Source organism: Lygodium microphyllum, chromosome 16 (genome assembly GCF_053477565.2).
Source record: "Lygodium microphyllum isolate KBCC chromosome 16, Lygodium_microphyllum_v1.1.10, whole genome shotgun sequence".
NCBI classification, from domain to species: Eukaryota; Viridiplantae; Streptophyta; class Polypodiopsida; order Schizaeales; family Lygodiaceae; genus Lygodium; species Lygodium microphyllum.
The window spans coordinates 15,051,369-15,195,547 of NC_141150.1; the positions used below are offsets into that span (position 1 = coordinate 15,051,369).

The 144,179-nt window shown below is 41.8% G+C and overlaps 1 protein-coding gene and 1 pseudogene across 3 annotated transcripts; one reads left to right on the forward strand and one right to left on the reverse strand.

The window, feature by feature from the left end:
* Positions 1 to 2,159: 2,159 nt before the first annotated feature.
* Positions 2,160 to 111,549, forward strand: LOC148022553 (uncharacterized). 3 transcript variants are annotated; one of them, XM_087695501.1, is made up of 9 exons: positions 2,172 to 2,761; positions 3,214 to 3,427; positions 3,531 to 3,618; positions 3,713 to 3,885; positions 29,985 to 30,072; positions 31,946 to 32,164; positions 81,169 to 81,239; positions 91,765 to 92,126; positions 110,460 to 111,549. In XM_087695501.1, the coding sequence occupies exons 1-9, from the start codon at positions 2,590 to 2,592 to the stop codon at positions 110,852 to 110,854; spliced, it is 1,782 nt and encodes a 593-aa protein (XP_087551627.1). In that variant the 5' UTR covers positions 2,172 to 2,589; the 3' UTR covers positions 110,855 to 111,549. The 3 variants fall into 3 exon arrangements, with proteins under 3 accessions (XP_087551628.1, XP_087551627.1, XP_087551626.1); XM_087695500.1 differs by having other exon boundaries at positions 2,176 to 2,761; positions 110,421 to 111,545; XM_087695502.1 differs by lacking the exon at positions 91,765 to 92,126 and having other exon boundaries at positions 2,160 to 2,761; positions 110,460 to 110,706.
* On the reverse strand, positions 64,901 to 66,652 carry LOC148022554 (uncharacterized; annotated as a pseudogene).
* Positions 111,550 to 144,179: the final 32,630 nt, after the last annotated feature.

The following is a 144,179-nucleotide window of genomic DNA, read 5'->3' on the forward strand; positions in this document are numbered from 1 at the left end:
CCCCATAAATAGATTCTCGAGCTAGCACCCCTTGTGATGCCTCCTTTCTATCAAAGACCACCTCAAAAAAACCTTCTCACCATAATATATGTGATCCACCACCCATTTCTCTTAACCTCAAAAAGACCATACCCTATAGACCTAGAAATTGTCTGTGAGCCACTTTAGCTATTACCATATTTCAAAATAGGAATGTGTGTAATCACGCTTAGGACCCTTGGGGTGCTTTTTTCCCTCTTTAGGAGGTTTTTTCTCCCCAACCTTGTTTATATGCCTACTCACTTTAGGGCATACTAAGTTTGGTAAATCTTTCTTCTTACACATCTCTCAATACACTTTGAGTTGTGCTCTCTCAAGCTTCTTCTTCTCCTAGTTGTGTACTTGCATCCTTGCAACCACCCTAAATTTCTCAAGCTAATCATAGAGGGTGTAGGATGTTCCACTACTAGTAGACCTCCCAGCACTAGAAGAGTAAGGAGAAGAACTTGATGAGGTACTATAGCAATCTCAAGATCACTACCAACTAAACATTACTGTGGTGTTCAACTTGTATGTCTCCTAAGAACCATGGCTCAGGAGGATCCAACCCATCCGAACCATAGATACCCTTATCAAGGCTTTTGCAAACATTGGAAGAAAGTGATTGGGGCAACAAAATAGAGTAGCCTTTGATGAAGAATATAAGAATATGAGAGATTGTAAGGCTTTTCTAAGGATGCTTGGAAGTTGTAGCTAGGATGGTGCTATAGTGCCCTAGAGATAGACAAGTATGCTTGGTTCACCTTTCCTTGCATTACTCCACTCAAGAGGCTAATATAGCCTTTTGCATATATCGATGAGGTCTAGGTTATGACCTAAAGTGGTACACAAAGTACATATTCCCCCAAGACACCTAACATATATGCCATTGAGCCAGCGAAAATGTATCTATTCCAATCGTGAGATCTTAAAGAATCACTTTCCACCTTTGTTAAGTTTTTTCAGGAATTACCTCAATCCATTTTTTATCATCACAACTAACTAAGGCTAATTAAACTTAAGCTAACATTGTATGAAGACAGGCTACCACCTTTGTTCTTTGATGTCAATACCAAGATTGCTGCAATGGTATAGCTCTATCGTCAATCATTGCTACTCCTATCATATTTCTTAGAGCTTTTCGAGGAAATGATGCACAACATGTTCACTCAATGTTTGCATCCATTCTTCCCAAAGTCATCTATTCCATTGTGGGAGTTGCTCAAGGATTACCTCTCGAGTGCAAGTTGCTTATCATAAATATTACAATCACTTCCCAAAAAGTAATATCCACTATATATATATATATATATATATATATATATATATATATATATATATATATATAGGGAAAAAAGACAAAAGAGAGCAAAAGATTCAACCTGGAATAGATGCATCCACAACCATTGCACCTAGGTGTTCTCAAGTTATAGATGCCCAACGTCTTGACTAGTCAACTCCATCTCTAACATCTTACACTTGTTTCCCTACACCCCAAATTTAGGGCACATAAAGGGAAAATCTTGAGGCTACTCGATAGATTTGTTATCTTGAATTTCACCACAACACCCACAATTCCACTAACCATTGTGGGTTATACCAAGGAGCTTTGGCCTCTTACCCATCTCCAACAGTCACACTTCCACCATCATCACCGTACAATTAGGTAGGCACATATCTTCTTCTTCTTCTTTTGGCATTGGAGTAGTGCTTGTGTAGATTGGAAGAAGGTGAGTTGGTAACTTGAGGTGCATCACTTGGATTATGTGACTACCAATCCACGTGACCACTAATGAACCATTGATGCATTTTGGATTGTACCTCAAGATAAGGTATGCAGTTGAGTGCATTACACCTTTTTGAACTTCTTTATTCTCTTGTTTTGATAGGGAGTGAGAGAGGAGAGCTTAGACGGTATGGAGCAAGAGTATAAGCCAAGTAAGTGAGAGGTAATTGAGCCATGATTGGTTATTTGAGCTCTTGAAAGAATACAAGTTCCATATATGTCCCATTGTTGAGCTCCACATGGAGCCTAACAAGCTCCATCAACCCTTGGATACTCCAAATCAAGTTGGTCCAATAGGATTTTGTTAAGATTAGTGAATATGTTTCAAACTCACACACCCAAGGAACTCAACCCAGGCACCCACCACTGAGCTACGACCTTATTGGTGATCTTTTAATCCTTGCCACCGCCAGCCTTTTATGTGTTGCTTGCGAAGTTGTCATGTAAACCTTTGAATCCCTGCCACCATCACCCTGGTCCCTTCTTATAGGCTCGCCGTCACAATCGTGTACGCGATTTAGACGGAATTTTGACCATCTCCCGACAGGGCCTGCGTGACAAGGCTGTGAAAGCGTACTTCAGAATCCCAAGATCAGCAGAGAATCGTCCGTCATTATCATTGCAGCATCAGAGCATTGGATAATTTTGCATTCGGATCAAACGTTTGCTTATCAGGCACTGATCAACATCAATATTGAACACTCGCTTCTGTGGGAGAGGCAATTTGACAGCAATCAAGGTTGTAGGAGGCAGAAGGGAATCGTACTGACAATTGAAGGTCATCAATGGCATTTTTCTTCAACAGATTCGGCTCTGCACATCGTCCCCCCCCTGCTCCCTACCACACTCCTCCCCACCCTCCAACAAATGATCCATTCGTTCGAGGTTACCATCCTCCAGCGAATGATCCCTTCGATCAACGCCTCCAATCTGCTCTTCAAGCTTATGTTTCAGCAGGTACAAGCTTTGCCTGGATTGCGTCAGCTGTGTGATCTCAACATGACATTTCGTTTACACTTTCTATCATAGCTTGCCTTTTCTTAGATATGCATGCCCTGTTTACTGAAAGGAGAGATAAGCAGCTCAATCTTTTCAGCATCATCATTGACGATCGTTACACAACTCTTGGCATATTAAGCCCAACCTCATAACTAGTGCCTCTGAGATACCTAAACATGAGAATAGCAGGTCTCCTGGGCCCTGTTGCAGAGATTTTTGTTCTTCAATCCTGGAATGGGTAATTCATGATGGAGAACACGTTTCATAGTCAAAGCGTTCTAGAACAACCCCAAAAATATCAATTCCTAGCTGATTTTGAATCCTTGGGTTGATTTTGCATCTCTATGGTATTTATGCACTCTGAACCCTGAAAAATTTCAGCATTTTTTCGTGATTGTGGTCTTAAGCAGGAAATGGAGCATCAAGCAGTGGCTCATCTGAAAACAGCAATCAAGTGGTTCAGAAAGGCACACTTGTTGCAGTAGCCAGTAGCATCAGGCGCTGTGTGTCAGGAATGAGCCCTTGGGACATCTCAGACTTAACCCTTGGTCTTTACAAAATAGCCACTCGGCATGCACTTGAAGGCTCCTCTGACACTATTTCTGGTTCTCCTGTTTCAGATAAGTCAGTTCCCATTTTCCTTTCGGTCACTGTTACAAGGATTAACCAAATTCACTTTGACCTTATTTTAGTTGGTTCATGGACATTTTCTGGGCTGCTGTTTCAGGAACGAGCTTCAAGAGATGCTGCACTGGCTGGATTGGGCTTGGGCATCATATCTGGCTGATAAAAAATCAATTCTGGAATTTTTGCAGGTTTTGGCACCAACATTTATGCTGTATGTATTTTCATCAAAACGTATCCTAAATGGTTGGCTGATAGGGTCCTTGGTTGGCTACACTTGAACAGATTGAGGAGCATCAATTGAAGAAACACGTAGATACCTCTGCTATTCTGAAGCCTGCTTATTGTATTGCAGTTGATGACAATACACGTTGTGTGGTACTCAGCATACGTGGGACATATGCAGCAACGGACGTTCTGACTGATCTGCAACCACACAGTGAAAAGTTTGAAAGTGGGTAAGTTGGGGAACCATACTGGATAATAAGTTGCAAGGACTGCAGAGCAGTTATATGCTGATTTCCCTCTTGCAGTGCAGACCGACAAATATTCTGGTTTAGTTCACTTATATCCTGGAAATTTAAGCAGGTGCTATAAAATTGTAACCACTCAGGCATGTTTATTGCCTTTTGTGTAAGCCCATTGCCAGCCCGTCACCAGCCTGCTGCACCACTGCCTACCTTTGACAGTGACCCATAGCCCTGTCCATGGCCAGCCTTGCCCTTTCTTCAGCCCTTGCCATGTGCCTCTACCTTTCTGCCCGCCTTGGCCTTCTGCTCGCCTCTATCCCCCAGCAGCTGCCAACACTTACCCCTGTCAGTCCCTCCCTAGCTGGCCCTACTGATGCCCCCCTGCCTCCCAGGTTTTAGCTTCCTTCTCCCGGTGGCGGCTGTAACTCAGTCTGCTGTAAAACCCCAAAAATGTTAAAAGTTCCCTCTAGGCCTCTTCAGCTGAGAAGTTCTGGTGCTCTCTCTTCCTCTGTAGCAGTTTTCTCCCCTGCTCCAGCCAGTTGGCCAGTAGCTCGCTTGGGGGGTCCTTGGAGAAATGCACACAATGGCAATCTTTGGTCGGATGCTGGCACTACTCATGGGTGCATCCTAGTCATATTGCTTCCATTGGTTCTTTTTGAGGAACATCTCCAAATGGTCCATGCCATGGAGTTGGAGGAGATCGCAGTCTTTGGACAGGTCTGGTTACTTCCCTTCCCAAGCATAGCTTTGAGATTGCTTGTGGCTTCTCTCTGGAGGTTGAGTTTTGGGTACTATCAGCTCATCATATCTACTATTCTTCACAACTTGGTACCTTACAAGTGGAACTTGGGATTTTAGGGTTGATCTCTCTCTCTCTCTCTGTGCGTCTCTTCTTTTTTGCTCCTTTTTGAGCCTGAGAGGGAGTGTGAGAAACCCAGTCATTCAGTATAGTTCTTTTACTCTCTTCCTATTTTGGTTTCCATTTACAGCCCAAAAAAGCTTTATTTGGATCATTAGTTAGTATATGGCACCTCCCGAGAGAGTTGGGGCACCACTCAAGAGAGTTGGGGTGTGACTTGAGACAATCTATGCCTATAAATACGGCACCGACTTCCCTCATTCTTCATCCCACACATTCATTCCTTTTGACACTGTCACTCTCTACCATATTCTTCTCTCCTTTCTTCATCCTCTCCACTACTGTTGGCTGCGAGGAGGAGATTCAGTTTGTGCCTTTTGGATCCATCTCCACCTAGTGTTTTGCAGCCTCCATCATTTGGCATCAGCCCTCCTCACATGGAGTTATCATTAGGCTTGCATTTGCAGCAATTTCAGGTCATCTACAGCAAGTTACACCCTCTTTATGAGCCCTATCTTAGATACCTACGATTTTGCATTTTCTTCACTCTTGAAGGACTGCCCAGCAGTCACCTGTCTATAGCCACTTAGACAGAGAGATCTTCATCAAATATTCTTGCATTTTCTTCTCCAGCTGGCTGCCTATCAGTGGCCTTAGTAGCAATCATCATCGTGGAGAGATGTCGGACTGTGTTTCGATCCCTCTACAGTCGTTTGTCCTTTCCAGTCTGCCGATGAAAAAGCTCCTCACGATGGTAGGAAACCCCCTCTAAAGCACAAGGGGTCAGGAAATCCAGAGCTACAGCATTGAGATTGTCCCCCTCTAAAAGGGATTGGGGGTATGAGGGAACCATCGAAGGAGAGGGTGGGGGATGAGAAGGAACCTGTGGAATAGATGGTGCACAGGCGGAAATGGGTGTAGCAATAGACAACTACCTTGGAGGACCTTGCATAAGAGAAGGGGAATGGAGCTTGTAAAGCCCGCTCTCTTGCCAACATGCCACGATAACAGCCCCTATAGAAGGATCCTCAATACAAATGTTCTACTCTGTGAAGACAACCCGGGTACCAAGCCTAGCAAGGCCATAACTGAGAGGAGTGGAAAGCCCATGTTCGGAACATATAGGGCCTATGAAAGGGAGCTTGAAGCATAGTCCGAAAACAAAGGCAAAGTGCCAACACCACTTATAGGCATCGATATAATGTCATCGACAGTGATGGAACCCTCAAAAGGGCGTAGATCCTGCAATAAATCACCTTATGGAGTCATATGACCAGAAGCCCCACTATCAACCAACCAAGGCCTCTCAGAAGACAAGGCAACCACTAAAGAAAGCTCCTCCAATTGAACAATATAAAGGAACATAGACACATGGGTAACCGTTGGAGTGGAGGTAGAAGGCTCGGATGTTTTAACTCCATCCTTCGCTCCCGGAAGAAGTTGAGGGTATGTCTTCCAACATCTCTGGATGTGTCTCCTTCCCACAGTATGGGTAGGTAGACCTCTTTGAATTGAAGTCAGAGCATGAAGAACTCTCGTCTCTTTTAGTCTTTGACTTCCCTTTCTTCATCTTCCCCCTTCCCGAATGTGCAATAAAAGCTTTGGTGGAGGTGGATCCATTGGCAATCCCTTTGGTGCACTCGTCATGCTTTAAAACAAGCGGGGCAAGCTCCTCCTATAGAAGGTTCTATAGGTCCTCGATGTAAGAAGGCTGGTGTAGTAGACATCAAACAAGGGACGCAAGCTCATCCCTCATATCCTCCAACCTATTAATATGATCCTTCATGGAAGGAGAATCATCAAGAGTGAGCATCTGTAATTTCTTCTCGAAAGTAATCCAATGGGCAAATATCTTTTGATGGTACAAAGAAACAAGCTTTGTCCACACTTCCGATGCTTTCTTCAACTTGCACTTGTGCACTAGGACAGAATCCTATAAGCTCATAAAGAGGAAAGATCAACTCTAGAGTTGAGCTTATCCCATAAGGCCACACGATCCATTGATGATCCAACAGTGGAATCCTCCACTGGACAAGGAATAGGGTGGGTAACAAACTCCCAAAGATCGAAGATATCAAGGATACGCTCCACCTTACATGACCAAAGCGAGTAGTTTGAACCATCAAGCCGGTTCTCTTTGGGTAAAGAAGGGAGTATGGGCACCTGTATAGAGGGTGCCATTGATGGCATATGGAGGCCAGTAGCATGGGCCTTTTGTGAGATATGGAGAGAACGGGAAGGAGAGGGCTCCTGAACAAATGGGCTAGGTGACCTCCTTTCCTTATGATTCACGCAATAATCTTTGTGATAATCTCATTGCTGTTCGGAGGTGTGCAGAGAAGGCTCCTCATTTATATCATCAAAGCCACTGAATTGGTTGTAAGACATCTTCAAAATCTTGCAAGACACGTAAGAAATTTGCATTTTGGTGGTAGATAGCCTCGAAACAGGAGGAAATGGCTACAGTATCACAAGGAAATCGATGCAGAGGGTCTACCTGGGGAAGAAATGCTGCCACCTTTACAAAGAAGTAGTTGCCTTCAAGAAGAAAGCTGCATTTAAAGCAAAATGTTGATGTGGCAATGCCTCCTCCATGAGAAATAAGCTTTCTCTCTCTTAGGCGATGATACCATGTGAGTGCACAATGGAAGAAGAAACACGAACATAGAGACAAAGGAACAAAGAGAGATTGCAAGAAAAGAAGAAAGAAATCTGCACTGAACAAGGAAAGAATGTTGAATATAGGAAGAGGATTGATTAGTCCTTGCACGTAGCCCACAACATTAGTGAGGGCACCAGATCGGGCTGATTGGTCGGAGACAGAGGAAGATGATGAAGTCAGAGTGTGCACCTAGCAAGGAATGAGGAAGATGAATACTAAGTGTGGGAGGGGTAGGCTATATATAGCCAACTAACCCCACATCTGGTAGATAGTAATATGGGGCCAAAATGCCGGAAAATCTCAGAAAATGGGGACGGAGGAAGATGATAGAGTCGGAGTGTGCACCTGCCAAGGAATGAGGAAGATGAATGCCAAGTGTGGGAGGGGTAGGCTATATATAGCCAACTAACCCTACATCTGGCCGGCTGCAATTTGGGGCAAAAAATATGGTTGTTCAGTAATTTAATGTTGGTAAAATGCCGGAAAATCTCGGAAAAAATCTTGGAAAAGATGGACAATGTTTGGTGGGTGAGGCAGATTGACAAATGCAAAAATTGCCCAGGAAATGCACACAAAATCTCGATTGGAGGAGAAAATGCTTTGAAAGGCAATAGACCGAGTGCTCTAGAATGAGGTACCTCCTTTGTTAAAAAAATTGATAGATAGGTCAGAGCTCCTAAAGTTGTGGGCTAACTTAGATTGAGGCTCACAGGCTGGAGATGACAAAGCATGACAAACATGACTGCTACCAGAATCTTCTCCTTACACATCTCTTAATACACTTTGAGTTGCGTTCTCTCAAGCAACAAGCTTTTTCTTCTCCTAGTTGTGTACTTGCATTCCTGCAACCCTAAATTCAACAATTGGTATTAGAGTAGGCTTTGACCTCTTAGGTAGAGTCATCAAGACCCTTCACTTTTCTTAGATTCAGATGAGATTTGATGAGCATTCTCAAGTCGATATATATTGGGGGAGAGCTCTTTGGTCTCTATTTGTACTATTGTTGACATTGCATAGGCTATTTTATCCTTTTATGCAAAATTTTTGACCTTAGTCAATTCTACATGTAAGAGCTCTTACAGTCTCCTTCATGTTGTGCTACAAATCACAGGTTGGTTTTATGCATATTTTTCTCTATACAGGCAACTTTTGCATCAAGTACCGTCAATGGCCATGGTTGGCAACAATGATGTATTCTGTATGTTGGTTATTGAGGATTAGTTGGATGGAACCAACTATCCATTGTGGGCTTATATAATGCATCATGCATTGGTTGCGAAGGGCCTTTGGAACATTATATATGGAATTGAAAGACCTCATGTTGGTATTTCGAAAGCTGTAAGTATAGAAGAAACATCAATTAGCCTAGTACCTTGGATGTATGCTGAATTCGAGATCCACTATTCAGGAGAGTTGTCCATCATTGGAGGAGTAGAAGTGCTATCTCCCCCTTGAGCATTAGGCAATGCTTTGGATCATTGTTGTGCTGAACTTGATTGGACCCGATCCAAAGTCAGCTCTAACTGAAAAGCCTCGATGTAAAGTTGCGACAACAAAGGACAGTCTGCCACGTCATCCTTTTTGATCTACTTAGCATCCATTGGTAAATAACTATGAAACTTCATCAAATACCTTTTGGAAACTTTACCTCTGATCTCTCTTTTTATGTGCCAATATTCTTTTGGGTACCAATATCTTATCCAACTTGTCAAGCTTTGGCTGGATTTCAGCAAATACGTCCTTAGATAATCACCATGAAAAGCCCTCAATGAGCTTACATGAAAGGCATTGTGTATCCGCCAATGTGGAGACACTTTTAGCCTATAAGCAACATTGTTGATCCTCTCCAACACCTGAAAGGGCCTATGATATCTCATACTCAGCTTTGGATACAACCTCTCTCTATGCATCTTTTTCAACCTTGCCTTTTTAGAACGCAACAACACATAATCACCCTTTGCATACTACAAAAAATATCTATGGCGATCAACTACCTTCTTTTGCTTCTCTTAGACCTCTCAAAGGTATACTTAATCTTCGCATAGGTTGCATCCATATTTTCCACATACTGATCAGCCTCAAAGATCTTATTCTTTGTGTGCAAAATAGGGGGTACTTTCTTGGTACTTTCCACAACCTCAAATGGAGCTTTGCTAGTGGAACTATGTATTGTGTTATTGTGTGCAAACTCTACCAAAGGAAAATACTACTTCCATTGTGACTTATTCTAAGATATATAGCATCTCAAGCGATCAAGCACTATAGAATTTGCCTCTTTTGACTGACCATTTGTTTGCAGATGGAAGGATGAAGAAAATTTCAGCGTGGTATTGATGTTTTCAAATAGCCTCTTCCAAAACAAACTAGTAATTTGAGTGTCTTGATTATTGACGATTGACTTTGGCATGCCATGATACTTCAATACATGTTGCAAAAATAAATGTGCCAAACGATTAGCCTTTATCTTCTTCCTCACTGGAATGAAATGGGCCTGCTTACTGAACCTGCAAATAATGATCCATATCCCAGGTTTTAATAAACACGGCATCTTTTGCCTATAATACTTCACTTTTTGACATAGGAACATGATTCTGAGTGATCACCTTGGGCCTTAATTGCTTTGTGACACATAGCCGTCCGTGCATCATCGGAAATCCATCTCTAAGCACAAAATGCTCATGCCTTTGGCCCTTGCAAAGCTAATGATAATGCAAAATCCAAACTAGCAACATGCTAACCTATGAGCTGAGACATGCTAGATACGGTGGATTTGATGCAAAAATCCATGATTCCTTTAGGCAGCCCACATATATACGTTTCCACTTGCTCATGAAGTCATTGGCAGCAATGTTAGAGTGCAGCGATGCAGAAGCGTAGGACAAAGATTGAGAGAGAGTGAACACAGAGAGAAGTGAGAGAGAGAAAAGGAGATAGTGTAACACAGAAAATCTGTAGTGTAGTATGCTGTATAAGAGTGCAGAAATATACACGGGGGCAGAGGAAATATCAGCATGTGTCTCCTTCTTGAAGACCTTGATCTCCATTAGCCCGAGTGCAATCGGTCTCAGCCAACAGATCTCAAGATCAAAATGAATTAGAGAGTGTGCCACCAACTGGCTATATATAGTCAAAAAATAAGAAATACCATTCCAGGTCGGCTGCATTAAATGCAGTCGACTGCAAAAAAATTGTCGAACTATAGATTGTCCGATTGCAGCTGTTGACATGGCACCTGCTGACGTGGCATTCGTACTGTGCTGACGCGGCACTGATATACTCTGCTGACGTGGCACTGCCATACGATTGTCCAGGAAATGACTGTCTAACACCCCCTCTCTGATCCTGGACGGGTCAAAAGACTGAGGGATCTGGAATGCTGAAGAAGAGCCTGGGGAAGCTCCTTCATAAACAAATCTGCAAGATTATCCTCTATCTTGCAGTACTCCACATCAATGGTCCCATCCAGAAGCTTCTCTCGTATGAAGTGATATTGGATCTTAATGTGCTTCGTCCGGGCATGGAATACAAAATTCCACACCAAGGCAATGCAACTCTCATCGTCGCACCGCAGAAGGGCAGGACAAGTCTGGGGGCAGGCAAGCTCCTCCAACAATCTCCGAAGCCACACAACCTCACATGTGGTGGAAGACGGCGCTCAATACTCCGCCTCAGTAGAAGAAAGGGCTACCATGGGTTGCTTCTTGCTACTCCAAGAGATAACACCTGTACCCAAGGTAAAACAATAACCTGTAGTAGACCGCCGGTGGTCCACATCACCAGCCCAATCCGAGTCGCTTCAACCTGCAAGAACAATATCTGAAACATCTGTGCTTGTTGGATAAGAAATCCCTGAGTCAGAGGTCTCCCTCAAATATCTAAGAATCCTCAGGGCAGCCTGCCAATGCACCTGTTTGGGTTCACTCATAAACCCTGCCAAAAGACCCACAGCAAAACAAAGATCAACACGAGTGTTGAGAAGCCAAATCAAGGATCCAATCAATTGATGGTAGCGGGAAGCATCCATCAAGGGAGAATCTGAGTGTGAAGTGGCCTTCTAGTTCGGATCCATAGGAGTAGAAATGGTCACCAAGAGCTCCTAAATGTATCTCTGCCGAGAGATGAAAATCCCCATCTGAGATTGATAAATCTCATGACCCAAGAAGAAATGAAGAAGCCCCGAATCCGTCATCTCGAACGTCTGATGTAAAGTTGTATTGGTCTCGGACCTTCTATGCATGATCCCCTGTCAGAATCAAATCATCAACATACAACACAAACAACACATGATCAACCTTGGAAGTGTACACGTAAAGTTGCGGATCAGCCTTGGAGCGTCTATATCCCAACTTCGACTGAAGAAATGAGTTTATCTTTTCGTTCCATCCATGTGTAGCTTGCTTGAGGCCATACAAGGCCTTCTTCAACCTGTAGACTTTTCCATCCGAGGACCCAAAGCCAGGAAGAATAGCTCGAATAGTTGCCATACGAGTAATGAGGGCAAAAGTATCATGGAAATCAATGTGTGGGCACTGAACAAAACCTTTAGCAACCAGGCGAGCCTTGTGCTTGTCTAAAAAACCATCGCTAAGGTACTTGGTCTTGAAGACCCACTTGACACCAATCACCTTCTTGTGAGAGGGATGAGGCACAAGAGACCAAGTGCCATTCCTCTGAATAGCCTCCAACTCGGCTTCCATAGCCTTCCGCCAATGGGCAGACTGCAAAGCCTCCTTCACTGAAGTGGGATCACGATCCTGCATAACACGGGTCATCAAACAATAGTTAGAGCAAACAAGCTCCATAGAATGTGCTTGATTCCTCCGTGACCTCCGCGGTCCATCTTGTGGTTCCCACTTCTCAGGGACCCCCTCGATCCCTAAATCTGGAAGTGTGTCACGGGCCCAATGAGGAGGAGGCCAGACCTCTCCCCGTCGCTCTCCATCTACTGAAGACTCTAGTACATCCACCGGCAGAATCTCCTCTGGGGTGGCCAATGGAAGGGAAGACTTTGAATTAGAAGAAGAATCTCTATCAAGAGGCTCTGGCTCCAAAGGAATTTTCTTGGGAGCCCAATTCTCCCCTGGATCTCCAAGGGCGGGATGCTCCTCATCCCCCTCAATGGCCGGAACTTCCACGAACCGCACATCTCGACTCATGTAGAAATTCTGCTTGACGGGATTAAACAGACGATAACCTTGGGACTGGGAGTTGTAGCCAACAAAAACCTGTCGTCGGGAAGCCGCCTCGAACTTGTCATGCTGTGTCTTTGGGATGTGCACATAGGTGTCACACCCAAAGATCTTGAAATAAGAGACATCAGGATTAGTCTCAAAGTAAGCCTCAAAAGGTGTCATCTTGTCAAAGGCCGAAGTGGGAGATCGATTGAGGATGTGAACTGCGGTAGCCACTGCCTCGGCCCATAGAAACTGAGGTGTCTGTCAGTGCTCCATCATGGTGCGCGCCATCTCGATCACACTGCGGTTCTTCTGCTCCAAAATGCCATTCTCTTGAGGAGTGTTGGTGTTAGCAAACTCCTGGTGAATGCCCCTATCTACACAAAAACGAGCAAACTCATTAGACATAAATTCACCGCCCTTGTTTGAACACAAGGTCTTGAGTCGCCCTCCAGATCGGTTCTCCTCAAAGAGAAGCCAATCCTTGAAGCGGGAGAAAGCCTCGGACTTCGATGTCAAGAAATAGGCCCATGTCATCCTGCTGTAGTCATCTACGATCAACATGAAGTACAAGCTCCCCTTTAGGGACTCAGTCCTCATCGGGCCACACAGATCGGTAGATACAAGCTCCAAAGGTGAAGTAGACCGCCGCGAAGCTTTATGAGAATCGCATCCCGATGCAGTTTCCCACGAATGTAGGAGACACATGGTTGATGGCTCACCACTATATCCGACAACCCGCGGACAAACGACCCTCGCGACGCCTTCCGAAGGTACTCATAGTTCAGGTGGCCAAACCGAGCATGCCATAGCTAGGACTGTGTCTGAGAAGTAAAAAGAACAGAAGTAAGAGCTGTAGAAGACTTCGATTTGTAGACGCCATTCTCCTCATACCTTGTAGAGAGAATCTTCCTCGATCCACGATCAAGGACTCGAACAATATCACTATCAAACTCCACCAAGAGGCCAAGAGCACAAATCTTATGGACCAAAAGTAAATGATATCCCAAGCCTGGCACATGCAATACCTTGGAAGTGTGGGTACCACCATGTCCCATTTGGAATAAGCTGCATCTTACCCCGCACAGCAAAAGATACAGAAGAGCTCTCTCCAATGAGAATCTGCCCACGTGAAGGTCGCAAATGGGCAACACCAACTGGAGGAGTCATGTGTTGGGAGAAACCACTGTCCACGATCCACTCACGAGCCTGGGGATTTGCCATTGCAGCATTAGAAGTCTTCGGTGTAGAGTCCTCAACGATTGCTAAGTGTAGAAAAGCAGCTGCAGCCACCGCTCCAGAATCCTTCGTATCCTTTTTCTTGGTGTCCTTCTTATCTTTGTCGGGGCAATCCTTCTTCCAATGACCGGTCTAACCACAAATATGGCAAGTCGATTCCTTCTCCTTGTCCTTCTTGCATTTGTTGTTCTCCTTCTTCTTCTTTTGGTCCTTCCCTTCTTTTGAGAGGCTTGACCAACCAAAGCCTCTGATTTGGAAGCATTCTGTCCCTTCAATTGTTCCTCTTGGTCCAAGACCATAGGAACCAACTCTTCCCATCGAAGAGTCAACTCTCGCCCTGATGCAATAAGAGCGGAATAAAAGGTACCAAATCGTGGCGGTAACTGGGACAATAAAGTGATCGCCATGTCTTCGGAGGAAATAGGCTTCCTCGCATTTTGAACGTGCATCTGAAGTTGCCGAAGCTTCTTGATGTGTTCCCGAAGCGAAGAAGAATTATTCACGGACAAGGTCCACATTTGCACCTCCAAAGAAACCCTCTTCATCAGGGTCATCTAGTTGTACATCTGGTTAAGCTCCAGACATATCTCTCAAGCCACCGTCAAGTGCTCGATGTGAGCTATCACGGTTGTGGTGCAAGACAGAAAAAGAAAAGAACGAATCTTGGCATTCAATTTGTCCCAATGAGATTGGGCCTTGGTCAACTCCGCACGAGCATTGGAAGAGAGTTTGGATTCATCTCTCATCGAGGGTCTGTTAATCTCCTCCATCACCAGTTCCACCAAATCATAAGACTCCAAAATGGCCAACATCATCACCCGCTAGATGCGGTAATTGCCACCATCAAGCATTTGATCCGATGGAAGAGCCGGTAGGACATGCACCTTCCTGTCCATGATCGCCTGGAACTCCAAATCAGTCTCTATAGACATGCTCACCTGCAATGCCTGCACAAATGCAAAATCAGCCCCCTCTGACCGTGTAAACACAGCTTTCTAGGGCTGATTCCTTCGCTGCCCAAACCTCCTTCACTCGCTGAAGGTGATGAAAAGGTAAAATTTGCAATGAAGGCCTCAAACGCAGCCTTCCTTACCTTCGAACGGCAATAGCCTGCAGCAAATTCACCAGTTGGACTCCTTTTCCGCACGCCCATGCTCGCCCTTCCTCTCGCCCTCGAATCCTGGAAACGCAACCTTGTGTCGCGTTGGAATCTCCTCTTCAGATAGGCTCAGCACACTCAGTCAGTTAGTCTTCACTGCTCTAATACCATGTCAAAGTGCAGCGATGCGGAAGCGTAGGACAAAGACTGAGAGAGAGTGAACACAGAGAGAAGAGAGAGAGAAAAGGAGACAGTGTAACGCAGAAAATCTGCAGTGTAGTATGTTGTATAAGAGTGCAAAAATATACATGGGGCAGAGGAAATATCTGCGTGTGTCTCCATCTTGAAGACCTCGATCTCCGTCAGCCTAAGCATAGTCAGTCTCAGCCAACAGTTCTCAAGATCAAAATGAATCAGAGAGTGTGCCATCAACTAGTTATATATAGCCAAAAAAAAAGAAATACCAGCACCAGGTCGGCTGCATTAAATGGAGCCGACTGCAGAAAAACTGTCCGCACTGCAGACTTTTGGATTGCAGCTGCTGCTGACGTGGTGCTTGCTGATGTGGCATCCGTACTGTGCTGACATGGCACGGACGTACTTTGCTGATGTGGCACTGCCATACAACTGTCCAGGAATTGACTGTCTAACAAGCAAGGCATCCCAAAACTTCTTATTATATTATTCCAAATTCTTGCATTGTGTTGCATCAGCTTATTCCAAGGTTGTCATAATCTCCACCTCAAATGTACTAGTCAACCAATTTGAAGCAAACATTTGCTTAAATTGTACCCATGTTGATGGCGGTCTACGCTGCATCAAGAGTATGGACCACCATCGCAATACTTTCCCCTTTAAGAAAGTAGCTGCCTTGTAAATCTTTGAGGGTTTGATAAAGTTGCCTCTTGAATAGGCTGCATTAAAGTGCTAAATAAAAGTCGAAGCTTTCAGCCTATCTTGTACCCTATTGAAGGTCTCAAACTTCATTGCTTTCCACCCTCATGATAGTCCTTTGTTGCTCCTTTGGGAGTCAAGTTATCATACACTGGCTGTTGCAAAAAGGGTGCATTTGCTGTATTTACATGATGACCAGCACCATAAGAAGTATTTATATGACCAACATTGATTCCTTGGGCTCCAAAAGCACCAAGAGGTGCACATGCATTACCATACATGCCACTTGTACTCTAGGTATTGTGCCAATGCTGCCATACACGGGGTTATGCATATTATCAGCCATACCTGGATACATTGAGCTTTGCACACCATGCATTGGTTGCTGCATATACCACAAGGAGTTGTGCCATACATTCTCGTATATGGCCCTTGATCCACCATAGCATGAAACATAGTACCTCTACCAAAGTATCTTGGCTGCCCCATACTTGTATGCATACTTGTCTATATAAAATACATTGAATTGGCACTACCAAGATGGCCTTGCATTTGTGTGTCAAATCCCACCGGTACCATTTGCTTTTTGCTTATCAGCAATCTTTGGTGTATCTTTAGGCTATGGTTGTTCAAAGCATGGTAATCAATGCACATGCCACGAGCCATCCTTCTTTTGGACCAAAAGCATGAGTGAATAGTAAGGAGATGAGTTGGCTTGAATCAATATCTTTTCCAACAGCTCATTAACTTTGGCTTATAATCTCCTCTTGTTGGGTTGCACTCACTTTGTATGGTGGCTTATTAAGAGGGTTACTTTTTGGCTATGAAATCTATACTATGATCTTTCGGCCTTTTAGGCAATAGGTGCCCTAGAAGTGACTGAGAAAAACAATTAGTGCACATTTTTAGAAATGGCATGCAATCCTTATTCAACTTAGACACATTTCCATTCATTATCATATTTATCCTTAGTAAAAACCAAGTATGTCGAAAGATGATTTATCATTACTTTTGAAATGGCAAAAGCTAATACAATAGGAACTCATTCCCCTTTCAGTTTTACATCCAAAGTATGGGCCTTTCCCTTATATTGAATAGTAATGACTTTGTCATGGGTATCGATCACTACATGCATATGATGGCACCAAGGCACATGAAGTAATACATCACAACCCTCAAGTGGTGCAATATAAAGAACTCTTTGCTATCTACATAACTTTGAATATGCAATTGTAACTGTTCAATCAAAAGTGTGATAGGCTTTGCATGGCCCTTGCATGCCATACTAATTTCTCTCATGGGTCCCATCTCATCATCTTTGATGCTTAGATGGGCTGCCATGTTTGTGGAGTTTTGTAGGCCATTGCTTTTCGTGTGGGAAATTGGGTCATTTTATGGCTTAGTATCTAGAAAAATTGGTTGCCAAGGTTGCCCTTGTTGCTGCTACAGAAATAATGATTGAGGGTCCTAATGAAGAGCCCCTTATGCATAGAAATATTGATAAAGATAAACAGCCCATGTAGGCCTTAGATTAATTTGAACTTGGTGGGGTTGATGTTCATTCAAAAAAGGGAAAAAGGTTGATGTAGATGGTACCGGTTACCATGCATATGAGTTCTCAAGGTCCCTTAAGTACATATGCATGAAGGAAGGATAAACATTCTTTTGAATGTATTGTTCCTGAAGTGATTTCTTCAAGCTAGCGGAGGTTAAGAAATGCCAAAGTGTTTGTGATCGTCCTAGAGATCCACTAGCTCGTCTTGCCTTTGATAGGAAAGGGAAGGTGATCATTCCTTGGGATTGTCACTATCCAAGGTTAGCTCTTCAGTTTGGGAAAACCTAATTGTAAGCCTAATTGTCAAGGATAGAATGCATTTGCAATGCTGGTGGCTGACTTTTTGGAGGATGGGGTACTTGAGGCATTGGTAGAGAGAGTCAAATCGAGGCAAGATCAGCCTAAAACTTGAATTTTCTTTTGTTAATATATGAAGATTGCCACTTGGAATGTTCATGGGATCTGCTCTAGAAGCAAGTAGCATGATATATGGCGCACTTTGCATGAGAATAGTCGGGTTGTGTTATGTGCTATTGAATATAAAAGTCATAGTGGAGCAAGTAGAATTTTGGATTGCCATGGATTTTGATTGTTTTATGTAGGGGGCACTGTAACGCATTACTTTGTTATCATCATGGTTGTTTATGGAAAATTACAATTGGTGCCTACCTTTGAGCACTTAGTGATGGATGCACTAGAGGGTCATGCTTGGGATACAGCTGCATTGGCTGTTCTCAAACAAGATCATTGGCCTTGGCTTTGCGCGTCGGCATCGGGATTTACTTTTTATTCAGCCTAGCATATGGCGACATGGTCTTGATTGGATCGTATATATGTTATGTAGGGTGATGATTTTTGGCAAAGATTCTAGAGATGGGAGTATTGCAAAAATTTACTTTATTAGATCAATTTCCTTTGCAGTTTGACATGCTTGGACAGCTCATTACCCCCTTTTCAACATAGGGACCCCTTTGCACAGTTTTTGGGCAGACTTCCTATATGCTTTAACTCCTATTTTAGTCATGCTTTAACTCCTATTTTAGTCATGCAATCTTCAATGGTTACATGGAACGGTTGCTTGACATGCTTTTGCTTGCTTTTTCGTGTGTGGGTAGTATCTCCTTTGAATAGTTAATTTGTAATGCAGAGGGTTGGTAGGCAATATAACATGCATCATGCTTCACTTTGTAGGTAGCATATGCATGCTGTAAAGGAACTGGCTTTGGTTTATTCCTTGTTACTTGAATCTCCAGATGATGCTTTCTTGGCTCCATTATCTGTGAGGTTGGCATTTTCTAAAGCTTTTGGGTTCGGGACATGCACATCTGATTAGATTACCCATGCCCGTTTAGTAGTTTATGCCTTGGTCAAAGATCTAGTTTCACTTGATATCCATGTTGCCTTGGAAGCTGATAGTTGTGGGGCTGAGGTTATGGATGCCTATTGCACTTACCTAAATGGTTATAGGCCTTGTCAAATTCTTCTTAAAGTAGATTAAGCCTTAGTTGGTCTTTTGAGCATAGTCTAACCGTTTCCATAAAGCAATTATACATCTAAGATATACTTGTGCTTAATAACCCTTTTCTGCTCATAACCGAGGATTTCATAGAAGGGTATAACCTTTTGGTGGCCAAGGACTTAGCAAACACTTTGTAGGCTGCAGTAAGACATGTGATAGGCCTTCAACATGGGGGGTTCTACTTCTCATTCTCTTATGGATCAGCTTGACCACCCCTTCATTGATAGAAAAGGGAAGAGCACCATCCTCTGAGGCATTGCTTGAAGCTTCACCCCAGAAGTGGAGTGGGGAAGGTGGACTGAGGGGGGAGTCCCATTTGTCGATGAATTGCACCTCCAACCTAGTAGAGGCCCTGCAAGGATGTTATGGAAGCAATGGTGGGAGAAGGATGCATGAGGGATTGCAATGTGGCTGGAACTAGCATTTGTGTGAGTGTGTGGCGTTCTATGCTCTCTTTGCCACTATGTTTAGAATCTAAACATATTTTTTCTTTTCTCGGAGCTTTGAGACCTTTTTCCCTAGGAAAATTTCAATTCTAGGTTGTTGTGAGAGGAGAGAGGATGCACAGAGATCGAAGCTCAACCGAGAGTGTAGTTGAAAGTGAAGAGAGTGTGAGAGTGTAGACATGACTTCCAATTCAATAATCAAAAGAGTGTAATGTGCAAGTACAAAGTACAAACCTTAAACCTTAGGGTTGTTAACATGTGTTTACACCCGAAAGGTGTAAAACACGATAAGTGTCCAAACTGTGTAACATAGATACATAAAATAAAGGAGAATAAAATTGGGGAAAAGAACCTCTCGTAAGGAGAATAACAAGTGCCTAGTGTCCTATTGCGAATCGTTGACACTCCCTTGTGACCATAGGCGTGAGTCAAACCCAACAAACCCCCCTGGAGTGAAGAGTGATCAACATGCAAGGATCATCTACCAAAGGAGATCAAATTTAAAGCATTGTTGAATGCTTCAAATTTGTCACGAGAAAGAGCTTTAATGAAGATGTCTGCCACATTACTGGTGGTAGGACAGTAGACAAGGCTGATATCGCTTGCATGTAGTCTCTCTCTGACAAAGTGATAGTGGATCTCTATGTGTTTTGTGTGTGTATGAAACATTGGGTTCCATGGCATTGCGATGGCATTCTGACTGTCAGTAAACAAAGGAGTAGGCTCCGTGACAAATACATCGAGATCAACCAACAAACGTCTAAGCCATACACATTCAACTATGGTAGTGAAAGCTACCTTATATTTAGCTTTACAAGACGATGTGGCAATAGTTGATTGTTTCTTACTAAGCCAAGAAATGCAAGATGAGCCAAGAAAGAAACGATTTTCACTTGTAGAGTGTTGTGAATCAAAATCACCAGCCCAATCTGAATCACTGTAAGCATGTAGTTGCAGTGGTCTCCGCTTGGCATAAAGCAATCCAAGAGTCCTAGTTCCCTGCAAGTAACGAAAAACATGCTTCATAGCTTGCCAATGTGACATGTGTGGGTTGTGCATATATTTGCTTAGGGCTGAAATTGCAAACTGAATATCTGGCCTTGTGTTGTATAAGTAAATGAGATATCCAATTGCTGGAGCACACGTATGGATATTAAACAAATCACAGTCATCATGCAAGGATAGTTTGTGTCTAGTCTCCATTGGTGTGCAAACTGGCTTGCAATCCTATAAGCCAAACCTCTTAAGAAGTCTACCAATATATCTAGACCTTGACGATGCAATGTCTCTAGCATTATGAATGAACTAAATGTCCAAATAGTAGTGCAAAGGCCCTAAGTCTGACATCTCAAAAGTTTGCTGCAAACTTTGTTTGAATGCTGAAATTTGATCAGCATGTGTCCGTGTGAGCAGAAGATCATCAACACAAAGACATATGACCAGCAAGGATCCCCCCTCTTTACGTACGTAAAGGATAGACTCTGATGAGCTATCAATGAACCCTTGGCTGAGTAAAAAGGCGTTAATTTTTGCATACCAAGCTCGGGGAGCTTGCTTCAAACCATACAAAGCCTTTTTCAGCTTACATACCAAGTGTTTGGATCCCTCAACTGCAAAACCAATGGGTTGTTATACATACACTTCTTCTTGAAGTTTCCCATGTAAAAATGCAGTCTTAATATCAAGTTGGTGCATAGTTCCCAACCATGATGGGCAGCCAAAGCAACCATAGACCGAATGGTAGTTATGCAAGATGTAGAAGCAAATGTCTCCTCATAGTGAATGCCTTTCTTTTGTGGGTAGCCTTTGGCCACAAGCCTAGCTTTATACTTGTCAATGGATCCATTTGCAGTCCTTTTCATCTTATAGACCCACTTTGTACCAATGGCTTTCTTCCCAAGAGGCAATGTTACTAAATCCCATGTTTGATTCTTCATGATAGAATCAAATTTAGCTTGCATTGCTGCCATCCAATGCACACTTTGTTGTGCATCCTCAAAACATTCACGCTCCTCATCATCAAGTGTATATGCTGTAATAATAAACTCCATTGTTTAGCACCATCATGTAAACGAGCTTGTCTTCTAGTACGACCAGCAATAGGAACATCCAAATGACTCTTTCATAGTCTGCAAGTACCATCTAGGCATTTGCCTAGCTTCTTGATTGTGTACAAGCTCTTGTTGAATTTCAAATTCAGCATCTTGCTGAATATTCAGATCAACCATTGGTTGAATTTTTGCATTGCTCAATGGAGTGGCTATCTGAACATTATGTTCACTTATTGAGGCTCCAGCTGTATCACCAAAAGAAATGGGCAGCAGCCCTTCAAATACATAATTGGCAACTTGATATGTATCAAAACTAGCAAGGGATGTTGGGTATAACGGCCCTTACGCTACTCCTGTGTATATATTTATTTACACGTGGACACATCCTTGCGGATGTAAGTGTACCATATCCTAAGTATAAATACGTTCTTTTATTCTTTGTATGTACCACACTGGTACACACCCATCTCTCAACTTTCTCACTGCACTGCATAACTGAACACACCTCGATTGATGCGCATACTACTTGAATGCTTCCTCTCGCGCCTTTCAAACTGGTATTAGAGCATTGGCAAGAGTGTGTGCGCTTCCGAGGACTTAGACAGGTAGTCATGGTCAATCGGTGGTCAATTTGACTAGTAGGCTTGAGGTGACAGGCAGTTGTGGTAGTTTTTTGTAGGTGATAGCTGTCAGGAGCAGCTCGCAGGGCACATCTTGTAGCTGGTGGTACATTCAAGAGTCAACGGGACAGGCAATAGGTTGGCGGGGCCAGTTGTAGGCACAATCAATAGTCGCGAAGACATATGTGCGGGCAGTTGACAGGTCAACAATTAGGCCGATTCGTCAAATTTCAGGCATTTTTTCAACATTTTTAAATTATTTCTTGCAAGCAAACCCCCTACTCATCAATGGGGGTTTAGGTGCGCAAGCACAAGGCTCAGATCTATGCAGATTTATGTCCAAAAATTTGATGCTGGTCATGCAGAATAGTGTCATTTGACCCAAAAATTGCAAATATTGTGTGCATTTGCTTTAAAAATTTGGGGCTTTTCTTACACATGTGAAAACTTTCTCACTTGAACCAATTTCACGGTGATTTGTGCATATTTGGACCTCAAAATTGGGATTTTTGTAGAATTTGTGAAATTTCTGCAACATTTGCCCACATTTGACACTGGGGATGATGAATTAATGCAATTGGGCCAGATTTATTGCAAAAATTTTGGGGCTTTTCGCATCACTGATGCATTTTGAGCTAGTTTGTGCTTTGGTAGTAAAATTTAGCAGATTCACTGATGAGTGGGAGAAATTTGGACTTGGGATGCATTAAATGTTGTAAAAGTGCAGCTTCTCTTGGTACATGTATTGCTGAATGCTCATTATGCAGTGAAACAATGGTATATACAGCAGTTGGGTTATTGCGTTTGGGCGTTAGTAGTTACGGTGATGTGTGATGTATTATTGAAGTGAGAGCTGTCATTAATGAAAATGTATCAGATTTGATTCATGCACATGCTATAATCAGCACTTGGGACTGAAATTGCAGAAAAATATCTGCTTCTTGGACACCTTTGGAAGTACAAGTATGTGTACTCGTTATATTCAGCAATTTGCTATTGGCTGGAAGTATTCAACATTTCATTGCAATCTTTTAGTGTTGAAGATGACTGGCAGTGCATCTACATCCGACACAAAGAATCTTTTTGAGATTCGTAAATTTGATGGCAATGGATTTGATCTTTGGAAAGATCATATGCAGGGTAATGCAACAGGTAATCTTGGGAAAGTCTACCTAGGCAATAACCATGCATGTGATATTGAAGAAATGGGTACCAGACACCTGGGTCTTGAAAATGGTCAGGAATTGATTCTTCATGATGTTAGGTATGTACTTGGTATAAAGAAGAGCTTGCTTTCTGTTGGGCAGCTGGACAATAGGGGTTTTGCTTTACTACCTTTCGTGGTGGAATGTGGAAGATACCGAAAGGATCTATGCTAGTTACTAGAGGCGATAAAAAGGGAACTCTAAATTATCTTCATTGCAAGGCACTTCTTGGAAAGTTTGTTGTAATTGAAGAAGTGCAGTCATACGTGGAGTTATTGCATAAGCGTCTTGGACATGAGCCAAAAGGGTTTACAGGCACTTTTTTCACTTGGAAGAGTTGATGTGAAAAACTCAAAGCTTGACTTTTGTGATGACTGTGTTTTGGGAAAACATGTAAAGAGTTCATACTCTCATGGAGCCTCTAGGAAGGCATGTATCTTGGATTTAGTCCATTCTGACGTATGTACCATGCCAATAAAAACTCATAGTGGTTTCCGCTATTTTGTGTCTTTTATTGATGACCATTCTAGAGAGCTATAGGTTTACTTGCTTAAGTAAAAAGCAAGGCATTTGACGCCTTTAAAATGTTTTATGCATTTGTTAGTACTCAAAAGGACTTAAAATTAAAATACATAAGAACAAACAGTGGGGGAGAGTATGTATCTAAAGAATTCAATAAGTTCTATGATGTCAACGGGGCTAAATGGGAGTTAATGGCTCCTTATAATCCGTCATCTAATGGTGTGGTTGAGCGAATGAATCACACTTTATGTGAGAAGATTTGGTGCATGCTGTCCACACCTAATCTCCCACAATCATTTTGGGGAGAGACACTTAAGACCACGGTGCATATTTGCAACTGATCTCCACATCATGCACTTGAAGTGGCATCCTTGAAGAGGTTTGGTTTAGCAAACCTACTTCATATGACCACTTAAGGGTCTTTGGCTGCGAATGCTATGTACATGTACCTATTGATAGGCAGAACCAAACTTGACATGAAATCCCGTAGTGGTGTCTTCAAGGGTTATGGAGATAAAGGTGAAATGGCTATAGAGTTTGGGTCCAAGCATGAAAAAGGTGCTACGCAGCCGAGATGTGGTATTTAATGAGTCAAAGCTGCTGAAAAATGCCACATCTAGTGATTTGAACAAAAAGAAAGTAAAATTTCAGCATGATCAGCCATCAGCCAAACTGAAAATTCAGCTCTATTTGATGCTGGTTATGATAATTAGCGTATTATCATTCAGCCAGATAAAAATGCACGGCAAGGGGATGCTAAAAATCAGCTTGGGTAACAAAATCAGCATGTTGAAAATGAATTACAGTGGCCTGAACATGTATTACAGCAACTTGAAAATGCAGTTCAACAGGCAAATAATGAGGTCATTGACATTTCTTTGGATGTGGATCCATTGCCTAATAACACAAATCATTGGGTAAGAAGGTCTACACGTGTCAGAGACCTATATAGAGGTTTGTTTCCTCTTTCGACTTCATTTTACTCATAGATGAGGGTGAGCCTCTCACATATAAAGAGGCATTATCATGTGAGTTAAAGATAAAGTGGGAGCTAGCTATGTAGGAAGAAATGATACTTGGGATTTGATTTCATTGCCCAAAGATAGGAAAGTTATTTCTAACAAATGGGTCTATAAAATCAAGTGTGTGGATGGCAAACCCAAATACAAAGCTAGGCTTGTGGCTAAGGGCTATACAAAGAAAGAGGGGATTGACTTTCAGGAAGTCTTTTCATCTATTGTCAAAATGACCACTCTTGGGGTATTGTTTGCTATTGTAGCATCTATGGATCTTGAACTTGCTCAGATGGATGTTAGAACTGTATTCATGCATGGTGATTTAGAAGAAGAGTTATGTATGAAATAGCTAGAGGACATACCCAAAACCACAACTCATCCCTAGCCCATCAAATTCGAGTATCATGATTCCTCCAAATGCAAATTCATTGTGCGTCTTAGTTACAAAGTATTATATCTATGTTTTGATCTTGATTCAACATACAACCAACACATAGGAGGTGTGCAACGTACTGAGGATCCAATTAAAACACAAAATCAAGCATGGATTTAGAATTTGGAGACTAAACTAGAGGCATAGAAGTTTGCTGAAGGAGAGACAAATGAAGCATTCATCACTTGAATCAAGAATTTGCGTGACCAGATGGTTGGCACTAGGATATAAAATACTAGCGAGGAGCTAGATTGGAGGTATCTTCAGATTTTTTCACTAAAGCCGAAAAAGGAGAACTTGAGAGAAGTTTGTATGGTTTGAAATAGGCTTTAGACAGTGGTATAAAAAGTTTGATGCCTTCATACTCTCACATGGGTTTAAAAGAAGCAATGCTGATCAATGATTATATATAAAGAAGGCTGATGATGGAAGCCTTATAATATTTGTGCTTTATGTGGATGATATGCTTATTGTTGGTAAGCATAAAAGCTAGGTTAATGCATTGAAAAGACAGCTAAATTCAGCCTTTTCCATGAAGGACTTGGGTTCAGTTGAACACATTTTGGACGTGTGTAACAAGAGATAGAGAATAGAAGCTCTTATTTCTCTCACAAGAAAAGTACATCAACAAAGTACTTGATTGTTTCTGTATGGCAGATGCTAAGCCACTTGGTGTTCCTTCACCACCATACCTTAAGCTTAGCAAAGTAGGTTGCCCAAAAGATGATAAGGCAGCCAGCTCTATGAAGGGTGTTCCTTATGCTTCAGCTTGTGGGTCACTCATGTATGCTATGGTTGCCACTAGATTTGACATTGCTCTTGCAATGGGAGTTGTGAGTAGGTTTATGTCAAATCCTGGCAAAGCACTTTGGGAAGCAATGAAATGCATCTTCCGGTACCTTAAGGGCACACGCAGAAAATGTATTTGCTATGGAAAGGGTACATTAGATCTGCAGGGATATTGTGATGCAGACATGGCAGGTGACTTGGATACTCACAAGTCTACTAGCGGGTATATCTTTACTTTGACTGGTGGGGTAGTTTCTTAGTGCTCTAGATTGCTAGGTTTTTTAAGTGGAAGGTTGTTGGGTGTAAAGGTGCTTACGCTACTCTTGTGTATATATTTATTCATACATGTGAATATACCCTTGCAGGTGTAAGTATACCATACCCTAAGTATAAATATCTTATTTTATTCTTTGTGTGTACCATAATAGTACACACCCATCTCTCCACTCTCTCACTGCACTGCACAACTAAGCACACTTCGATTGATGCGCACACTACTTGAGTGCTTCCTCTCATGCCCTTCAAGGGATAATTCTGATTTTTCATCAAAAACCACATCCCTATTGATAAATACCTTCTCGGAGATAGGTCCACATAATTTATATCCTTTGCTCTCACTGTTGTACCCTACACAAGTGCATTTAGCAGCCTTGTTGTCCAGCTTCTTTCTTAGTACCTTGGAAATGTGAGCATACGCAACACACTCCAAAGTATGAAAATGTCCAATAGAATATTTTTGGCTGTTCTAAGCCTCAAAAGGCGTAACTCTTTAATGCCTTGGTAGGGCACCTATTCAAAACATGGCAAGCACACATAACTGCTTCCATCCAAAAACTATGTGGCAAAGTCTTTGCTTTTAACATACATGGCCATCTCCACCCTGTGACATAGCAGGAGTAAGAGTAGATGCTAGATAGAGCGACTGATCAACTGAATAGGTATCTAACTTATAGAGACCATGACATAAAGTGCCAATCAAAACCAAAGTTATAAGTTCTTAATCTCTAACTATACATTTGTTATCATCAAATGTAACTTGCATACCACACCTTGCTAAAGAAAAAATGGACAATAAATTCTTCTTTATGAATTGCACAAATAATGCATTCTACAAATGGAGAATAGAGCCATCAATTGCTATCAATAGAATCTCCCAATACCTCTAAAGGGGTATGATGCATTGTTGGCACATTGCATAGACTTGCCAACAAGAGCTGCAATTAACGGAGGAAAACAAATACCTATGGGATGTAATATGCCTAGAAGTACCATTGTCAAAGAACCAAGTGCTCGCATCCTCAGTAGAGCTAAATGCTCTATCAGCCCAAGAAGAGTCATAATTGCAAGTGTAGAAACAATAGTCATGGTCTACGACAAAAGACGCGGACTCAGTAACAGTAGAAGGTGCATCAGAAACAAACATCCTTGACTCCTTCTCCTTGGCTATGTGCTTCCTACATTTTGTGATGTAATGACCTGGCTTCTTGCAATAGTAGCACTTGCCCTTCTTAGCTTGTGTGCCCTCCTATTTCTTGTTGCTCTGTGAAGTATTTAAACTCCCAGAACTCTGCGAAGCATTTTTAGACTGACTGCCCTTGCCCTTTTGCCTTGCCATAAAAGCCTACTCAAAGGCTATTACATCCACCTCACTTTTCTTTCTTGTTTGCTCTTTTTCTAATAGCAAACTAACCGACTGAAGGAAAGTAAGTGGCTGCGAAGAAATTCTCATGATGAGATTCAAGGCCGTATGAAAGGCCAAATAAGAGGGCGGCAATGAATTCAAAGCAGTAGAGATCAACTTTGCATCCAAATAATGCTCATCTACATTCATAAGCTGCTCATACAAGTCTTGAATTTTATTGAGGTGATCCTCCATGGAATCACCTTTATCCATCTTCACATTCTCAAGCTCTTTCTTCAAGAAAGAGATGCGTGTCTCATTTTTTCTAGCAAACATCTGCTCAAGTTCAGCCATGCTTTGCGTGAAGAAGTTGCAGACAGTATGTGCGGGATGAGAGGCCGTTGAATTGCCAATGCAATCAGTGACAATGCTTGAGCATTCCGTGTGTTCGAAGCCTTTTGTGCTGCTGATCTTTGGGGAAGTGGTTGAGTTGGAACAGGCCTTTGTCCATGTTGTCTTGGAGAAGATGTAGTAGGAGCCACAACTCTAGGACAAATTTCTTCACCATTGACATAATTCCAAAGATTCTTCGCAATCAGCACATTTTTTATCATAAAAGACCATAGAGAATAGTTGTTGCCATCCAACCTATCCTCGGATACATATGTGAATACATCACCTACTCCCTGATTGGCCATGATAAATGTCATTGTTCAAAGAGCACAAGAGCAAGACTTCAAGCTGGACCAACCTGGAAATCTGAGAATTTCTCGAAATTACAGCAAGCACCCTGCTGTAATTAGCAAATCTGATCACACTCTGTCAAAAACTGTCCAAACATGCTGTCCAATGCACAAACAATGCTCAACAGCACAAAAAGTGCAAAAGCCCCAAAATTTGTTGTCCCAAAACGCACAAATTCAGTCTATTGTAGACTGACACCGATGTATATTTGCCAATGTCTGAGCTGAATTCAAAAGCCCCAAAATTTTGGCCCAAAATTCAAGAAATCTCTGCAATAAATGTGTCCTAGACACATGCAGAAGAAGAGATTGTTTGCCCGGGAAAAAGCCCCTTTCTGAAGATCAAATCTGAATAAAAAATTAATTAAATGTTCTTTTACCTCCAATATTGACTGAGCAGAGCTGGGCAGACTTGTGGTCAGGCGGACCTGGCCTGTGGTGGCACTGTAGTGGTGGCGGACCTGCTGGAGTAGGCGGCTTAGATTGATGGAGGGATGGACAGCATTGCAGGCCAGGGAGCAGAGGGAGTAGAGGTGTTACAGGTGGTGCCAGGCAGCTTAGCTGGAGGACTGGCATGCGCAGGCAGACGGGGGTTGGAGGCAGTGGCATTCAGCTTGAGCGGGCACAGCAGGGAGCCACAGCAGTGCTGGTGGCTGCGTCAGCTGGTGGTGCTGCTGAGAGTGCTGGATGAGGCAGAACAGGAGGCGGACCAGCTGCTGCTGGTGGCGGATAGGGCAGAGGCAGGTGGCGGCTCAGCTGGTGGTGGCCAGGAGCTCAGCAGAGCTGAAGGTTTGCTCTGATACCAAATGTGAGAGGAGAGAGGATGCGCAAAGATCAAAGCTCAGTTGAGAGTACAGTTGACAGTGAAGAGAGTGTGAGAGTGAAGACACGACTCCGAATTTAATAATCAAAAGAGTGTAATGTGCAAGTACAAAGTACAACCCTTGAACCTTAGGGTTGTTAACATGTGTTCACACTCAAAGGTGCAAAACACAATAAGTGCCCAAACTGTGTAACATAGGCAAATAAAATATAGGAGAATAAAACTGGGGGAAAAAACCTCTTGTAAGGAGAGTAAAAAGTGCCCTAGTGTCCTACTGAGAATCACCGACACTCCTTTGTGAGCGTAGGTGTGAGTCAAGCCCAAGAATGGCAACGCTACATTGAACCCATCAATATTCAGAGCTTTTTATTTAGATACAATCACGAATTAAATCAATTAATAATGCTTGTTATAGATTGACCTTGAATGCCTTGCACACCACCATCTTTTGGCCTGAATGAAATGCATTGTTAAATATGCTCATGTTGATGTGCTTGTTTTCCATGGCCTCTTTTTGTAAGATCTTTTTGATACTCCTCTATTGCAGCTGGTCATATCTCCATTATAGACCAAGCATTAGAAATAAATGGAAATTCCTGCATTAAGTTGTCCTGCTTATCTGCCAATTATAGATAACTTATACTTGTTGGCATTCCATGTTGCCTTAGTTCAGTAAGACTTTTGGGGATGTGTTTTGGCCTTTATTCTGCATCCCAAAGTCCTGTGTATAAATAAAGTTCAGTATTGTGCCTTCATTGTGGCATGAATGCAGGGTTTCAAATGAGTACATTATCTAATGTTTTACGTTTTGTTTCAGATATGCACATTCAGGGATGTTATCTGCTGCACATTGGATTTTGGACAATGAAACAGAGAGTCTTCGGACACTTATGAGAGAAAATCCAGTTATGCACTTCTTTCACCCCTGATAACATGTAGTTGATGTTGATCCATTTATCTCTTCTAGGCCCCGTGAATCAGCTTGGAGTGATTCACAATCTAGCATGACAAAATAAATATGATATCAGTTTGGGTTTGGTATTTCATGAATGCAATTTTGTTTTTATTTGTAATGGTGAGCATAAGTTCTGGTTGCTCAATGCAGAAATGACAATGTCCTTTTTGATGATTTTGCATCATGTGGCATACAACCACACAATGCTTGATGTGCTGATATCCTCCAGCGTCCTATGAAGCAAAATATTTTGCCATCATTGAATCACCATAATACTTAATAAGGCATTAATTTTGGACAGTAGGACAAATCTGAAAAAATCCCCTATAAAAGGACATGTTGTGGGCATCCATCTCTATTCCAATACTTTTGCCTTTCAGTCATCATTCTACACTGGCCAGCTATCTCCATCACGGTATCACCCACTCCAACTGCCCATATCTCATTCAAGACCTGTCGCTCTGCTGATTCAGCCTATTGCCATCCTATCTAGGCTGCTGCCCTGTTGTTGGAGGTTATTGCCAGCTGCCTGGAGGAGATGCAGCCTGCTGGCGGCTGCATTTTGTTGCCACCATCCCCCTGCTCCTACCCATCCTTCTGGAGGTCTGCCCAGCCTGTCTACTGGTCTGCCTAGCCTTTTGTGCTGCAGCCCAGCCCTATCCACATCAGCTGCCTCTGTCACCATCGTCAGAGCTGCTGTGTTCTACTGTTCCAGCCTGTGCTTCACCGTGTGGGAGGCCAGCTTACTGTCATGGTCATCTTCTTCATCATTGATTGTTCATGGAGCTGCATTTCAGCCTGCATCACCTGTGTTTTTCTGCCTAGAGTCCCTTAGACACATCTTGGTGATTGGAGGACTGCGTTTCCCTCCCTTCATTGCTGCTCACATCATCATCAGCCGTGGTGGACTGTTGTTGTTGTGTTTTGGGATCTGTCACGAGGATGACAAATACTTGGATCTGATCTTAGTGTCTCCGACACCATTCTCAGCTCACCTCTGCCCCGGTCCTTGTGACATGAAGGTTTGAGGTTCCTTTGTATGCATTTACACTCTACATCATTTATTTCATTAAGCATTCTACAGTTTGTGTTCATTGCATTTGTCACACACTGCATATCTCTGTGTTTTTCCCTCGCATTACTTTACATCCTAATAATGAAGCTTGCAATAAGTGCCATCTACATTTAGAACATATGTCTCCATCAACTCCTCTAAAATAGGCCCCTGAATCTCCTTTGCTCTACATCTATAGTTGCTTTCTCTTTTTTCACATCTATTACTGCCTTCTCTCCACATCAAACAAATCAAACATCTTAATCTCTAACAATCGTTTGGTAATCGTCCATGCATAATATAATATGACAAACAATGGAGCAGAAGATATCTCCTGAATTGATGGGGAACAAAGGAAGCCACTGACATATTCTTCTTGATGTCTCTTCATGCGTAAGTGATTGTTCTCTTCTCTACTCACAGAAACTCCTAGCTGGCCAGCTAGCTCTTCATGGTCCTTCCCAAGAACCTTGTTCTTCGTTGTAGGCTCTACGGCTTTAACTTCCTCTTCCTTGGCTTCTTTCTTCACGGGCAGCCCATGTAGTGCTGATTGATAGGTCCATTCCTTGATCTATGTCTGATGATGCCTATCTTAAAGCCATTTTAACAGTTTTTCTATTTCTGGCTTTTTAAAATCAATTATCTGTCAGCTTTCCTTGTGTGGTTGGGTCTATGGCATGTTATATTTCTTTTTATTTTTCGTACAGATGGATTATATGAACTGTTTTTCACTTATTAACTGCATGCTTGACTTGATGTTTCTTTACAGGGATACAAACTGGTGCTTACTGGACATTCTCTTGGAGCTGGTGCTGCATCTTTGTTATGTTTTCTGTTGCGTGAATCAACAGAATCTGAAAATCAAAGTCTTTCCAATAGACTTGGAATTCTATCTTCTATGGTTGAATGTTGGGGCTTTGGTTGTCCACCTTGTGTTGACAGAAAGCTTTCTGAGGAGGCTACGTTTATTCAAAATGTTGTTCTTCAGGTGATTTGGTTAACTCGAGATTTTAGCCTTATGGTGATTTGAATGCAAGTGACAAGGATGTGAACAGTGAGAGTTTGAAGGATGAAACCTAGATATTGACGATGAAACTTAATTGTCATTATTCTAGTCCATGAATGTGAGAGCTACCAAGTGAAGTTTCTCTCAAATTGATAATCTTCTGTTTACATGTGATGTCGCCCTGATTTTCTTCTTGAACAGAAGAATAAATTTGTAGTTTTTCTCTCACTTTCACTATAATGGGCATGCACAACATGTCAAAAATGGTCATAAGGCCAAGGTTATATCTGATTTTATTTTGGGTAGGAACTGACTTGAGCTTTGAATATTTTCTCCTTATGCTACCTTGCATGTGGTGTGCTATATGTTAGCTACCTTATGCTCCATGCATGTGGTGTGTTATATGTTAGCTATTTGTTTTGCAAAAGGTAGTGTGGCTAATATATTACTTAGAAGAAAATACAACAAAGTACAAGTGCTTGACAATCTAGCTAGAGCTAAATGGAAATCAGATAACATAGATAGAAGGTTGGTCTGGTTTCCAGGGGGCTGTGTGTTGGTGTGTGTGTGGGAGAAAGAAGCCATGGTGGAATGTAACACCACTGGGGTTTGCCATCCAGTAAAGTGAAAACCAGGCTATGTCAACCCTAGGTGTGAAGAAATTGTTGCTGAAGCTTCTGTTGGTGCTGAGAGACTCCCTGAAGCTTCTCCAAGCAGCTTGTGAGGGAGTGAATGACGGATGACCAGAGCTTTGCAAGATTGCATACACCAAAAGGTTCTCTCCGCTGAATATTTGTTTGGTAATGAGCCTTCCAAATGAGCCACCTTGTGATGTTAGCGTTAATCTCCTTGAAACTGACCTTTGATTGCTCAAAGGGCAGTATACCCTTAATTTTCAAACACTAATTACAGTTTAACAATATATTCAACAAAGAAAATACTCATAAAAGGAGCTGAATGCCCCTATTTGGCACAAAGACATTGATTGGCCACAAAGAGATAGACGTAGACATAGAGAGCAAAACTCAAACCCTAAACGTAAAACTGCTAGGGTTTGCATTGAGGACACATAGAGTGTATGACCATGACAGAAACACAAAGAGACAGACGTAGACATAGAGAGTGAAACTCAAACCCTAAATGCAAAACTCAAAACTCAAACACAAACAAAAGAAGAGAGAGAGAGAGGCCACAACTTTGAAGTGAACGAATGCTGTAAATGAATGTAAGAGTATACAGTGTGCTCAAGGGCAGAGAAATGTCAGAGAGTGATGTCCACCGGAGACGGATCCCGAGTCTGTGACCACCAATCTGAGTGTGAAGAGAGAGGAAATTGCAAAACGATGGTACCAGAGGCTGCTGGAGAACCAAATGCAAGCTGTAGAGGGATTTCCAAGCTAGAAATTTGTTAGTGCTCTAGTCATAATTCAGTTCTGAGCACCCACAATTGACCAAACTAGTAGGTTGGCCTGCAAGTCCTAAACAGTAAGTCATAAACCAGCGGCATGTTGGTGCACAAAATTAAGGGGCAAATGTTCCAACCCCTATCCAAGGTCTTCTCCTTGACTTTGCCTTGCAATCCTCTCACAATCAAGACATTTCTAATGACAAAACTGTCCACAATTCCCTTTCCAATGAATTTCCCACAACAAAACTGTCCACATCTCACTTTCTTTATGACAAAATTGCCAAGAAAGTGTTCCAATGCTGAGATCTTAAAGAAAATGTATAGATCTCAACTGTAGATGAGTGAGACCACAAATTGGAGAAGAGAAGAAGAAAAACTGCAATAGGGGAGATCAATGCTCCAAGGCTGCCATGCTGGTTTTCCAAGCATAGGGGAAGAGATCGATTTCTGCCCTGACCCATGCACAAGCTTTTCCTTTAATCTCCACAGTGAATCTTTAAAGATGAGCAAGAATGGCTGCCAAAAGCTTGTCGCTGATCCCAAAAGGGGTAGAGAGATGAGGATAAGATAAGCCTTTCCAAACTTGATCTCACATTCTTACTTACTATTAAGAGTTTGAGGCTGCCCCAAACTTTTAAATGGCTTAAACTTAAGTTTTCAGGTCTTGCTATCCAAACTTTGGTCGAACTTCCAATTTAAGGTTTAAAAACCAGTCTATTTAATTAAAAAGTTTCACATTTACCTTGGAAACTCACTGTTTCAAAGGTTCTGAGCCAATTCTTTGGTCTTGCCCTTAAGCTCCCAGGCCCAAACTTTGCCACTCCATGTGCAATGCCACGTTCTTCACAGCAAATGCAGTGGTCACTATGCCTAGAGGTGGGGTACCAGAATTAAGCATTCTTTAATTAAAATTTTTAGGTAATGTTTAATTAACATGCTAAAAAGTTTTGCTTTGTTTGAGATTCTACACTTAATCTTAAAAACTCACTGTTTTGAAGGTTTTGAGCTAATTCTTTGATCTTGTCCTCATGCCCAAAGGCCTAGAGTTTACTTATTGCATGTCCAATTCTCATATCCTTCATTACCTAAGAAGGAAGCAATGGTGGATATGAGATCAAAAGGGTTGGAGAGAGAAGCATACAAGAGAGTTTTGTAGGTACAATGAATGGTGGTATACTTAGTCTCTGTTATCTTCACTTATATATGATTGTGCAATGTGCACTTATACAAAGAGTGCCTACCTATCTATTGGCCATTGGCCATTGGCCTTTACCGTAACAACCTCCCACTTAAGGGCCAATGTGCCTTTATGGGAATATAAGAAGAAAGTGAAGACACTATTAATGCCCATTAGTGCTTTGCATACTGCAAAGCACTTAGAAGTTAAACTCTTTGTGAAAAGATCTATAGGGTTATCATCCATATGGGCCTTGACAAGCTTAATGCGCTTGTTCTCAAGCATCCCCATGATGAAGTGATGCTTTACCTCAATGTGCCTTGTCTTTGCATGAAAGAGAGGGTTTCGTGCCAACTGGATGACACTCTTGACTATCATAGTGCAACATAGGCACCTATTCTGCAATGTCTAAGTTTCCTACTAGACAAATAAGCTATATAGCTTCCTTATAAGCCTCAATGATTGTAACATACTTAGCCTCAATATTAGATGAAGTTGTACATGGCAGCAACTGAGAGACCCAAGAGTGCACCACTTGTGAAAATAAAGGCAAAATCTATATTAGACCTCCTAGAATCTATACTCCCTACAAAATCAATATCTACAAATCCAAGAAGAGATGCATCCTTCCTTTTGAAGCATATGTATATAGCTCTAGTGCCATTTAAGTATATCGTAATACTCTTTACTATCTTCCAATGATTCTTGCTAGGGTTTGCAATATATTTGCTAACCACTCCCATTGTATAGGCAATGTCTGGACATGTAGCAATCATAGTGTACATTAAGCTACTAACTACAAATACATAAGGAACCTCAGCTATTTTAGCCTCTAACTCATTTGACTTAGGGATGTCCTCTTGGCTAAGTTTCAAATATGGAGGCAATGGAACACCGATTGCCTTTCCCCACTTCATATCAAAACGCTTCAATACCTTCCCAATGTATTTCTTTTGAGACAAATGGAGTATCCTTTTATCTCTATCTTGCATAATGTGCATGCTGAGAATGTGACTAGCATTCCCCTTCATGTTAAAGGTTTAATGCAACCTTTTTTTTAGTATATCCACATCTATGACTGACTTCCCAATAATTGGTATGCCATCCACACAGAAAATCGGAATCATAGTGCTACTATCCCTAGCCTTCTTGGTGTATACATGGTAGTAAGTCTCATTTCTAATATATCCCTGAGATTGCATAAAGGGATTAAACTTATGATACTATCTCTTGGGAGCTTGTTTCAAACCATATAAGCTCTTTGTAGCTTACATCCATTGCTCCTTGCCTTCCACAACAAACCCTTTAGGTTGTGATATATAAATATGCTCATGTAAATCTTCATGCAAGAAAGCAATCTTTACATCTATCTGAACAAGCTCCATGCCTTCCTTAGTAACCAACGCAAGTACCGTATGAAGGGTGGTCACCTTGACTGCTTGTGAGAATATCTCATCAAAGTTAATTTCCTTCTTTGCCTTGAATCCCTTCCTCCTTGAATCCCTTCACCATCAATCTTGCCTTGCACTTAGATAATGCATCAGATGGGGATGCTTTCAACTTGTAGACCCACTTGCATGGCAATGCATGCTTACCCTTAGGCAAAGGAACTATCTCAGTAGCATTTTTCACCAAAGAATCCATCTTTGACAGCATAGTCTTTTTCTACTTATGAATTTTATTTCTTATCATAACACCATTGTAACAAGAAGGCTCATTGCAATCCATAACCATGACATAGTCTAGAGACGGTGTATGTCTCTTTAGTGGTCTAGGAACCCTTATAGATTGTTGTAAAACTAGCTCAATAGAAGCCTATGGCTATTCCACTTGTCCATCCTATAAAACGTGAGGCTTTGCACGTGCTTGTGGTACTTCCATCTCAACACTAATTAGCTGTCCATGCCTTACATCATGTGAAGTAGGCCATACATGATGCTCATGTGATGGTTGTCCCCTTGGAACACTACCTAATGGATCTCAAGTGTTTTAACGGGCATTGTGTACTATCTTCTTAGACTCAAGATCCCATAAGCGGAAACCCATTTCTCTTGACTTAACATATCTCATAAAGATACACTTCTTGGACTTAGGATCAAGCTTATTCCACTTAACCTTAGGTACATGCATAAATGCTTTAGAGCCAAAGACACAGAAATGATCATAACTAGGCCTCTTTTTAGATTATAACTCCTTTGGAATTTTACCATCTAATAGTATACTAGGAGATCTATTAATTAGGTGTAGCATTGTCCTTATAGCTCTAGCCCAAAACACATTAGTGATACCAGTTTTAGAGAGTATACTATGAACCCTTTCTTGAATGGTCATGCTCATCTTTTCAGCGACATCAACTTGAGTAGGATTTTCAAGAGCTATTAGCTCTCTTGTGATAGCATGGCTTGCCTTTTGCTTGAATAATTCTCTACAAATGCCAAGAAATTTTGAAATGCATTTTAGCATATCACTCATCTTATGAGTAGGGTAAGCTCAAACCTTCCTAGTGGCATTATTTATGAAAGTAACAAACTATGAAGCTCCACCCAATGAGACCATGTACCCATACAAATCACTATGAACCAAACCCAAGCTCTCTGATATTTTAGTACCATCACATCTTTTATGCGATAATTCAGTTGATTTACCAAAAGATACTCACAAAAACCAAGATTAGAGAAGTTCAAGCACTGAAGATAATGTAAACGGCACAAAGCTTTTATTCTAGTAAGTGACATGTGTCCCAAACAATGATATCATAAAGAAGCTAATGGTCTTTAAACCCAAAAACATGTGAAGGATACAAAGCACCAAATTAATGCCCTTTGGTAACAATGAGAGACAATTTCCATACATGATCTCCAAAGATCACCCTATAACCATAGTTGTCAAGCTGTCTAGTGCTATTCAAACTCTTTGTCAACTTAGGAAGATGCTGTACATTATGGAGGATAAAAGAAGATTCATTAGGCAATGACAAATGTATATTCCCGATACCAACAATGCCACATGCATGCTGGTTTTTACTCACGCCTACACTCACATAGGAGTGTTGGTGATCCGCAGAGCAGGACACTAGGGCACTTTTTACTCTCCGTAAGAGAGGTTTTTCTCCCAGTCATATTACTTCTTATTTGTGTATTTATATTACACAATTTTGGTCACTTATCACACATTACACACATTCGTGTGTGAACCGATCTTAAGGCACTTACACAACCCTAAAGTCTAAGGATTGTACTTTTGTACTTCACTTATACACTTTGAATCTAATCAAGTGTTGAGCTGTCTACACTCTCACTCTCTATTGTCCACGCTGTGTATGCTAAGCTAATAGCTGCCATCTCTGCTTCAACATTTGGTATAAGAGCTCGAGGTTCGTCAAGCCAGTCTTCATCAGGTGCAATACTCTCGCTAGCCTCATCAGACCCGCCATGTCTAGCTCCTTATTAGCTCTCCAGGGGCTGCTGTCTGTGGCTAACCAGTGCCTGCCCAACTAGCCTAGTCCACCAACAGACTCACCAGCCCTACGCCACGTGTAGCCCCGCCCTGTAGCCCTACGCCTGTGTCTGTAATGCCGCCCCATTTAGTGGTGTCTCCTTGTTTGGTTGTGCTGCCCCTTGCTCCGCTTGCGCCTCCTCCTGTTCAATCCAGCGCCGCTTGTTGACAACTCCTCTAGTTGCCGCCAGTTGTACAACCTGCCGCTTGGTTCTACTCTAGTCCGCTAGGCCCATGTGTGTACTAACAGCTTTGCCACCAGTCCAGAAAGTCTCACAGCATTTTCGGCAATCACAACTCGTGTTTAGCTGGTTTTGGGCTTGTTTTTGTTAGAGATCATAGCCTGTTTGGTGGGCAGGCAGCTGCACAGTCGGACCAGCAGGCTGCTGCACAGTCGGACTGTGCAGTTGGACTGCCACGTGGCAGTCCGACTGCCTGCAGCCGACTTATTCCAGGCTGCGCCCTATTTCTGGCGCCCCAGTTCAGGCAGTTTTTCGACTATTTATAGTCCACGTTTCCAGCAGTCTGGCCATTCTTCTCTGTTGCAGATTACAGACCGGTGCCGTGCAGATTTCTGTCTCTGTTCACAGATTTCAGACAGCAGACAGTGCAGACTGCAGCAGACTTCGAGGTGGACAACAGGTCGCATCGTCGAGGTGGAGACACGCAGTCCAGCGCACTGCGCCCGTGTATATCTTTGTATTCAGCATTCTTTATACAGCAGATCTTCATTGTCCACTGTCTCTTTCTCTCCCTTCTCTCTCTGCGTTCTCTCACTCTCAAACCTACGCTTCCGCACCGCTGCACTCTGACATGGTATCAGAGCAGTGTTTGAGGGCTGACTGAGCGCAGAATCAACCTGAAGTGGAGTTTCCATCGCGACACAAATTTGCGTTTTTTGCGTTTAAGGGCAGACAGGAGGGCTGCGCCTTGGAACAAGGCTGAAACGAGTGTGGGCGCACAGGAAAGGAGTACAGGTGGTGGATTTGCTGCTGTTTGACGCGGAGGAAGTTTTGAGTTTTCAACCTAAAAGTGCAGGTTTTGCTTTTTCATCGCCTCCGGCGGGTGAAGAAGCTTCAGGACGCGGAAGAGCCTTAGCAGGCTGAGTTTTCCCAGTCAGAGGGGGCTGCTTTTGCGTTTGAGAAGGCATTGCAGGTGAAGATGTCTACAGAGATGGACTTGGAGTTCCAGGCGATAATGGACCGGAAGGTGCCTGTCCTACCGGCTCTTCCTACAGATCAAAAGCTCGACGGCGACAACTACCGCATTTGGCGCGTTATGATGTTGGCCATCCTTGAGTCCTATGATTTGGCGGAGTTGGTCCAGGAAGATATTGACCGGCCTTTGGTAAGAGATGAGTCCAAACTCTCTTTCGATGCTCGTGCAGAGTTGGCCAGGGCCCAGTCTCATTGGGACAAACTGAATGCCAGGATTCGATCCTTTCTCTTTCTATCATGCACTACAGCCGTGATCGCTCACATCGAGCACTTGACGGTGGCTCGTGAGATATGGCTGGAGCTTGATCAAATGTACAATCGGATGACCCTGATGAAGAGGGTTTCTTTGGAGGTCCAGATGCGGACTTTGTTCGTCAATAAGTCTTCTTCGCTAAGGGAACACATTAACAAGCTAAGGCAGCTACAGATGCAGGTTCAGAATGCGGGGAAGCCGATTTCCTCCGAAGACATGGCGATCACACTCTTGTCCCAGTTGCCGCCATGATTCGGTACATTTTACTCTGCCCTTATTGCTTCAGGGTGAGAGTCTACTCTTCGGTGGGAAGAGTTGGTTCCTATGGTCTTGGACCAAGAGGAACAGTTAAAGGGACAGAATGCTTCCAAGACGGAGGCGTTGACAGGTCAAGCCTCTCAGAAGAAGGGGAAGGACCAAAAGAAGAAGAAGGGGGATAATAAGTCCAAGAAGGACAAGGAGAAGGACAAGGACAAAGACTCCACATGCCATATTTGTGGAAAGACTAGCCATTGGAAGAAGGATTGCCCTGACAAAGACTCGAAGGACACCAAGAAGAAGGAAACCAAGGATTCTGGAGCGGTGGCTGCACCCTCATCAGCTGCATTTCTACATTTAGTTGTCATTAAGGACGCTTCACCGAATGCTTCTGATGCTGCGATGACGGCTCCCCAAGCTCGAGAGTGGATTATTGATAGTGGTGCCTCACGGCACATGACTCCTTCATCAGATGGTGTTGCCCAGCTGCGACCTTCGCGTGGGCAGGTTCTCATTGGAGACAGCTCTTCAGTTTCTGTTGCAGGTCGGGGTAAGATGCAGCTTATTCCGGATGGACGAGGTGGCACCCATACCTCAGAGGTTTTGCATGTACCAGGATTAGGGTACCATCTCCTTTCAGTCCATAAGATTTGCTCCCTTGGTCTTCTGGTGGAGTTTGATAGTTCTACAATGCGAGTCCTTGATCGTGAATCGAGGAAGGTTCTATCATCTGGATATGAGGAGAACGGCATTTACAAACTAAAGTCTTCCACTGCCCTCTCTACTCTTCTTCTTACCTCACAGTCTCAGTCTGAGTTATGGCATGCTCGGTTTGGTCACCTGAACTATGACTATCTTTGGAAGGCGTCACGGGGACAGCTTGTTCGAGGGTTGCCGGATATAGTGGTGAGCCAGCAGCCATGTGTCTCTTGCATACGGGGGAAGCAGCATAGAGATGCCATTCCCCACAGAGCTTCGCGGCGGTCTACTTCACCGATGGAGCTAGTATCTACGGATCTATGTGGCCCTATGCGGAATGAGTCCCTGCGTGGGAGCTCGTACTTCATGCTGATCGTGGATGATTACAGCAGGATGACATGGGCCTATTTTTTGGCACTAAAGTCAGAAGCCTTCTCGCACTTCAAGGATTGGCTTCTCTTTGAGGAGAACCGATCAGGCCGGAAGTTGAAGACCTTGCGATCCGACAAGGGAGGTGAATTTGTGTCTAATGAATTTGCTCGGTTTTGTGCAGATAGAGGAATTCACCAGGAGTTTGCCAATACCAATACTCCTGAAGAAAATGGTATTCTAGAACGGAAGAACCGCAGTGTGATCGAGATGGCGCGCACCATGGAGCACCGACAGACCCCTCAGGTTTTGTGGGCCGAGGCTGTGGCTACTGCAGTCCACATCCTTAATCGATCCCCTACTTCGGCCGTGGAAGGGATGACTCCATTTGAGACTTATTTTGGGACGAAGCCAGATGTTTCTTACTTTCGGGTCTTTGGGTGTGATGCCTATGTTCACATTCCCAAGACTCACCGTGACAAATTTGAAGCGGCTTCCCGAAAACAGGTATTTGTTGGCTACAGCTCCCAGTCCCAAGGCTACCGACTGTATGATCCCGTCAAGCAGGATGTATATACTAGCCGTGATGTGCGGTTTGTGGAGGTTCCGGTTACTTCAACGGGTAAGGAGCATCCCGTTCTTGGAGATCCAGGGGAGAGTTGGGCTCCTTCTACAGTTCCACTGGAGCCCGTGCCTTTTGATTATGATTCTGTTTCTGACACAGAGTCTACTGTTCCACCGGACCCTTCTGAGGAGTTACCACCGGTGGACATTCCAGAGTCTTCTACTGATGGAGAACGACGAGGGGAGGTTCGGCCTCCTCCTCGCTAGGCCCGTGACACACTCCGTGATTCAGGGATCGAAGGGGTTCCTAAGGAGTGGGGACCGCAGGTTGGTCCGCGGCGGTCACGAAGGCACCAGGCGCATTCTTCGGAGCTTGTTTGCTCCAACTATTGTTTGATGTCCCGAGTTATGCAGGATCGAGAGCCCACCTCCGTGAAGGAGGCTTTACAGTCCGCACCATGGAAGAAAGCTATGGAAGCTGAGTTGGAGGCTATTGAGAGGAATGGCACTTGGTCCCTCGTGCCACGCCCCCCGAAGAAGAAGGTGATTGGAGTCAAGTGGGTCTTCAAGACCAAATATCTCAGTGATGGTACTTTGGATAAGCACAAGGCTCGCCTTGTTGCTAAGGGTTTTGCACAGCGCCCAGGCATTGACTGTCATGACACCTTTGCCCCCACAGCTCGTATGGCAACCATTAGAGCTGTTCTTGCTTTGGCTGGCCATAGGAGATGGCCTGTTTATCAGCTGGATGTGAAGTCGGCCTTCCTGAATGGTGAATTGAAGGAGGAGATCTACGTTGAGCAGCCCCCTGGCTTTGGTTCTGCAGATGGGAAAGTCTACAGGTTGAAGAAGGCCCTATATGGCCTCAAGCAGGCCCCGCGAGCTTGGAACGAGAAGATTGATTCGTTCCTCCAGTCTCAGTTGGGATATCGGCGGTCCAAGGCCGATCCGCAGCTGTATGGTCACACTTCCGAGGATGGTTGTGTGCTGTTTGTATTATATGTTGATGATTTGATTGTCACAGGTGATGATGCACAGTAGGTCCAGGAGACAAAGTCAGCTTTACATCGGACGTTCGAGATGACGGATTTGGGGCTACTCCATTTCTTTCTAGGACATGAGATTTATCAGTCTCAGAGGGGGATTTTTCTCTCCCAACAGAGATATGTACAGGAGCTCTTGGTGTCCTTTGCGATGGAAGATTGTAGGGCCCTCTCTACTCCTATGGATCCGAACTGGAAGGCCACTTCCCACTCAGCTTCTCCTTTGGCGGATGCTTCCCGCTATCGACAGTTGATAGGGTCTTTGATTTGGCTTCTCAACACCAGGGTTGATCTATGTTTTGCTGTTGGGCTCTTGGCAGGGTTCATGAGTGAACCTAAGACGGTGCATTGGCAGGCTGCTCAGAGGATACTTCGATATCTGAGGGGGACGTCTGATTTGGGGATTCATTACCCCACAGGGACAGATGGGTCAGATCTTGTACTTGCAGGTTGGAGCGACTCGGATTGGGCCGGTGACGTGGACCACAGGCGGTCTACAACAGGTTACTGCTTTACTTTGGGTGCAGGTGTTATTTCATGGAGTAGCAAGAAGCAGCCCACGGTAGCCCTTTCGTCTACTGAGGCGGAGTATCGGGCCGCGTCTTCCACCACATGCGAGGTTGTGTGGCTTCCGAGATTGTTGGAGGAGCTTGGGTGCCCCCAGACTCGTCCTACATTGCTGCGATGTGACAATGAGAGTTGCATTGCCTTGGCGAGGAACCCTGTTTTTCATGCCCGGACGAAGCACATTGAGATTCAGTACCACTTCATCCGAGAAAAGCTTCTGGATGAGACCATCACTGTGGAGTATTGCAAGACGGAGGACAATCTTGCGGATTTGTTTACGAAGGCGCTTTCTCAGGCTCTACTTCGGCAACATTCTAGATCCCTCAGGCTTCTGCCCTGCCCAGGCTCTGAGAGGGGGTGTTAGAGATCATAGCCTGTTTGGTGGGCAGGCAGCTGCACAGTCGGACCAGCAGGCTGCTGCACAGTCGGACTGTGCAGTCGGACTGCCACGTGGCAGTCCCACATGGCAGTCCGACTGCCTGCAGCCGACTTATTCCAGGCTGCGCCCTATTTCTGGCGCCCCAGTTCAGGCAGTTTTTCGACTATTTATAGTCGACGTTTCCAGCAGTCTGGCCATTCTTCTCTGTCGCAGATTACAGACCGGTGCCGTGCAGATTTCTGTCTCTGTTCACAGATTTCAGACAGCAGACAGTGCAGACTGCAGCAGACTTCGAGGTGGACAGCAGGTCGCATCGTCGAGGTGGAGACACGCAGTCCAGCGCACTGCGCCCGTGTATATCTTTGTATTCAGCATTCTTTATACAGCAGATCTTCATTGTCCACTGTCTCTTTCTCTCCCTTCTCTCTTTGCGTTCTCTCACTCTCAGTCCTACGCTTCCGCACCGCTGCACTCTGACAGTTTTGGGCGGTCACAAGTATATTTTATCATTTCATTTGAAAAATCAGAGCTACAACAAGAGGCTTCTACAAGGAAAGGTGCATTTCCGCTTCAGCAGTGCTTTGGGGCACAAATCGTAGAAATTTCTTGGCATTTGGGTCAAAAATTTGGGGCTTTTGCATGTTTGGTAGACTTTGGCACATGTACTGAAGTTTTAGTCTAAACTTGACTGAAATTATGCACTTTGGACGGTCAAATTTTGGGGCTTTTGTGTTTTTAGTGCTATTGAGTAAAGTTCCTGCATTGGACAGTGTGCTACTTGCTGAAATCTGTAAAAATTTCAGCTTATTGGACAATAGTGATCAAGTGTGACATAGTTTTGTTCATTACAGCTTAGTGTTTGCTATAATTTTTGGAAATTTGCAGATTTCTATGTTAAGCCAGCTTTGCCTTTTGAAAGAGTGACATTCATCATGGCCAATCAAGGACAAAGCGATGTCTTCACTTATGTATCTAAAGAGGATAGATTGGATGGCCACTATTGTCTATGGTCCTTCATGATGAAGAATGTACTTGTTGCAAAAAATCTTTGGGAGTATGTTAGTGGTGAAGAAGTCTGTCCTAGAGTTGTGGCTCTTGCAACTCCTCCCCAAGGAGGACGTGGTTAGAGGCTAGCTCCAACTCAGTCACTTCCCCAAAGAATAGCTGTACAAAAGGCTTGGACATTGGGGATGCCCAAGCATTGTCACTTATTGCATTGACTGTTCAGCGTTTCATAATTCCGCATATATGGTTTGCTAATTTTTCACGAGTAGCATGGCTTACACTTGAGTAAACGTTTGTTGGAAAAAATGAGACACACATTTCTTTCTCTAAAAAGGAGCTTGAAAATGTGAAGATGGACGAAGGTGATGCTATGTAGGATCATCTTAACAAAATTCAAGACTTGTGTGAGCAATTGATGAATGTAGATGAGTATTATTTTGATTCACAGATGATCTCTACTACTTTGAATTCCTTGCCATCTTATTTGGCCTTTCACACGGCCTTGAATCTCACAATGAGAATTTCTTTGCAACCACTTATTTTTCTTCAGTTGGTTAGTTTATTGCTGGAAGAAGAGCAAACATGGAAGAATAGTGGGGTGGATGTTGTAGCCTCAAAACAAGCTTTTATGGCAAGACAGAAGGGCAAAGGCAGTTAGTCCAAGAATGCTCCGCAGAGTTCTGAAAGTTTAGGAACTTCACAGAACAACAAGAAGCCGGGAGCCATGCAAGTCAAGAAGGACAAGTGCCATTATTGTAAAAAGCTAGGTCACTACATCATAGAATGCAATAAATGCATTGCCAAGGAGAAAAAGGAGTCTAGGATGTGTGTTTCCGATGCACCTGTGAAGAAAACTGCTAGGGTTTGCACTGAGGATACACAAAGTGTACGGCCACGACAAAAACTCAAAGAGACAGATACAGACACAGAGAGCAAAACTCAATCCCTAAACACAAAACTCAAAACTCAAACACAGAAACTCAAACACAAACAGAAGAAGGGAGAGAGAGAACACAACTCTGAAGTGGATGAATATTGTAAATGAATGTAAGAGTGTACAGTGTGCTCAAGGGTAGAGCAATGTTGGAGTGTGATGTCCACTAGAGACGGATCCCAAGTGTTGTGACCACCAGTCGGAGTAACGAAGTGAGAGAAACACCAAACACTGATCCCCAAAGTGCGAGGAGACTGGAGAGGATGATGTTTGATGATGTGGGCGAAGCAACAGAACATAGCAGTAGAACATTATAGTAAAATGTCGCAGTAAAACGCAGTAGTAGAATGCTGCAGTAAAATGTTGTAGTAAAAAGCAACAGTAGAATGCCGCAGTAAAATGCGGTAGTAGAACGCTGCAATAAAACACAACAATAAAACGCCGCAGTGAAACAAGGTGATGACAGTAGTCGCGAAGACTGGACCGCCACGTGGTGGGAGATTGATGGCTAAGATCTGCATACAAGGGTGAGAAACCTGCATGGGAGGGATGAGGTTGAATGGGGATAGCCTGTCTATTTATAGATGTGGAAGGGCGATCCAAAAATTAGGGTTTTTGAGAGGCCATTGAAACTCTCTCGGACCACTCCCCTTTTTAGGGTTTTTCATTAATAAGTGTGTTTTGGGGCTGTTTAAGAATGCTAATCAGCTGAAAAGCGTGTTTGGACAAAGGGTGCACGTCGGTTGCCCAGTGGCCTACCAAGACTACAGAGGCTATGATTATCTTACCAAGGGAACCCAAGTAGTCATCCCAGAGAGGATAGGGCATTGGACAAAGAGTGCACGTTAGTTGGCCAATGGCCTACCATGCCCTATAAAGGCGGATGGAACCACATTGAACTTTAAAAAAATAAATTAAAAAATGAGAGAGTGAAATTTTATGGGATGCGGCCGATTGAGTAATAGTGACCCAGAAGACGGGAGTAGGGAGCGTACACCCAACACATCACAAAACAGAACAAGCTAACTCATCCACTCAGGGTGTTGACGATGAGGAAAAAATAGGGGATGAGGTATCCATGTGATGGAGTATGGTGGTGTGGTGACAATAGTCGCTAGTGGAAACAACTTAGGATCCGCTCAAGTGGTGCTCTACACAATGAGATGCAAAGTATGCTACATACTAAAGAATGCTCATGCAGTAGGTCCCACTAGGACGGTGTCCCTCATGGGAAAATTGTTCACTTGCCCAAGCACCCTAGTACAAAGATGATGAAATCATGCAATGCAAAGGGTGCAATGCAAAGGGTAAGGTACAACGGGGGGAGAAGCCGATGTCGAAGACAAAGTGTTGAAGCCTGTAGAATACCAAGAAGGGTAGGAATCCCCTCTCAACCTGGATGTAGATGCCGAAAACGGAAGAGGAGCCTGATGTCGGTCTTTGTCTGGTGCCGAGGACCATAAGGAATGAAAGAAGATGAAGCATCCCGCTAGAAGAGCAAGGTAGAAGTCACTGCCATGATAGCATCGAGAGAGATGCTACACGATCTGCCTCGGGAGGGGAAACCGCCATGCTGGAAGAAGAGCAAGCGCTCCAAGGATGATGAAACCATGAAAGGAACGGTGCGCATCCCCACATCGCTAGCCCAGGTAGGACCAAAGCAATCTGCAAGTTAGCCCTACACTAAAAGACAAAACCTTGTAAAAGAGATGAGAATCTGCAAACACAAAGATTAGTGGTAAGATGCTCCAAAGCAAAACATAATAGAAAGAAAATCTAACTCAAAAGAAATGCAATGAATGTGTATGTGTGAGTAAATGCAGCGGAAGACAAAAGAATGGAAAAACTAAGGACAATGAATCCTATGGGCCCGACTCTAAGAGTGCGAAAAATGAATCCTAGACTGACCTAGGGTATCTGAAAGGACCTAGAGACATGCGAGTCTAAGACGGTGGCTACCATTGCGTACGTCAAGTAGTAGGGCTTTGCCAAGGGAACGCCTGACGAGGTGGGAAGGAAGGGGAGATAGATGCATGAAGTGCAACGGATCGGAACGTGCAGACCAATCAGCTTATCCCTTAGGGGTAGTGAAAGAGATGGGCTATTGAGGTTGTACTTGAGCCACATGTCCAATAGCAACAACGGGTACTGAAGGAGCAGATGAAGCAGGAGCAGAAGTAGCATCTAATTTTTTAATATTAAATAATGCATTTTTAGAAGTATATGAATAAGCCATAATAGCTGCAATATATCATGTATACAAAAATAACTAGATATATCCAATTGTAAGTTCAAAGGAGATCAATTTACGACAATTATAAGTCCAAAGGAGATAAATTGACTACAATCCAAGTGCCTTGCAAAGCCAAATAGTGGCTAAAGTAGTATCAATAGCCAAAATTGAGACAAATCCATACCAAGCAACCAAGATACGATCAATTTGCAAGAAACTACAAAACCAAGTACTCACCACAATGGCAAAGACAATATTATAATAGCTCGAGCATTGGTCAATGCATACCAATTTGTTTACAATTCTCTTTTGTAATTTCCCGGCTGTTAATCTCAAGCAAGATAACCTCCAAAATAGATTTATTTGGTCTTTGTGTGAATAAATGCTCTAAACACAAAAAAGCATAAAACCAATCGTTGACAAAGTACAGACTGATAAACTTAGAACACAATTAGGGTCAGGGTTAGTGTAACTCAGAGACAGTGAACACAATGAATAATAAAGTGAATGAATAATGAATATACAGTACTCATGAAGCAAACACACTATGTAGTGAATACTAAATCTTGAACTCTTGTATCTCTAGGATCAAGGCAGAGGTTATGAGGTGTAGAATGTGTCGTACTCCAAATGAATTCCTAATTGCAGCAAAGTAGCCTTCGAGTATCGAACACCAGCAAACATAGCCAAGGAAGGCTGGATCTAATGCAGACGGCAGTGTAGAAAAAGGAAGACTAAAAATGTAGGTGTTGGTGGAGCTCGTAGCAAGCAGCTCACTCAGTTGAAAAGAGTGTGCAGACAGTGGAGAGAGAGTGTGTGTGGTCAGTGCTCGACACTAGATTGATTGGAAAGTATATAACTCGAAGTACAAAGTACAATCCTTAGACTTTAGGATTTTGTAAGTGGCTTAAGGTGCGTTCACACATAGAAGTGTATAATATGCGGTAAGTAACCAAATTATGTAACATAAATACACAAATGAAGAATAATGTAATAGGGGTCAAAAAACTTCTCTTGGGGAGAGTAAAAAGGTGCCCTAGTGTCTTACGTGCGAATCACTGATACTCTTGTGTGATCGTAGGCATAAGTAAAACCCAACAAAACCCCTAGAGTGAAAAGTGATCAGTATATAAGGATCATCCACCAAAGAAGATCAAAATTAAAGCATTGCGAAATGCTTTAAATTTTTGTGAGGAAGAGCTTTGGTGAAGATGTTTGTCACATTGTTGTTGGTAGGATAGTAGATAAGGTTGATATCCCTTGCATGTAGCCTCTTTTTGACAAAGTGATAATGTATCTCAATGTGTCTCGTGCATGCATGAAATACTAGGTCCGTGCCATTGCAATGGCACTAAGACTCTCAGTAAACAAGGAGTAGGCTACGTGATAGATACATCAAGATCAACCAACAAACCTCTCAACCATACATAGTCAAGCTGCCCTATATTCAGCTTCACAAGATGATGTGGTAATAGTGGATTGTTTCTTGCTAAGCCAATAAATGCAAGAAGAGCCAAGAAAGAAATAAATTTCACTTATAGAGTGACAAGAATCAAAATCTCTAGCCCAATTAGAATCACTGTAAGCATGTAACTGCAATGGCCCCTCCTTGGTATAAAGCAATCCAAGAGTCCTAGTGCCCTACAAGTAACGGAAAACACACTTCACAACTTGCCAATGTGACATGTGTGGGCTGTGCATATACTTGCTTAGGGCTGAAACTGTAGATTGAATGAATATCTAGCCTTGTGTTGCATAAATAAATGAGACATCCAACTACTGGAGCGTATGTATGAATGTCAAACATATCACAGTCATCATGCAAAGACAACTTAAGTCCAATCTCCATCAGAGTATTTAGTGGCTTGCAATCTTGGAAGCCAAATCTCTCAAGGAGTTTGCAAATATATCTAGACTGTGACAATCCAATGCCTCTAGTATTGTGAATAAACTGAATGCCCAAATAGTACGCAAAGGCTCCAAATCTGACATTTCAAAAGTTTTTGTAAGTTTTTTTTGAATGTTGAAATTTGACCAGCATGTGTCCCTATGAGTAGAAGACCATTCTCATAAAGACAAATGACCAGTAAGGATCCCCCCTCTTTGCATATACCTAAAGAGTAGACTCCGATGGGGTGTTAATGAACCTTGGTTGAATAAGAAGGCATCAATTTCAGCATACCAAGCTCGTGGAGCTTTCTTCAAACCATACAAAGCCTTTTTCAGCTTGCATACCAAGACCTTTCAACTGCAAAACCCATGGGTTATTGAACATATACTTCTTCTTGAAGTTCCTCGTGTAAGGATGCAGTTTTGATGTCAAGATGGTGCACAATCCAACCATAATGGGCAGCCAATGCAACCATGCACTTAATAGTGGTCATACGGGACATAGGAGCAAATGTCACCTCATAATCAATGCCTTTCTTTTGTGTATAGCCGTTTGCCACAAGCTTGACCTTGTACTCATCAATGGATCCATTTGCTTTTCGTTTCAGCTTATAGACCCATTTAGTATCAAAGGCTTTCTTTCCAACACGCAATGTGACGAAATCCCATGTTTGATTCTTTATAGTAGAATCATATTCCGCTTGTGTTGCTGCTATCCAATGCACACTCTGTTGTGCATTCTCAAAAGAATCAGGCTCATCATCATCAAGAGTGTTTGCTACCATAACAAACTCCATAGCATTAGCATGATCATGCAGATGTATTTGTCTTTGAGTACGACCAGCAAGAGGAGCATCCAAATGATTGTCTTTTAGAGTTTGCAAGTACCATCTAGGTATATGTCTAGCCTTCTGATTATGCACATACTCTTGACGAATCTAATGCTCAACGTCTTGCTAAATATTCAGATGAGCCATAGGTTGAATTTCTGCATTATTTAATGGAGCAGCTGGCTGAACATTTTATTCATTTAATGAAGCTCCAACTATATAACCAAAAGAAATAGGCAACAGCCCTTCAAACACATCTTTTGCAGCCTGATATGTGTTATAACCAGCAAGAGAGAGTTTTGATTTTTCATAAAAAATCCTTTCTCTAGCCTTTGCTTTCATTGTTGTACCCTACAAATATGCACTTGACAATCTTATTGTCCAATTTTTTTCTCAACACTTTGGGAATATGAGCATATGCAAGACACCCAAAAGTAGGAAAGTGGCCAACTGAAGGTTTACGGCTGTTCCAAGCCTCAAAAGGCATTATATTTTTCAATGCCTTAGTAGGGCATCTATTCAAAGTGTGACAAGCACACAAAACCTGCTTTCATCCAAAATCCATGTGACAATATTTTTAGCTTTCAGCATACATTTGGCTATCTCCATGAGTGACCGATTCTTCCTTTTTGAACCAGATTCTTCTATGGAGTATATGTAGTAGTATATTTGTGTGCAAAGTCTTTTTGCTTCAAAATAGTATTCAACAATAATAGAATCAACATCACGAGGAAAAGAAAACCGATGTCTCTCCAAGAGAGGTAAATCTTCCAACATGTGAGTACACTGCATAAGCATGAAACTACCATAGTTTACGTGCCCCATGCAAGTATGCCAAAACTGTGCCTATGACATAGCAAGAGTAATAGTAGATGCCAAATAAATTGACTAATCAACCAAATGAGCATCTAACTCATAAAGTTCATGACATAATGTGCCAGTGAGTACCAAAGTCAAGAATTCCTTTTCTGTGACCATACATTTATGATCATCAAACGTGACTTGCATTCCACATTTTGCTAAAGAAGAAATGAGCAGCAAATTCTTTTTTATCTGTGGCACATATGAAGCATCTTGCAAACAGACAGAGAGTAGAGCCATCAATGGCTTTTAAGACAATCTCTCGAGCACCTCTAATAAGATAAGATGCATTGTTGGCAGATTGCACTGATTTGCCAACAAGAGCTGCAACAACAGAGGTAAACAAATCCCTACGGGATGTAATGTGTTTAGAAGCACCACTGTTAAAGAACCAAGTTCTAGCATTCTTTGTAGAGTTAAATGCTCTATCTGCCTAAGAAGAATCATAACTGCAAGTATAAAAACAGTAGTCACAGTCAATGATGAACGATTCAGACTTTGTAGCACTAGTAGCAGGAGGTACATCTAATTTTTCTCCTTGGCAATGCGTTTCTTGTATTCTATGATACAATGACCTGGGATTTTACAATAATGGCACTTGCCCTTCTTGGCTTGTGTGCCCCCCTGCTTCGTGATGTTCTATGAAGTTTCAAAGCTTCTTGAACTTTGCAGAGCATTCCTGGACTGATTGCCCTTGCCCTTCTGTCTTGCCATAAAAGCCTGTTCAGAAGCTACAACATCCACCCCACTATTCTTCCTTGTTTGCTCTTCTTCCAGCAATAAGCTAACCAACTAAAGAAAAGTAAGTGGTTACATAGAAATTTGCATTGTAAATTCAATGTTGTATGAAAGGCCAAATAATAAGGTCGCAAAGAATTCAAAGTTGTAGAGATCATTTGAGTATCATAATAATACTCATCTACATTTATCAACTGCTCGCGCAAGTGTTGAATTTTATTAAGGTGATGTTGTATAGCATCACCTTCTTTCATCTTCATATTTTCAAGCTCCTTTTTCAAAAAAGAAATGTGAGTATTATTTTTTCCAGCAAACATATGCTCAAGTGTAGGCCATGCTACTCGCGAAGTAGCAGCAGACCGGATATGCAAGATTATAGATGGCCGAACTGCCAATGCAATGAATGACAATGCTTGGGCATTCCTATTGTCCCAAGCCTTCCATGTAGCTATTCTTTGGGGTGGTAGCTGAACAGGAGCTTGCCTTTGACCACAGTCTCCTTGTGGAGGAGTTGTAGGAGCCATATCACTAGGATGGACTTTTTCCCCATTGACATAATCTGTTTTTTGCAACAAGCACATTCTTCATCATGAAGGACTGCAGAGAACAGTTGTTGCCATCCAATCTATCCTCTTTTGATAGATAAGTGAAGACATCACTCTGTCCTTGATTTGCCATGATAAATGTCACTCTTCCAAATGCACAAGAGCAATAACAAAAGCTGGCATGACCTAGAAATCTGTAAATTTCCAGAGATTTGTAAAAGAGTGGGGATAGAGGGGTAGGACACGGGTTAACATGGGAATACCCAGTTATACTGACAAGGTATATAAGGTGTTGAGAGACCCAATTAGGGAATCAATTATCAATAATCAAGTCTCTCTTTTCTCCTTCCTCCTAGCTTTCATGGCTTCCCTTCTCTTTCTCTCTCTTTTCCTATCTTTCTCTCTCTTCTACTAGTCTTTCTCTCTCTTCTTCTCTCATCTTCTTCCTCTTTCTCTCTCCTCTCTGCAGTGTCTCCCTTCTCTCCTTCTCTCTCCTAGGTCTCCTTCATTACAGTTGGTATCAGAGCTTAGTTTTTAGATCCTTCCTTTCTCTCTCTTTTCCCTCAAATCTAGTCTCATTTTCCAACAATAAACCCTACTTTTCAGGTACATAGGCAGGGATGGCAGCTTTCTTGGAAGACACACAGGAGTTGTAAGAAGCAGTGATGGAGCACCAATAGCAGGAGGAAAGGGCATACCAGGACCTCCAATAGGAGCTCAGCTTTGTAAAGAAGCTGGTGATAACCCGAACTCTGCCTCTACGCATGCTGTCACCATCCTTCCCAATGCCGCCTCTCATGCTGGGAGGGACGTATGAGCTCTTGCCTGTTGTGGTAGATCCAGCACCAGGAGCAGCCAATCTAGGCCCATCATCTTCTGGAGGCTTCTCACCAAGTGTGAAACCCTTGGTCCCAATGAGATCCTTGAGGGGACATTTGGAGGTCGAGTGATCTCCTTTCTTGCTACAGGTCCTGCAAATGATGAGCGCGAGGCATTAGCTGTTGGCGTAGGTAATAATTTTCAGAGCTCAGTTGAGCAGCTTGCTTTTGCAGCCGCTCATTCTCCTCCAACAGGATTTGATTTATGGCATTCAGCTTGGAATTCCAATTCTGCAGTCGGTTCGTCTCTTTTCTTTGTTTCTCCCTGCATCTTCTGTTTTGAAACCACACTTTGATCTGCTTCTGACCAATGTTTGCAAGGATGGGGCATTCGCGGATGAGCTGCTGCCGACGTGTTGAGTTGGGCTTGGGGCAGTCATTGTACACCCTCTCAAGAATCTCCACCTGCTCCAGGGTATAGCGTGCGTACTTGCCGTGATCCATCATGGCTTTGCCATCTTTCCCCTTGTTAGTCCCCATTTCAGAATGCCAGGTCAGGTCCCTGCCCCGCCGTCTGGTCAGAAGGCACAAAGTTGGTGCTTAATATCTACGTCCTGAAGCCGCCGCCGGTACAACTACTAATGCTCTTCTCCATTCAAGCAGAAGCTTGTATGTGACCATCCATAGCTTGGAAAATCACTGTGAAAAACCTGCTGATGAAAGCCTCCAAGCAGAGCTACTCTGAAATGGAAGCCAAAAGGCTGAGCTTCTTGAGCTGAATGCGAAGAAAGCAGAAGACGAGGACTGAAATTGCACTGGTTGGGATGTACGCAAAATGTGGCACATGGGGTCCTGAATGCTTGTGCAAATTCAACAACGCTTGAGCAGTGCAAAAGGATCCATGCAGATGTGAACTTATAATCAAGTCCTTTGACGAGACACCACCACCACTTGGAATTGCAACAATGGCTGCTCAGCAAGGGCTTGGAACAAGGTTCTCCAATTCTTCAAAGGAATGCTATGTGATGGCTTGAAACTGAATGACAGATAAGTGTGTTCTCTCTGCATTCAATGTCCTTGGTTAATCATAAGGTCACTGCTATTTCAGTGCTAATGTGCTGAGATCATCGCACCACACCGAGACCCCAAGATTGTTTCTGTGTGGTTGACCTTTTTGGGTCGGGCAGGACTTCTAAATGAAGCCAATGACAAATTAATTTATGGGAGTAAGCGGTCAGCATGGTGCTTCAATGTGGCTTTCCTTGCTTAGTGCTTGCAGGAAGCATCAAAGTATAGCCATGTAGAGGCATGCTTTTGAACAGGTCCTGAAATGTTTGGGGGCACACGTCGTGCTCTTTAACATCTATGCTGCAGCTTGCAACTAGGACGAGGTAGCTAAGCTTAGGAAGAAAATGTCTGATGCAGAAATGGAGCAGGCAGAATGCACTTTGGCTCACATCAATAACTGAAAGTTTTCATGTGAATACAGGGGATGAAATCCTATCCACAGTTTTGCAAATATGATGCTGAGTTGAGAGAAGGTTGGAGATGATAAAGATGGAAGGATGTACACCTGAATTTAGCTCTGCCTTCCTACGATGTGATAGAATTAGCCAAGAAGTGATGCAATGCAATTCACTGAATGAGCTTGATCGTACATTAGGATCAGAAAATGTGAAGGCCGATGTCAAGAGGAGATCCTCTACCACTGCATCTGGACCTTTTCCTTTGTCCAATAGAAAGTAGTAGTAGTCGGCTCAATGACAGAGCTGGAGCAAAGACACATAAGATAGAAGTTCTCTCGAGGTGCTCCAAGAGAATACAAAGCCTGCAGCTGATTCCAATGTGCTTTACAGCACTGAATGATGGAGCTTCAAAGCTCAGCTAAAGAAGTCGCCAACTGGGCACTGGGCTTTCCAGTAATGCATGCATTTTGTAGCTCAGCTCATAGATAATCTCCAAAATATAGGAGGCAATCCTACTTGAAGGAAGGACATTCCTCATACTATCGTGGATTGTGGCCTGAGTCTTCAAAAGACAACAGAGAGACTGTTGTTCAAGCCACTTCCAACCATGATGAGTTCGGTGAGGACACTATTGAAAAGTTTGAAGTGGAAGAACAACCTGAATGTGTAGATGTTCAGAAGTACATGAAATTTCAATTCCCTCAGAACTCTGCAGATAAGTAAAGTTTCTTATGCCAAGAAATCAAGCCAGTCCTGTGCAGATGATTGACAATATTTTGGGCAAATTCTTGGTGTTGGAAAGCATAGTTGGAAGGGACTTTTACACAAAATAGACAAAGGAACAGAACATGCAGAATTTCATGCAGAATTCCTTCTATCAGAACCAGGGAAAGCATTTGGATTCATAAGTGCCTAATAGTATCTTGTATCCTTACCAACTGTCTAAAGCAACAAGCTCACAAGCTCAAGCATGCTGGTGGATTTTGTCAGTTTGAAGTATCTTGGCTAACGAAACATATTGTACAAGTTACATGGCTAACAATTCTTCAGCTAGTAGTGCCAAAGGATACATTACAGGAAATTGTGGCATAATTATAGAAGAGTCCTGAGACTGATGCATTTTTCTGGAATCACACTGCATTGACTAAGGATGCATTACATGCAATTGTTGTACTGGCATAATTACAGAACTGCTTGACTTTCTGCTGAATGAAACTTCTGAGAAGGCTGCTAATGTCAGAGGACAACAGATTTTGATGAAATCAGAGAATTCAAAACTGCATTTCAACTTCCATCAAATAAAGTCCATCATAATATAATGGCTTACAGGGTCTAGTAATGCGACCATCTCCACACAACCCTTTTTGTCACCAAGGGTCCTGTGGGACAGGCAGCAGTAACTTTCTGTACAGTCCTGAAAACTCAATTGCAGAATATTCTAAATACTTATTGTCAGAGATGTTTTGATAGAGTGAGCAACATACAATAGCAAACAGCAGTGTGCAGATCTGATTTTCAGTAGTAACACTAGGGATCTTTTGATGCTTTGATGTGGCAAAAAATATAGGTCAATTGCCAGTGCTAAGCTAAATCACATATGGGCAATTTTGATAACCAAAGTATTGTACAATACGACTTTGGGCAACACCTAGGCTATGTACCTTGTCATGAGGGTGGATCATGCTCCAATGGATTTGATTGACAGTATGGCTAATATGGATAGCATGATTACGCTTACAAGCACTCCTTTATGCAGCAACATAGTTCTTATGCAAGTCATGATCATGGACATGTATATGGTAGCTCATACAACATTGGTCAGCAGCATGCATATGGAGATTCTTATGCGATGCAAGAGCAGCAAGCTAGTGATTATGACCAGCATCATGCCGATACCTATGCTCATGGACTTGCTACTCATCATATTTATGGTCAGCCTAGGATGCAAGGACACCATTGTAGTCATGTTGGACAATCATCATGCAATCTTGGGCACCATGTTTATGGGCAACAATATGGCCAAAGTTTTGGTAATAGTCAACAGCAAATAGATGTAAATGAGCAGCAGGGCTATTATCACCATATGCAATATGGACAGCATGAGTATCATTATGAGCAGTAGCCATGTTGGTATGACCCTCCATATGGACAGCATGAGCATTATGGTCATGGGCAGCCATCTATTGTACATGAGCAGCAAGATGACTATGAGCAGCATGTCAGAACTATTACTGAGCTGGCCAATGGTGATGAGCATATGTGTGGACAGCATGAGTATCATTATGAGCAGCAGCCACATTGGCATGACCCTTCATATGGATGGTATGAGCATTATGGTCATAGGCAGCCATCTGTTGTACATGAGCAGTGTGTCAGAACTATTACTGAGCTGACCAATGGTGATGAGCATATGTGTAGATTGCTATCTAAGGCTAAACGCATTAGACACCTTACTAGTGATACGATACGGGAACTGCATGCTGCGGGCTTATGCTATCGATGTGCTAAGCCGATATCTTGTGATCATCAAGACAAATGTAGAGCACAGAATGCAAAACTCCTATTTGTATTCGAATATCATTATGCCAAGGATAGGATAGATCTTGTTGAAGACCATTTTGATGTGGATCCAAAGCAAGACGAACTTTCATTTAAGAAAGAAGATCATGTAGATCTTAAAGATCATGCTCATATTATGGATCGAGAAAACATGTCCTTTCAGGAGACCCTTCAGTCTATACACATGTCACATATAAGGGTTGATGCAATACACTTCTCAGCTTATGCAACCCCATGTGTTATTGACAGCATCCAAGTACAGACCAAGCTTAATCATATGATGCTTATGGCAGACTCCATGCAATAGCTAGTGGTACTGACCATTCTAGCTTTACTTGTGGATGGTAACCCAATGTATGGAAAGGATAATCACTTTCCATTTGACCCCAGTGGTAGTGCAGAGACCCATGCTTGCATGGATGACCTGTATGCTGGTGATGCTTACCATGCAGGTTATCCATTTGATCCCAGGGGTTGAAAGAAAGCTCTATCTACATCAGCACTCGCCCGGTGCAGTCCCCTCACCTTGAAGCGGCAACCTTGGCTGAAGACCACTCGATTTGGGCCTGTTTTGCAGTAGACAGCCATCTATTTTCGAACAGTTTTGGGCCTGTATTAAGTGCACCCATGCATGACCTACCTGGGCTGAAAGTACCCTCAACGAGCTTCATTTTGACATGTCACACGCCTCAATCGGAGATGCCCATAGGAAGTTATGACCAGTTTCCTTCAGCAGGCCTGTTCTGGGCAGCATGCTGTCCACTGTTTGTCAGCCCCTAATTGTCAAGAATTGGACGCCAAACTCATATGCTATCAACTTGCACATGTCATATACATCATATACACAATTCTATGCCCCAATTCCACATGAGATTCTCCTATATTCTCCTTTTTAATGCTGAGCAAAGTAGTACTCTGCAACCAACCACACCCCCCCCCCCCCCCCCCTTCGTTGTGAGCCGTAAGTCCTCTTTTTGTTTTTGAGGGCAAAAACCTTCAAGGTTGGGATGGAATGTAACAGAGTGGGGATAGATGGGTAGGACACGGGTTAGCATGGGAATACCCAGCTAGACTGACAGGGTATATAAGGTGTTGAGAGACCTAATTAGGGCATTAGTTATATCAATAATCAAGTCTCTTTTCTCCTTCCTCCTAGCTTTCATGGCTTCCCTCCTCTTTCTCTCTTTTCCTGTCTTTCTCTCTTTTCTGCTAGTCTTTCTCTCTCTTCTTCTCTCATCTTCTTCCTCTTTCTCTCTCCTCTTTGCAGTCTCTCCCTTCTATCCTTCTCTCTCCTAGGTCTCCTTCATTACAAGATTGCAGCAAATGCCAAGCTGTAATCAAGTAAACTGTGTCACACTTGACCACCATTGGCTCAATGTGCTGAAAATTTTCCAGATTGCAGCAAGGAACACGCTGGCAATGTAAGAAAAGTGCTCTGCGGCACTAAAAGCACAAAAGCCCCAAAATTTGACCTCTCAATGTGCAAGATTTTAGTCAATTTCAGATTGAAACTTCAGTACACATGCCATTGTTTGCCAAAAATATAAATGCCCCAAATTTCTTAACCCAAATGCCAACAAATTTCTGCAATTTGTGCACTGAAGCACTGGGTAAAGTAGAAATTGACCTTTCCTTGCAAAAGCCCTTTGCTTTGCTCTGATATTCTGAATAAAATAATAAAATATACCTGTGGCAGCTAAGGACGAGCCGAATGAACACTTAAGAATAATTTAATTGGGGGTAAAAAACTTCTCTTACAGAGGGTAAAAGGTGTAGATGTAAGTAAAACCCAACAACAGGTACTTGAGGAGAGAGAAAATGAAATAGGCAGAGGTGAAAGAATGTTAGGGTGGCAGCTAGAAACTGAAAATACAAGATTCAGAAGAGAGAGAAGATCAAGGCAACAGTTCCAGGATGATGGCAGTAGCACCAGATATTGACATTAGCATGTAATGTAGCAGCAAACTATAGGCGATAGCTCCAGGGTACTAGGCAATAGCTGCAATTTGTAGATGAAGGCTAGAATCAGGTGCCAGATGGTTGGGGTAAGCTCTGACCGCGATATCCACCACGAATGGGGTGTGGGTAGCAGAGATACGGCTCCTCAAACCTACAAACACGAGATTAAGGAAAAGTGGTGGGCTACCTATTTATAGAAAATTTGGGCCACCCAAATTATGGTTTTGCATGTGGGACATAGTAACTCTCTAGGATTACATTCTTGAAACTTGAAAATATGAGATTACGGGAGAATGGTGGGTTGCATACCCATTCTTTTTAAAATAAGAGGTTTTCTTCATTAATTAAGCATGTTTGGGGCACCCAAATAAGGGTTTTGCATGTGGGACGCAGTAACTCTTTAGGATCACGTTTCTTTTTAAAATAAGAGGTTTTCTTCATTAATTAAGCGTGTTTTGGGGCTTTTCAAGTTAGGCTAATGCATTTTTAGCTCAACACCACCTCTCAGGCCCAAAACTAAGCCATGAGAAAAAGTCCTTAATATATATTTACTTTTATCCCAAGACATCTCACCCCAAAGTAGCTAGGGCATTGGGCAAAGGGTGCACGTCAACTGCCGAGTGACCTACTAAGACTATAGAGACGATGGTTATTTTAACAAGGGAGCCCAAGTAGACATCTCAGAGAGGCCAAGGTATCAATCAAGGGTGCTTGTCAATTTCCCAGGGGCCTACCAAGTCTTGCAAAGAGGGATGGAATCAACAATGGACTTTTTGGTTGTGTATTTTTTTTGTTTGTTTGTTAGGGCTTTTGGTGTGATTTTTTCAAAAGATTTAGCATTGAGTGTTGGTTTCAAATTAGTTTTTGTTCCATTGAGTCACTGTGTCCTGAACTACGGGGGAGAGTAAGGATGGATAGCTCCACTACCTTCATAAAACAAGCAAAACAATCCCACACACTACTAGGATAAGTGCCTAGGGATTCCTAAGAGGGTGTGTGTGTGTGTGTCAATTGTATGGAGAATATATGGAAAGAAAGGCAAAATGGGTAAGAAAACAAGACAAGCAAAGCTAGCAAGCAAGGATAAGAGAAGAAATGCCTTTGGAGATTGCCATGTGCAATGCCACGATTATGATGGAGCCAGAGTGGACTACTCCAATAATGACCGAAAAGAGATAAATGTGCACATATGCATGTTTACATGAAAAAAATGTCGATGCATGGATAATGCAAATGAAGATGTAAGTTTTCATGCTCATGCAGAATGCGATGCAATAGTGTCACTGGAACAATGTCCTCGTAGGGAATTGTTCACTTGGCCAAGCGCCCTTTTACAATGAAGTCATCTTGACAGTGTAGACAAAGTTACAAATGTCCATAATACATAATACAATAAATAAATGTTTGAAAGTGAAAAAAATTGTAAATATTATCACTATCACTATCAAGAGAAGGAAACTACTACCTCTCAAACTGGAAGGAGAAGTAAGAGGGAAGCACCCTCTCCCCGTCAATTTGAAGAAGTAGAGAAGGGTATACCCAAGCTGATTCATGGTAGAAGATACTGTAGAACCTGTCGGGTGAGCATCTTGGTCAAAATATCTGCAAAGTTGTCGCTTGACAGCAAAAATTGTAGGCGAATGGCGCCTAGCTCAACTTGCTCTCTACTTGCTCTTTGGTGAAGTGGTAGTGAACCGCCACGTGCCATGTCTGAGAAGTGATGATAGGATTGTCGCAAGGGTAATGGCACAGTGGTTGTCGCAGTAGACAATTGCAGACAACTCGCAAGAGAATTGAAGTGTAACCAATAAGTTCCTTAAATAGATGGCCTTTGTAGTACCATCAAAAAGAGCTCAATACTCTTCCTCGACTGTGCATGCGGCCACAGTCTCCTACTTATGGCTAGTCCAAGAGATGGGTGCTATGCCCAAGGTGTAGAGGTAGCCTCCATGGGAATGTCAGGTGTCAGGATCTCGTGCCCAATCAGAATCAATATACCCTTATAAGCATAAACCATGACTATAAGTTAGTTCATAATAAATATCTTAATACACGAAGACAAACAATCCAATGAGACATTCTAGGTGCATTAAAATATTGACTAAGCAAACTAACTTAGAATGCAAGATTTGGCCCAGCACGAATCAACTAGAGTAATTTTCCTACAACAGAATGAGAGGTATGAGCATCAAAAGGCTGACCCAAGGTATCCTTGTGGAGATGGATAATGGGATCTAGAGGCATGACCACTAGCTGTGTCTAATCAGTGCGATACTGTTCCATTAGTTGTAGGGCGTACTTCTGGTGTGACAGAAAGAGACTTTCCTTGGATTGAACAATCTCCATCCCCAAGAAATAAGTCAATAAATTCTTGAATGTAGAGCAAAACTGTATCTCAATTTTTGTGAGAGCCAATAGAATGTGAGCTAGTGAGTAATATGCCATCAACATACAGTAGGATATAGCTGATCCCCGTGCTAGTGGTGCGAATGTAGAGATTTGGATCATAGGGGGTAAAATAGTATCATCGAGTCCATAAGAATTCATCTATCTTGTGGTACTAACACCTCAACGCTTGCTTCAGCTCATAAAGAGCTTTCTGCAAGCGAAATACCTTGTCAGCCCAATCAACAGAAGAAAACCGGGAGGCTATTCCACATAGACTTTCTCTCCAAATAACCATTCAGAAAGACATTTTTTATGTCTATCTGATAGATCAGCCAACCGTGGTGAGCAACGAGTATAACCAACAAACAAAATGATATCAACCAAGTGGTAGGTGCAAAGGTTTCTTTATAGTTAATGTCGTGCTTTTGTCTGAAACCTTACACTACAAGGTGAGTCTTGTATTTATCTAAAATACCATCAGCCATTAGCTTGGTCCTAAAAATCCACTCCGTCCTAATAACCGGCTTGTGATGAGGACAATCCACCAATGTCCAAGTCCCATTGTGATTTATGCTATCTAGTTCCTTCTCATGGCCTCATGTCACAGAGGGTCCTGGAGAGCCTCTTGCAATCTAATTAGGCTATAAACAACAGTGCATATGAAGCCTGAGAGGCGAGCTAAGTAGACCTTCTAGGGCCCTCCAAAGGGAAATCAAGTGGAAGGATCCCTGAATCCTGCATGGTCTGCTGGCATCAATGACGTAGCATGTCTCATGGAGGAGGTGAGGGAGCTGAAGTATTTGCAGAAAGATTAAGAGCGGGGAGTAGACTCGGCTTAGTAGGCACGATCTCAAATGATGTGAGTGAAGGTGAGAACGAAGAGTCTAGTGTAGAGGACCACACTATGTCCTTCTCATCAAAGACGACATCCCTCTTGACGATCACCTTGTTCATCCAAGGATCGATCAAACGATAGGCTTTCGCTTTAGAAGAATAGCCCAAAAAAATCAAGAGATCAGCTCGAGGGGTGAGCTTTCCTATCTTATTATCAAGAGTGTGTGTATAAGCACGATTACCGAAAACTCTGAAGCAAGAAATGATAGATTGAGAGCCAAAGAATACCTTGTATGGAGTCTTTTTTGGGACTATTGCAGGATGAGAATGTACAGTGATGTGTTAATAGCCTCGACCCAAAGGCACTTAGGGAGCTCTACTGCGAACATCATAGAGTGTGCCATATTTAGGACTACCCGGTTCCTATGCTCTACGACTCCATTTTGTGCGGGGGAGTTGGTAGAGGTGAGCTGGTATGCAATGTCCTACTCTTGTAGAAACTCAAGGAACTTATGGGAGGTAAACTCACCACCAGAATCACTCCTCATAGTACCCACACGATGACCCACATTGTACTTTTTTATCATGGATTCGGGTAGCACTAAAATAATTGAAAGCATCGGATGTGGGTCGCCTTAAATAGCACATTGTACCCATATGTATCTAGAAAAATTATCCACGATAAAAAAGAAGTACAATGTGCTATTTCAGGCGATAGTAGATGTGGGACCACAAAGATCTACGTGGATGAGCCTAAGGGATTCCGTAGCACAAGTGATAGACTGCTAAGGAAAGGGTATACGATGCTGCTTAGCTAGCTAGAATTCTTTATAGACCTTTCAAGATAGTTTTAGGCATGGAAGGCCCTCAACCATCCCCTAACACGACAACTCATAAAGAGAGTCATAGCGAAGATGTCCTAAGCGAAAATGCCAAAGATGCTCAAAGTCTGTAGGCTACCATGTAGTGGCCAAAGCTTGGAAGCGATGGAACTCGGAATTATCGACAGTTGGCTCTGTAAGAAAGTGGGTCATGTGGAAAAGGCCATTAGGCTATGCCTTTCCACGAGTAATCGCTAAACTAGTTTGAGAGTCTAGGATCTTGATTGTGGTTGTGGCGAAGAAAACTATTGGCCCCAACTAGCAAAGCTATTGAATGGACATTAAGTTCACCCCTAGCTGGAGATCATTTAGCGAAGCAAGATCTGGACCCAAGTTAGTGGGAAAACTGATGCGACCTTGGGCTTGAATTGTGACCGAGAAGATATTTCCTACGTGAATGTGCTCGGTTGTAGGGGCTCAGGAAATAAAAATGTCCGCTCTAGGAGTCATGTGATGGATAGCTCCACTCTCCACAAGCCAAATAGGTATTGACGGGCTGGACTATGGCGAGTGGGCCCTTGTAAGCACCCCATAAGGAGGCAACTCGTAGATGTGAAGGAGACTCACATCTGATGTCTCTAAAGAGATGATGTGAGCCTCTGTAGACCAATTAGACAAACCCTCTGGAGTTGAGTAGTTTGCCGACTATGATGACTAACTGGTGGCAGTGTGGGTTTGGGTCACTAGTGACTGAACAATCTTAACTTTTAGCATAAGAATCCAACTTCCAAGACCCATGATTTAAATTTCACAAATCTCATTGCGCAGCAATTTCACATAGTTATCAATTTTGCAAGCTACAAATCACAAGATTGAAGAAATCTTAAATCACCCAAAATAACTTACAATATTTTGAAACAAAAGTGTAACATACTAACATCATAACATTTGTCATCCAAGAATCATGATTAGAACTTAAAAGTTAAAAGTCACGTTCATCATTCATGAGACTCATTACTCGTCACTCATGATAATACGAGTAGTCATCGATGACAGATCATAGTACTAAGTAGATACATGATACATCAAGATTCATCATTCATCATTCAAATTTCAAAAGAAGGCAACCTAGATTCTAGAATCTATATACATCTAACATCAACAAAAGCCAATTTAAATACTTAAGAGTCAAGACTACAAGCTATAGCAATGATCATATGATGTATCATGTGAGTTGTGACATGCCTCAAGAGTCAAATATCAATTAAGATAATAGATCTATGAGATCTCAAAGAACTGATAACTTCAAAGTTTAAACAACGGCCACTGGCCAGCTATGGGAAAAAACATAAGCAACTAACAATTGTCAACAATGCTCAATATCAATGATAAAATCAAGGCTCAAGGCTTAAGCATCTATAGCAACATCATCTAAGCCAATAGAGGTGCTGTCATCCTGATCCTTCTTTGTCTCATTGCTATCCACATCAGCTGATGAGCTAGAACTATCAGAAGCCCTTGAATTTGCTAGAGCAGCTGAAGTGCTAGCTCCATCTATGGCTCTTTGACGTTGTGAAGCAGTTCTGTTGCGCGTGGTACGGCGCGGGGCTATCATCTCCTGGTAGAGCATGGCATATATGCCCCACTCCTCTGGAGTGATATCTGGAACAAACCTCACCTTCTCTATGTTGATCTTGTCAATATTTACCTGTGTTTATTTGACATAGAGATTTAAAAAAGTTATCATCTTTAGATTCTAAAATTGATATTCAAGAGTCAAACTTCAAAGACCATAAGGTATTAGCAAAATATAAATATAATCACCTGTGCAGGCTTGGGATGGATATCGTTTTTCTCAAGCAGTTGGAGGTTGCAATGGCAAAAGACTAACCTCTCTAATTGAGAAGTGGTAAGTTTATTCATTTTCTTTGTATGGAAAAGGGCCCAAGTACTCCAATTTCTCTCACAAGGGTGTGAGATACAATCTTGTGAGAGAACTCGTATAGCAATGCGTTTCTATAAATCATCATTCAAATAGAAACACAAATGGAGCCATAAGAATCTAAGATTCAACTTTCAAGAATCAAACTATGCAGTGAATGCCAGTGATAATAAATTACAAATATGTGATTATGTATAATTATTAAAAGAAATCTTGGGGTTGCAAATGTGGGCGCACAATTTCCATACTTTTTCCACCATGAGACAGGCTAAAGTTGAGTCTCTCTTAACTTCACAGTCTCTCTATCAAAATGCAAGCTCTCATTGCGGAATGCTAAAAGATCATCCTCAATCCTTTGAAGCATTGATACATCGCCACCTATCATCTTTGTCATATGCTCCATGAATCCCTCCTCTAGCTCCTCACACTCACTCTGCTCATCATCTCGCCAAAGAGGATGCAAGACATGGGCCACTGCGTGAATTGGTCTATGAAACCAATTTTATCTCCTCTCCCACACAGCTACGATTTGAGCAGTCCTTAAGATGTCAACATTGAAGAAATGTCAATTCAAGTCTTAAGAATAGTTATTCAAACTTTAAAATTCACACATATAATATCAATTTGTAAAATAAAGACTCAAGAGTTATTTACTTGTCTGAGGGCAAAAAGTTATTTTTTTAAAGAGTCTCTCCTATCTTATTCATATACTCATAAAGAAGACCCATAGTTCTACCCTCCATATCGGTAATGCGTAGCACTGTGTAGATAGGATTGAGAGTTCTCACCATAGCCTCCAAATCTTTCCACCAAGTATCATTCATGACATTGCACCGAAATGCCATGGTCTTTGGATAATCATACTCATCCCATTGCATGAACTCATCAAACCATATAGTACGCACCAACTCCTTGTGAACGCGCACCAATCTCTCAAGCACAATGAAGATGTAGGCAAATTTGGTGGTGGAGGGTTTTAAGAGTCAAGGTGGCTAAATAAGCGAAATATGGTAAGAACCTTGGGCCGTCTCCTCACAAAATTGACCATACTTGTGGCCGTGCTGAATATGGCCTTAACCCATTAAATTTTGCTTATATCCTCAATCAAAAGATCAATGGAATGAGGAGCACATAGTGTCTATACAATGCTTGGAAACTCCTCCTCTAACATGTTGCCCATGGAGACACAATTGCTTCCATTATCGATCACAACCTGCACAAAATATTTAGGCCCGATTTTCAAGATGACATCTCGCAAATGTTGCCATATAAATGCACCTATCACTACAAGGCGTGGCAAAGAGGCATCAATGGCCTTCACAAACATAGTGCCCTTACAGCATGAGACCATGACATTATACACATTTCTCCTACGGGCATCAGACCATCCATCACACAAAACGGTGCACCCATACTTCTTCCATGCATCTTTCAATGGCTCTAATTGAACCTCAATGCATGCCTTTTCCTTCTTGAGCTCTTGTGTGCGTAGTGCCTCTGAAGTTGGGTCCTCCCATTCAGATCCAATGTGGCTGATTGCTTTTATGGTTTGTCTCCATTGCTTTGTTTTAGCCACATGGAAGGGATTAGCACATCTAATGAACAATCTCATCAACTCTCGAGTTGCCTCAGCTATGGCTTGCTTTTGCATAGTAGCATGTATGCTAGCCCTCTGTAATGAACCTCTAGGAGCACTTGAAACATCAGGCTGAGGCAAAGGAGTCCTTGTCGCACGTGAATCAGAGACCAAGGCTGAAGCGGATGCACTTGCAACAGGATTTGATGCAGCCCTACTTCTCTTTGATGGTCCAACCACACTTATGCTACCCTCTTGTTGTTGAGCTGTGGCTTAGTCTTGGTCCTGTTCTGCACCGACTGTCGGAAGACCAAGCCGTTGCCTCCTCCATAAATCATGAGAAAGCTTCACATCTCTTGGCACATTTGCACATGGAGCTGTGTCTCTTCTTGGCACATGAGCAAGATGGTCTTTGACCCTAGTGACACTCCTTGTTTTCACCATGCCACAATAAATACATTTCCACTTTTTAGATCAACCTGACCCCTCATATGAGGTTATGAGAGTAACATGGCACCAATTAGGATCAGGATCCATGGTATTTTCTTGGCTGCAAGCTGTCCAAACATCAAACAAATAACACATAAGGCTGAAATAATGTGCACATGGCTGGCAAGACAAAAATTTTCTTATATCTTGTCTGAAAATTGCAAAAATTCAGTTCTGAAATCTACATGTGCCATGAAAACAGGCTGAATGTTCACAAACAAATGACACGTAAGGCTGAAATGTGTGCACACAACTGGCAGGACAAAAAATTTCATATACCTTGGCTGAAAATTGATTATTGCAGACATTCAGGTCTGAAATCTGCATGAAACAGACTGAATGTTCACAAACAAATGACACAAGGCTGAAATAGTGTGCACACGGGATTCGGATGATGCCCGTGCTTATTCGGCATTACTTCGGTGTATTTCCATAGAAGTCCTACTGGCGGTCACCTCTTGTACGACAGCTTCAGATGTATGCTCGAAGTTATAGTTGATGTACGAGGCTCCTTCCACCATGAGGGCCATTACTCTATATGGTCAGCTCCAGCAACTGAAGTTTGAATCCAAAGATACGATTAAATCCTTCCTACTTCGTGTTACCCAACTCCATGACCAGCTTTCGTACTATGCAATCTGCCTTATCAGAGGCACATCTTGTTGGTACGGTACTCTACAAGCTTTCTTGGGAGTTTGATGGAGTGGCGAATGCTTTACGGGCTCAGACATCTACGACTCCTGTCAGTTTTCTTCACATGTCCTCTATGCTACTTGAGCATGAGGCTACTCTGTGACTACAGAGGCAGCATCCGTCACATTATGGAGGTTCAGGTGAGGCTTTTGCAACTTCAGAGAGGGGTTTCAAGATGAAGAAGTCGAAGGCTCAGTGTTACCACTGTGGCATGAAAGGTCATTTAAGGAAGGGCTGCAAAGAGTTAGTGGCTTCCAAGAAGACAAAGGAGCAGAAGACGAAGCAGGATGCGGACTCCTCCGACGAGCCATCATTTGCCTCGGATTTCGAGTCCGATCCTCTAGCGAAGGCAAAGTCCATGGCGCGGAAGGGATCCTCTTCTTCGGATCGTGGGAAGGGCTTAGTGGCCCCTTCCTCAGCTGCTTTCTAGTGGTGGTGATGCGGATATCCCTCACGACTCTCCGGTGTCAAAGAGGGAGTGTGAGAGGGTGGTGAGATGAGGTAGCTGTGCCTCATCTATATGTTTATATAGATGCACAGGATCGAGAGAGGGACATCCCTGACGCATTGCGTGAAGTCTGGCAGGTACAAATCCTGGAGCTAGGATTGACATCCAGGTTCATGATGGGCTGGTTACTTGACAGAGAGCTCACATGAGGGGACACTTTGGCAGTTTTGGCCGAAGGCGGGGATTCCATGATCACATGTTCAGAGATATGGTTGGCAGATTGGTCTTGTATGTCCTGAGTGACATAGGTGACATAACACAGAGAGCTGCTATGATTCTTCTCTATTTTCAGGTGGTGTTGCTATGATTGACATCGATGTCAGATACTCTTCGAGGCATCTTGGTGGTGGGCTGGCCACTCACTGCTTGGATATCCATGGTTCTTCTGGTGGTTCTATGTTGTATAGTTTATGATAACCCATCATTGTACTATTGTATGGTATTAGATCACCCCTAATCTAAGAGAGGGTGTTAGCAGATTAGTCAGCTCAGGTGTGAGTCTGTGCTATATAGACTACAACATTTTATGTAGTATTTTTACTGGCATTTTTTGGTGCCCTTTTTAGGGCTAGGGAGCATTTAATGCCTGCCGACCAGCATTAAATGCTGGCCGATTGCATTTATTGCTTCCCCCATTTTATGCCTATATATTGCTAGGGCTCCTCCTCCTCTTGTGTACTTCAGCCATCATTTGTGGATTCGTTTGGGGAGAGATGAGCCGGTGCTAGGGTGCTCACACAGCCAGTGATTCACTGTTGTATGTTGCTGTCTCGTGTTCGATATGGATTCCGTTTCTCGGGCATACATCTAAGTTCTTATCTGTATTTGTGTTTATTCTTTCTCTTGTCTTGTGTTTCAGCAATTTATTTCAGCATGTTGTTTATGCTTCCATTGCTGCACCACTTCTGACACATGGTAGTTCAATGGTTCTTTGCCCATGTTAAATCAGGCAATATGAAGCTGGGAGGCCCACTCCTGATTGTTTCTATCTATGTTTGTCTCTGGAGATTGGAGTGGTGTTGTGAATGTATTCGAAGTCATCTAGCCCTTCTATTGTTCCTTCTTTCGCAAATGAGCTCTCCAATCGAAGGCCAAGGTTTCTTAGAGATTACCTAGCTCTGATACCATGCAAAGAAATACTCTAAATGCAAAAAAGCACAAAATCAATTGCACAACAAAGTACAGACTGATAAACTCAAAACAGAGTCAGGATTAGGGTTAGGGAAATTCAGAGACAATGAACACAATGAATAATAAAGTGAATGAATAATTAATATATAGTGCTCAAGCAGCAAACACACTATGCAGTGAATACTGAACCTCGAACTCTTATATCTCTAGGATCAAGGTAGAGATTATGAGCTATAGAGTGTGTCGTACTCTGAACGGATCCTGAATCACAACAAAGGTAGCCTCCGAGTATCAAACACCAATAAACACACCAAGGAAGGTTGGATCTGATGTAGACAGGAATGTAGGAGAGAGAAAGACTAAAAACGTAGGTACATGAGGAGAGAGAAAATCTGAATGATAGCTGTTAGGTGCAATGTAGCAGGCAGAGGTGAGAAAATGTCCGGGGGACAGCCAAAAACTAAAAACATAGCATTTAAGAGAAGAGAGAAGATTAGGGCAATAGTTCCAGGCTGATGGCGATAGCACCAGATGTTGACGTTAGCATGAAATGCAGTAGCAAACTATAGGCGAAAGCTCCAGGGCACCAGACGACAACTGCAAACTATAGGCAAAGGCTCAAATGAGGCGTTAGATGGTAGTAGATGACTAGGGGAAGTTGTGACCACGATATCCTCTGTGAACGGGGTGTGGGCAACAGAAATACAACTCTTGAAACTTGCAAAAACAAGATTAAGGGAGAGTGGTGGGCTGCATGCCTATTTATAGAATGTTTGGGGCACCCAAATTAAGGTTTTGCATGTGGGACACAATAACTCTCTAGGATCACGTTTTTTCAAATAAGAGGTTTTTTTCATTAATTAAGCATGTTTTGAGGTTGTTTAAGTTAGGCTAATGCATTTTTAGCTCAACACTCTATAGTATAAAACTAATTTTAGCTCAATATACCTGAATCCAAAGGTTGTAGAGATGGATTTTTGTGATAAAGTAGATGCTTCGTAGCTTCTAGAAAACCAAAAAATATGCTAGAGCAAGAGCATTCTAGTTGTCCACACGTAGCTCCATAGGTCCAGGTTTGGAAAAGCCAATCTCCAAGAACATGCAGTGAAGCCAAACCATCTCCATAGTTGTAGAACTTAATGCTTGATACAGTGTCTTTGTAAAGAAAGGGTCATAATAGACTGCTTCTTATTGCTCTATCCAAGGGAGAAGGCATAACTTGTGGTGGAGTGTCTTGAATCCACATTAGATGTCTAATCAGAGTCACTCCAACTAAAGAGAGTAAACCCCTCTCTATACATGATCCCATAGGTTCAAGTCCCCCTCTCCATACATGATCCCATAGGATCGAGTCCCTTGTAAGTATGAAGAACGTGCAAGGCTGCTCTCCAATGCTCTTGAGTGGGAGTCTTCATGAAAGAAGACAACTGAGCCACAATAAACGATATATCCAGCTGAGTGTGAATAAGCCATATGAGGGAGCCAACAAGACACATGTAACGGGTAACATTTGTAAGGGGATCTCTGGCTGCCAAAAGCTTGGACGCTCGGTCCATGGGGCATGAAATAGATCTACAATCAGCCATACCAAACTCCGAGAGTAAGTCAAGGACACCATTCAAGAAAGTAAACTTGACGTCTATCTGATAAACAGGCCAGCGGTGGTGGGTTGTAAGAGCTAAGATAGCCCGAATCATAGACATTCGAGTCGTAGGTGCAAAAGTCTCAAAATAGTCCAAGCCTACCCTTTGAGCAAAACCCTTGGCAACAAGTCTAGCTTTGTGCTTGTCCAAGGAACCATCAGCAAGGTATTTGGTCTTAGACCCACTTCACACCTATTACCTTCCGCTTTGAGGGATGCGGAACCAACTCCCAAGTATGATTATGCTCCATAGTATCGCGCTTCTCTTGCATGGTGTGATGCCAAATATCCTGTGTGGGAGCCTCCGTGATTGTAGTGCACTCACTGTCATGAAGAATTTGTGACATAAATCTTGAGCTAAAACACGCTTACAGATGATTAGCATTTTTAAACAGCCTCAAAACACACTTAATTAATAAAAAACACAAATTTTGTGTGCAATTCAAGAGAGTTTTAGGGGTCCCCCAAAACCATAATTTTTTTGGGGCGCCCTTCAACATCTATAAATAGACGAGCTACCCACCATTCAACCCCATCATTTTGTGTAGGTTTCTCATAGCCATCAGCCACCTACCATCTACTATCCAGGTGGATCACTGACTGCAGCCTATCAATATCCAGCCCTAGGTGGTTTGTTTTCAGCATCGCCCTGTTGTTTGGAGATCTCCATCTGCCGCGTCATCATAGCACGTGATCAGCTTGCATTTTCAGCATTTGGTGCCAAAGTGACAGGCTACTACCATCTCTCCCACCAAGTGATTGCTGCAATACCTACGTTTTTGCTATCCAACAGGCGGTCTACATTAGTAAACACCTCTTCTATTGTCACTTGACAATTCTCAGCCTTCCTTTGGTGATACACTACTGCATTTACTAGATTTCAACCTTTGACTGCTGTGTTTTGGTGACCATCTTGCTACCCTTGATTATTCAACACTCTCTCATCTCCGTCTAGTAGTCATTGCACTTGGGATCCATCTTTGGTGGATGTCACTCTCTGACACTGCATTGCTCTGGCCTTGGGAATTTTGTACACTTACATTCGTTTACAGCATTCATTCACTTCAGAGTTTCTTCTCTTTGTGTTTGTCTCTGTGTTTGAGTTTTGTGTTTAGGGTTTGAGTTTTGTTGGTATTTGTCTGAGTCTTTGTGCTTGAGTCTTGGTTGTACATACTGTGTTTCCTTAGTGTAAACCCTAGCATACCTTCACATGGTATCAGAGTTGTTGCTTTTCTAAAGAGTATTGTGCAGTGATTGTGGAGGCTACTCTTTGTGCGAGACTCATAGGCGACTCGATTTTGACTCAATGTTTGAGGCACCTTCTTCTAGGGATCCTATGATGCCCTATTCGGCTACCCTTCATTGAAGGCTTTGAGAAGGCATTATGGTCTTGAGGAGGAGGTAGGCATACCTTCATCGTTACCATCTTCTTCTTCTTATTCTAGTTATCTTACAAATAAAGAGTTTGGGGAGTACTTGTGCATCATGTACAGTTCGGTTTACACTCCTCCAATGAGTGCTACTACTCCGTTTGGGCCGATTGGTGAGATTGGCCATGTCTCTGATCTTAGAGGGACCATGGCATTCGGTACATGTGGTGATCCTTTATCTCAGCCAGGCCTTATGTTAGGTTCGTATAATCCCTTTGAGCCATTTGAGCCAAAATCCTCTCCTGTTTCTTTCTTTGTTGTGTAGGATCCGGATGATTTTCATAATGTTTACTTTAATATAGAAGGCTCTCGAAGCAAATACCCTTGATTAGGTATATCTATGTCATCTATTTCATTTAAGCAAGTAAACCACACTTCTCAACTCCCTCCCATCCCACCACTATCTTCTCCACATTCTGATCTACTCATATCTTCATTTCAAAATCTTGGATTACATTTTACTTCCGCTCAAATCACACTAGGGGTTCGATCTTCCATCTCAGCTCCTAGCACCTTCTCATTCAGCATTCCATCATCTACCTATCCTCCATTCACACCACCTCTTGGTGCATCGTTAGGTACATTGTACCTTCCACATGCTCCCATTTTACCACATCCTTCCACTTTGGGACAACTGTGATGGGCATCCCCCTCACTACCCCCAAACACTCACAACCCCCTCGCACGACCTTATAGACGTAGGGATATCCATCCTCTGCTTATGGACTGTCGTCGCACATCCCTTGGGTCACTCCTATGTAGGGATTTCCATTCTCTACTCCACGTGTCTCTATCCCTCCACCCTGGGTCCCTCATGCGATTACCATGCCCATACCTAGTCCAACCATACCCACCTTTGGATCCGCTATGCACACTTCTTGGGTGCATGGTGGGCACTCTAGGATTCATTCCCAAGTGTACTCTGCTCCCCCACCCTATTTCTCTTATTGAGCCTACCCCCATTATATACCTTCTTCATCTTCTAGCACTACCACTCCTACTGCAATGGCCAAGAATGCTTTAACAGATAAGGCATGTTTTAATGGATCGTTTTTCACCACTTGATTGAACTTTCAATAAGTGCTTGAATCTCAAGGATTTTGGGACCTCATCGTTGGTATCACGCCTATGTCGGACCCTCGATTACCTCTCCTTGATCACATCCGTCGATGGAGAGTTTTCAATGCCATAGCCAATGTTGAGTTAATGCAAGGGTTGCTTCTTGAGTTCCACTCTCAATTACAACATTTCCACCTTGCATCTAATCATTGAAGTCATCTCATTAACCGTTATGTAGCTTGAGATCGCACTTGACGTGTCAGTCTCAACTTTAAGCTTCAAGATTTTCCATTAAGAGAATGATCTGAAAGTCAAGTTGGTTGAATATCGGCGGTAACTCGCCGAGTTTGCTAGTACTGGCTCCCTGAAGTCAGACGACGATCAGGTCGCGTTCTTCTTGAACAAATTTCCTGACAAATACTTCCATTTTATCTAGTACATTACCTCACTACGTAGGTTTCCAACCTTATACAAGTTTGAGTGCCAGTTTTTGCGTTATGCAAGGCTGCACAATTAAGTCCACAAGAAGTCCACACACGTCCATTTAGAGGTGCGAGGGTTGACTGCCTCTTCTTTGGAAAGGAAAACCACTAGTGGCAAGAACTTGCAAGATACAAAGGCAAGCCAAACCAAGGGGTAACACCACTTTCTTAGATGGAACCATAGAAACACAACCCCTTTGGCAGAAAATTCCCAAGAAAAATAGGTTTTACACACTACCAAAGGTTGGGCCATGTGGACAAGGAGTATCGTACCAATGCCCACGGTCTTCCTATAGAAAACCACCCTAGACTACTGCCACTGCCTCCACTTCGGCTGGCTAGTCTAGTGGGCCTATGCCTCCCACTGTTGCATTATCTACTTCATTTTCCCCAGTGGCTACTGAATATACGGCACACGAACAATCTTAATAGTCTATGTTCTTCACTACTCTTGAAGGGTTAGCTAATTGGTTTGCTAGTGACTCACCTATTGCACTTTATGCATCCATTCCTAGGGTATCCATTGCTCCTTCTAAGATCGCTTCTCCACCTCGTCGTACGCGATGGTGGCCACACTTAGCCTTTCCCTCTTTGGACTTCCGTTGCACACTTAGATACTCATTGTATTGCACTTAGCTTTGCTTTCTTTTAATTTCAGTTTTGTTTTTCAAAGCATCTCACTACTCACCTCAGTGCTTGTAGATTTGATCGCTTTTGCAGGGTTTTGTATTTCTTTGTTGGGTTAACATGTAGGTTTGCACCAATCCTTCTTAAGCTGGAGACAGTAGTTGCACGTCGTTCCTTGCATGGTCCCGTCTACTTGGAGTTTTACTATTCTACCAGCAGGGAGGCTTTCCCTTTTGAGGCGGGTCATGTAGCATCTCTCTTGATGTTATCATGGTGATGACTTCTATCCTTGCTCTTCCTCTAGGGATGCTTCATCATTTTTCTCCATATGGTTCTCAGCACCACATGAAGACCGACATCCTCAAGCTCCTCTTCCTTCTTTGGCATCGACATCTAAGTTGAGAGGGGGTTTCTACCCTTCTTGGTATTCTATTGATTTTGGCACTTGTCTTCCATATCAGCCCTTCCCTCCCTTGGCCCCCCTGTTGTATCTTTTTCTATGCATCGCATGATTTCATCATCTTTGTACTAGGGTGCTTGGGCAAGTGGACAATTTTCCCACGAGGACATTGTCAAAGTGACACCTGCTATATGAGCATTCTTCAGTATATAGCATACTATGCATCCCATTGTGCAGAGCACTATTGGACAGGTCCTAAGTTGTTTCCATCAGTGGATTACACCACCATCTTTCTTTCCATGATATGCCATCACCTTTCCCTCATCATCGACATCCTTGAGTGGATGGGTATGCTTGTATTGTTTTGTAATGTGTTGGGTGTACGATTCCTACTCTTGTCTTCTTACTTAATCAGTGCCACCCCTAAAATGAACTTTCCATCCAAAATCCCCCCCCTCCCTCCTTTTCAACAAAAAAAAAGTTATTTCATCTGACTTTGGACTCCCTTCATAAGATAACTATCGCCTTTGTAGTCTTGGTAGGCCATTGGGCAATCGACATACACTCTTTGTCTGATGCCTTGGCTACTTTGGGATGGGACGCCTTGGGGTAAACATTGTAGACCATCCCTTTTAGACAAAGTTTTGGGCTTGAGTGGGGATGTTGAGCTAAAACACGCTTTATAGATAACTAGCATTTTTAACAGCCCCAAAACACACTTAATTAATGAAAAAACCAAATTTGGTGCGTAGTTGAAGAGAGTTTTAAAGTTGCCCTAAAACCTTAATTTTTTGGGGTACCCTTCAACATCTATAAATAGATGGGCTGCCCACCATTCAGCCCCATCCTTTTGTGCAGGTTTCTCGCTCTACTGTGTAGATTTCAGCCATCAACTACCTACCATCAGCTACCTAGCCATCACCGATTGCAGCCCATCACTAGCTAGCCCTAGGGGGACTTGTTTTTAGCCATCACCCTGTTGTTTGGAGGTCTCCATCTGTTATGTCATCATAACACTTGATCAACCTATGTTTTCAGTATCTGGTGCCAGGTAACAAGTTGCTGCGATATCTCCCACAGGGCAACCGCTACAATACCTGCGTTTTTACCGTCTAGGAGGTGGTCGACATCAACAAACGTCTTTCCTATTATCACTTGACAATTGTTAGCCTCAGGCGATCAGTTTCCAGTGTTCCTCTGATGGTACACTACTGCGTTTACTAGATTTATGCTTTCGATTGCTGTGTGTTGGTGACCAATCTAGTGTCCTTGATTATTTAGCACTTTCTCATCTCTGGCTGGTGGTCATTGCACTTGGGATCCGTCTTCAATGGACTGACTGTCACTCTTCGACACTTAATTGCTCTGCCTTTAGGCATTCTATACGCTCTTACATTCATTATCTCAGGCTAAATGCTCTATTAGTCCTAGAAGAGTCATAATTGCAAGTGTAAAAACAATAGTCATGGTCTACAACCAAAGACGCGGACTTTGTAGCGGTAGAAGGTGCATAAAAAAATAGGCATCCTTGACTCCTTCTCCTTGGTAGTGCACTCCTTACATTCCATGATATAGTGACCTTGCTTCTTACAATAATGGCACTTGCCCGTCTTGGCTTACATGCCCCCTTATTTCTTGTTACTCTATGAAGTACTTGAGCATTCAGAACTCTACGGAGCATTTCTAGTCTGGCTGACCTTGCCCTTCTGTCTCGCCATAAAAGCATGTTCAGAGGCTATAACATGTACCCCACTGTTCTTTCTTGTTTGCTCTTCTTCTAGGAGCAAACTAACCAACTAAAGAAAAATAACTGGCTGTAGAGAAATTCTCATGGTGAGATTTAAGGCCGTATGAAGGGCCAAATAAGAGGGCGGCAAAGAATACATAGTTCTAGATATTAATTGTGCCTTAGAATAATACTCATCTACATTCATTAACTACTCACGCAAGTCTGAATTTTGTTAAGATGATCTTGTATGGCATCACCTTCATCCATCTTCACACTCTCCAGTACTTTTTTCAAGAAAGAGGTGTGTCTCTTTTTTTCCAGCAAACATCTGCTCAAGTGTGAGCCATGCTTCTCTGAAGACACTGCAGAGTGTATATACAGGATTATAGACCGTTGAATTGACAATGCAATCAGTGACAATGCTTGAGCATCCCGTGTGTTCCAAGCCTTTTGTATTGCTGATCTTTGGGGAAGTATCTGAGCTGGAGCGGGCCTTTCAAGTTTTGGGCCTTTGACCACGTTCTCTTGAAGGTGTTGTAGGAGCCACAACTCTAGGATGGATACCACTAACATAATCCCAAGGATTTTTTACAATCAACACATTCTTCATCATAAAAGACCATAGAGAATGATTATTGCCATCCAATCTATCCTCCTTGGACACATATGTGAATACATCATTCGATCAAAAGCAAGAGCCAAAGCTGAAACAACTTGGAAATCTGAAAATTTCCAAAAATTACAGCATGCACCACGTTGTAATTGACAAATTTGTGTCACAATTAATCAAAATTGTCCAATGTACACATGGGTGAAGTTGAAGCTAAGATGAGCGAGATCTTTGAGAGGCTAAGATGGAGTGTGCGAGTCCATAGCTCTGATACCAAATGTGAGGGATGGAGATGGAAGCTCTCGGCTAAGAGCACATAGTTGATAGTAGAGAGTGAGAGAGTGAAGACATACCACAACTCACAATGAAATTACCACAAGTGTAATAAAAGTGCAAAGTACAACTCTTAAACCTTATGGTTGTTAATTTGTGTTTACACTGGAAAGGTGTAAAACGTAATAATTGACTTAATTGTGTAACATAAACACATAAAATAGAAGATAATGTAACTAGGGAAAAAAACCTCTCATAAGGAGAGTAAAAAGTGCCCCACTGTCCTATCGCAGATCATCGAGACTCCTTTGTGAGTGTAGGCATTAGTTAAATCCAACAATCAACCTCCCTTCCCTATTGTACCTTCCCTTTGCATTACATGATCAACATCAGCTTTCAAAAGGGTGCTTGGGCAAGCGAACAATTTTCTCACGAGGGACACTGTTTGAGTGGTACCTATTGCATGTACATTCTCATCATATAGCATTACTCTATGTATCTCATTGTGCAAAGCACCCCTAAGCAGATAGCTATTTCCACTGACGGTTCTTCTACCACCTTACTACCACACCTTTCATACTTCTTCACCCTTTTCCTTTGTCATCGACACCTTCGAGTGATCAGGATAGATTGTCTGTTTTGTGATGTGTGGGATCCAACGATCCCTTTTCAGTCTCCCCCTAGGGCATAATTCCTTGATAGGCCGCAAATCATATTTTCTCAAAAAATGAAAAAAAGTTCAATGCGGTTCCATCTGTCTTTGCAGGTCTTGGTAGGCCATTGGGCAGCTAACGAGCACCTTTGTCTGATGCCTTGGCCTCTCTTGGACTCCCTTGGTACGATAACCGTTGCTTTTGCAGTGTTGATAGATTACTAGGCAGCTAACATGCACCCTTTGTCTGGTGCCCTGGTTGCTTTGGGGTGGGATGCCTTGGGGTAGAAATAGGCTTGAGCTTTTCTTCCAGTCCCCTCATGGTTCGAATTTTGGGCCTAAGAGGCTCAAAATGCATTATAAACTGATTAGCTAATTATAACAACCCCAAAACATGTAAATTACCAAAAGTTTCATTGAACGGTGTATGGTCCTAAAGAGTTTGTGTGTCCCATAAGCAAAACCCTAATTTGGGAGGATCCTTCTACATCTGTAAATAGATAGGCTACGCATCATTCAATCTATCCTTGTTTGGCAGGTTTCAGCCATCAGCCCTCTTCCACTAGCTGTGGCATTTGTATCTACAGCAGGCCATTTTTCAGCTTCCCTTTCATTTTCAGCATCGACTTTGCATTTGTATCTACAGCAGGCCATTTTGGTGTTTTCAGCACTTTTCTTCATCAGCCTTTGCTCTAACTAGTGGTTACTGCACTCGGGATTTGTCTATGGTGGACAACACACATCGACACCTCCCTCAGCCCGCTCACAGGAGAGCCAGTGGTGGCTGTTGGACAGCTTTGTCCTTGAGCATTTTGTACTTTCTCTCATTCATTTACAGCATTGATTCATTCACTCTAGAGTTCTCTTTCTTCTTTGATTGTGTTTGCGCTTTTGCGTTTTGTGTTTTGCGTTCTCCATTTATTGCGTTACAGTGTTTCAGTTGTGTTTGTACATTCTATGTTTTCTCTATGCAAACCCTAGCATATGTTCACAAGAATGGATAGGCTAAAGTAGGGTATTGTGGAGTTGTGACATACAAGTTAGGGGCATAGTTGGATGGGCTGACCATAAAGGGGGGGGGGGCGTTGTGGTTTGCTAATATTGGGGGATTTCCATATGTTTAGTCCTGACCTGATTGGAAAATTTCTTCTCTTGGATCTACGTTGGTAGGGCCTTGGAAGTTATCTGGATGTAGAATGCGATAGTTAAGAATATTTACAATGTGTTCTTGTTGTAGCTTGTGAAAACCCTTCAAATAGTAGCATTCTATATCTGCATGTCCACAGTTTTGACAAAGGCTACAAAACTTTTTGGAAACACAGTGTGGGTGGGAATGTCCAGAGTTGTTGCAGGAAGTACACCATAGCAGTGTTTGGTGTAGCAGTCTGCTTCCCCTTATTCGATTCCTTAATTTTCTCTCTTAGTTAGAGCAAGGTGGATTCCTCCTTGCATTTTCTAGTTTTAAGGATTCCAGCTCCTTCCTTAATTTGCTCATTGCATTGTCTTCTGCAGCAGCCATGCTTGTTCCCTGTGGCTTTACTTCGGACAGCCTATTGGGTATTGTCCATTTTGACCCCATTTTGATCCCCTGTTACTGAAATTCCTCCAGCGTGGCAGTAGACTTGAGTTTTCTGAGATCTTTGTTAAGTAGTGGCATGTGGTGATCTTAGCCCACTGGCAGGCGAAGAAGTCGTCTTTTTTCTAGGCTAGGTAGTACCTTCTTCCTCTCTACTGAACCTTCAATTTGGACGGGTCTATCACCACTGACTGCATAAGTTTCAGACCTCACTTGGAGATGTTTTGTGATGCCTGAGCCTTGGCAGGAGATTTCTTCAGGTTCAGTTTTAAAAAATTTTGAGCTTATGGTGTTTTCTTGAAGAAAGGCTAATGAGCTTGGCTTTATCCATCTTAGCTTTATTGCAAACTTTCTTTTTGGCTTTGCCATCTTAGCCAGAGGATTGTGGTTCAATTTAAATTAACAAGACTGTGGCTTGAACATACAGAAGCTCACTTATTCACAATCGTTCAATTGGTAGATTATGTTCGTTAGAATATGTAGAGTAGGATGATGCCTCGGAAATACATTTTGTTCCACGTACACATTGCATTTTCTTGGTGAAATTTTAAAAGTATTGGGCCTGAAAAGTACGTGCATTTGCCAAAATTGTTTCTGAAGCATGAGACCTTCAAGTTAGCAATGCATGCCTCTTGGAAGTATTGTAGATGGATCCAGGATGCTTTCATGATGAGGCATTTCACAGCACGTTCACTGTATAGTATGTTGTCTTTCGTGTTTTAACCATTGAGCTGAGTGACAAACTTGTTGCATTAACAGCTAATATTTTACAGGACAGATAGGCATTTTCCTTTGAGGAGAAAACTTGGAAGGCCTGCTGAGTATTAGCCTAGACTTAAATCCTATTGTTTTGGCAGGATGATATTGTTGCTCGCGCCAGCATAGCAGCTTTAGAAGATTTGCGCTCAGAAATTTTGCAGACAGACTGGTACTTCCTATGAAACTGATTTTGAGGAATGTTACTATGGAAAAGAAGGTGCAGTGGTATAATTGTATACTGTTGGTAGGTGTTTGTATAAATGTAGGAACTTAAACAACATAAAATGCTTGTCTATATTGTAGCATGCTGTTGTTTAGGGAAATTGGCTGCCAAGCTGTGGTATTTTCTGGCATGTGAATCCTCAGTGTGGATTAAGCCTCCATCAAGAAAGGGTGACATTTCTTAAAGGAGTGTTTTCAACTGCTTTTGTGTATGTGTGTAAATTACATGAAGAAGTGAAATGGGTAATTGAGGAAGTTGTTTTCATGTGTCCACATAGTGTGATATGATCTCATTAGAAAACTAAAGTATGCCTTGGATGTTTGAGTGGAATGTGGAAGGGTGGGGTGCATGGTGGGTGCGTTCTATGGATAGGTAGATCCGATTAGTTTGGTGGCTTTCTACAAGACGTTAGTATAGAGCCAGGCAAATACGACTACCTACATAAAAGAATTAGAACCCTAACAAACAGTGTTTTAGGGTGCCGGTAGATGAAGCCTCATGAGTCAAATGTATGGGCATAAATAAGGGCCAGGGTGAATTAGCCCAGAAGTGTTGGGATATCCACTGGTTGGATATCTATCTTGGAGGGATTACGTTGTACAAGCAACACAAAGTGTTTTCAAGAATTGTTTTCAATTGCTTATGTATATAAGCTTAAATTATGTGAAGGAACTAGTGAAATGGGCAATTAAGGAAGTAATTTTTATGTCTTCACAGTGTGATAAACCTAATTAGAAACTAAAGCCTTCCTTAAATGTGTAAGTGGAAAGCAAGAGAGGGCTCTCTCTGATGGTACATTCTATAGATGGGTGGATGTGATTTGCAAAAATAGAGCAGTTTTCTTCCAGGAACATGGCTCGGAGAGTGCTGAATACTGCTGTGTCAGTAAAAACAATCAGCCAGGAGTACTTATATCTAGAGACATAGGTCTGGACTGCAATGCTCCACAATAAACAGTTGTCCATCTTCCGAGTAAGCTTAGAATGGTGAGAACAGGGTATATTTTCTGATGGAAATAGAAACGCCAAGGAGTGGACAAGAGGAAAAGGATGGACACAAAGTTTGTGATGACAAGAGCAATCAAACCAATGCACCGTACAATGGGGAGGCTATAAATAGGTGAAAGTGAGAGAATCAGTCCAACCTACATACCAGCCAACCAGCAAATTAGGGATCTGGTTGGTCAGCTAATCGGGTGTGTAAATGAACAATGGCAAAAAAACAGGGTCCACGTAGGGCTAGAGAAATACCCAAGGACTTAAAAATATCAACACCAAAGGCCAAAATAGTGAGTAGAATTAATCCACTGTATATCTCCTCATGAATCAATAGAAATAAACCCAAAAAACAAATAGAGTTATCTACAGCTAGAAGTTCTCTTGGCTCTCCCACAATCCTAAAAGATTTGATGTAGGGTTATGATGGAGGGGATCTCCGTGTGTGATGGTATGTGCTAACTTGAGCCTCCTTAGGAATGTCTGATAGTGATGGAAGATAATAGCTTGGTACCTCATAGTTTTCTGACATGCTTTAGACTAGGGGATGAGGTTGCCTAGCTCTACATATCTATGTGGCTCTCAATGGTCATCTATGATGGTCCTTTATTGGATAGAATCCCTACTTATAGGGAATGAAGAAATAGCCAATCGCCATCCTTATGAATGGGGAGGTGTTGAGGAAACAATCATGCATGCAAAGGTCACAAGCAAGGGTTTCCTAGAACGACTGCAGTGGGAATACTCGTGGGAATAATGTTCCCTATTAGTGAATAGTCATATCCATAAAACTGCATTTTTGGGGCCAGAGTTGGCAAATTATTATATGTTTTCTTCTCCAATAGTCATCTTGTAGTGTATGACAATCACATGTGATGCAAAATTTTGGTACTAAATATACACAAATAAATTTGTTGAAAACATGCTAGTTAGCTTTAGAGTGTATATCGAGAGTGTACATCGAGTTACTGCCATGACATGACATTCTTGTTCATGTTTCCCTTTTTGAGATACTATTCTTGTTCTCTAGAGATGTGTCGTTATATTTCCTGTCCTTCATTATGTTGTGACTTTGGTAGACCTTGTATGAGTGATTGCATCAACATAAGATGTGAAACATGAAATAAGTTGTTGAGTGTCCAATTCTTCCTTGTATTGTTCAAGGCCAAGTTAGTGATAGTGCTTGCAAAGTTTCTGAAGGTAAGACTCTCAACCATCTCTAGTGAGGAAATGCTATAAATTGGCGAAGGGCTAAAATTAGCATGACCCTTAAGTAGTTGAATATCCTTGAAGTTAATGGGAGGTGGTGTTTCAAGAAGCAACACTACCTCACTGTAGAATGTCAAGGCCTTGACTCACTAGGTTTGACCTAAGGGACCTTATACTTCTATGGTTATCAAACTTCGAGATTGTCATGAGTGAATGGCTCTAATCCTAAGTAAATGTGTAGAAAGACAGTTGACTTATTGGGTCCACCCATACATAGGATAGTGTTGTTGGTACCACTATCCACCCACTTTCCTCTCAACACACGTGTCGTTTTTAGTTATCTAATTAGGAGTTCTACCATATTGTGAGGACATATAAAAATAGCTTTCTTAATCAGCCCTTTATACATGGTTTGTTGAATGTCTTTTAGGCATGTATACAAAAGCAATTGATACAATCATTTCCAACCAGCTATTTGTAAACAACTTTGTGAGGTCTATATAGATTCTCACGAAATATCTTGACACTGCACAACATCATCCATCTCATCCTTATCTAGAATCAAGGTCTGTTTGAGGCCCATACATTGCACTTGTTGGAGGGTCTCTTCTCCATCTTAGAAATGGACACGGGGCTTACCACACGAACAAGGTTCCCTTGGTACCCATTTTGCCATAGATGCAAATCTTCCTCTAGTGGTCGATCTCATCATCCTAGGTGCTGATCCCCACACTTTAGACAACTATATTTTTGACTCCAGGTGATCGAGCCTAACCTTGGGTGAAGACTTTGGGGAGATGTGACACCTAAATATTCTTGTTTAGATTACATGTAAAAAATCCATAACAACTCTTTCCAATCACAACCACAAAACAAGCATATCAAGGCACAAACATTCCTTCAAAAGAATCAATTCATTTCAAGATACTAACTAAAGAATCAATCAATTTCAAGGTACCGACTTGTAGTTATCATAGTTAGTTAATTTGCATCTTCATTTTCACTTTCATTGTTATTCTTGAATGGAGACAACATATCATATATACTCATTTCTTTGTCTCATAGGTCATTTTGGCTTTTTAGAGATGTAAATACATCTCTCTCTTTTTTCTTAATAATGACTTTTTATATTATATCAAATGACTATAAGTAGGCAATAGATTATAGAAACTAGGTTGCATACTACATTAGATTATCAAATCATAAAAGTCATGACTCACATACCAAAATAGAAGCACAATTGCCATATTTCTTCCACCAAGAGATGGGCCGAAGCTACTTCTCTTGAAGCCTAGCTATGGATCAGCTAAAATGAAGAAAATGATTGCGAAATGCTGGCAAATCATTCTATACTCTCCTCATTATATCTAGATTATTCCTTATGAGGCACCTCATGTACTCCATGAACCCTCCTTCAACTCCTCACTAGTATACTGCTCCTCATTGCACCAAAGGGGATGCAATATATGCTCGATAGTATGGATTGGTTTATGGAACCAATCCCATCATGGACTCCATTCGCCATTGACACTAAACAATTATCCATATTACTTCCCTCCATATCAATGATGCACAATACATTGTAAATAAAAGTGAGACTCTACACCAATGCCTTTGCCTCAACCCACCAACTCTCAATCAAAATATCACGCCTAAATGCAAGAGCCTGTGTAGACTCTCTCACTCCATGTGAGCTACTCTTGACATGCAATGGTTCATATCAAATCTGGATGGACCAGTCCCAGTCTCTCCAATATAATAAATATTTAAGCAAATCTACTGGCAAAGGGCTTCAATAGCTTGAGTGTACATTGGCTCGAAATATATTGGTGAACGGATGGCCTTTCTTTACAGATCTTACCATGCTTTTACTGTCTTGAAGATGTTATCCACCCAAGATATTTGCCTGATATCTTTAATGAGCAAGTTAAGACAATGTGATGTACATGGAGTTAATACTATGCTAGAGAACTCATCCTTAAGCATATATCCCATGGACACAAATTTACTTCCATTATTTGTCACTACCTACACCACATTTTAGACTCTCATGTCCATGATGACTTATCGCATGTGCTCCCAAATGAAAGCTCTTGTTATGATAAAATCTAAGGTATATGTATCAATGGCCTTAATGAATATAGTGTATTTGCATGAAAATACTAAAACATTATATATGTTCGTTTTACGTATGTCGAACCATCCATCATATAAAATTGTGTATCCATATTTTATCTACGTCTCCTTCAAGGGATTCGATTGAGCCTCTATGGATGCCTTTTCCTTTCAAAGCTCTCGTTTGTACGAAGGGATCTTTCCACTTACACCCTATTTGACTCACTACCCTAATCGTCTTCATGGCACGCCAAATGAATAAGTATGTGAGCTTTCTAGTTGCCTTTGTAATAACCTCCCTCTAAGGTCCTACATGGATACTTGGACCATGCAATGAGCCCCTTTGTCCACCACTGCCAAAAGATGGCAAATGAGTCCTTTTTGCACTGGGCCCGATATGGATACAGATGCACGTCTTTTTGATGGACAACTGACATCTCCAATTTGGCTAGCACCACTAGTCCCACTAGCCTCTCCTTGCCCCACTTGTGCTTCATCACCCTATGTGGTGTTGAATGAGAGGAACGATCTTTTTGTAACTCAATCCCCATACATTTTTCAATGCCAAAGATGGAGACTTATAGTTACTTCCATCGGCAAATTTGCGCAAGGCTCAATATCCTTGTTGGGGATACATGCAAAGTTGTCTTTCACATGGATTACACACCTCGATTTCTCCAATCCACTAAAGCCCTCGTATTTCTTGATTGGCGTGACATGTCTCCAAAATGGTTTTAATGGCATGATTAGAAGAACTTAGGAACTCTCGGCTCCGAACTTTCAACTTGGAAGAGGAAAAAGGATGGAAATCGGAAGAGGTTTAAGGCTTAAGCCTTACGGTTAAGGACTTAGGAATGAGAAAAAAGTTAAGAACTTAGAAGAAGATTGAAATAGGAGGAGGAGATGGATGGATGGATGAAGAATCAAGGAAAAAAAGGATGGAAGAAGAAGAACTTAGAAGGAAAGAACGAAGAAGAAAAACTTAGAAGGAGAGAAGAAGAAAAAGGAAGGAGGAGGATCTGCAAGAGATATTGAGGCTTGAGCAAGAGGAGTAGATGATTGCAAAGACAAATGTAAATTTGGAGAAGAAAACGTGTTTTTTCTTTGTATAACCCAATCTGCCAATCCCCTGTAGGATCTTGAAACGCGGTTTCGGGGACCAATAAAAAATGTATTCTCTTCTCTAGTTTTAAACATGTCTTCACAATCATCTCATCCTCTTGCTCAAGCCTCACTATCTCTTGTAGCTCCTCCTTCTCCTCATCCTCCTCCTCCTTCCTTCTTTCCTTAAACTTTTTCTTCTTTCCTCCTTCTAAGTTCTTCTCCTTCATTCTTTTCTTCCAAGTTCTTCTTCCTCTTCTTTGATCCTTCTTCTTCTATTCTCTTGCTTCTCCTCCTCCTTCAATCTTCTTCTAAGTCCTTAACTTGTTTTCCATTATCTAAGCCTTAACCTTAAGGCTTAAGCTATAAACCTCTTCAACCTTCCACTCTTTTCCTTGTTCTAAGTTGAAAGTTTGGAGCCAAGAGCTTTGAAGTTTTAATCATGGCGTTAGATCCATTTTGGAGGCATATCACTCTAACCAAGGAATAGGGCTCCGGTGGATCAAAGAAGTGGCGGTGCAACTGTTGTGGATTGGAGAAATCGAGAAGCATAACCCATGTGAAAGGCCACTTTCCATGCATCCCCAACAAGGATATCGGGCCTTGCGTAAATGTATTAATGGAAGTAATGGTAAATCTCCATATTTGGCGCCGAAAACATATGAAGTTTGGGCTATAAGAGGATGAATCTTCTTATCTAACACTGTGAGAGAGGACAGGATTAAAGCTCAGAACAAAAAAGCTGTGGAGTATAAGCAGTAGTGTACTGATGGACAATGCCCCCTTTTGCTTCAAAAAGGAATTCAGCATAGAGGACATGTATTCCCCCCCTCGGTCTGAACGGAGAGTCTTAATTTTACAACCAGACTAGTTTTTAACAAGTGCAATAAAAGCTAAGAATGCATCATACACTTTTGACTTTTTGACCAAAGAGTAGACCCAACAAAATCGAGTAAAGTCATTAATAAAAGTCACAAAATAGTAACATCCTCCCAATGACTGTCTGCATAGGCACACAAACATCTGAATGCACTAACTGCAATCTAACTGTTGCTCTAAAAGCAACATCACGAGGAAACGAAAAACGATGCATTTTCCCCAAAATACATCCTTCGCACAAGTGCTTAGGAGGTCTCTCCAGTAGAGGTAATCCATCTAGCATCTGCATACGTTGCAAGAGCATCAAGCTACCAAAGTTCACATGCCCCATCCTAGCATGCCATAACTCTGCCTGTATCATAGTAGGAGTAAGAGTGGATGCCAAATACGATGACTCATCAACTGAAAGAGCATCCAACTCGTATAACCCATGACATAAAGTGCCTGTCAAGACCAAAGTCATGTGTTCTTTGTCTCTCACCATGCATCTGTCATCATCAAATGTGACCTGCAATCCACAATGTGCCAAAGAAGAAATAGAGAGCAAATTCTTCTTTATGCCTGGCACAAATAAAGTATCCTATAGGCGAAGAATAGAGCCATCAATGGCTGTGAACACAAGCTCCCCAATACGTCAAATAGGGTATGATACATTGTTGGCACACTGTACAGACTTGCTAACTGGAGCAGTACTAACAGAAGCAAATAAATCTCTACGAGATGTAATATGCCTAGAAGCACCACTGTCAAAAAACCAAGTGTCTGCATCCTCAATAGAGCTAAATGCTCGATCTTCCCAAGAGGTGTCATAACTCGATGTGTAAAAACAATAGTCCCTGTCTGCACAACAAAGGACGCGGACTCAGTAGCAGTGGAAGGAGCATTAGAAACAGACATTCCTGACTCCTCCTTGGCGATTCACTTCCTGCACTGAGTGATGTAGTGGCTTGGCTTCTTGCAATAATGGCATTTGCCCTTTTTGGCTTGCGTGCCCCCTTGTTTTTTGTTTGCCTGTGATGTGCCAAAAGTCCCAGAACTCTGCGGAGCATTCTTCACTTGGCTGACTTTGCTCTTCTGTCTAGCCATAAAAGCCTACTAAGAGGCTATAGCATCCACACCACTATTTCTTCTTGTTTGCTCCTCCTCTAGAAACAAACTCACTAGCTGAAGAAAAGTGATTGGCTGTGCAACAATCCTCATGGTGAGGTTTAAGGCCGTATGAAAAGCCAAGTACAAAGGAGGTAATGAGTTCAAAGTGGTAGACATCATCTGTGCATCCGAATAGTACTCATCAACATTCATGAGTTGCTCTTGCAAGTCCTGAATTTTGTTCAAGTGATCCTGAATAGAATCACCTTCATCCATTTTCAATATCTCCAGCTCTTTCTTTAAGAAAGAGATGCAAGTCTCATTCTTACCTGCAAACATCTGCTCCTAAGTTAGCCAAGCTTCTCGTGAAGAAGTTGGTGAACAAATGTGGGGGATGATTGACCACTGAACTGCCAATGCAATCAGTGGCAAGGCCTATGCATCCCGTGTATCCCATGCTTTTTGAGTTGTTCTTCTTTGGGGAAGTGGCTGAAGTGTAGGCTGAGGTGCCCGTTGTGCACGTCCTCCTAGACAAGGAGTAGCTGGAGCCACAACTCCAGGTCTAGCTTCTTCTCCACTGACATAATCCCCAAGATTTTTGGCCACAAGTACATTCTTCATCATGAAGAACCAACGTGAATAGTTATTTCCATCCAATCTGTCCTCTTTAGATACATAGGTGAAGACATCTCCTCCCCGATTTGCCATGATTATCAATTACCAAGAAAAATCAAAAGAGCAATCTCAAAGCAAGACCACAGTGGAAATCTGAAAATTTTCAGAAATTGCACGAAACAACTTTTTGCAATTAGTATACAGAGGTGCACTCTGTCAAAACTGTCTTTAATGTATGCAATTCAATGTACAGTTAGTGTTTAGCAACACTGTACAAGCAAAATGCCCAAAATTTATTGCCTCAAATGTATTAAAAACAATTTTTGTGACTGTAGCTGCAGTACATATGCCAATGTCCTCAAAAAATATAAAAGCCCCAAAATTTTTTATGAATGTGCCCAAGACATTTGCATCCAAAGTGTCCCCTACACATTTCTAAATGCTGTGCTTGTTGCATAGGAACCCCTGCTTCTAGAAATTTATGTTGGAATTAAAATTTTTTAAAAACTTTACTAGAAAAATTACAGGTTGATTGGCTGCAGGTGTCAGGCGGATTGACTGGCACTTCAGATGGGCTGTCTGTGTGACTGACGTGGCAAGGCAGTCTGACAGGTGGCCGTCTCAGATAGGTGTTAGGCAGCGTGACTGATGGGCGGAGCATGCGGCGATTGGCGGGACATCGGGCAAGCGGACAAGCAAGGATGAAGCAGCCAGGGCTGGCAGGGGCACAAACGACTGGCGAACAGGAGGCATCAGGTGGGTACAGGTAGGTATAGGCGGTGCTATAGACGGGCTTAGCGACTACAGGCAGGTGCCGTTGGTTACTGTTGACGGGAACAACTATTGACTGTTGACAAGTGTGTTGACTAATGTACGTCTGACGAGTGGCGGGGCAGACTGAACTGGCATGGCAGATGGCGAACGGGCGGCTCAGGGGCTGTGTTTGTCACAAACACAAGTAGACAAAGATTGACGGGGCATTGGTTAAGCTGTTGCAGGTCGTGTTGAAAGAGCCTGAAGCTCCCAGAGGCTGAGCAAAGCTGAGCTAAACTAAGCCTCAGTTAAATAGAGCCAATGCTCTGATACCAAATGTGAGAGAGGACAGGATTGAAGCTCAGCACAGAAAACCAATAGATAGTGTGAGAGTGAAGCACGACACCCAATGCAATAGACTCAGAGAGTGTAAACTGAAAGTACAAGGTACAACCCTTAAACCTTGGGGTTGTAGGGAGGTGTTTTCACCCGAACACGGTAATTACTGGCTTTGGTTCATTCTCTACTGGTGGAGACTCCAAATGATGTTTTTCTGCTGCCATTGGCTGATCTCATTAAAGAGTTTCAATTGAAATCTTATCAGCAGGCCAAATTGCAAATTTTGACTGAGAATTTGCAAGATAGTGCTTGTCAGACTCGTAAGTTCTTTCGAGTTCTCCATGCCTCTCCTCCTCGAGAGAATATGACTAGACTCCAGGATGCAGAAGGTCAAATGGTCATTGATCCTCAGACTATTGTGAATATGTGTAGGAATTATTTTCTAGACCTTCTTGGTTCTACTCCTTCACCTTCTAACCAAATTACTCATGCCCATCACAACTCACCAACTTCTTCCAAATGGTCACCACAGACATAACACCTACATGAAGAAGGATGAGAGTCTAGAGAGCCAAAAAGATAGAGCAACACCCAACTATTTTGGATTATAATCAAAGAAAAATAAGCAATTTATAAGGTGTCCTTCTTCCCCTATTTTTGTCTATTTAGGATGTGATTAAGAATTAATCCAAATCATCATGAGGCCTGTTTGGCCTCATAATTGACTCTAATGCCAAAGGGGGATTGTGAGATCATGAACAAGCTAAGTTGTATCAACAACTATTGGCATTCATTTTTGGAGTCCAACATCATCATTGAGTGGCTAGTAGAGAGGGTACTAGACATCAAGGCTACACTAGTGAGAGATGAGGGGGATCTAGGAGCGACATGAGAAGTACGTAACGGAGCTAAGGGACCAATCTAGATGCTACCCTTATACCGGCTCATAAGGTATGTTTGATATACTCTACCCACCAATACTGACTAGATGGAACTAGTTGTCAACGTATTGGCTAGCCATGTAGTGTCCCATATGTCTGCGCCACCATCTTTTTATTGTATCCGCATATGGACATTGCATTGTATGGCACTTTAGCTTCTTTGCACAACACCTCTCCATCATCATTTATTATACCCCTACATGGGCATTGCATTGTATACTTCTTTCAGTCTTTTTTTTCTTTCTCAGAGCCTCTCTCTCAGCCTCTCTTTTTCATATTTTCGTTTCTCCTCAGGACATCTAGTTTTCCTGGAGTTTTGGATGTTTCGGTAGTTTTGTCTAATAGGCTATTTTGGTCTACATTCATAAATGTGTGTGTGTGTGTGTGTGTGTGTGTTACTAGGAACTTGAAGTAGTGTTAATGGTCTGTGTACAGGGCACATGTGTTGGAGGATGGTGGCTTGGCTAAGAAAATGCTTAATTTAGTCAAGGGGACAGAGTCTACTCTAGGGAATTTTGAACAGGCATTGGGCTATCAACGTGGTACATTTTATCAACAAGCAAAGAGTTTAAGCTACGCTGCTATGGTCCAGTCTTTCCAGGCAAGTATGGCAAGAGCTCAACAAGGGCGACATGGACCACCAGGTGGATATGGATTCTATGGAGCCCCAAACTATTTTAGTCCTCCTGGACATGTTCGCATGAATGGTCCTCCTGCACCACATGGCATGCCACAAAATCTTGGAGGATGGTTATCCCTTGGAGCATCTGCAATCGGCTCATACTTACAGACACAAGGTATTGTGCTTACTATTTCTCCTTTTTTTTCTGACATTTATCCAGTCTAAACTGTGGATTTGAAATTTTCATCTTTACATCTGCAAGTGCCTCCTGATTCTATCCTTATTCTCTCAAAGAATGATGATACTTCCTTAAAGTAGGATGCCATTTGCCCTACTTGATATCATTTTTGCCTGTCATATACTACATCTTAGTTTGCAGTAGCCTACAGTGGCCTCTTCTTTGAAACAATTTCAAACTTTGTTTACACTCAGAAAATAGAAAAGATGGTCCAGAATCAGGACTCAGTGTATCAGAATTAGTGCTCTTTCTAACCCTTCCTTGGTCCTGTCTGCACTTTGTTCTTGATGTTTTGATTTCTATGATGCTTCACACAATATGTGGTCTTTCTCTTGATAATTATGCTGCTTGTACCTTGTGGTGGGAATAATACAAAGCCTTGTCTTATTTGTCACTATTTTCTCATAAGATTGAGAAACACTCTACAAGGTAGATGCAAATATTGAATTTGAACTAGAAAAGTTAACAAGACCGAGTGCCTCTATTAATTTATGTAAACTAACATGAACTAGAGAAGTTAACAAGACAGAGTGCCTCTATTAATTTGAACTAGAGAAGTTAACAATAGAGAGTGGCCCTATTAATTTATGTAAACTAACATGGAACTTTAAAACATCCATTTTAGGAAACTAGCTTTAAAATTGTATCATTAGCTGAAAACATATTTTCCACTTCGAACATTGGGCAACTAGGTTTTGCATAAAGACCTTCCTTCCATTTTTTTAAAAGTTTTTTTTTTTTTTTGGGTGAGGAGGGGGAGGGGGAGGGGGAGGGGGAGTGGGAGGTTACGATCATTATCTAATTAGTTAATGACATAAGACAAGGTGTGTTTTATCATTAATTTCATGGAGTGATAACAGCAAACATCCATGAGTGATGACATACACAAAATCCATACACTATTAAAATCTGAGCTCACACCAACTCCAGACTAGCTGCAATCAACTAGTGTATGCCTCCCTTGCAGATCCTATAAACCAAAGCAAGAGGTCTATAGAGCAAACAAGCTGCAACTCTGGTATTACACAATCCTGTTGGTAATGGCATGCCATTTGCTATGCAATCCTGAACCCCCCATAAACAGCTGTTGTTAATGATGGTGCACTAAATATCATCAATGGTGCAGCATGCTGAAAGTGACCACCAAATGTAGACAACTTGGACATAAAACTGAATAGCAAATAGAGCAATCTGTCCGTCCAACGCCACAACCACGTTGAAACCTCCACAATTTAATCCATACATATGCAAATAAGGTTTAGGCAGTAAACCTAAGGGATGTACAACTACTGTCATGAGGACATGTATTTGAAACCTCACTTAACATGTGGATTAATTTTTAATCACATGATTAAGTAAATGCTGCACATGTGAGGTGTAATTGGGATTAGAGTAAATATATGAGCTCAGGACTTGAGAAAATCACTAGATGTCAAAGGCAAACGTTGCTATAAGTTATGATGCACACATACTTGGTGATATCTGGTGTCAATTGTTGGCCTAGGTCATTCATTTCGCCATAAGTGTCAATTGGTGACATTAGAGAAGTGGCGTTTAATGATACCTAACACAATCTGATGGTCAAAGATGGTGCAAAGACGCTCGGGAGTAAATGTTGCACATGTGAGGTGTAATTGGGATTAGAGTAAATGTATGAGCTTGGGACTTGAGAAAATCACTAGATGTCAAAGGCAAACGTTGCTATAAGTTATGATGCACATGTACTTGGTGATATCTGGTGCCAATTGTTGGCCTAGATCATTCATTTGGCCATAAGTGTCAATTGGTGGCATTAGAAAAGTGGTGTTTAATGATACCTAACACAATCTGATGGTCAAAGATGACGTAGAGACGCTCGAGAATGGAAGTGGCCTAGCCAATTTAATTATTGGCCAATCATATTATTTTTTTGGACACCGAGATAACTATTAGATTAATTTTGAGTATTTAAAGACTGAAAATTAATCTTTAATTATGGATAATGCTAGAAAAACCATTTGGGAAGGTTGCCACTTGACCACCTTTTGAGGCAACCAAGTGCAAAAGAAGACCAATCTGCAACACGGGATAGCATCTACAAGCTATTAAGACAAGGCAGCAACAATAAATAACTAATTTTCTTCAGTTCTTCATGAAAGAAATCTGAATTTTCTCTCCTTTGCACTCTCTCTCATCTCCTAGCCTTTCTACAACCTTACTCCAAAGATTACAGTATTGAGATCACCAGAGATTGAGAAATTTCAGATTTCTCTGCCATAAACCTTTATCTATAGCAATAGAAATTAGGGTTTAGCAACAGCCACGGGAAGTGTACTAGAAATTGGAAGCTCCAAGACTTGGATTCAACAAGGCTAAAGCTGTTTTCAGTCAAATTCAAGTGGAGGGACAAGCAAATCAATGAATTTGGGGCATTTTTCATCTCCATCAAAGTGGGTGAAGGCCAATTAGCTGCCCGAATCAAAGGGCAAATCAGATTGAAGACTTGGTAGTCATTTTGGACAGCAAGGGGAGTTGGAATACCGAAAGGGATTGGGAAAATCCCATTGTATATCTTCTGCTTCTTCAATTAAGTTAAAGAAATACCAAAAGGACCACCAGTTTTGGGGCCAACAGGGTGCCCATTGTCCAAGATTGTGAGTTAACTTGCATTTCTCAATTTTGTAATAAATGTTGCTATTGTACCTAAGTTTCAATCAGGGAATTACCACCCCATCCATAGAAGGAAGGCTGGTTTCAACTACAACGGTAACAGCCTTTGCTGAGAATGAATTATCAAGTTGTCTTGTCTGTAGCATGGAGAGGGCAAGGGCAAACCCCAACTCCCTCAACAATCCCATTCTGCTAAGGGATACAAAGAACAGAGAACTCTGCTTGATACTGCTCTTCCATCACAAGTTCTAAAACTTGGTTAACAAACTTGCCACCATTGTCACTATGAATCCTCTTGACCTGTTTGTTTGTCTCATTCCGAATTAAGGCTAAAGTTGTAAAGCTGGAGGAAGTCTCAAACTTGTGGGATAAAAAGTAGAACCAAAATGTGTGGGTATAGTCATCACTTGGCACTTACTCAGAACATGAAGTGGAGTACTATTAGAATCACAAAGATCTTTATGAAACAAAATCTTGTCTCTCTCAGAAATGCAGTATGGTGTTGCTTGCCCTCCAAGGAAGCCTTTCAAATGGCCTTCAATGGAGGTAAGCTTGAAATTCCATAACATGGATACATGGTGTGGTCATAAATCCATAAATTCATTGGCAGTAGAAAGTTGACTATTTGTCTAATGTAGAGAGGTTTGAAGTGTCTATAGCAACCCACTTCATCTATCGCTCTAGTGATAATCTCTCTTGATAACATGTCTATTACCTCCATGAAGTAGACTGCCTTCCCCAAGGCCAATAAGCTAATGTGCTTGAAGAAGATTCATGCTATTTTAGAAACACAAATGACATCCTGAATTTCCCTATAGGGGCCATCATATGAGTCCACCAAAATGTTGCTTGCCTTCTCCAAGTAGATCTATGTGCTTCTCCACACTAGATCTTCCCGTGGGTGGGAGTGATCCAATCAAACCAATGATGGTGCCTGCACACATGGCAAGTCGCACTGCTGTCCAATGTCCACCACTCAATCATCTTTTATATTGGTGATTGAATAGGCCTAGTATGACAGGAGTCCCGAGGGTTAGTGAAGGTTAGAATATGTATCAAGCTCGATGATGCCAAGGAAGCCATGCTCTAGTGGGGTAGGTTGTATGACTTGAGCTCCACAGGTAAGGCCCCCTCTGAGTAGCTGCCTCATCATCCATGTTCTGGTAAATCTCTGCAGATGTGGCCTCTGACAACAATAGGTGCAACTTGGGGGGCCTCCATTGCACTGATTTTTTTGGCTGTTTCCTTGTAACTGTTGGGACTGATGTTGTCATTGTCCTGGTCACTCCCGGTTCACAACCTTTGGATGCAAGAGCTTCTTCCCTCTTGGAATGGGAGGCGTAGCATGATGTAGTGCTTCATGGTAACTCATGAAGTCAGATAACTTCTCTTGACATTCATAGCGGCTTTGAAGATGCTGAATGAATTTGAAAGCTTTTGCATACGGTATATAGCATATCATTGTTGGAGATTGGCTTACTGGCTTTCTTGAGCTCATCCTATATCTCAACGTACTTCTAAACTTGTTCAAGAATGTAAGGTCCATCAAGCTTCAAATTTATCAATTGTTTCTCTAACTGAAAACAACAAAGGTTGTTTGCACTGGCATACTTGGTTGTTAGATAGCACAAAGAGAAGTTACAGTTTTGAATTTACCTGTGGAAGCCAAGTCCTACAGATTAATAGTGATAAGGACAGGTAGGGCTGTCTGACTTCCAGACCCTGCTTCTAGAATGCAACAAGGATCCTGGATACTAACTGTTGGCCTTTGATCGTGTCAGTGTTGATGCATCTTCAGGTGGGGCTTCACTGACTTTTTCTAGATAGTGCAGTTGTCACCAGTCAGCTTGATGCTGAGAATGACTTGATGCATGTGCAACGAATCCACTGAGACTTGAAAGATGTAAGAAAACACAAACATTTCTACCAAAAACACACCTATTTATGGCTGCACCTAGCCCTCAGGATTTCAGTAAAATGAATGGCTGACAGTAAGAAAAGTTTGGCATAGATAAAGCCAAGACAATGAGCCACAAAAAAAGTAGATGGATGGACTTCTTCTGCTGTCCTGCTGCAAAAACACAGCAGTTTGTATCACAGAAACTTTGTGGCTGACTCTTGGGACAGGCTGGTTATGGGCTACAAACTTGAACTACAATCACCATGCTGCCACATGCTGGGGCAGCTTCAAATTGCAGAAAAGCAGCAATTGGCTACCTCAAAAGTGGTGTTGAAGGCCAGGGAATTGTTGAATGCTATTGCATCAACAAACATGATGGACTTTGGATACTTCTTCCGTGTGAGAGATAAAGTTGAATGTTCCCATGAACAAAAGTTGTCCAACTTTTGAGCAAGCTTTAATGGTAAGGATACAATCTGTGCTCTGCTACCACTGTGGAAACTGAAATGGAATGATGTCTACAGCAACACCAATAGAAAGAATCAAGGCAGGGAGAGGCAGAAGCAAAGATGAAATGAGACAAAAAATTTTGTATAGAAGAGCCCCACCTAAATAGGCACTCCTGTAATGTTTAATAGTAGGGTAATGGTCTGTGATGTGCTACCATGATTGAAACTGAAATGGAATGAAGTGTACAGAAAGACTAATAGAAGGAATCAAGTCAGGGACAGGCAGAAGCAAAGATGAAGTGAGACAAAACTTCATACAGGAGTCCAACCATAAAATGCTACCATTAGGTCAGCTAGGTTTCCAGCCAAAAAACTGGACCCAAAGTGGAGCTGGAACAAAAAACTGTCAATGTATCCTAGCTGCATCCTAGCTGATTGATATAAACTTGACCCATGAAACTGCCCTTTGGTGTTTCAAACAGCAACAAACTTTATGTTGCAAGCACTTAATATTAAACACACAAAGTCTAGCAACAAAAAACCAAAACAATAGTGGAGCTAGAAAGCTCCAACACGTGGACACAGAAAGATTGGCCCCAAAGCTTGGCACCCCTTCCTGTATTTCTTTATCATTATTGACGAATCAATACAATTGTTCATGGCTCTACCATGCTTTTGCACCTTTCTCCTGTTGGTCTCACCAGCCAAGACCAAAAGCACCAGATCTGAATTAAACAGGTGAAATACCATGTAGGCACAAGAAGACTAATCTGCTGGACACTAGATCTTGTGATAGGTCTCTATACAAAAGCCTTGAATCTCAGAAAAACAGCATAGAACAGCTTGGGAACCCCTCAAAAGGTCTGAGAACAGCATCATCCAGCTAGGCACAACGCTGCCCAGCTTGCAACATTTCTGCTCAGCCCTGGATCTTTAAACAGCCAGAGCTGGCCCTTGACAGCTTCACTCTCACCAGATCTGGCCATTCTAGCAAAGGAGTCAACACGATCAGCAGAGGAAGATCAGCAAAAGTAGGTGATGATGATTCCCATCTAGACAAAGGGTCTCCTCCTAAGGAAAGATCTATTTTGCACCTATTGCTGGGTTTTACGCCTTTTGTATGTTTTCCAGCTTTTCCCTGCAATTGTCAGCTCTTCACAAAAATAAGTAAATTGAGTATTATGATTTGATTATTCAGACTTTAATTTATCCAAGTCCAAAACTTTAGCACATGACCAAATTTAATAAATTAAATGAAACTTTTATTGAGATTCATCTGAATTACATTAATTAATGTGCACACAAACTTACACATTAGTTAGTGTCGTTTTTACATATAGAACCTTGATTACTAGTAGACCTATCCATGTTGAACACAACTCATGCAATGTCCTAGATCCACACATGACAGAAATTGAGTATCAAAGCTCCAAATGTCCCCATTTGACTTGGAGTGAGGAGGCTTGCAAGAGATGATTGTGCATGACACAGGTGATTGCGAACACCCCCTTTGAGATCCTGGATGTGGCTGAAGGCCAAAGAAGATAGAATGGATCCAAGGGTTGCAGAAGAAGTGCCAAAGCTAATGAAGTCCGTCGATGAAGAAGCTCCTCACTATCTTGGGGATCCCCCTTTGAAACACAAGGGGCCAAGGAATCCATAGGTGCATCACTAATATCATCCCCCTTTGAGGGATTGGAGATAAGTGGGAACTACCAAAGGAGATGGGTGGGCAATGGGATGGAACCTGTGGGATAGATGGTACACAATCAAAACTAAGTGCATTAATAGACAATTGCCTCGAAGAACCTTGTACAATGAAAGGGGAATGGAGCCTGTATAGCCCTCTCTCCTACGAGCTTATCACTAAAATGGCTCTTGAAGAAGAATCCTCAATAAAGATCGTCTGCTTGGTAAAGACAACCTAGATACTGAATGTAGTAAGGCCATGAACTTAGTGAATTGGGAAGCCCAAGTTTGGAACATGCAAGACATTCGAAACGGAGTGTGATGGATGGTTAGGCAATAACGGCAAAGTGTCAACACTAAAAATAGGCATTGAACAAATGTCACCAACAATGACGATACCCTCTAATGGACAAAGATCACGTAACAAATCTCCTCGAGGTGTCATATGACTCAAAGCATCACTATCAATGAGCCAAGGCCTCTCTAAAGATGAGACAATCAATGAAAAAGGCTCCTCCATCTCATGGATGTGAAGGAACATGGACTCGTGTAATAGCCAGGTGAAGAAGTAGAGGAGAGCTCAAATGTTTTAGCTCCAACTTTTGCTCCTAGATGAAGATGAGGGTATTATTTTCAATAGTTCTCCTTGAGATGAGTGCCCTTTCCATAGTGTGGACATTTAAGCTTCTATATCTGTGTTAATGCCCGAGGAAGACTCTAAATGTATAACCTACTTCTTATCTGGTCTTGGCCTTCTCGTCCTTCTTGTTACCCTCTCCCAAACCTATAGTAAAAGCCTTAGTAAGGCTGGATCCACTAGTACCAATCTCCTTGAGTTGCTCTTTGTGCTCCAAAACAAGCGGAGCTAGCTCTTTCTATAGAAGATTCTCCCAAACCTTGGAGGTAAGCAAGCTGGTATAGAAGACATCATACTTGGAAGATGGCAACTGAGTAATGAGAATCATTGGTATAACTGCCAATGAAATCGTCCTACCAAGGGATGAAGCTCATTTTGCATGTCTAGAATTGAACTAATCCCAAAGGGTTGCTCGGTCCATCATAGAACCAATGTGGGGATCCTCCATGAGAGAGGGCATCGGGATAATAACAAAATCCCAGAAGTCAAAGATGTCAAGGATACCTTGCACTTTGCAAAAGAAAGTTGTAGTTCCCCTACACACTTTGTAGAAGGCCTGAACAATGTAGAAAATATGTATTCTTCATGATAGATCTGCTGCAAACAACAAGCTAAGTGTGGTCTTCTCTTCATAGAACCTTTGAGTCCTCACTTTGGCTATGATACCATGTGAGAGTGCACAACAGAAGAGGAAACGCCAACACAAAGAGAGAAGGGAAGAGAAAGACTAGTGTGAAAGAAGAGAATGGAAGGAGAAAATCTGCACTGAACTGAATGAAAGCTGAATACAAAAGAACTTATGAGTCGTTGCATACAGCCCAAGGCATCAATGAGGGCATTAAATTAGGCCAATGATGGAAGGCAGCACCGAAAGATTGCGAAGGGTCTTGTACGTCAAAGTGTGCTGAAACCTGCAAAGAATGAACCAATGAATGACCAAGCAAGTGTGGAGATTGGCTACAAATAGCCAAAATCGGCCAAATCCTGCCAAACTGCTCTTGAAGGCCATAAATATGCTAGCCAACTGCGCAACATGAAGAAATAGTCAAGATAAATGTTGTTGCCATCATGCTAGTTGCCCCATCCTGGCCAGTGTAAATGCAGCCCAGACTCATCAAAAAAGAAATGCACTAAGCTGAAAAATAACCAACCAATATGAACACTCCTGAATTGGACTCAAAAGAAATGCACGCTCTAGAAAGAGCTATCTCCTCCCAAAACATACGACAAACTAAGTGTCAAAGCTCCTAATGTCCCCATCTAACTCAAACTGAGGCATACATGCCAGAGATGATTGTGCATGACACACATGATTACTAACAAGAGAAAGATAACTCTATAGTGAATGAATGAATGTCCTAAATGAATTGGAGAGTGTAAAAGATGCTCAAAGGCAGGGCTGTCCAACAATCGATGATACTCGTGGGAGTGGGCTGAGGGAGTAGTCAAAGAGTGACGTGTGACCGAAGAAGGATCCCAAGTGATGTAACCACTAATCAGAGCTAAGATAATGCTGAAAGTGGAAGGGTAGCAGCTTGGAAACCAAAACACAGCAATCTTTGGGGCTAGAGGTGGTAAATGCAACAATGTAAACATCTGAAGATGGTGGCAGCTGGTCATTCACAGCAACCTGGAGTTGGGTGACAGCTGTAGATGGAAGACTAATGCAAGGTGGCCTGCAGGAGTACCAAACACAGGACTGGACTGATTGCTTGCTGAGCTGGAGTAGTTATCTGAGGATGGAGGTGGGTTGGATGCAATTGCTGGGCAGCTGATTAGCAAAACGCAGCCATAGAGCACCTCCTACAAGCTAGGCGACAGTAGGTGGAAGACACCAAGTGATGAAGGGGGTGTGGTAGCAATTGTGGTGGCTTGGACAACCACTAGAGGGAGAGCTAATGGCTGAAACCTACAAGAAGAGGGATGAATTGAGTGGCTAGGCAGCCTCTTATTTATAGATGTGGATCCTCCCAACATTTGGGTTTGCTTATGGGACACAGGAACTTTGATTAACTTTGAGTTTTGGGGCTGTTTTAATGAGGTAATGAAGATTTTATGTGTAACGCATCTTTTTGAGCTTAACATTGCAGATGTGAACAGTTCCTATAGTAAATTGCGCCATTGCTATAAGATCTAGTGAGTTCTTTTGTGCATGATAAACAAGACTTTTATTCTTGTTTGAATGCATAAGGGTTTAGTCTAACATAATTGTAGACAAGCTTATGAACACGTGCTTTGTCAATACTCCTATTTGATTAGATGTGGTTTTCATAGGTTTGTTGATGCACTAGGGTTATGCTTATGTAGTAAAAATGTGATTTTGTTATATAGATAAATGTGATACAAAGTTGTTTAATAAGAGTGTGAATGGATTGATAAATGCACTAAACAAGTACTTTTGATTTCTTATTTGGTTCTTATTTCCTATTCATGCTAGTTTGATTAGTGCAGTCTTCTATACCGGACTCTGCCTCCTCACCTCCGCTCACATCATATGAGATTGTGTCTTTTGAGCTAGGTCTAGTGCTTGTACCTAACCTTCTTGGAGACACTTCGGTTCTCGAGTCTCCTCCGTGAGACCCGTTACCTCGCTGATATCAGCAAACCATGCAGGATTCAAATATCCTTCCACAAAATTCCACTCTAGAGGGCCCTAGAAGATCTGCTAAACTCACCCCTCAGACTTTATATGCATCATTGTTTACAGCTAATTACACTATGCATTCAAAGCTAGATAGTTGACAGGAGGCTCTCCAAGTCCCTTTGTGGCATAAGGCCATGGAGAAGGAACTAGGTATTGAGCTAAAATGTATTAGCTTTACTTAAACAGCCCCAAAACTTGCTTAATTAATGAAGAAACCTTGTTTATTTAAAAGAAATGCGATCCTAGAGCGTTTCTCTGTCCCATAAGCATAAACCCACTTGGAAGGGCCTAAACTTTCTATAAATACGTATGCTGCCCTCCATTCAGCCCTTAATCTCGTTTTTGCAGATTTCAGATGTTTCAACTTACTGCCCACATCCCATTCGCAAAGGACATCTCAACCGAATCTATCTATTGCTGCCTACATTAGTTGACACCTGTTTTCCAACCCTCTTCACACAGTTTGGAGCTGATCCCAGTCAAGCGACTATTGTTTATGTCCAGACTTGCTACCATACGGCCTGCCACATCATTTGCAACCTACGTTTGGCAATTTTCTCTCTCCTCTAGCTGTCGCCAGATCCTATAGGCTATCGCTAAGCTGTCTTGCCTGTGTTTGATAAATTTTCTCTCTCCTCTGCTGTTGTCAAGCTGTTCCACCTGCTCTTTTAGTCTTTCTCTCTCCTGCAACCTACGTTTTTAGTCATTCTCTCTCCTCACTGCTGTCTGCATCAAATCCAGCTTCTCACTGCTGCATTTGCTGGTGTTCAACATCTGGAGTCTACCTTGCTACTATTCGAGATCCGTTTGGAGTACGACACTCTCTCTAGCACATTACCCCTGCCCTCATCCTTGAGATACAGGAGTTCGAGGTTCAGTATTCATTCACTACATAGTGTGTTTACTACATGAGCATCGTATATTCAACAGTTATATTACTTCAATTATTTTCTGTGTTCATTGTCTTTGAGTTACCCTAACCCTAACTATGTTCGTTTTTATCAATCTGTGCTTTGTCATATGATTGTTATTTGTGTTTCTATGTCAGAGTATTTCTTTACACTAGGTAGTATCAATCAAAATGAGACTTGGATATTGGCGGATCATTCTAGTCATCACAACGAAGTGGTTTTTTAGGACTAAGCTAAAGACAAATAATACTTTAGACAAATACAAGGCTCACCTTATAGTATAAGGTTTTAGGCAAAAGCATGGCATTGACTATGAAGAAACCTTTGTACTTACTGCTCGGTTAACATCATTTCGTCTATTGGTTGTACTCACCGCTTACCACAATTGGCCGATCTATCAAATGGACATCAAAAAGTGCATTTCTGAATGGTTGTTTGGAAGAGAAAGCCTGTGTGGAGCAGTCTCCATCTTTTCTTCCATTGACTAGAATGACAAGATTTTGCTTGCGAAAAGCTCTTTATGGGTTGAAGTAAGCGTCGATGTCTTGGTACCATAGAATGGTTGGGTGAGTTCTTACAGACTCATGGATACCATTCTACCCCCCATGATCCAAATCTATATGTGCATACCACTAGCGCACGGATTAGCTATATCTTGTTATATGTTGATGATATACTCTTTACAAGCTCACATTTTGCGAGTAGTAGAAATTAAGGCATAGCTTTGCCCTACATTCGAGATGACTGACTTAAGTTTGGTGTCTTATTTCTTGGGGATATACTCTTTACAAGCTCACATTTTGCGAGCAGTAGAAATTAAGGCATAGCTTTGCCCTACATTCGAGATGACTGACTTAGGTTTGGTGTCTTATTTCTTGGGGATGGAGATTGTTCAATCTAAAACAAGTATCTTTCTGTCACAACAGAAGTACGCCCTACTGTTGGTAAGATTGTATTATACTAATCAAACATGACCAGTGGCCATGCCTCTTGATCACACTATCCATCTGTATAAGAATACCTTAGGTCAACATATTGATACTCACACCTATCATTCTATTGTAGGGAAATTACTTTGGTTGATTTATACTAGATCAAATTGCATACTCTGTTAGTTTGCTTAGTTAATATTTTAATGCACCTAGAATGCCACATTAGATTGCTTATTTTCATGTGTTAAGATATTTAAGGTGTACATATAATTATGGACTAACTTATAGTCATGGTTTATGCTTGTAGGGGTACACTAATTTTAACTTTGCAAGAAAATCTAATACCTAGCATTCCCATGGTGGCTACCTTTACACCTTGGGCACGGCATCCATCTCTTGGGCTAGCCATAAGCAGGAGATAGTGGCAACTTCTATGGCTAAGGCAGAGTATCGGGCTCTCTTTGATTGTATGACAAAGTCCATCTATCTGAGAAACTTATTGGCTACACTTTAGTTTTCTTATGAGGCGTCTATGATTGTCTACTGCGACAACTAGAGTGCTATTGCCCTTACGGCCAATCCGATCATCACACCTCAAACATAGCACGTAGTGTTTCATTTTCACTTCACTAAAGAGTAGGCTAAGCTAGGTACTATTCATTTAGAGTTTGTATCATTCAGTGACAATTTCACATATTATTTTCACCAAGGCGGTCCATAGGGTAATTCTACAGTACCTTCTACCACAGATCGACTTGGACACACCCTCCTCTACTTCAAATTGATGGGAAAAGAGTGTTTCCCTCTTACTTCTCCTTCTAGTTTAAGAGAAGATGGTTTTCTTCTCTTGATAATGACAGTGACGATGCTTACAAATTTTCACTCTTAGACATTTATTTACCTTATATTATGCATTATGGACATTTATAACTTCATCCACACTGTCAAGATGACATGATTGTAAAAGAACGCTTGGACAAGTGAACAATTTTCCTACGAGGATGTTGTCCAAGTGGCACCATTACATTGCATTCTGTATGAGTATGAAACCTTGCATCTTTCTTTGTATTATCCCATATATTGGCATTCTATTCATGTAAACATGCATTTTTACATATTTATTCATTTTCAGTCACCCTTGGAGTAGTCGACTTCAGAACCACTATACTCGTAGTATTGCATATGGCAGTCTCCAAAGTTTTTTTTTTTTTTTCTATGCTTGTATACTAGCTTTGCTTGTCTTGCTTGCTCCTATATCGTATTGCTTGTCTTTCCACATATTCTCCATATGATTGGCATACGTATATATAATTCCTAGATACTTATCTTAGTAGTATATGGAATTGTTTTATCTGTATTATAAAGATAGTGGGGCTATCCATTCTTATTTCCCATACTTTGGGGCATAGTAACTCAATGGGACAAACACTGATTTGCAACCCTCATTTAATGCGAAATTTTGTGATACACTAAAACAAAGCCCTTTAAATTTATTGTTTTTTAAGTCCATTATTGATTCCATCTACTTTGTAGGACTTGATAGGCCCCTAAGCAGTTGATGAGCACCCTTGGTTTGATGCCCTAGCCTCTTTGGGGTGGTCACTTAGGCTCCCTCAGTAAGATAACTATCGCCTCTATAGTCTTGGTAGATCATTGGGCAGCTGACGTACATCCTTTGCCCGATGCCTTGGTTACTTTGGGATGGGATACCTTGGGATCAAAGAAGATAAACAAAAGGTCTTATTTCTTATGGCTCAGTTTTGGGCTTAAGAGGGGGAGTTGAGCTAAAACTACTTGACTTAAATAGTCCCAAAATATGCTTAATTAATGAAGAAACCTTAATTTTTTTAAAAAGAAACACAATCCTCAAGAGTTACTGTGTCCCACATGCAAAACCCTAATTTGGATGCCCCAAACTTTTACAAATAGACATGCAGCTAACCACTCTCTCTTAATCTTATTTTTGCAGGTTTTAGATTGCTCACACCCCTTCATGAAGGACATCACAGTCAAGCATTCCCCTTATTGTATGCCATCATCTAGCACCTAATTCGAATATTTGACTCCACTATGAGTTGTTGCCTTCATCCTAGAGCTATCGCCTGCTTTCGTCTATCGTTTGGTATCCTAGAGCTGTCATCTATAGTCTTATTATTGCATTTGCTGCAGACGTCATCAATTGGACCCGTCGCCATCATCCAGAATCTGCATTTGTTGAGTTTCTCTCTCCTCCAACTGTCGCCTATACTTTCTGCATAGTTTTCTACTGTCTCAGTTGTCAGCCAATTTTTCTCTCTCCTTAGGTACGTGTGTTTTTGGTCTTTCTCTCTCCTTGCTACGTGTCTGCATCAAATCCAACCTCTTTGGCTGCATTTGTTAGTGTTTCTTTCTGTCTCCTCACTACGTATCTGCATTAGATCCAACCTCTCTGGCTGCATTTGTTAGTGTTAGACACACAGATTCCAAGATCCATTTTGGAGTACAACATACTCTCGAGCTAATAACCTCTATCGTGGTCCGAGAGATATAAGAGTTCAAGGTTCAATATTCAATGCATTGTGTGTTTGTTGCATGAGCACTATATATTCAGTAATCATTCACTTCATTATTCATTGTGTTCACTATCTTTGAGTTACCCTAACCCTAATTGTGTTCTGTGTTTATTAGTTTGTGCTTTGTCCTACAATTGGTTTTGTGTTTTCTGCGTTTAGAGCATTTCTTCATACACAGGTCATAAAACTAGAGGGTCTACACTGATTATTGTAGGCACCTTGCAAGCATGGTGGATGAGCCATAGTGCAAGAGCATGACCCCCTCTTGGCTGCCAAGGAGTTGGAGCATTGCCCTTTCTAGGTGGTCTCAAGGTCCTAGGAGTAGAGTCTCAGGATTTGGGGGGCTGCTCTTGACCTTTGAACAACACTTGTCATCAAAATCTCCTCACTTTTGGCAATATTTTGCCAACCCAAGTTTAATTTTGATTGGAAATTATTTTGTTACTTACTAGTCTTTGCATTCCCACTAGTGTGCTTTCCCTTTTGAGAGGTGGAAACTAGGGCCTCCTTTGAAGATGGAAGAAGGTACAACTTGTGAACTTGGTCAAACAACCATGCAAAATGCTATAATTGACACTTGATTTAATCGGTTAAAAACTGGGACTATGATATTGTTTGCTGTTTGCTGCATAACCTTGAAGTAATTGGGTGGTAGATTGTTCGAGAACAAAGTGACTTTGTCATCATCAAATGTTGGAGGTCCAATGGTGGTGAACAACAAGCACCGATATGCAGCCAACTTGATTGTCAAGCCATCCCTCTCATTGATTTTGAGCTTCTAGAGCTTATGATCAAGATGTACCCAACAACTTTGATACCAGCCTCGAATCAGTTGGTTTGATGTGCCAAATACTGAGATGCAAGGTCAAAATGCTGAAGGTATGAGTGGAATTCAAGTAAGACTTTACATGAGCTCAACTATGGTTGTGGCATTACCATTCGTCCAGGAGCGTACAATCTCATATGAAGACCATTGTGGGTTAGTTATAGGTTCTTGCCTTGAATAAGGTTCCATAGATTCTGGGAATCAAACACTTGCTGCTGCACAAGGTTGGACCATGCTATGTAATTCAACGTCAAGGTGAGTCTTATTCCTAAATGCATTCTTTGGCATGGCACTAGAGTGGGAGGAATAAGGCAATGGGTATGCAGGTGGCACAGGATGACAAAATGGCTGGCTTGATACTCCATGTGACACTGAGGTGGTAGTCATGTGCGCTCCAGGTGAAAGGCTAGTATAAAGTGGATTTTCTTGATAGGAGGTAGATGGCCCACTAGGTGTTGGCATGTGTACAAACTATGTGGCCACTTGAGTGAGGTGTGGGGCTTTATACCACAAAATGGATGCCCTTGCATATGAGCTCCTGATGGTGCTTGGTTTGGGATGGAACTCTGACCAGCATTCCACCTTTACCACTCAGCTGAGGGATAAGGATAGGAACTATGGGGTATAAGCCTAAAGGAATAGCATCCCTTGGTGTGGTGTGGCTGGGTGAATGAGTGAATGGAATGGTGGAAGGTGGAATGATTAGTGTAGAGGGTGGGATGGGTGACTTTTTGAGTGTGTGAAGGTGATGCACCAAAAGCAAAATCAGAATAAGCATGTGTTCGAGAAGATATGTCCTACCTCTAGAATCATATTTTTTCATATTCACATACTCATATGGGCTTGGGTCTCCATATAACTTATGTCCATAGCCCGCAAAAGAGAGATTAGAAGCATGGAAATCATACATACCTTGCAACAACTCTAATGGAAGCATGGACATTGGATATCCCATTGTGCCCATGTTGATATGTCCCCTTTGAACCAGAAGTTTCGGGTTCTCACCAGTGTTTAGCTCTTGACTATTGTGTACCTCCCTACAGGTTTTAGACTTGGTAATTGTGATGGTATGCCAAAGATAGTAGAGGAGTATAATGAGATGGAATTTGAGTCAAAGAACAGCTTGGACTTGCTTCTTTTGTGATCTTGTCTCTGTAACAAGACTTCCACGTATTCATTACTGGATAAAAGGTAGAGCGATCTTCAAAGGAAGTCCTCTCCTCCCTCCCTAGTTGAAGAGTCAAGGTACCAATCCCTTCGAGCCTGCAATGAGGGGGGAACCAGCACCTCCGAGGGGGATTGCTTTGGGGAGGTTGGCTGAGACATCTTTGCAAGAGTTCTTGCATGCTCTTGAATACGAACGTTTCTGGGTCAAGGCATAAGTGTCAATCAAGAGCACTGGACTTTGATACTGTATACAAAGACTCATCAAAGCTTTCCAAAGCAGACACATGAAAAATATGATCAACATGTATGGCTAAAAGATTAGCCCCATCATCATCATCGTCAATGTAAGAAAAATCCATATCATCATACATTGCTTGTGAAAGCATATAGGGAAATGCTAGGGCAAACAAAGAGAAACACAAATGTACAGCAACACAATAAACACAATTTGATGAATGCACAAATGAAGATGGTGCATAGAGATAAAGATGATGCAATAGGCATTGAACCTCCGTGTCTCAGGATCTGGAGTGGAGGTGAGCTACGGGTAGTATTGAGATGCCAATAACATCTCTGAGAATGTGCCGTACTCAAGACGAGTCCCATATGCAGCAACAGCGCTAAATTGAAGATGATGATGATGATGTGGCCAGTAGTGGAGGAAGCGAAACACAGTCTTCTGGCCAGCAAGATATCGATAGAGACTCTAGGTAACAAATGCGTGCAAGTGAAAACACAGCATCACAAATAGCAAAAGATGGAGGAGAAGATGAAATTAGCTGTCAGGCCTCTGTAGCAGCAAAATGCAGACCACGAGAGGGAAAACACAGCCTGCACTGCTCCAGACAGATGATGATGTGGCTGCTCAGTAGGGCAACACTCTTTGACAGTAGGCAATGCTCTCCAGCTGCAGAGTGGCAGCACTGGATGATGAGAGCAGCTCCTGGCAGCAACAACAATGCTAGCGGCACCTCCAACATGTGAGCATCAGTTCCCAGCCGTGTGCATGGCTGGTTTGAGGAGGGAGAGATGGTTGATGGCAGAGGCAGAAGGCAATAATGATGAGTATTGGATGCCCACTACATGTCCTCATATGGGGGATAGTTTGGCATTTGTTGTGTAAATTTACTTGCTCAACAAGGCATCTTGTAGGCATCTACCACCCACAGTTGGCCTTTGGACATCCACACCAGTCACTACATCTACAAAAGAAGCAGGCAGGAAATACCTAGGAAGTGCCCAGTGCACAAAGCCACTCAATGTATATGGGCTTTTTGGATGATGGACAGGATAGAATAAAAAGTTTCTTGGGGCCGAAGCATCCAGATGATTCTTTGCAACTTCTAAATACAATGATAGACTAGAGCTGCATGTGTTTTCCCACCAGTTTTCTGATAAATGTTTTTGTGCTTGTTCTTGTTTCCAAATAGACAAAAAATGTTTCACCACTTCCTGTAATAAATTTGGGAGTGAACTCCCACTATTCAATCTTCACACTCTCTTTTACATCGAAATTTTTAAGCCCTTTCTCATTTGTTTGCTTCAAATTTCTCTAATTCTATCATTCATAGCGCCCACCAGCCCCCGAAAATAAAACACACACGCGAAATGGGGGGGGCTGCAAGCCCTAAGAGCTATGCCTTTACAGCCCAGGCATGGTCCAATTTAACTTGAACATGAGTCGAGAGGGGTATTCCATCAGCTTTTGCTACTCACAGAACTTTGTTAAGCTTTTCCTTTGTAGCTATATTCCGTCATCTGAATGTCTGAGAAGCATATAGTCTTGCATATTTGAGCTACCATTGATGAATAGTACAGTGAATACCTGCAAATGTCTAAGCAATGTGTTGTTTTGGTTTTGACTAAATCACACAGATTGTGGAAGTCAAGTTCAATCTGCTACTATTTTCCCAGGAGCAAGCGATCAGACAACCACAAGCAGGGAATTTATGGAGTGTGGACGCTTGTTTGTACCTGGTATACTTTATCACATAAAACGCAGGCCTGTTCAGGGTACAGATAGCTCACCATCAACCACGAAGGAAGGAGATGGTGATACACCACTTGTGACAACACAGATAGCGAAACAGGACAGCCAATCAAAATCGGGATTAACCACAGCTTCAGTGCCAGTTAAGCATTTCATCCTGAAGGGTTCAGACCCAAAATCCAGATTCATGAAGATCATCTTGTCAAGATCTATGTTATCAGACCATAGTCTGATAGCCTATAAAGAGGGGATTAAAGATGCCATTCATTGCCATACCGAAGGCAAACATTTTCCCTCTGATGAGAGCACGCCGTGTTGAAGTTATACTTTGGATGTATTGCTCTGATGCGGAAATCAATACATGCTTGTTTTCAAGAGATTTGGGTTGTCGAGGAGCCTAATGCAAAGAAAAAAGTTTTGCACCTTCAAACCGTGTCAGAATTCAGGTTTTACATGGGCACTGTGAAGTACCTTCTTCTTGCAGCTCAAGGACGAGACTACCAAAGATCGTCTGATGATGCATCATATTGAGGATGCTTTATGGGTTCTCTTCACCCACTGGGCCTCTGAACTTACAGGTCCAAGATCCTTTATATGGCTCATCCTTTTATATTTCCTTAATTCCTTTCTTCAGGCTTCAGCTGATTACATGGACACCTGCCAAATGCCTGTTAACATTCCCCATCCAAAGAGAATTTACTGGCAGAGTGAACATCTTTTGAATCTACATTGCAAATGTAAAAATGAATAAATATCAGTGGCCTTACACGCAGAAGAAAATATCTGAAGTTTGTGTAGATGCTTGCATTTATCACAAAAATTCAAACATCTTTTTCTTTTGATATGCTCGAGCTTGCCAAATTGTGACAGGTGCAGAAATTGCTTCTCGATTGGCAGTAAATTCGAGCCCGTTGTTACTTTTGTGAGAGCGAGATGATCAACGGATGAGTTGTGCTGAAAAGAGCAGAAATATTAGTCATGGACATGCGTGTTTTTCTTCTTTTTTTCCCCCAAACCTGCAAGGAGATGACGATACATTTGTCCATCTAGTAGCTCGCGGCTCAACGATGGGGAGAAAATTATGATCTTTTGGGCTTTTGGTCTATTTGGATGCATGGAATGTCCTCCTTTTAGTAATGCCCACCAAAGCAAATGCTTGACGTGTGTTCTTGGAATAGAAATTGAGTTTGCACAAATTGAAAGTTTCTCTCCTTTTTCATTTACGAAAAAAAAGTACAAGGTTACATGATTACAAGATATAGCACGGCTCCAGGCCATCATGCGTAAAATTTGAGACATCACACTGATGGTACAAAGGAGGCAAAGTGACTAAAGCAAGATAGAAGAAATTGCACTGTCCCAAGTAAGCACGTCTGCTCTAGGGAGAATATTCATTAACTCAATCAAGTCAAGCAGCCAATGAAGAAGCCCTTTCAATTCGACTTTGCATGCCCGATGAAGCATCAAAGATGAATGCATTCCTCGTGGTTCATATATGCCAGCAACCCCAAAAGCATAACAAAGGAAAGAGCACTTTTGTATTAGCTTGGTATCAATCGAATTCAACTCTCCTTCCAAGAGGGTGGCATGTGCCCAATTGTCCTAATCTACTAGCATAAGGCTATCAGAGGTGCAACCAAGTGAGTGGCATATGTCTCAAAAAAATCATTGGTGATACCATCCCACCCCAGGCTCTTGTTTGTAAGCAAATGCAAGAGGACATCCATGACCTCATCTTACATAATGTCCATATCCAAACTGTTGGCAACATGTGATGGGACTTGATCTTTAACTAGATCACAAAACGATGATGGGGCCCACACCAACTACATGAGAGGTAGAGGACTTCAATCCAAGCCCATGAAATAGGTTTTGCACATTTGCACAATTGCTTGTAGATCTATGACCATGTCATTGTCGAAGATGCTCAGGCAGACAACATTTTTCCTAGCAAAGAAGGCATGCAAGCTGTGATAAAACTTATGTGACTAACAATTATTGTCCTACAATCCCTCCAATATAGTGCAACGAGTTTGGCCTATCGGTATAATCTCTTTTGAAAAGTATCAACAAATTGTACCAATCTTGTGGAGATGGAAAGCAAAAGGGGATCTTGTGGTGAATCCACCAAAATAGAGTGTGTCAAAACCAAGAGTTGCTTGGTAGCTTATAACTATTAACTCTGTAGGATAGCATGATATATTCCAAATATATCTTACTTGCACCTCAACCTAATGAGGGGATTAGAGCAAGACCTCATAAAACCCTTGGAGGCTACAAAGATGTCCTCGACACAGAGTCCTCTTGCACAACACCCATCAATTATAAGCATACCAAAGACATTGTAGGAATTCTAGCAATAAAGAAGAGGATGACCACTTTTTCATGGAAGAAAAACAAACACAACATCTTTTTGGTATCAACAATAGTAACGATGACATGACTCTCTTCAAAGTTATTGCAATTATCTTGATTATGTTGCACATACTCCCCAAGCAACATGTTGGACAATTCCAAAAGATGCTCCCAATCCAAGTCCTAAGAGTTATCCGACTACCCTATTGCTTGAGCATAGGACAATGTGCGACCCATCTTTGAAGCACAAGGCAATGTTCGTGATTCTCCACAAGGCAATGCATTTGTCCCTTCCACCAAGAAGAACTCAACACACTTGGAAGGCATGACAAGGGGCTCGGCATGTTTCGTGTCAGAATTCAAGATCATTTCATCCTCATCCATATACTATTGTAAGGCATCTTCTTTTAACATGACTAGAATCAACTACCGATGCTCTAACATAACCTACAACGACCATGTCTGAAAGTCTGAAATGTAATAGACTAATGGATCATATCTGAAACTTTGAATGCAACAGTGTCCAATTAATCACATGTGAAACTCTAAATGCAACAATGACCAATTAATCATATATTAAACTCCAAATGCAGTAGAGACCAAATAAACACATAGAAGTTATCGTTCAATGGACAAATTGTGACCTTGGTATAAATGCAATTGTGAATACACTTAATGCACACCACATACTGGAAAACTAAAGAATGTTTATCCCGAAAAGATTTCTACAATAATAAACTTAGTAGTGAATGCAATAGTGAAGCAATGGTGGATTGAACACTGATTGCAAGCATGATCTGATTTGGTCTATGATTGCATGTTTTGTCATTTGCACAGTGTTACCATTAACTATGGGGATGGATGATGCAAACAAATGCAAGCATCAAACCATGGAACATGAATATTTGAGAGATGAATCTAATCAAGAACTGACACAACTATCCAAGGAAGAAGTGTATCACACCCCTCCTAAGAACATGCAGTATAAGACCTATGGTTGTAGGGTCCATGATTAGACTATCTCCTTGGGATCTGACAAGCTTGGGAAGGCCTCATGCACCATAAAAGAAAGGAAGTATGAAGGAATTCATCTTAATTCACTCTGAATAACGAATTATGAGGCAAGAATTGGAAAAATAAATATGAGAGTGAGTCAAGGCTGAATTATTAGCAAAACAGAAGGCACAAATGCAAGGCATGCAGATAAAGATTAAGAATGAACTACAAGCACAAATGTCAGACATACATGCATTGAAAATTGAAATGCAAAAAGTGGTGGATGCTTGCAAATCTGAAAAATCATGGAATTGAGGGAAGAATTGAATATATTTGAGGGAAAAGAAGTAAATGTGCAAGAGGAACTATAGAAAGAGAAAGAGACGCTGAAGGCATGTGAAAGGGAGGTCCACTCATGGGAAAAAGTGGCAAAGACAACACAAAAGTAGATAGAAGAGGCCAGCCCATGGATTGTAGTATAAAAGAAGAAGGGAACAACAATAAACAAGACTAAGGTAATAAATGCTACTCTCAAAGAAGAGGCCAAGAGACTAGCTAGGGTATTACATGTACAAGTAGTAGGATGGGAGGAGAAGGGCACCCCACAAGAAGATGCTAGGACACTTGCAGACAAAATTGGGGCTTTCAAGGTACCTATGGTTAGTGCTTGGAGAGAAAGAGGACTATAAATGCAAGGCTCTAATCCATGTTGGGGACATAGAGAAAAAAAAGGCTTTCCTCTCTAAGAGGAGAGCCCTCAAAGGTGAGAAGATTTATTTGGATGAGTATCTTACCCTAGCACAGATAGCACATCACAAAGAGCACATGTCCAAAGTATTGGAGGCTTGCAAAGAGGAAAAATGGGTTGTCTACATGGATGGATAGGTCATCATCGCTAACAAAAGGTCCACATGATGGTAAGAGGCCTATGAGACACTTAGAATGTCAATATGGAATTGTAATGGAGCCCTACACTTGAACATTGGTTACTTTGTAACTTCCTAGACATTGACACAGCCATATACACAAAAACACACCAATCTAAAGGTAGTCCACTACGATATGTGCAAGGATACATGTGGGAAAGTGCATTTCACCTAGCAACTAGAAAGCTAGGAAGCACTAGGGATTTTGGAGGTGTGGCCATACTATATCGAGAAGACCTTAAAGGGATGGTACAATAATGAAGAGAGATGATGCAATAAGATACTTATGGGTTAGGATATATGCATGAAGACCACAAGATATATTCGTTGCAATATACTACTTTCCTCCTGCAAACTCAATCTATGATGTAGAGATGGATTGCCCTTTGATGTACTCTATGAGGATATTATGAGATATACTAGCATTAGGGGCATATTATTAGTGGGGGATTTCAATGCACACATTGGAGATAGATAAAGTGACTTTTACATGCATGATCATGCCATATTAAATGACATTTCCATAGATGAAGTAGGCTTATGCAAGAGAGCTAAAGACAAAGAAGTGAGTACCTATATGGGACACATTTATTGGCTTTGGGAAGTGCACATAGACTAGCCATGTTCAATGGCTTGCCACAATAGCCAAGCTGTGACACTTTGACATGTTGAAATCACAAAGGAGGGCAAGTACTATGGACTTCTTGATAGGCTCACCAACATTGATATTGAACATCCAAACTTTAAGATATCTAAGAGACCAATTGGCATAGCAACAAATCGCACTATTCTAACTTTCATGATCTCTTGTGGACATATAGAATATAGCACATCGTGCCTCTCTAAACATCCAAATACTACTTGTACAAGATACCTCGCACGTCTATAGTGACTCTATGTAGACTAGTTTACATACATTGCACTCGAGTAAATCCTTGGAGGAATGTACAAGCCTTGTACAAGGAACTTAGCAAAGGCTAGTTACATTCCAACACACTTGGCTCCGATGTAGACCAACATGCTCTACTATTCCCCAAAATAGTTGGTATGATGGCAAGTGCAAAGTTACTTGGGCTCCCTTTTTACTATAGAGAGAAGTGGAGCTACGCACTTGGATACATCATCAAGCAAGGTTGCTCTTCAAATTCCTTAGTGCAAAAGAAGAAACAAGACTACTTGGCAAAGCAAAGGCAAAAATATATCAACTATTTTTGGGACATGATAGCAAGAGTGCTTGGAATATGTTTCATGGGAGACAACCCTACCATACAAATCACATCACTAGATGCTTGGCTCGACTACGAGAGATAGTTATATGATCTGCCAAAAAAGCCACCTATGCAACCCCCATAAGCTTATAGGCCAACACAATGGTCTTTCTTCACCTTCAAAATGATTAGGGATGTGATTGATAGACTACATAATGGGAGGGCACAAGATAAGGATGGGCTAGTGGTAGAACATTTCGCACATGCTTGTGACATATTAGCACCCATACTAGCTATGTTCAATAGAGCAATATGTGAGGGCTTCCCTATGAGCTAGTCAAACAATACTATAATGTCACTCTTTAAGAGTGGTGATGCTCTGATCCCTACCAATTATAGGACAATCATGATCAGCCATACTTTGGCCAAGATATATGGATCTATAGTAGAGCATGAACTTAGTGAGTGGGCTGAGATGTAATACAAGAGAGCACAAGGACATGCAAGTTTCAAGTGCAAGTGTACCACATTGGGCCATGTCCTCACACTTAGAGCCATTATCAAGGAGGGTCAAAAGCTTGAGACAAGAGGATCTATTGCTACTTTTTGGATTTTTGCAAAACATTTGATACAATGCCTCACACAAGCATTATGTAGAGACTACATGATGTTGGACTACTAGAGGGTATATGATGGCATATGTAGGCACTATATGAGACAATGACAGGCCATGTACGGACACTTGGGGGCTATCAAAGAGGATTGAAACTACCATAGGAGTATAACAAGGATACCCACTTTCACCCACATTGTTTTGTTTATACATAGATGAAGTGTCTGATTACATTGACTAAGGAGCCAGAACCAACCTAGGAGGGGTATTGATATCGATATTATTGTATGCAAATGACATTCTTCTCATTTCGAATTTACCAAAGGGATTGCAATGCCACCTAGGCACTTTGTATGTCTTTTATAGACCTTCAAAAATACCAAATCCATGGTCCTCAACACTTCAACAACATGGGTGACTAGATCCATGTACCAGTTCTAGTGCACAGATCGGATGTTGTATGCACGCGTAGTGAGCGTCGGAAGGTCCCCAAGAACAAAAGAACTCTACTTTTGCACAAAGAACAAGGAAGAAAACTTACACAGCATGAAGCAAGAGACTAATTAGATACAATTTTCCCCCATGCCTTGTGTGAGCGCTCCACAAAGCACATATTTGATATATTATTCATCTCCAAACTCAAAAAATAGGCCAATTTACAATTAGCACGCTTTAGCTTTTGTGTTTGCTTTTGTCCCACTAAAGAATTAAAGCTATTGGGCCGCCAAGGAGTCCAGCAATACCCAAATACAATGTTCAATACAAATATTTAAATCGTGTGCCCATGCGCATACAAAAAATAATAAATAAATGTCAAGTGCTTCAATAAATAAGCGCGTCAAAATATTGGCGCCATGCCTAAGATGCGAACCTATCAAAAATGATAATAATTTGAATACACTCTATCCTCCAGTGCTTCCCAACGCCACCGCTGCCTGCTCTACACATCAACTGAAGCATTCACAATTGCGGAATCACCCACTTGCACATTAAATTAACAAGACACCCGAAAAGGACAGGTGTCCCCATCGACTTTTCGCACAAGGAATTCACCTTGTGTATGAGCCCTGGCAATAAAATTTTACGGAATTCACTGCAAAACCTCACGAAATCCATCGTGGAATATGCCTCCTTGCATCATACCCCTGGGGTGGGATAGCAATTGTCCTCAATTGCTATTAGCTCAATGTGGAGCCAGCAGTGTGGGGAAAGCATTTAGGTCTCAAGCGTGCATCCATTGGGCCTCTTCAACAGGATGATTTTTAAACTTAACCAAATATCTAGAATATCTACAACTAGTTCTAGTGGTCATAAAGTCAGTATCTAGAATAATTTCACTTCCTTGTTCTAGCAAAGGAGGGTTTTCATATGCGGGGTGTACAGGTAATTGTCCTGTAAAAGGTCGTAATAAACTAATATGAAAGGTGTTGTGGATTTTCCAGTGTTGTGGTAATTCTAGTTAAAATACATTGTCATTGATTTTGTGAATGATCTTGAAAGTTCCATAAAATCTAGGGGCTAATTTTGCAACATGGTTTTTCTCAACACTTTGTAATCTTCGCTTTTCAATTCATAACCAAACATAATCATCAACTTTGAAACTCATAGTTTTTCTTTTCTTGTTGGCTTGTTTTGTGTATGATTACTGGGCTTTGGTAATCATATCTTTAACTTCATCAAAAATAGTAGCATGCATGTTAGCAATATCATCAGCAGCTTGAACTTTGTTTGACAATGACATAACAGGTGTAGGCAATCTATATCCATAAATAATTTCAAATGGTGCTTTCTGTTTAGCTATATGTGGTGTGTTATTGTATGCAAACTGAAGTAAATGTAAATATGTATCCCATGTTTGTGGTTTTGAAATTGTGTATGCACGTAAAAGATCTAAAATGGTACTGTTAGTAGCTTCTGTTTGGCCATTTGTTTCAAGATGAAATGTAGATGAAAAATCAATCTTTGTTCCTAAGTTAGCAAACAAAGTAATCCAAAAATTATTGCAGAATCTGGAATCACGATCAGAAATAATAACTTTTGACAAGCCATGGCTAGTGAAAACAGTTTTCAAAAACAATTGAGCAGCTTGAGATGCAATTAATGTTTTCTTGCATGGAATGAAATATGCTTGTTTGCTAAACCTATCAATAATAGTCCAAATCATGTCATGATTAGCTTTAGTATTAGATAAACCAGTGACAAAATCCATTGAAATCTTTTCCCATGGTCATTCTGGAATTGATAAAGGCATTAATAAACTATGTTGTTTACCATGGTGTCTTTTAACTCTTTGACAAATTAGGCATTCAGATACAAAGTTAGATACATCAATTTCTATGTGTGGCCAATAAAAATCTTCAATCAGTGATATGGGGAACAATGAATTTTATGCAAAACAAATTATCGAAATGGAATAGTTACACATAATCTTTTTTCATAAAACATAAATCCATCAGTGTAAGACAATGAATCAATGGGAATCCAGTTATTTGCAACTAGTTTATTCCAATCAGCTTGAAAAGTAGAGTCTTGGTCATAAGTATCTTTCATAGGGAGGAGTCAAAAGATATCATCCGGGTTGATATTGTATGAGTGGATGAAAACTTTGAATAAAAGTAGCCCATTTATTTGTGTCGGTCAGATATTTGTGGTTGACTAAGGAGATGTCTAATGCTTTGTTGGTCAGTTTTGAACATGAATTCAGATCCCATTAAATAATGTTTCCATTAATGTAAAGCTTGTACTACAGCTAGCAATTCCTTATCACAGGTAGAATACTTAAGTTCAGAGGGTTTAAGTTTGTAGCTAGAGTAGGCTATGGGATAAGAATCTTGCATAAGGGCTGCTCCTATTCTAGATCCACTAGCATCAGTAACTACTAAGAAAAATGGTCTATTGAAGTCAGGTAATTGCAATACAGGAGCATGAGTTAAAGCATGTTTCAGTAAATCAAAGGACTTTTGTTTATTGTCAGACCAATGATACACAATGCCTTTCTTTAATAGTTTTGTTAAAGGTAATGCAAGCAATGAGAAATTCCTCACAAATTTTCTGTAAAAGCTAGCAAGTCCTAAGAAAGAACGTAATTCATGCACATTTTTGGGTGTCAGCCAATTCAAAATTGCTTCTGTCTTTTTAGGGTCAACTTTAATACCTTCCGATGAAACAATATGTCCTAGATATTCAATTTCTGTTTGAAAAATTTCACTCTTTTCTGGATTGACATATAATTGATTCTCTTTTAATAATTTGAAGACCAAAGATAAATGTTCATAATGCTCGTTCTCATTCTTACCGAAAACCAATATGTCATCAAAGAAAACAATGACACAATGCTGATGCTTCAAAAATATGCGATTCATCATACGATTGAATGTGGCTAGTGCATTAGTTAAACCAAAAGGCATAACCAGGAATTTATAGTGTCCAAATTGTGTTCTAAATGCAGTTTTGAATATATCATATGTGTCCAATCTTCCTTGATATTGTATCTAGTGCCTAAGAATGCAGCCTTAATGCGATAATGTATAAAAAATAGTATGTAAATTTAATTCTTTGACCAATTTTGCAGAAATAAAGTCGTGTGTGCTTCCATCATCATGTAAAACAGTATTTTATTTACCATGCACAAGATATTTCATTGTTAATAAGGAATGGGGATTTGGCATACATGGTAAAGTATCTGAAGTAGTACCAATGTCATCATCGTCTTTTGTGAAATCTGGCATTTCTTCATGTCCTTCATTGTTTGTCACTCCCAAATAATTAATATGAGCAATTGGCTTTTTGAATTGACAATTGGCCGCTAGATGTCCAGGTTGATGACATTTGTAACAAACTATGGGTTTGGCTTTGCATACATTATTGGTAATAGCAGGAAGTTTAGGAATGTTGGGATTTGACTGGAGAGATAGCTTAGGGCTTGAATTTTTGTTTGATGGCAAAGCAAGTAGTCGCGTCCAAGATTTACGAAATGAAGATGGAAGGAAACGACTTTGATTGAATCTTCGAAAATTTGAATTGAATTGTTTTGAACCAAAGTTACCATTAGTTTGAAATTGTTGTGGTCGCTTCTCTCGTCCTCAAATTTTGTCTTCTGTGTCATGGGCCAAGGAAATTGCATATTCGAGAGTTGTTGACTTGAACATGTTGACCTTTGCATAAAAATTTCGAAGTATAAGCCAGACATAAACTTGCGTTTATGGGTTGCCTCAGGTACATCTTCAAGCATTCATAGTTGCAATAAAGTGTTCCAAAAGCGCTCGATATATTGTATAAAGATCCCATTGTTTGATTGCTTTTTTGTGGAATTGGGGTGGAAGGAAATTCTACAAAAATTTCTTTTGGAAAGTCTCCCAAGTAGTGGGATAATCAATGCTTTTGCAGACAACAGTCCACCGTAGGGATGCTCGGTCAACTAGATGGTTAGCGACACACTTAATTTTGTCTTTCTCAGCATATTTTTCTTCATGGAAATAATCATCAAATTGATTGATAAAAGCAAGTACAGTCTTTCCATCGCGTGACCCATTGAAAGTACGAAATTTGAAGTTTCTTTTACTTATCTTTGTTTCTTTCCGAATAGATTGCGCTTCAAGTACTGCATCGATCGTACGTCGTATAAGATCTTCAGGTTGTGGTCCATCTTGGTCGGAGGTAGATCATTGCAGATTGGCAATTGAGCTTGCAAGGTTTGATATGCTCTTCGTTCCTCTTGAAGTTGCATCATAATCAAATCCAGTTTTTGCTCCATCGTTGGTTCGGGTAGGTCACCTTTAGCCATAAAATCTTCCATGGTTTGATCGGGCATCCTGCAAAATTCCAAAAGACCTCACACACTCGAAATCTTGTTAGCGGTATGAGCCTAGCTCAAAGTCGGGTTTACAAGGCTTATTTTTCTCTCCTTTTTTTTAATGGCTTTTTGTAGTATCTCTCCTTTGTGGATGCGGAACTTGATATCATGGTCGTCTTTCCAAAAAATAATCTTGCGTGTATACTGCGTGTTGCAAACTGTTCGCTGGAATCTGGTTCTATCAGTCCACAGGTGTGAACAGGGGCTTCCAGAGAGTTGAAGACAGCTTCGTGTATAACCGGATAAGAACTGCCACTATGGTAAAGAATTGGAGTTGAAACTTGAAGCTTTAAAAGCTTTGAATTTCTAAAGCTTTAGTTTGTTTTAATAATTTCGTAATTTTTTCATGAGGACAAGAGGATGTTTTGAACCGTTTCGGCAACGTGCTGTACATACTGCCACAGTCGATGGAAAAATTTGGGGGCTCTAAGCTTTTTTAAAAGCTTCTTCTAAAGCTTATCAAGCTTATAATCCAAACTTTAATGGAAATTGCTTATCTAAGTAGAGGAAAAAACGACTTGTTGTAGAAGCTTCCCGTGTGGTCCTTCGCCTGCAGAAGCCGGTCCTTCACGATCTGAGTGTGCAGCAAGGGGTTCTTAACTGCCAGGAACATGCTAGTATCAATCGTTTTCCACGAGACTGTCTGTAGAGCTCGATCGTTCTAGGAGCTCCGCCTTTGTGCGAGATGGTAAGCGATTGGAAGCTCTCGATCTCACCTTCGCTCTGATACCACTGGTGCACAGATCGAATGTTGTATGCGCATGTAGTGAGCGTCGGAATTGGGTACAATTTCCCCCCATGCCTTGTGTGAGTGCTCCACAAAGCATGTGTTTGATATATTATTCATCTCCAAGCTCAAAAAATAGCCAATTTACAATTAGCACGCTTTAGCTTTTGTGTTTGCTTTTATCCCACTAAAGAATTAAAGCTATTGGGTGCCCAAGGAGTCGGGCGGTACCCAAATACAATGTCCAATACAAATATTTAAATCATGCACCCATGGGCATACAAAAAATAATAAATAAATGTCAAGCGCTTCAATAAATAAGCACATCAATAAATTATAGGAGAGGGACCCACATAGAGAGCAATGATAGAGTTTTTTCATAGATTAGAGCCTAATGGCACTACCAGCCTAGTAAAGATAGAGCCACCTCACCAAACACCTTCCACTCCACACCATGGAGTCACATTGGATAGAGCCATCTCACTTCACCAAGCATGATGATCCCATCTACTAGGACCACCTCCCAAGAGGCCACACCACATCTGAATCAAAGCCATCATCTCGAGACATTGAAGACTCACCACCATGCTTATCAATGGAGCAACTGGGGATCACATCATAGCTAATATCATTGTAGATCTTGAGATTAGCCACACATATAGTCCCCACCACAATTTCTATAAATAGTTTCTTTCTTTGATTAGGACTTCCTTTTCATTCCATCAATGGGGCAATGCTAGACATGGTTATTCTCTCTAGCAAAGCCCCATCATACAGTTATTCTCAACATTGTTTCATAAGCCACTTATTTTATTATTATTTTCACTTTATTGTTGGCTTCTTCCTTGTTGCCATTTTCACTCCTCTAAAAGGCCATTTTGAATTACCTTCAAAATGTCCTAGCGTACCTTGATAAAGTTATTCACTACTTGGGCTACCCATTTGATGCAACATCTCCACCAAGTAACAATTGGATTGGTTTTTGAAGAAGATTGAAGATAAAGTTGCTAATTGATAGGGTACCCCACTCACATTTGATGGTAGAATCATTATATTAAGGACCGTACTCACCACATCAATGGTTCAAATTTGCCCTTCAAGAAGACCACCTGGGTGAAAGTAGGAAAAGTCTTTATGAGGACATGACATTAGACATGGATGTACCCCACATTTTGTCTCATAGGCCACATTGGCCTTATGTAGATAATTAATCTCTCTCTCTCTCTCTCTCTCTCTCTCTCTCTCTCTCTCTCTCTCTCTCTCTCTCTCTCTCTCTCTCTCTCTCTCTCTCTCTCTCTCTCTCTCTCTCTCTCTCTCTCTCTCTCTCTCTCTCTCTCTCTGTGCATGCGTGCATGCGTGCACGCGTGTGTGTGTGTGTGCGTGTGTGTGCGTGTGCATGTGCATGCGCGCGCACGTGTGTGTGTGTAATAGGCAATTGTAGTAGTTATAACAAAACTACAAGATTATAAGATTGCAAGATGCAGGATGGCTCTAGGCCATCGTGCATGAACAAGATACAATAAAGTCAATAGATACTCTTTAAAACATCACAATCAAAAGTACAAAAGCACTAGATGGGCCAAATGGGGGCTGAAGAAACTGCAGTGTGCCAAGAAAGCAAATCCTATCTAGGGAGAATATTGGCCAACATTATGTCAAGCTGCCATGAAGAAGTCCTTTCAAGCACACTATATGACTCTGCACTCCTCATGAAGCATAAAAAATGAATACATTCCTCATTGTACATATGTGTCAATAGCCCCAAAAGCATAAGAAATGAAAGAGCACTTTCATATCAGCCTTCACAAGATCCAAAAACTTGGGATGTCCAAAGACCTTGTCTTTTGGAAGCATCGATAGCCCAACCTCTTGGGACTAGACCTTCCGAGCCACCAAGCAAGAAAGGAACCAATGGTGGAGGCTCCCTATAGATGTTTGATTTAAAAAATAGCAACCATTTGAAATCTTGCCTACCCTTGCACAAAGCCTGGAATAATGACCCATGGAGAGCAATCATATGTGTCTCCAAGTCTAGAACATCCCCATCGCCCATTCTTTTGGGAGTGTAAACATGGTGCCAAGAGATCAGGATATACCCATCTATGTAGAGTCTTTTTGCAAAGCAAGATTGCTTGAGCTATTCCCAATCTTAGGTGGAAGGGCCTAGCTTGTGATTTCCAATCCACAAATTTATCCATAATGCCCAAGGAGATCCAATCCATTCGCAATTTAGCTAAAACTTGCACCCCCAAAGGATCGCCCAAATGCCTAAAAACAAAGCCCTTAAGCACAACCTCCCCTTGCCAGCTCAACGTCTAAATATCAAGATCACTCTCATGACTTAGATGCATTAATGTGGAGTATTGAGGCAATTCCAAATAAGTCCCATGTGGCCATCGCTCTTCATATGTTATCAGAATTACCCTTGATAAACATGAAAGTGCCATCCACCAAAGCTTTCCCAACCAAATATTCCTATGAAGGGAGAGAGAGTCCAACCACCTCACCATTAGCCACTAGGTGAGACAACATCGTCCTCTCTCTCTCTCTCTCTCTCTCTCTCTCTCTCTCTCTCTCTCTCTCTCTCTCTCTCTCTCTCTCTCTCTCTCTCTCTCTCTCTCTCTCTCTCTCTCTCTCTCTCTCTCTCTCTCTCTCTCTCTCTCTCTCTCTCTCTCTCTCTCTCTCTCTCTCTCTCTCTCTCAACATATACACACACATAATGTACATACGAAATAATTGCCTCCCCTTTTGTATGCTAAGTGCATACAATAAATTAAAAGTAATACTATTAAAGCTTTAATTAACACTAAAGAAGCATTAATATTACTAACCAAAACTAATCAGGATTAATAAGTAATATTTAAATGTTAATTATATCATCTATTAGCACCATGAATTGACTTAAATAACTTATTATCATTAACTTTTTACTTACTCTAACCATTTAAAGATAATATAGAAAAGAACAAAACAAAGACTTACCTTATAAATGGTGTGTAATCTTATTCTCTCTGTGTGTGTTCACACACACACACACACGTAGAAACAAAGGCTTAGCTTATAACTGACATGTAATATTATTCTGTGTGTGTGTGTGTGTGTTCACACATATACATACATGTATATATAGATGTGCATGAACACACATAGGTTTGTATAATTGTTGGAGTGCACTTAAAGGCAACCAAAGGCAACTAAAGTATACAAGCATACCATAGTTTAATTATCACTATCTAGAAGCTCTCCCACAACCTAAAGCACCCTCCTTTAGTACTACCTGCCCTACTACACCCCTACCTCACCCTTTGCATTACCTACTTTGCCTCAGCCCCTGCCCCACCCTCTGCAATCCCCTTGCCCCCCCCCCCTCCATTTGCACTTGCCCCCTACCCCGCTCTCTACAACCTCCCCACCTTAGCCCTACCCCAACCTTTACAATATCTGCCATGTCTTGGCCCTTGTCCCACCCTCTACATGCCCTCATCTCAGTAGTACCCACCATTGCCCCTCTAGATGAGCACTTGCCCTCACCTCAATAATAGCTCACCTCCACCCCAAATTGTTCCACTACTCCTACTCCAATCCTCCCTACTAACCCACCCCACTTGCATACTCTACCCCCACCCCTCCCTATTGGCATGTCCTCATTGCACCTACAACTTACCCTCCTACCCCTACCCATCCCTTGGCACTTGTCCATGTGCTACCCCAACCCGGCCCTACTTGCAACAACCTTGTCTTGCCTAACAATTGGAATCATGGACCCACCCCAAACCTCCACCCTCTTTTATGTACTCACTATTTATCAAAAAATAACAAGACATGATAGGATCATCCAAAAGAAACAAGATATCCCCACATTCGGAGTTACAGGTGAGGGTAGAAGAGCAAGAAATATTTTGTCATTTATACTAGCATTGATCAAATTAAAGAATCCCACATGCAAAAGTATGTTGAAACACTCCATGATGTATGTAAATTCTAGGATTATGGCATGGAGAATGTCAAAGAAATTATCACAACCATGTGTGGCAAACTTATTCAACAAAACAGAGAGGAGATGCTCACCAAGATGCAAGAGTTGAAAAATGAGATTTATGAGGAGATAAGAGCACATTTCATATTCTAGAAAGGGGACGTCAAGTCTAGCCTCCAAGAGAGGAATAAGGTGATTGAAAACCTTCGACATGAGGTTATCGACTATAAAAACATCTTCCTTAAAAAGGAGAGGAGGGAGATGATGGAGAGTATGGTGGCTATAATTACAATAGATATACAACAATTAAAAGAGGAAGTCTCCACACTTAAGAACTACCTCAAAGAGAAGGAAATATTAGCGAAGACCATCATGGCATTAAAGGAGGAAATGACTAAGAATTTGGAAGGTTTTCTTGAAGCAACACAACAAGGCTAAGGTAGAGGTGGTTAGGAAACATGTGGAAAAGGAGGTGAAACAAGACAAACTAAAGGAAGATTGTTTGATAAATAAATAATACCATTGAGGATGAGAGGGAACTCATTTACTTGGATGATGATCTCAAGTGGAACATCATAAGGCATGCATACCTGAGATCATACAAACATGTAAAGGAGCGAAAGAAGGTTGTTCACAAGTATGGTTGGGTTTCAAAGACATTAAAGGATCTTTAGAGACACCTAAAGGCACTACAAAAATTTTGCCTAGATAGAGGATTGACGGTGAACCTTGGGAAAATTAATGTTCTTCCATACATTTGCTCAAATTCACAAGAGATCGTCTTTCACTCTAGATGGAAAATCAATGGAGGTGGTGAACTCATATGTTTACTTGGGAGTCACTTTTACTACCACATCAAGTCGTTTTTCCATGGCACATGCAACACGGGAACCCACCAAAGAATACACATGACTTTTGGAGAGATATGGTCACCAAACATACCTACATGAGCCATATAGTAGGCAGTGGCTATTTGATACCATGGTCACTCCAACTCTTATGTACTCAATGACAACGATCTAGACCCTAGGTCTAGCCACATTAGTGTGGACACTGATAGAGAGGCATCATATTATTTTATTGTCATGGATGATATGCAATAAACCCTTAGGATCACATGAGATTCTTAGAGTAGAGTTTGCAAGACCACCCATGGAGGTAGAGGCTCTCTTTCAAGTCATTACCTTTATATAAAGATTGTAGAGCATGACACTTTTGACAAGGTTGCCATGGAGAGCACTCAAAACTTCTCAATAGATGGCCCGTGAGGGGTGTGAAAGCTCATGGTACTTCTAGGTGGAGCAACTAGTTCCTAGATGCGATATTGACATGATGAGCTCTCCCCCTTCTAGTATGACTTTGACTCACCTTTTGTTAGCTCACATGCATAGAGGAACATGATCATCAAGCAAGATCTATGTTAGATATATACACACAAGACCTAAATGGCACCCCTAACCCCTCTTCCCATGAAGATGTAGTACTATAGAGATCTTTTCATGAGCCTTATTGAGGATGGATTTATCATCAAATCCTTATATACTGATTGTTACCTACCACAAGCCATGAAGTTGCCATAGGCTAGCTCAAAAGTCCATCATACCATCTAGAGATAGAGATGGATTCAACTTCATGAGTCCTGAAGGAGAAGAGGATATATAGACTATGCCATGATGAGGTAGAGTTAAAGGAGCATTTCTTATGTAGATGCAGTGCATATACCTAGACACAAGTGAGATATCACCCATTGTTCTAGCACCCCACGATGATGCTGCCCTAATTCCATTGAACATAATGACTAGAGCCCAAGTTAAATGGGTTGGCATTTTAGTGTGCATGGGCCTAGTAACCTAGATGCATCATCTATAGGCACAAAGAACCAAAAGAAGAGGAAGTAAAGAGCTAATGAAAAGCTCACTTAAGATGAATAGCTCCACTGTGCTAATTAAAGGAAAGCAAGTCTCCAATGTGGAAGCAAAAACATGTGCCCTAAAGATGAAGGAGAAACAAAGTGGAAATTTTGGAAAATACCCCGATCTAAAGCAACAATTTGAAATAGTAGATAAGGTTAATCAATAGTAGAAGAGGAGTTGCACAACTTCTGGAGTGTGAGTCCTCCCACTTCTTCCATCTACATTGGATACGCTCACTCACATGAATTCATTACATTATGATTTGGATATTTTATTTCTATAATTGTAAAAGCAACCATTTCTTTTTAAAAGTGCTAGCTTGCTTGCCATATTAACATTGACCCCAATCTCCATAATGTTAGGACAGCTACAAACCAAAGTCATGTGCTTTGGAAAGCACTAAAAAAGTGGATAGAGAGACCAATGCAACCAAAAATAGGAATCATGCAAGGTCACGATGCTAATATGCATATACCCAACATAACCTAAACTATGTATCAGGAACGTTATAAGTTAATGTATTCTAGGAGGGAATGGAGATGCATGCAATTCTCCTCAGCATTGCATTGGGTGACACAATCTGACAAGGAATTGTTGACACAAGGGCAAGAGTTAGCATTCTCAACCATACAATTTTGCAAGTTTGGGATAATCCATGCATAGAAATTGCACGCTTTAATGTCACATTGGCCAATGAAATGAAAGTCAAGCATTTTGAGGTACTAAAAGATTGGCCAATCAAGATTGTAGAAATTTAGTTCTCAGTTCACTTCACCGTCATAAAGAGAGTGAATTATAATATCCTACTTGGTTGGCCTTGGATAAGAAATGCACATTCAATCAAGGATTGGGGAAATGGCCTGATATTCTCTAACAATCATGTAATCAAGATTAACATGGTGGATACATGGAAGACCTCATTTGTCCACCTACAATATCTGTGCTCTATTGAAAGGTGATACTAAAACCACATCAAACTATAGTCCACTCATGAAATACATCCCCTGTTTAGATGATGAGTGAGATTGAATGCATATTCTTACAACCATTGACTGGTCCTCCTCAAACAACAAGGATGACTACAAATCAAGCAGCCAATAGGGTGAGCAACATATAGGCAATGGACACCTTGAGTCAAAACCTATCCTCAATCTCGATCTATATAATTGCAAGAAGTATAGCAGTAGCTCCTCATATGACCTATCATGTGCCTACAAATAAATTAGAGCTAATGAAAATTTTAGAGTTTCTAAAAAATAATTATGAAAAAATCTTCATGCAAATATAGAACTTGTAGAGTTGTTGGAAACTCAACGCTGGAAGTGGACCAAAGAACATGAATCTATTTTACAATTGGGGCCTTCTTTTCAAAATCACTATTTTTGATACGCAAATCGAATGATGTATGCGTGCAAAGTGAACGCTGGAAGGTCCCCAAGCACAAAGAACTCTACAAAAGCTTCATAAAAGCAAGAAGAGAGGTTGCACGACAAGAGACAAGAAGACCAATTGGGTGCAATCTCCCCCCATGCCTTGTGTGAGTACTTCACAAGGCATGTATTTATAAATTTATTAATCTTGAAGCTCAAAAAAAGCCCACTTTACAATTAGCATGCTTTTGGCTTTTGTGTTTGCTTTTGCCCAAATAAAGAATAAAGCATTTGGGCATCCAAAAATCGGGCTATGCCCAAATACAATGTCCAATAATAATATATTTAAACCGAGCCCCTATGCGCATACAAAATAATAAATATTTATCAAGCATTTTAATAAATAAGTGCGTCTAAATAAATTTTGATGCCATGCCTTTAATGATAAGACGCACGCCCATCAAAAATAATAATTCTTCTAGTTATCTGAATACATGTTGTCGCCCAGTGCTTCCCAATGCCACCGCTGCCTACTCTACACATCAACTAAAGCTTTCACAATTGTTAGAAAAATAATAAAATTAAACCCACAAAAGTGAATACCTAGCAATATTCAGCTACAAAATAAATAAATAGGTTGCTAACCTTAATTTAATATGAGTGCACTCTAAACTCATAAACGTCCTTTAATTTAATATGTATTTTACGAAATCACCCACATGCACATTAAATTAATCCAACACCCGAAAAGGATAGGCATTCCCGTCAACTTCTCGCACAAGGAATCCACCTTGTGTACGAGCCCCGACAAATACATATAGTTTTATGGAATCCACCGTGGACTATGCCTCTAGTTTTACAAAATCCACCGAAAATCTCATGGAATCCATCGTATGATGCCAGGAGGCATATTCCACGGTGGATTCCGTGAGATCACTATGGTTTTCGTGAGGTTTTTATTCCATGGTGGATTCCGTGAGGTTTTTCAGTAGACTCTGTAAAACTATATTTATTTGATGGGGCTCGTACATAAGGTGGATTCCTTGTGGGAGAACTTGATATGGACGCCTGTTCTTTTCGGGCATCAGATTAATGTAATATACACGTGGGTGATTCCACAGCGGGTGATTTCGCAAAATACATATTAAATTAATGGACATTTATGAGTTTGAAGTGCACTCGTATTAAAGTAGGATAGAGTTTCAACCTATTTATTTATTTTGTAGCTGAAGACTGCTACGTATTCACTTTTGTGGGTTTAATTTTATTATTTTCTAACAATTGTGAATACTTCAGTTGATGTGTAGAGCAGGCAGCGGTGGCATTGGGAAGCACCGAGAGCGATGGCGTGTATTCATATTATCTAAAAGAATTATTTTTTTAATGGGTGTGCGTCTTATTACTAAAGGCATGATGTCAATATTTATTTAGGCGCGCTTATTTATTAAAGCACTTAACAAACATTTATTATTTTGTATGTGTATAGACGCTCGGTTTAAATATTTCATTATTGGACATTGTATTTGGGCATAGCCCGAATTTTTGGACGCCCAAATGCTTTACTCTTTATTTGGGCAAAAGCAAACACAAAAGCCAAAAGCATGCTAATTACAAAGTGGGTAATTTTTTAGCTTGGACATTAATAAATCTATAAATTACATGCCATGTGAAGTGCTCACACAAGGGCATAGGAAGGGGGGAAGGGGCAAGAAATTGTACCCAATTTGTCTTTTTGTCTCATGTCATGCAAATCTTTCTTCTTGCTGTAGGAGCTTTTGTAGAGTTCTTTGTTCTTGGGGATCTTCCGGCGTTCATTACGCGCGCATACAGCATCCAATTTGCACACCAGAATGCGTAACTAAACATAATCATCAATATTGAAACTCATAGCTTTTCTTTTTTTATTAGCTTTTTTAGTGTATGATTACTGGGCTTTTGCAATCATATCTTTAACTTGAGCAAAAATAGTAGCATGTTTACTAGCAATATCATCAGCAACTTTAACTTTGTTTGACAATTATGTAACAGGTGTAGGCAATCTATGTCCGTAAATGATTTCAAAATGTGCTTTTTGTGTAGCTGTGTGTGGTGTATTATTGTATGCAAATTGAAGTAGATGCAAGTGTGTATTCCATGTTTATGATTTTGAAATTGTGTATGCACGCAAAAGATCTAGAATTATACTATTAGTAGCTTATGTTTGCCCATTGGTTTCAGGATAAAATGTAGATGAGAAATCAATCTTACTACCCAAATTAGCAAACAAAGTAGTCCAAAAATCATTACATAAATAATAACTTTTGGCAAACCATGGTTAGTGAAAATCGTCTTCAAAAATAATTGTGCAGCTTGAGATGCAGTTAACGTTTTCTTGCATGGTAGGCAATATGCTTATTTACTAAATCGATCTATTATAGTCTAAATCATATCATGATTAGCTTCTGTGTTAGGTAAACCAGTTATAAAATCCATTGAAATATGTTCCCATGGATGTTCAAGAATTGGTAAAGGCATTAACAAACCATATTGCTTACTATGGTGTCGCTTGACTCTTTGACAAATTAAACACTCAGAAACAAAGTTAGAAACATCAGATTCCATTTGTGGCCAATAAAAATCTTCAACCAAAGTTTTTAAAGTGAAAATAATACCTCTATGGCCTTGATATGGAGGACAATAAATTTCATGCAATACAAATTATTTAAATTGAACAGTGACACATAATCTTTTCTCATAAAACATAAATCCATCAAAATAAGACAAAGAATCAATTGGAATTTAGTTATTACCAACTAATTTGTTCCAAGCAGCTTGAAAACTGGGGTCATGGATAAGTATCCTTCCTAGTAATAAGGGAATAAAAAGATAGAACAGAAATATTATGGATACTTGGTCTTCTACTCAATGCATCGGCAACAGCATTCTCTCTTCCTGGTCGATATTGGATAAGTGGATGGAAATATTGAATGAAAGCAGCCCATTTAATATGACAGTCAGAAATTTGTGGCTGACTAAGGAGATGTTTGATACTTTGTTGGTCAGTTATGATTATAAATTCGAATCCCATTAGATAGTGTTTCCATTTACGTAAGGCTTGAACTACAGCTAACAATTCTTTATCATAGGTGGAATACTTTAGTTTAGAGGGTTTAAGTTTACAACTAGAATAGGCTATGGGATGTGAATCTTGCATTAGGACAGCTCTTATTCCTAATCTGCTAGCATTAGTGTGACTACTAGAAAGAATGGTCGATTAAATTCAGGTAATTGTAAAATAAGTGCATGTGAAAAAGCATGTTTCAATAAATCAAAAGACTTTTGTTGGTAGTCAGACCAATGATATACAACGCCTTTCTTTAACAATTTCGTTAAAGGCAATGCAAGCAATGAAAAATTTCGTATAAATTTATATAAAAACTGGCAAGACCTAAAAAAGAGCTTAACTCATAAACATTTTTAGGGATTGGCCAATTCAAAATAGCCTCTATCTTTTTAGGATCAACACGAATACCATCAGAAGAAACAATGTGACCTAAATATTCAATTTGGGTTTGGAAAAATTCACTCTTGTTGGGGTTAGAATATAATTGATTCTCTTTCAACAATTTGAAAACCAAAGATAGATGTTCATAATGCTCGTTCTCATTCTTACTGAAAACCAATATATCATCAAAGAAAACAATCACATAATTCTGATACTTCAAAAATATACAATTCATCATACGACTGAATGTAGATGGTGCATTGGTCAAAACCTAAAGGCATAACAAGAAATTCATAATGACCAAACTGAGTTCTAAATGTAGTCTTGAAAACATCAGGTGTATCCAATCGTACTTGATGATATCCAGATTTGAGATCTATCTTACTAAAAATAGTGACCCCTTGTAGTTTATCTGTGAGGTCATGTAGAGGGAGCTCACGCTCAACCGCCAAGACCCACAAACCGCTTATTGCTTCAAGCATTTCAAGCAAGCTCTAATGGCTATCTCTCACCTAGCCGACACACCTTCGAACTTACGAGTGTAGTGAGCTTACCTCAATGCTGAAATGAGTTTCCTCCTCCCTCACACACACCGGTAGCTTCACGATCCCATATGCTAGCTCAAGCCTCCTCCCTCAAGCTCCATCCACCATAGCCGCGCGTGCGCGAGAGAAGAGAAGAGAAGAGAAAAAGAGAAGAGGAGATGGTGAAGACCTTCGCCCTCTTGATCCCTCACTCCCACACACTCACTCCCTTAGACTCTCACACTCCCTCTCTCAAGAGCACACACACAAGCAAGATAAAGAGAAGAAGGGAAGAAGAGAGGATTCTTGTTAGCCATACACCAAAGAATGAGCTTCCATTCCCTTTTTGAACTTTATATACAAGCCCTAAAATCCCATGGGCACCCATCCCTTTTTACATGATCGACCGTTGTGGCAAGATCCTTTTTCATATTTCCCTCTTCTTGTCTCATGCCTTAAGCCTACACCCGTCTATTCTTTTACAAATGGCATAGGAGGGAGCTTGGCATTCTTTTACAAGATTTTTTTAAGTTGTTTTAGGCGCCTTCCATTTAGAATTGTGTCTTTTGCCTCAGCTTAGCTTTAGGGGCCGCCCCTGCGTCTTTGCTCTTTTTCTGTCCTTTTTTTGATCTTTGCTTCATATTTCCACCATCTCGAATTGAGGTTAACATTACCCCCCTCTTAGACAGGTGCTAGTCCCATGGCACTTCGAGCTCTTTGTTGTGGAAGGGGGGTGCTGTGCAAGTGGCTGGTGGGGTGATGATAGGCCACATGTGGGCTTCGTTGATTGGGAAGCTTTGGTAATGATTTGGATGGAGAACCCAAGGTATGTCTAATGGGGACCTCCGAAGTTGGTGGTTTGCAGCATCTTATTGTACCTGAAAAGAGAAAGTGCTCTACCTAAGGAGAGTGTCTACCTCACTGTGCAGTGCTCTGTGCTCATGCTAGTGGAACTAGGAGATGGGTAGCCTGGGTGATGTCCCACACTTAAGGATCCCGTTCGTGCGAAGGGAGATGCGGTGTGTATAGCTTAGGGTGACATGTCTAACCATAGGCGAATGTTACCTCCCTAGGTATGTCCTGCCCCTGAGGTGCCCTAAGCGTGAAGTGGGGGGTCAAAAAGAGCTAGGGGGTTAGAAACAGAGCCGACCGATCGTGGCCACCGGACATGCCTAACTTGAGGACCCCTACATGCAATGACTATGAGCTATGTGCTGTGAATTGTGTTTGGACATGCCTAACTTGAGGACCCCTAGATGCAATGACTATGAGCTATGTGCTCCTTTCATTGTTATTTGCTTGTTGTCTTTGTGTTTGGAATTCCTTTTTTTTTTAATAACTGAGTTACATGATTCTGGTAGTAGCTCATTGCTAGTTATCGTCATCAAAATGTGGTGGGGAAGGGGATTTAATGGAGTGACTAAAAAATTTCCAGCTCTGCATGTAACCCTTAAGGTTCAAGTGGACCTGGAGAGAGGTGGTGGAGAGGAGTTGGTGGTTACTGCGGGTGAATTGACTATCACTCATATCCTCAAGAATAGCGAGGCAGAAGGAGGGTAGAAGGCTGGCTCGCATCATTAGGCGGGTCATTGCACAGCTATCTATGGCATTAGGATAAAAAAAGAGTGGGGAGAGACCACATTCTGTCGAGGTGGGATCCTGCTTAAGTAAGATTTTTAATAGCCTAAGGTAGTTGCATTTGGTAATGAAGTCAGGATCGGGATAGGGGGAGAAGTCAGCAATGAAGCAGGTCATGGTAGCATCTAGTCTGTCCGCGGTGAAAGTGAGGGCTTGTGCTAAGGTGGTAGTGCGAGGGTTATATATGATGGGGAAGTCATAGCAACCATGGATGTTTGCATCAAAATCTACCCCTACCCCATGAGGATATGCCATAAAGGTGGGGTTGTTTCTCTCAGAAGGAAGGATATTACAAAAAGTCATCTAGAACACATTGTCGTCACAAATGCATCTCCGCCACAGTGGCTAGCGCTCGTATCCGAGTACAAACTGAGGCACTTCAAAAACCTTATTGTGCCAATACTCCACATCCTCGATTCCCTAGAGGGTGGGATTTTTCCCTCTTTCTTCCAACCATTGTTGGCTTAGCCGACTTCCAACACCGATCACCTCTTCTACTACTTTAAGGGGAAGGACTCTATGCATGCCGTTGGGGAGGAGGAAGTGGAAGTCAAAAGGTTGTTTCTCTTTTTCTTGTCTCTCCCAAATTACGAGTTCAGCATGGAAACTGGTCGGTAGGTCACTTGGGCATGGTGAAAGTGGTGCGGACGGCTATGCCATAGGTTTGGCCCTCAATCGATGTCAGGATTTTTCCACCATTTTCTTTCTCTTTTTTCTCAAGATGGCTTTTCTTTCCATGGATGTGTCTGTTGGACTGCTACTATTCTTTAGGGTGGGGTGAAGGGGGTTGTGGGATTACTTCTTTTTTGAATCTGCCCATGTCAAATTGCAATTCAACTTTACCCCTTAGGCAATCTTCTTGTTGTACCTCCTCTACAAACCCCAGTGCATCAATCTCCTAGGGCTTAGGTGGCCATCAACAAGTACTTGTGTTGTTCCTCAAGGCTCATCCCAACTGCAACGGTTTGTGGTGGCATGTGTAGCCCTGCTTCTTGCAGGGCTCTATGTGCCATGCTCAGCTTCTTCTTTACCACCTCAAGGGACTCCCCTTCCTCCACGTGAGTGGCATCCATCAGGGTATGCAGGAAAGCTCTTTGTTGAGTATTGAAGCCCACTTGGGCTACCTCTGCTTTGCTTTCTACTAGGATTTTCTCTTTTTCCATGAGAGCCAAGGCAACACACCAAGGTCTTCACTCTTGATTCATTTTACCTTTCCCATTCTTCGGCTCTCTTTTTCATCTCTTCCATACTTTCTCCTTGTCTTCGTACCAAGGCCATGAGTCTCTGCTCCTTGTCTTCCAATTCCTTGCTCATTTCTTCCAAGGCTCAACTTTTTGGTCATGGTTTCCATCTCTCTGTGGTGTTGCTCCTCTTTTTGCTTACTTTCTTCTTCCTTTGCTACGAAATCTTCCGTGCCTCGTTCGATTCGATCTATTTTTGCTACCAATTCCTCATGTTGCATGATTAATAGCTTATATTCTCTCTGCATTTTCACTAGCTCTTGAGTTTCATCTTCGAGTCATTGCCACCAGCTTTCCTCCTTGTCATCTTTGGCCTTCAGTTCTTGTTTTAGCTCAAAGATGTCCTTTTGTTGCGTAGCTATTTGCCTCATCTTTTCAAGCTGGAAGGTTGCCACCGCCTCCTTTTCCACTTCCAATTCAACCACTGCTATCTTTCTTTCCTCCTTTTCCTTCTCTAGCTGAGAGAGCAGTTCATCAACATACTCAACCTAGTTTGCTAGTGACGTCATAGTAGTAGGGATTGGAGTGGTCGAAGCCTCTACCTTTTGGTGTTTCGGATCCTACCTAGACTCGGCATCTATGGCCAGTCTTTTCTGCCCGGTGGCTGTAGTCTCCACACTCTTCCCTTGGGCCAATTTCTTATTAATGAAGTACTGCATCCCAGAGCCACAAAATTGTTTACATCGGCCGTGGCTAGGATGCTTGGAGTGAGAGTGGTTGCTTCGCTAGTGGGCACCAAGAGGGGCGGAATGAGATGAATGGGAGCCTTGCCTTTACCTTTGATGACCATAGGCGGTATGACTTTGGGTACCTAAGAGCTTGAGCTAGGTTTCTCATCCCTGGGCGGACTTAAAGCCCCTAGGTCATCGAGTCTACTTTGATCTTCTATGGGCCGGCGAGTTGCTTCGGCCGTGTCTTCATCCTCCTTTCTCCTCAACTCCACCTCCTTTTCTGCAGCTCTTCTCTATCTCTCTTCCTCTGTTTTCCTTGATTCTTCTGCTAGCTTTTTAGCTTATTCCTTCTCTTTCTTCTTTCTCTCTTCACCCTCTCTTAGGGATTCCCTTTTGGCTCTCTCTAGGTCTTCTTTTTCCTTCTTCTTGCCCTCATCTTGTTTCTTCTTCTGAGCTGTCTTTTTAGTAGGCTTATTTGTTTTTTTTTCTTTTGCATTGAGCCTCTTGATCCTCCTTCTCGTCTCAGTTTCTATCATGTCGCTCTATGGCTCTTTCTCCTAGTGGATCAGTGACCTATCTGGAGTCTCATTCGCTCCTCCTTGCTGAGCTTCTTTTACAGCCTCCTGGATGATGGCTGTCAGCACACTTCCATATCCGACGAAAGAGGCTTTCGATAAAGGTCTCTTCCTCTTGGTACTTTTAGAGGCTAGGGAGTCTCCGCCTGCCTTGTCTACTGCCTAGGGATAGTGCTTTGGCTGCTTGGTTTATAGTCTTCCACACGTAGCCATTCCAGTCTACCTCGTCCAATGTGTGGGTTGCCATATTCTCAAGCACAGCCACATTGATTCGGTGCATGAGGGAGTTATAGCATTGGCTGGAGAAGAGTGAGTGCACCAATTTTGCCTGCATGCAGGCATCAACATTGAGGATATCTTGTATGCTGATGCCGTCATTTATCAAAACATCCTCCCTTTTCATCTTTAGCATAGTATACATATCTCTCTTATGTTTCTTCTTCACCTTAGGTTCCAACCCCAGTGCCTTCTCCATCAAGGCCTGGTTCAATGGCACTTGCACCTGTTTAGCATTCTCCCCTCTTCCCACAGTCTCACCGTTCCACATTCTTGATCAAGGTTGTACATTCTCAGAAATTCCGCACACCTTGTGTGATCAGGCTCATGCGCAAACTTCTCCAGTTACTTTGAGAGGTTATAATGTTTCACCACTCTCCTTGCTGCCTCCTCCTTGGCTACCACCTTCTCGAGGTTGTGGATACTGCGCAATTTCAGTTGGTTATAAGCATGATTTTCTAAGCTAATGTTGTACTGCGTCCTCTCCTCCTCCGTGAAAGGGCGTCGGTGAGCACAATCTTGCTGCGACATCTTTTGTTCCTGTCATGAACCATCATTCCCATTAGTGCTTCCAAAATAGTTACTTGTTGAAAAGGAAGACTTCATATTTGTTGAATGAAAACATTTAAGCTCCGACATAAACTTTCCTTTCAGACTTGTCACCCTTTATTTCAAAATTTTTGTGACATTTTTCCTTAATCGCAAGTTAACTTGTTTCTTTCCTTTCTACATTTAAGTGTAGACTGAGGTTTTCACATCGGTGTGTTTTTTCTTGTGTTCATACATTTTCTTGATTTTGATTGGTTCTGATTTAACTCGCCTTATTACTTTACTCTCACCTTATGATATAACTCACCTTATTGATTTAACTCACCTTACCCCCTCCCCTTCCACACTTGAGAAGAATCCTTCCTAAGATTATGGGCCAAGGGCATTCAGTGTGCGGGTCGAGTGTTTACTTTTGCATGAGCCAAGCATAGAAATCTGGATTGTACTCCAACTGAGCTTCGCGGTCCAGATTAAAGGGTCGGCTGCCTACGTGTGTGATGTAAGTAAGGACATCTATTAGGAAGTCACTAGGATTGATACGGCTAGCAACATGTAGCTCTTCCTTAGTCAGGAGCGATCAAGGTAAGGGTGTCCTTTGATGTGCTCTTCCATGGGTCGGCCACAAATAGTTGTTAACACCCTATGCGAAGTTGGATCAACATAAGTCGCCGAGATAAGTCAGGTCATACTTCGATGTCTTGATTGTGTGTCGATGCTCAGCATTGGTCATTATTTGGCATTCTTTGAGTTCCCATTGCAATCAAAGAGCATACGAATTTCATAAAACGGGGATTCGGTTTCAGCAAGCTGTTTCAACTCCTCTATTTCTTGGTAAGTGATAGTAGAAGTAGCTCACTTATCGTATGACGTAATGAGATGTAGTTTGATGGCTTTCTCTCTAGATATCTCAGTGCTGTGAGCAACTCTACAGCTGAGTGGGTGCTTTGACGAATGTGAATTCGAATGTGCCCCATGAACAAGGCATCGTACAAATTTCTGTTGCAAATGGCTCTTGCAATAGGTCCAAGTCCAAGTGGTCATAGCTCAGATCCAGTGAGATGAATGTGGCATCTAAGTGTCTAAGGCAAGCAATCACGTCATCCCCTGTGTCTTTAGCTAGATCTGCGGCCAATGTCAAGAATGATTTCTGCTCATAGGAGGGTCTAAGGCCTGCGGGTGGTTGGGGTGTGACAGAACTAGAAAGTTTGGCAGAGCACATGGTTGCGGGTTTGGTTGTTCCTGAGATTGCAATTGGGTCCTTTGCACAACGGGCTGGGACTAGACTGCTAATGGGGTATTGCTGCTTGTGGATGCAGCTTCTTAAGTCTTGGTAGAGTTATGTGGTAGTGGTTTGGGAGTAGCAGGCTGAGATTTGGGCCAATAGACTTGGTCGGTCTTCGTGGGCATAATCAGTTGCGACTCCACAGGCTTGATGTCTCGAGGCTTATGTGGCTCCAGGCCTTGACACGTGGTATGGCGAGGTATAGTTAAGCGCAAGGGCGGTGTTTGATCGGTGCCTTTGGTTGTTTTAGCCTTAGAGATCCATATCTAGGCATTACCCTCATAATAGCCTTGCCCTTGCAATAGGGTCTTAGGCACCCAGCGCGGCTTGAACGTACCTCGTTGTTTGTAGCTTTGTATTGGCCTCCTAGGTTTTGAGGTTGCATTCTTAGCTATGCAACTACGTGGCCGATTGTCCCTCGGTGGTAGGTTGTGATGTTTTGGTACCCATCTGAAATTGGGTTCGTGGCCATCAACTTTGGCCTTAGCAAGCTGGTGGCGGAGAGGCTTGGTAGGTTGTAACAAGTTACAACCCCCCTCCTTAGACTTGGCTGCAGACATTTCTACCAATGGCTTTGCGGATCTCATAGGAGTCGCACAGCCCTTGCTGAAAGCTATTACTATAGGGACACTGCCAATGGCTAGGTATATATGCTATGACTCATAATCTACATTCCAACGAGCTTGCTTTTTAAAGGTTCAACCTACCAGTGACTCTATGCATGCATCTTTAGTGTTTGGCAACACATAAAAGATCATTGGTATGTTCTCAGACTCGATAGAAACTACAGCCCTGCACTTCCCTAGGAGTGCATAAGATTGGCCCCCATATGGGCTTAGTTTGGCGGTAGTGGACTATGATTGTGGTTTGCCAATGTGGGTCCAATGATCATGGGTTAGGACATTGAAGTCTACTCCCTCATCGATCAAGGCGTTGAAAGTGCATATCTACTTGGCAGTGATCGTGTTGCGGAGGTAAGTACGTTCTATGGATTCCTCATCTATCATCAATCTCCATGATTGTGGCTATTCGTACCTTGACAAGGGGTTCAAACATTGCTAGTTCATGCAGAGGATGCATGGGAGGGTAGTACTTATTGATGCGACTACCATTGAAGAAGGCTATGCCCTCGCCTTCCGGAGTCTCGAGTTTGACATTACCCGTTTGGCTTATGGCATGAACCTTGAAAGGCTCTAGACCTTTGAACTTCATTTTCTATTTATGCCCTTTACCGGAGTACAAGAGCACTAAGTCTCCCTGTTCAAAGTCGTGCTACTTGACATGCTTGTCAAACCAACTTTTGCATCATGTTTTCTCACATATAAGCGCATGGGTAGCTAGAAGTCAAGTTTTCGAGAGGCATTTGAGTTCAACTAGAAGTTCCATCTATGTCTCCTTCCCTTCCCATTGTTCATGAAGTGCAATCCTCAGGCTAGGGAACGAAGAACTCTACAAGTAGAATTGCTTCAGTTCCATAGGTCAACCTAAAAGGCATTTGGCCTACAATCATTTTATAGGCTATGTGGTAAGCCCACAAGGCTACCATCAACTTGTTGTCCCAGCCACTACACGAAACGTAAAGACTACCTTGGTCAAGATATTTACTAGGATTATAGTATGGCAAGGATTTTCGATAAATAATTAGAAAGGTGGATAGAAGATGCGCAATCACTTCATTAATGAAGTGTGTGCCCTGGTCGCTAACCAATTCAATGGGGCAGCTGAATCGTGAGATTACCTACTTCCATAGGAGCTTAGCAGTCATCCTAGCATCATTCTTTCTTGTATCTCTTACTTCTACCCACTTTGTTAGATACTCAAGGCGACAATGATGTACTTGGCTTGCGAGTATTGTGCCATAGGACTAATGGGTCCTATGAAGTCAATTTCCCATTTTTCGAAGGGTTGTCGTGCAATTATTGGGGTTATCTTCATCTGATCCTTGCGAATCGAGACCTTTGTCCGTTAACACTCATCACTATGCTTAATGAATCGTGTTGCATCGGAAAAAGCGTGGGCCACCACAGTTGAGACTGTAGCACCTTGCGGGCTGTCGTATCCCTGCTAAAGTGTCCTCCAATGATTCCATTGTACGCCTCTAAGAGCGCATCGTGCATCTCATACTCGCATAAACACCTACGCAACAATCCGTCTTGCCCTAGCCTATATAGTTGGTGTGCAACTGATAGGGTTGGAGCTTAAGGAGAAATCGCCTAAGTTGGGCTTTCTCTATCTGCCGTTCTGGTAGGCCATGCTCAAGGACTTGGACTATGTCATCTGCCCAATATGGCATCAAGTCAGCTTGGAATAAATCTCTCTCATTGGATAGACTAAATAGATGTGCGTCTGGCAACTCATTGGCGATGCCTTGTCCAGCGGCCTCCCCCATGGGGATGCACAACATGTGGTCGGCCATGTAGTGTTGCTTTCCTTTTCGTACAACCATGGAGAAGTCAAATTCTAAAAGTAGAAGGAGCCATCGAGCTATACGTCCTATACCACAAGGTTTGTTTACTAAATATAGCAAGGCTTGATGGTCCACAAAGAAAGTGAAAGGTGTGGCTAATAAATAATGCCGAAATTTCTTCACAGCAAACACTATGGCTAGGCCTTCTCTTTCTATCGTTGAGTAGTTCATCTTGGTCTCAGTGAGTTGTCTGCTAGCAAAGCTCACTGGATAGTCGAGATTGTGCTCACCAGGTTGGCACAACACTACCCCCACAACAAATTTCAAAGCATCAATATACACATGGAAGATAATGGTCTAATCTGGGGCTCGTAGAATCGGTGATGTGGTCAGAGCCTTTTTCAGTTCCTCATAAGCGCATTAGCATTCTTCAGTTCATTTGAATATAATCAACACTTTGTACAAACCTAAGAAGCATTGAACTCCCTTATAGTTGGTTGTGGGGGTGGAAGATCAACGATGACCCTGACTTTCAAAAAGTCCATAGGCAATGCCGTTTTTTACACCACGTGCCCTAGGATGCATCCGTGCTTTACCTAGAACTGGCACTTTAAGGGATTCAAAGAGAGACGATATAGACAACACCGTTCAAAGACTGCTTGGAGTTTGTCTAAATGTTTTCTCTAGGTCGAGTGAACACACAGGTCATCCACAAATAATTCTAACTGTTTCCTGAGCATGTCTTTGAATATAGTGCACGTAAGGCATTGAAAGGTGATTGGAGCATTAGTCAACCCAAAGGACATGACTATGTAGACAAAGACCCCCCCACTCTCACTGGCGAATGTAGTCTTATGCCGATCACCAGGATGCACCTGCACCTGATTGTATCCAGAGAAGCCATCTAGAAAACTGTAGGCCTCTTTGCCTGCCACTCTCTCGAGCATATGCTCCGTGTACAACAATGGATAGTTATCCCTCTTAGTGGCAGCGATTACCTTCTTGTAATTGATGCACACTCTAATCTTTCCGTTTTTCTTCATTACAATGACTATGGGTGACACCCAGTATGTGTGCTCAATTTGTAGATGAATCCTACTCTCATCAACTTGTCAATCTCTTCCTTGACCACATGAGTGTGTTTTGGATTCATAGGGTATGGTTGCTGCTTGACCGACATTGCGTTTGGCATCATGGGTATGTTATAAGTCACTACACTCGGATCTACCCCCTTAAGCTCTTCTAAGGACCAAGAAAATACATCTATATACTCTCGCAAGAGAGCAATGAGACTTTTCTCCTCTTCCTACGTCAATTCATTAGCAATAAAGATAGGTCGGGGTGTCTCCCCCTCCTGGGCTAGGTTCACCTCCTTGACTTTGGTAGGTCCCTCAATGGGTTCACTTGCTTGCCCTTGACGTTTGGCTTCTAGCAGGATCACTACCCTATCACCCTTCTTAAACTTTGTAAATCTCTTAGGTAGGTCATGTGGTTTTCATTGTTTGTCTGCTCGTGCATCCTTAGGCTGTTCTACCCTTTCTTTCTTTAACCGTCTCCTCTCTGCCTCAAGTGGACGGGTAGGTCTCCCTTGGTATGTGTAGTCTTGGGAGGCCTAGGTATTTTTGGGTCGCTCTCCGAACTCACTTCCAACTCAGAATCAAACTCCCCTTCTTCATTAGAAGAGATAGTCTCTCCCAGTGGTCGTAGCTCAGAGGGTGACTCTGTTCTAAGCACTAGCGTGGTACCTGGTTGGGTTAGGCCTGCTTGTTCAAAGTTTATGGCTCCTATATGTTCCAACCATGCACGGTCACAATCCACGTGCATGACCCCTTGCTCTATCCTAAAGACATTCTTTCTCTGTGGCTTGGAGTTTGCTCGTATCTGTTCTATCTCTCGTCCTTCAGTGTCATATTCTATGGTATCTATCTCACCCTTACTCTCATCATTGAAGGAGCGCCAGTCTTCATATTCATCATCAGAAACACTTTCCTCTGATCGCTTGTTGTCTCCTAGGTCTTGGTATATCTCGTGTCTTTGATCGGGGACTAGAGCCCAATTGTA

Coding starts and splice junctions, on each gene's coding strand:
- LOC148022553 (XM_087695500.1), top strand. CDS start 2,590: ATGGCATTTTTCTTCAACAGATTCGGCTCTGCACATCGTCCCCCCCCT. Junction 3,428..3,530: donor GGTTCTCCTGTTTCAGATAA/GTCAGTTCCCAT, acceptor CTGCTGTTTCAG/GAACGAGCTTCAAGAGATGC. Junction 32,165..81,168: donor TTCAAAATGTTGTTCTTCAG/GTGATTTGGTTA, acceptor TTGTTTTGGCAG/GATGATATTGTTGCTCGCGC.